Consider the following 117442-nt stretch of genomic DNA (forward strand, 5'->3'; position numbering starts at 1 on the left):
AACATGCAGCGTGAGTGACCCAATGGAGGTCAATGAGCTTTGAGCAGCGCCTTTTGCTGCCATACTTCTCCACATCTGTCACGATATGTCTGTAGAGCTAATGGCCGCCTTGACATTTTCCCCTCCTTCGCTCAATGTGAAGCCGGCTGCCGCCATTGCCGGCCGTCCCCGCCGAGTCCTGTCAGGCGACGTGTCGCTCTTCACACCTCACAGCTTCTCCTCACAGAAACCTCCCGCCAACCTGTCACGCGCGCAGACACACGGTCACGTGATCACAGTTTGGGCGGGATTCCTGTCAGTGCGCAGCTCCACCCTCCCCGCTCCCACAGCCCGATCCCCGTCACGTGATCCCCGCCCCACCGGGCGCAGGATGGTGCCGGGAGAAAATGGCGGATCCCGAGGAACTGCGGGTGAGAACAAATGACTGCGTGTGATAGTCGGATGAGGAGGGACGCGGGGTGCAGGACGTAGAGCTGGTGTCACGGTGGTCTGGGCTGTTGACGTGACAGGCCCGGTGACCACCTGTGTGAGAGGGGAAAGGGATCCTGTGACAGTGGGGGAGGGGTGGGGAGTTGTCAGGCGGTTGTCGGGGAGGTAAATATGAGGATGGTGATGTTGCGTAGTGACGCAGCGAGGTGATGGTCACAGCTGTCTGCTGCAGCGGAGCCTGTGTTATAAACATGGCGGTCGGCGCCCGCTCAGGTGACGCGTCGCCATCTTGACCGCCCCGTCACTTTGCAGACGTCGTTCCTTCTTCCATCTGTGACGTTTTGCCAATATTGACCTGTGATGCCGCCGACCGCCATGTGGGTCGCCATCGGTTACTCCCATGTTTTCGTCTTATTCGCTTTTCCTCCGCCGTACGGTGAACCGGATGGGGAAAAAATTGCAAAAAGGGACAAAATGGAGTCACATGGCCTCAGTTTCACGGACTGCTGTCTGGCGTTTTGTTACCGATGACGTCTCCGGATCTGCGGTTCGCTGTTGTTGGCGAAGCGCATGGGATATGGCGTGGAAACGGATCGCTCTGCCCCCTCCTGCCCGCAGGCGGCGCTGGTAATTGCAGGTTCCCGGTAACACTGATGACAGCTGTTCCTGCGGTTACCAGTGCCGCCGCCGCTGCACGGTTGGGCCGATCTGTTTCCGCTCCGTTCCCTGTGTATTTTGCCGGTGACGGCGTGCGCTGGAATAGTGGATTGGTCGACGCCCCAGCGGATCCCAGCCAATCAGATACTGAGGATAGCCTATCAATAAAAAAGCCTGGAAACCTCTCTAAAGACTCGGCCATTCAGGTTAACCCCTCGCCTGTTCCCGTAGAAACTAACACAGTAAGGCGCTATTCACATCTGCGCTGGCGCAAAATATCGGAAGTGGGAGGGCCCCGCTACACACAGGAGGGCCCATCAGGGGCTTGTTTCTTTTTGCTCACTGAATTCATCACTTCCGTCATTGTCTGACTCCTAGGATGGAGCCGAATAACAGAAGAGACGGGCGCCGCCGTGTAGAGTAAGGTTCTGTTCCCTTCCTACACAACAGGGGTATAAGCCGGCCTCTGTGGACGCCGTTACGACTGATCAGCCTGATGAAGGGTGCTTTAATTAGCTGAAACGTTCCTCGTTTTATTTTGCGTCAATGTGAATAAAGCGCTAATAATTGCGTTTGCCTTCCCTCCGGTCCCTCAGGCCTCATCCACACGGGAGGATTTTTGTTGCGTAATCCGGAGCGGGCGTCCCCACCCCCACCCCGGGACTCCGCAGCAATAACCCTCCATGGCATGCTATGGAAAACCACTTTTTATGCAGATGAAAAATCGCAGCACGCTCCATTTTACTGCGGTTCCCGCACGGACGGCCTCCATGGAAGTCATTGACATTGTGGACGGGCTGCGGATTCCACGGAAAAGCAAGAGATTTAAAAAAAAAAAAAAAAAAAAAAAAGAAAAAAAATGTAATGTGTACTACGCATGTGTGCCGGGGCGCCGGCCAACAGATCCACGCAGTACAGAAGAAAGAAGACACGGACAGGTACGCAGGGTCGCCGGCCGCGGGCACAGGTGGAATCCCACACGGAATCCATGTGTGCCCATGTGCATTCGGCCTCAGGCCGGTGACAGACGAGTGAGTGTTCTTGCATATATGCCCATGGGAGTTCGCCATATTACAGATGGGTTTCCTAGCCTGACTGTAGGTGTCCTGTCCAGTTATGGTCAGGATACCAACGGTCAGACCTGGACACCCATCCGTTTACCGGATGCCTAAATGCATCTGGAATACCCTTGTCGGTCACCGGCCTCGGAGTGTATACTTGCAACATGTCTATAGGCTCCATATGCAGCCACCTTTTACGCCCCAATGCCACTATATGGGAAAGTGTAGTCAGCTGCACTAGCCTATACGGAGAGGCATGTTAGAGTGTGTAGTAGGCAGTATGCAACGCTCTCCAACCGCAGATCCACTTTTTGTACTTTTTTTCTCATAGAGGAGGTCTTAAAGGGGTTGTCCCGCGAAAGCAAGTGGGGTTCAGCACTTCTGTATGGCCATATTAATGCACTTTGTAATGTACATCGTGCATTAATTATGAGCCATACAGAAGTTATTCACTTACCTGTTCCGTTGCTAGCGTCCTCGTCTCCATGGTGCCGTCTAATTTCAGCGTCTAATCGCCCGATTAGACACGCTTGCGCAGTCCGGTCTTCTCCCTTCTGAATGGGGCCGCTCGTGCCGGAGAGCTGCTCCTCGTAGCTCCGCCCCGTCACGTATGCCGATTCCAGCCAATCAGGAGGCTGGAATCGGCAATGGAACGCACAGAGCCCACGGTGCACCATGGGAGAAGACCTGCGGTCCACCGTGGGTGAAGATCCCGGCGGCCATCTTCGCAAGGTAAGTAAGAAGTCACCGGAGCGCGGGGATTCGGGTAAGTACTATTCGTTTGTTTTTTTTAAACCCCTGCATCGGGTTTGTCTCGCGCCGAACGGGGGGGGCTATTGAAAAAAAAACAACCCGTTTCGGTGCGGGACAACCCCTTTAAGTGGGGGAATTCCTCTATATCTCTCTATCTATCTCTCTTATCTACATTAATGGGGTTATCCTGAGTGGAAAACCCCTTTTTAAAGGGAACCTCTCACGAGTTCATCATGCTACCTGAACGACCGGCAGAAATTGAGGCTCAGTTCACACCCGGGTCCATTGCCCCGCTTCATTCCCTTTGTTCTGCTCTGTCCTCAGAGCGAAACAACAAAAATATGAGAACTGCTGCATCTGTCCCATACCAGATCCAAGTGGCACCGGACAGACCCCACTGAGTAGAATAGTCTATCTGGCTTCCTGCATGCTGGCTGAAATCATCATGGATGACATAGCGCTGCCCGCCTAGGATTTTCCGCAGGATCTGTGGCTGAAGCTCTGAACTGAGCCTCCGATGGAGATGTGAATGCAGTCTTAATTCGGACAGGCACCCACTTTACAGATAGATATGTTTTAAGGTATCTTTACACAGGGTGATGATCTCGCCCAAATAATCGCTGGAAGCCGTCCCGTCCCGTGTACGAGCGGCCGCCAACAGGACACCGAGCGACAAAACACTTTCCTGTCGGAGTCGCTTTAGCTCGGCTTAAAAACAAGTGACTGTCGCCCGTGTAAGCAGACAGTCCTTCATCGTCGAACGACTGCTTGTTGGCAGTGAGCGGCTGCAGCTGGGAGCAGGTAGCCACCGGTTGGACCAGGTTGACAGGTCTCTGCCTATTTGTGTTGCTTGTTTATAAGGAAGGGAGGGTTCTGCGTGTGATGTCTCCTGACGTGTCATTCCAAAGGATTTAGTTTTTTCCGTAACATTGGTGTGAAGGAGAAGACCGTTCAATACCATTAAAGGGGTTGTCTCGTGAAAGCAAGTGGGTCTATACACTTCTGTATGGCCATATTAATGCACTTTGTAATGTACATTGTGCATTAATTATGAGCCATACAGAAGTTATCAGAAATTTTTCACTTACCTGCTCCGTTGCTGGCGTCCTTGTTTCATGGAGCCGTCTAATTTTCAGCGTCTAATCGCCAAATTAGACGCGCTTGCGCAGTCCGGGTCTTCTTCTTTTCTCAATGGGGCTCCGTGTAGCTCCGCCCCGTCACGTGCCGATTCCAGCCAATCAGGAGGCTGGAATCGGCAATGGACCGCACAGAAGCCCTGCGGTCCACCGAGGGAGAAGATCCCGGCGGCCATCTTCAGCAGGTAAGTAAGAAGTCACTGGAGCGCGGGGATTCAGGTAAGCGCTGTCCGGTGTTCTTGTTTAACCCCTGCATCGGGGTTTGTCTCGCGCCGAACGGGGGGGGGGGGGGGGCTGTTGAAAAAAAAAAAAAAAACCCCGTTTCGGCGCGGGACAACCCCTTTAATGTTAGTGAAGTCAAATTCTTTACATGTTTTCCATCCTTCCTGTCATAGAACAGAAGACAAATCACCGTCAACACGTACCATTTTATCCCATGATTTTGCAATATCCCATAACTTGTCCATGTGACTGTACCCAGGAACTTGGGTGTGAAAGGTGACCAATGTGACAGCATGCAAAGCTGTGAACCTATATTGCAGTTAGGCCATGGTAATACACTTTGTCAAAAAGTAATCCAGCCCCTAGAAGAAGTTGCCGTTTTCCTTTTAAACTCGGCATGCAGTTACATCTCAGGCAGATATACAAATGATGAGAGTTGTGGTGTAATTAGATGAACGGTCTTGTCACCTGAGGCCCTAAAATAGTTCCAACCTTGACCTATAAAAGGCTCTCCGAGGCTCCTTGTGTGTAGTGACCTCTTCTTCCACTTGTGTAGAGCTTGTTGAACACTAGAGGCCGCTACAACACAGAGAAGTCACCCCGTTACCAGAGTCTGAGAGGGGCGCATTATTGTGATGTGAGACGCTGGATGGTCGTATCGATGAATTGCTGCCACCTGGGCTGTTATGACCAGATTGTTAGGTATTCGGACCAGTGAATGCATGAGGACACATGAGGTGACTGGGCTCCTGAGCCCTGTGGCAGACCACCAGTAGAGAGGATTGTCTGATCGTCCGACACTATCAGCTCCTACTGTTTAATTGTCCACCATCCAGAGACAGGTGGCGCTAACATTACAGACCCCTGTGTCTATCGGAACCATTTCCAGGGGCTTGGCTAAAGGACATTTGGTCCCACAGCGCCCATTAAATGTACTGCCTTTGATACCCACTCACCATCGTCTCAGTTTGCAGTGGTGTCATAAATAATGAAACTGGACCACTATTGAGTCTACAGCAATGAAACCAGGTTTAGTTTGAGCACTGATAATGACCGTGATCGTGTTTGGAGACCTTGGGGTGAGCGCCTCAATCCTGCCTTTACTGGAGGCAGCCCTACCGGGTACTAGAGCCTTCATGTCTGCCCGTATCACCTCTTGTATCCAAGCTAGAAGCGGTACAACCGGGTACTAGAGCCTCCATGCCCACCCGTATCACATCTTGTATCCAAGCTAGAAGCGGTACAACCGGGTACTAGAGCCTCCATGCCCGCCCGTATCACATCTTGTATCCAAGCTAGAAGCAGTACAACAGGGTACTAGAGCCTCCATGCCTGCCCGTATCACATCTTGTATCCAAGCTAGAAGCGGTACAACAGAATACTAGAGTCTCCATGCGTGCCCGTATCACATCTTGTACCCAAGCTAGAGCCGGTACAACAGGGTACTAGAGCCTCCATGCCTGCCCGTATCACATCTTGTACCCAAGGTAGAGGCGGTACAACAGGGTACTAGGGCCTCCATGCCTGCCCGTATCACATCTTGTAGCCAAGCTAGAGGTGGTACAACAGGGTACTAGAGCCTCTATGCCCGCCCGTATCACATCTTGTATCCAAGCTAGAGGTGGTATAACAGGGTACTAGAGCCTCCATGTCCACTTGTATCCAAGCTAGAGGCGGTACAACAGGCTACTAGTGCCTCCATGCCCCACGTATTACATCTTGTATCCAAGCTAGAGGCGGTACAGCAAGGTACTAGAGCCTCCATGCCACCGTATCACATCTTGTATCCGAGCTAGAGGCGGTACAACAGAGTACTAGAGCCTCCATGCCCCCTGTATCACATCTTGTATCCGAGCTAGAGGTGGTACAACAGGCTACTAGAGCCTCCATGCCTTACGTATCACATCTTGTATCCGAGCTAGAGGCGGTGCAACAGGCTACTAGAGCCTCCATGCCTTACGTATCACATCTTGTATCCAAGCTAGAGGCGGTACAACAAGGTACAAGGGCCTCCATGCCCGCCCGTATCACATCTTGTATACAAGCTAGAGGCGGTACAACAGCGTACTACAGCCTCCATGCCTGCCCCTATCACATCTTGTATCCAAGCAAGAGCTGGTACAACAGGGTACTAGAGCCTCCATGTCTGCTCGTATCACATCTTGTGTCCAAGCTAGAGGCGGTATAACAGGCTACTAGTGCCTCCATGCCCCAGGTATCACATCTTGTATCCAAGCTAGAGGCGGTACAGCAGGGTACTAGAGCCCCCATGCCCCCATATCACATCTTGTATCCGAGCTATAGGCGGTACAACAGAGTACTAGGGCCTCCATGCTCGCCTGTATCACATCTTGTATCCGAGCTAGAGGCGGTACAACAGGGTACTAAAGCCTCCATGCCCGCCCGTATTACATCTTGTATCCAAGCTAGAGGCGGTACAACAGGGTACTAGAGCCTCCATGCCCGCCCGTATTACATCTTGTATCCAAGCTAGAGGCGGTACAACAGGGTACTAGAGCCTCTCTACAAGTGTTCAGTTTTCCTCAATAAATTATCGCTCAGTTTTGCTCGTTTGAATGATTGTTTTGAGCGCTAGTCGTTTTGTCTAAAAGCCTCCCAAGTTAAGCATCCGTACTCCATGTCAAGCAATCGCTGCAAACACATAACAGACTTTAGGATGTATAAAAGAGAAAAGTCTGTAACCCAGATGTTATATCGCACCTCTATAAATCTCTTTGGATTCTGTTTTCAGTTCCAGGTTTAGAAAAGGTTATAAGGGAAATAAACTAGATTTCCAAAATTGGAATGGAAAAAAATCAAGTTTTTCCAGCAAAAGAGGTCTTGGAGTTGATCTTATTGACATATATGTCTAAACACAGTATATATGTGGGCAGTAGAAATGTTTGGCACTCAGATTATTAGAGTGAATATATTGCCTATATATTTTACTATTGAACCCAGATAGTGAAACAGTTTCCAGAAAGTGTTGTGGGAATGTTCTGTGACCAGTGCAGCAAGGGGGAGGAGGTGAGCTGTGACCATCACTTAAAGGGGTTGTCCCGCGGCAGCAAGTGGGTCTATACACTTCTGTATGGCCATATTAATGCACTTTGTAATATACATTGTGCATTAATTATGAGCCATACAGAAGTTATAAAAAGTTTTATACTTACCTGCTCCGTTGCTGGCGTCCTCGTTCCCATGGAGCCGACTAATTTTCGGCCTCTGATGGCCAAATTAGCCGCGCTTGCGCAGTCCGGGTCTTCTGCTTTCTTCTATGGAGCCTCTCGTGCAGGATGCCGGCTCCGTGTAGCTCCGCCCCGTCACGTGCCGATTCCAGCCAATCAGGAGGCTGGAATCGACAATGGACCGCACAGAAGAGCTGCGGTCCACGGAGGAAGAGGATCCCGGCGGCCATCTTCACCGGTAAGTATAGAAGTCACCGGAGCGCGGGGATTAAGGTAAGCGCTCCGGTAAGCTTTCTTTAGGTCCCTGCATCGGGGTTGTCTCGCGCCGAACGGGGGGGGGGGGGTTGAAAAAAAAAAAAAACGTTTCGGCGCGGGACAACCCCTTTAAGGCCCATTTACACTGGACGATTATCGCTAAAACTTCGCTCATCGGCGATCGTTTTAGCGATAAACGGTGCTTGTAAATGGGCGCCGGGCACCCGCATTTCGGGCTCTTTTTGCTGATCGTTAAAATCAAGCTCACTTGATTTTAGTGATCGCTTTTATCAGTCGTTCCCTGTGGAGAATAAAGGATCTGAGCTATTAGCTGCTTTCAGTGAAGGCTTTATTAACATACATAATTGGCATTTAAGTAGCTGACAAGCTACTTGAATACCAATTATTTTTTAAGCAAAATAATCGCTCAAAGCTGTCGCTCAAACTGTCATTTGAGCGATCTTTGAGCGATAATCTGCTCGTGTAAATGAGCCTTTATTGTGAATGGTGAATCCTGTGTTATCTATAGAGAGGTATTGCCTTTCATTGTAAACCTGCCTGTGATGATTCTGAGTTCAATACTGAACAGGAAATATTGGGCTTTAAGTAGAGATGAGCGAGCGTACTTGCTAAGGCAAACTACTCGAGCGAGTAGTGCCTTATGCCAGTACCTGCCCACTCGTCTCTAAAGATTCGGGTGCTGGCGGGGGAGAGCGGTGAGTTGCGGGAGTGAGCAGGGGGAAGCGGGGGAAGAGAGTAAGAGAGAGATCTCCCCTCCCCGCTCTCCCCCGCCGACACGCGTCATCGCGTAGCTCCGCCCCATGACGTGTGCCGGTTCCAGTCTCCTGATTGGCTGGAATCGGCACATGTGACGGGGCGGAGCTACGCGATGATGCGTACAAGGGGCGGAGCCAAAACGCAGATGCTTCCGAGCCGAGCCGAAGGGATAAGACCCATCTGCGCAAGCGCGTCTAAAAAAGCAAGAAGCCACCGAAATTAGACGGAGCCATGGCGACGGGGACGTTTTGTACCTAAAGGACCACACACTTTGTGACACAAACATCTTTCTTCACTGACTAGTTTATTTTTATTGGGGGTAAAAAGGGTAAACAAAAATTTTTTTTTAACATTAATTGTTTTGGGGTTTTTTTTTGTGTTCCTTTTTTTTTAAAATTAGTAAATTTACGCTAAAATAAAGTATGGGAATGGATTCCTCAATTAGTATAGTTTTAAATTACAGGGCACATACGACGAGTGTTTTGGTTGGCGTCTGCTTTGGGTAATTTTCTTTTTTATGTATACAGTTTTATTCGGTAATTTTTTTAAAACTTATTTTCATACCTTTTTTTTTTTTTTTTACACATCTACATTCCCCATGACGTCAAATGAAACCTCTGGGGGTCATTCACATTGTTGTTTTTTTTCTTAAAATAGTTTTGTGGACGGCTTGATTTGCGGATCTCCCGCGCAGGTTCCACAAATCAAATCTGCCCTTGGACATTGAGTCTGAAGGCCCATTTACACGCAACGATTATTGCTCAAAATTCGTTTAAACGATGGCATATGATCGATAATCATTGCGTGTAAACGCCATCATCATGCACTGTTCGTCTGAACAATGATTTTTAGGTGAGCTTAAAAACTATCATCCAGACCACACGCTGTTATCTCCATGAGAGCCAGAGATCACATTGTTTTCTCTTAGCAATCCATTGTTTTCTCTTAGCAATCCCTGCCAGAACAATGGAGCTAATTTCAGAGCTCAGACCACCTGCTGAGTTTTGCAAGCAGGTCCCGGGGGCTCATTTTCACGCAAATGAAGCTGATAAAGTACTAATGAGCATTAGTGTCCATTAGTACTTTATGCAAAACTTTTAATCGGTTAAAAGATTATCTTTCCGTGTAAATGGGTGTTTAGGCTTCCGGCTGCCATGACCACCCTTGAGCACCATGCAATAGTGTCATGGTGGAGGGGCTGATGGGTGAGAGCAGGAGCACGCTCTCCCTCTTAAACCACTTAGATGCTGCTAGTGCTGTTGACTGTGGCATCCAAGCGATTAAACGACCAGGATAGTCGAATTCTCTGATCATTGCCTTTAGAGCAGGAGCCTGGCTGTCATTAGCCGAGAAATTGTTCCTCCTAGCATGGGACACCTGTAGCTGGGCTTGCTCTGATGCCCCTTACAGAGGTGCATGTATTGAAACAAAGCCCCTTAGTTACCCCTATAAAAGTGTTCATTAAGCGGTTAATGTTAATAAGGCTGACAGCGCCTTTTCTTGTGTCAGATCCTGGAGATAGAAGTCTGGACTGCACACAGTCTGCACAGGAGGACACAGGAGCGCGCTAAAGAGATGTGACATTAATAAAGCCACGTGCCCATAAACGAGCCCCTCCGCTCAGCCTGTGCTATTTCAGTGGGGGATTAGCGGCTGCCAGGCATCTGATACTGCTTATCTTCTGTGGAAACAAAGACTTGAAAAGGTTAAAGATGACGTGAAATCGGTGGAAATGTACCGACTCTAGCCTCAAAAGTAAGAAAATATGAATATATAATAAGCCGGCTGTTAGGAGTTTTAAGTTGGAGTGTGGAAAAATAAAGGAGTCGGAAATTTTGGCTTATTGACTCCACAGTCCTGAAAACCGAGGGGGGGGGGGTCTGACTGCTATACTTTTTCGATTGTGGGCGGATCCTTTTAAACAAATGTTATGTTTTAAGAGTAGAGATGAGCGAACCTACTTGTTTCGAGTAATTACTCGATCGAGCACCGCGATTTTCGAGTACTTCAGTACTCGGGTGAAAAGATTCAGGGGGCGGGGGGAGGCGTGGCGGCGCGGGGGGTAGCAGCGGGGAACAGGGGGGTGCCCTTTCTCTCTCCCTCTCCCCCCCACTCCCCGCTGCAACCCCCCACTCACCCACGGCACTCCCCGAATCTTTTTGCCCGAGTACGGAAGTACTCGAAAATCGCGGTACTCGGGCGAAAAAGGGGCGTGGCCGAGTAGGCTCGCTCATCTCTATTTAAGAGCGGTCAGGATGACTCCTTCACATTCCCAGTTGAACATGCCTAGTGTTAGCCCATAATATACGTATCTAAATGTGCACAGATGTAGCAGTCATTAACATGACTGACGTATTGTGATAACTATAATGTACCGCAGTACTGTAAATCGTCCTCAGTTATCGTAACACATTAGTCAAGTTATCCTTAACGTCACCAGAAAAAATGAGCCCTTTGAAATCATTGGATTTCTGTAGTGATTACTAAAAAATGTGTTCTGATTGTTATTGAAGTCGCATTTATATAAAAGCAATCTAAGAACACGCAAACAGTTGTACCGTTCATGTCTTTTATTGAGCACATTTATTGAAGTGGTTGACCGAGTTATCAAAGGCCACTTTAGGCCACCTGTCCACGGGTGAGGCGAGCTGCACGGGAGCAGGGGAGAAAACTGTCAATTCTCCGCGGTGAGCCTATCTGAAAGAGCTCACGGGATGCTGCGATTTAAATCCCGCGAGCGGAGAATCATAGCGATGGACAGGAGGCTGCTCTTTCCAGAGCAACGCTATTAAAAGCGTGCACTGCGTTACTCGTGGCCGGATGATCGCCACGAGTAACGTAATGCACAATCGCCCGTGGACAGGAGCACTTACCATGTTCCCAATGGTGTAAAGTAACGAAGCATCTAATACCTCGCTCATCCCCTCCTCCCCCCCTTTCCCCAAACAGTCTCCACTGTTTTTGTTTACAGGCTGCTTGTGATGTCCCTAAGGCCTGCAGCTAGTGATGGGAGAATTGAATATTAACCCTGTAATAGTGGGATTAGTACATTGCAGCTGTAGTGGCCAGGTGTCAACTGTCAAAGATGCTTTACTATGGCTGTGTATGGAGCCGACTCTGTTCCCGCTCTATAGAAACCTGGTGCACCCAGGACATGCATATCAAAATACTAGTAATTATTAGGACATTATAGTAGCAGTGTTTCTGATGGTACATCACACCCACATTAGCTTGATTACCACAAAAGACAAACACAGCTTGACTCCTCCCACAGCAGTGACCTAATCGCAGGTCCTTCAGCCCACTGGATCTCTGTGGTGGTGGTAGGTTGTTGTCTTCTGTCAGGACTGCTGAGTTGCGTAGGAGATTATAGTACCAGTGTTTCTGGTTGTGCAATGCGCTACACAGCTTTACAGCATGGTACATGCACACACACCGCTCTACTACACCGTACACATCACACACCCAGCTTGTCTCCTCCCACAGCAGTGACATCACCACAGGTCCTTCAGCCCACTGAATCTCTGTGGTGGTAGGTTGTTGTCTTCTGTCAGGACCGTTGAGTTGTGTCTTCCGGGATAATAACGGCTTAGTTGTATTTCCATTTTGTTATTTTTGTCCTCCCCCAAGAGCCCCTAACTGTGTTGTTCTTCTGCTGGTCGGACTCAGTTTTTTTTTATATATGTTGCAGGACCTTCGATGGCGTCACCAGGGGGCAGAGCATGAAGAGCACTCACACACATACATTAGTAGTTTCACTAGTTTGACTAACCACCTGACCGTTTTCCTGACATGTTCCGCCCCTGATCACATGACTGTGACATCACCAAAGGTCCTCAAACATAAAGCGGTATTAGTGTACCATGTCTCCACTGAAAGTATGGGTGGAGACATGGGTTGGCAGCCCTGAGTTCCAGGTGATGCCCACAGCATCCAACTGACAGCTGATGTTCCCCGCAGCCGCTGCCAGACCCGCCGTCAGCCTCCATGCTGCCCCTGTATCCAGCTCCCCTCTCCAGCCAATTCCGGCCCTCTCCGCCCTGCAGTGTGGTCTCCCCGCCGCTGGCCTCCTTCTCTGTGAGACACGCTCGCTTCTCTGCTCGCGTGCCCTGCCGGGTGTTATACAGACGAGCTCAACCGCCGCCGCAACAGCCGTTCCCACCTCGGGGAAGATGATGGAGGCTGTACACCACGAGGAGAATCCGTAAAAGGATGATGGAGGCTGTACCCTACTGTGGGCGTCGCAGCTGCCAACGATTTTAGACATTTGGCAGAAGGAGGATGGAGGCGGTCTACTGCAGGGAAGGTGTGTCTGCGGCAGCCAATCGCCAGCTTTGCCCGTCACATGGGCGTTCCCTGGAACTGAAGCCGGCCAACCCATGTCTCCACCCATACTTTTGGTGGAGACATGGTAGACTAATACCACATAAAACATGCAGAGCCTGATAGTAGCCCTGTAGTTACAGAACCTGTGATGATGTCACCATCATGTCATTAGTCATGCCTAATCACATGACGGTGACATCCTCACAGGTCCTTCACTTTATTAAAAACCTGCAGAGCTGGACGCATATATCTATATTCCACAACACTTCTGCTCGATTCACAACCGGATTGGTTGTTTGGGTTGGCTGATTCACCGTGATTGGTTCTTTGGGTTGAATTGAGCAGAAGTGTTGTGGAATATAAATATATGTGAACTGGACACCAACTGTGTGCTGACAGCAATTGTTATGTCACCTGTGTGGGAGGGGTCAGGGATCACATGACCAGGGGGTGATCAGTGTGTGCAGGACTCTGCTGTGCTGGTTGTGAATCTTGTTGTATGGGGTGAAAAATGTATGTAGCAGAGCTGTATGTGATGCACATGTAGCAGAGCTGTGTGGCGCATTGCTCCACCAGAAACACTGGTGCTATAATTTCCTTATATTTACTAGTGCCTACAAATGTGTGAAGAAGGTACATTTGGTGCCTGGCATGTGAAAATTCACACCTTGTGCAAACAGTTGTGTGCAAGCGTTATAAGAAATGTACAGTGAAGGGAGCAAAAGTAAGTGAACATCTGTGTTAATGGCTTCTCTGACATGTCAAAAGTTTGAAAAAAGTGCAATTACTCTTTAACTTCCAAAATGCCAGATTAAAACTTAGAACCTGCTCTATTCCAATATCTTATAGACAAAAAAGGAAAGTGTTTAGTTCAGAATTTTGTTTTTCACCTAAATCTATGAAAGTTACACTTAATAGCATTTGATGATTATACGATAAAAATTCAGAAGTATAAAGTAAGACCCCCCCCCCCCCCCCTTAATATAACCCTCAAATTTTCATCAAGGTATATTCAAGGGGGTGTTCAGTTGTAAACTATTGGTAGCCTTTACTTGGGGTAGGTCGAAATGAAGTTGGAAATGACAAGTAATAGGACAGGAGGCCATTGCTGAGAATGGACCATTTCCGATGGCAACCGTTGATATAGATTGGAAGTTCACAAATTGTCTATATGGACCCCTAGGGGTCGATTTTTAACTTGCTGGGGGTCCATGTTGGCAAGTAACAAATTTGGGGGTGCACGATATGTAAATGGGGGTCCACATGGGCGGACTCCATTTAGGCAGGTCGTCATCAACATTTAGGCTTTCTGTAAATGACATAATACACCTTCCACAGATTGTGCACATAATACTTATAATAGACATAGAAATGACTGACCTCTTTGATATCTCATAAAATTGTTTATGTAGAGTTCACACAAAACTTCTTGGGCTCTGGGGACAGACCGAACAGACCTGCGCAGGAGCTAAATTACCTATTAAGTTTCTACTGCACGTCGTTTGCACGTGATCGCAGGGGCCCAAGAGGTTTTGGTGAACTATACCCATGTGCTTTGTAGTGTGCTACTTTCATGTGCAACTTTTTACAAGTTTTCATACCGGCACCGATGCATCGCGCGTACCTGTTGCTTATTCTGCATTAGGCCGCATCTAAATGGGCGATTTTGTCACATGCGACATTGCAAGTCTACAAAATCACGGCATGCTCTATACAGCCGCAATTTGCAATGTTTTTCTACCCCATGTTCCCCTATGAAGCCTTCCTTTTTGTTGCATCGCTCGAAAACGCGGTTTTCATGTGGTGCAATGCAACTTTTACAGTAGGAAAACCTGCTGTATAATCCCTAGCTACAGTAATGAAACGAAAAAAAAATACATCACCTAAGAAGCATGGGTCTCTTCTTCACCTCCAGCTCACGGGCGCATTTGCATTGCAGAATCTGGAGCGAGCGTCCGCCTCTGGATTCTGTAGCAAATACCGCCCATAACATGCTATTGAAAAATGCTTTATCTTGCACACGAACGTAAATTAATTGCAATTTTCTGCTCACGGAGGAAACATCACAGCATGTTCTATTTTTAAGTGGATTCCATGCCAACAGCTTCTATTGAAGTTAATGGAAGCCATCCGACCTGCGTTGTGTGCAGCCAGTCTAAGGCAGGCAGGGGGTCTACGGAAAACAAAAAAATCAGCAAGTGGTCTACGGGGCAAAAAAGTTTAGGAGCCTTTGATATAGATGGCCCACTTGAAAAGCCAGCCTGCTCAAGCTGAGCTAGATACAGAGCTGGGGGAGCTATTGGCGCCTCCTCTCGATGGTATCAGGCCAGAGCCAGGCAGCATTGGGGCCACCAGAGACGGAAAAGTAGATCCAAGGCTAGTGGTGATATTTTTTTAGATCACTTAGAAATCCCCTTAAAGGGATTGTACCAAGATAGACTTTTATCACCTATACAGTGATGAGACACCCACCAGTCCCGAGAACAGGGGTCCTGGTCCTCCTCTCCTCCTGACTGTGGGCTCTCTCTCCATCCCCTGAAGCAAGGAAATTGAATGGAATGATGGCCGCTCGTGTGCGGTGCTGCTACATTCATTTTCAATGGGACTGCAGGAGATGGCTGATTACGAGCGGTCAGCTTGCACCGTGCAAGCGTGACTGTCACTGCATTTACTTTGATGTCACTATGGGTGTAATAAGCAGGAGAAGGGACATTAGACCCTCATTCTCAGGATCACTTGGGGTCTGAGCTGCTGACAAAGGTATATAGCTCATTCATCAGCTGGTTGCCGGCATATGCAGTCGATGAATGGACCTGTTCAATCATCAGCCCATGTAAAAGGGCCTTCAGTTTTATCCAGGTATTCTTTGTTGTTTCCTCACATTAAATCTGTGTCCTAACAGCCCATTTTCTTTGTTTAGAACATGGTATCCAGTTTTCGAGTGTCGGAACTCCAAGTATTGTTGGGCTTTGCTGGCCGCAACAAAAGTGGGCGCAAACACGACCTCCTCATGAGAGCCCTCCACTTACTGAAGAACGGGTGCAGCCCTGCTGTTCAGATTAAGATCAAGGAGCTGTACAGGAGAAGGTTTCCTCGCACATTAGAAGCTGTTCCAAGCCTCTCGTCTATCAGATCTAACGTCTTCAACTTGGATAGCAACTCGTCGGTAGATTCAGACCTCGCTGTGTCCGGAATCCACTCCTTACCTTCCACTTCTGTAGCTCCACACTCCCCAGCATCCCCTCTTGGCACAGTACTCCTGCAAGACACCAAGCAGCACTTTGACCTACAGCAACTTTCTCCACCTATCCCACCTGTCCATCCAGATGTCCATCTCCGAAGTCTTCCTTTCTATGATGTACTTGATGTTCTCATCAAGCCAACGAGCCTCGGTAAGCGTTTGATGTATTTTTATAGCAGTCAGAGCTCCATGTTTCTGTTACATAGCTCCAAATTTCCTGTACATAGAATTAAAGCGAGTCGCTGGTGCCGGGGAAAATGTTTTTTCTTGCTGTTGGTCTTCTATGCCGCTGTCCCTCTAATGCACCAGTTCTGAGTTTCGTTTACGGCAATCTTCAGGCTACTTGATCCCTGCAATGCATTGTAGTGTTAGAATACATGTGAGCAGCGCTGGCTAGTCAGAGAGCAGCACAAAGGGTGCATTAAGTAGCTGGAAAATTGTTTCAGCCTTCGTGGATGACCAAAAACGGGGCTCGGAATCAACAAATCGCCGGGACAATGGCAGGGTAGAACAGTGATTGGTAATATTTTTCCCCTCTGGTTCTGGGACAGAATTTTGTCTCAGGACCAGTGTGTCACTTTATGTAATTACATATTGAATGCCTTTATCTGCCACTAGAGGGAGCTTTGGGATCTTACTGCATACTGTGTCATGTGGTTCAGTGTTTAACCCGTATACAGTAAGCTGCTAATCCCACTCTAGTGGTGACATAAAGTAGACAGGTGATTATTTTACTCTGTGCAGCGGATTTGAAGCTGTGTGCTGCACTACGCATGCACGCCGGATCACGGAACGAAACACTTGCAGCGGATCCAGTGGGGTGAGTATTGGGTCTCTGGGTCCGATTCCGTTGCGATATTTCACAGGCAGAATCCGACCCGGCCGTGGGCATGAGGCCTAAAACATACATTTGCACAAAATTTTGGATTATTTGTATTAATAAAAAAGGGGTTGTCCGAGATATTGTTTCTCAAAACTGTGTTCCTCATGCAAGAACATAACAAAACAATCATATACTCTCATCTCCTGGCTCCCTGCATCTCCTACGTTGTTGGTTGGTCCTCCAGTCAGCCTGTGTACGGTTCAAGCGGTAAGCTCGGTCATTGGAAACTGCAGCCTGTAAAAAGTAGATAAACAGCAGCAAATGAAGGCTATAATTGTTCTCTGGTGCTCTAAGGATGGAAATGCAAAAGCCAGAACCGGTCAGGATCAAGACCCACATCACATCCAGCGAAAATGCATGTTCCTGGCAGCATAAGATGTATTAAAAAGTTACTCTTTATTCCTCCATAATAAAATGGCTGGCAACGTTTCTACCTACATAAACAGGTCTTTATCAGGTTAGATTAAACATGTATTTTTGCTGAAAACTGCAGCCTATGATGTCCTGTAAACAAACTTTTGCAGTCTGTAAACCGGACGTCATGGCAGAGACCCAGAACGGTGGCGCGAGACACAGCAGGGAGCCGGAGAGATGAGTATATGACTGTTTTTGTTCTTGCAGGGGGAACTAAATTTTCAGGAAAATACATCTCGAACAGCCCCTTTAGTATTTAGTCTTAGATTACTTCTGACGTATCATAGTGATATGGTTACTGATTTTATGAGCTCCTACACCAGTAAACTCCCCCTGCCGAACACATTTGAAGAGGTAGAGCGCTGGGCTGAGCACTTCAACCCCCTTCGTGTTTTCAATCTTTTGGTTTTTAGCATCTCAAACCCCATGACCAATACTTCCCACCGGTCACCATGATGTTAAAACTATAGGTGCACTTTAATACTATGCAAATAAACGTTTTATTTCTCTAGCCAAAAACTAATCTGCATAATGGTTTACATGTACGTTCCTTTTTTATTGTAGTTCAAAACAGTATCCAACGGTTTCAGGAGAAATTCTTTATCTTTGCGTTGACCCCGCAGCAAGTGCGTGAAATTTGCATCTCCAGGTAATAAGTCTTTGATTGTTTTGTCCTCTTTGATGCTTATCTGCTTAGTTAGATACAGTTAGTATGAGAATGTGTTGAGTAATTTCTTGTATTGCACGTAGATGAAGGCAAAATATGTGGTTTATGCTTCATAGTCAAGCGGAGTTATGGAAATGTATTGTAAGGAATGATAGCAGGTTAAAGTCCTCAGAATGTAGCAATAAGCCAACCATAGCTGTGAGAGGTAAACCAGCCAACAGATGTTCAAGCGATCCCTCGTACAACTGTGCTTTTGGTGCAGAGCTCTACATAAAGAGAAAATAAACCTATACTAACTGTATATATAATATGTGTATGCGGTGAGCTCCACCTAGTGGTGGCTGCAGGTTGACAGAATTTTATCATTATCTTTTAACCTTGTGACTGTGAAAAGAGAAGCAGTGGATTCTATAACTGAGCTGAGACCCTTATAAAGGAGATATTATTACATTTATAAGCCCAGAATTTTGAACATACCTAGCTAAAAAAATAGCATTTCACATTCCTAATATACATAAAACATTCTGCAACTCTATAAATACTTTTGATTTATTTCTTACTGATTTTAACTTGCGTCCTCTTCTTCATGATAGAGTAGCCACACTTATAAAGGAGCACTAACTTTCAGACAACTTAATGTCTTCATCTACTAGCTTGTGTTAGTCTCATAAATTTATGTAACATTTATAATTTTGTTGGGGAAGACCACTTGAAAATCAGAACTTACAGACATGAAACAGGGCGGAAACAGCAGCAAATTAGCAAGTAAGGAGAACCTGTTGTATTTTAGAAAACTTGTTAAAAGCTGTGGTACTCTTTAAACAACTTTTGACATGTTAGAGCAACTTTCAAAGTTTTGGTCAGTGAGAGTTTGGCTGTTGAGACTCTGATTGCTGAAGTTAATGAGCTGCAACGCTCTCCTGAGTACTGTGCCCCTCCGACTGTCATCCTTCCTTGTCTGCGCTACTCAGCAGCTGAAATATATGTATAGATTTCTAGGTGTCCATCTTCAGCTGCTGGGAAGAGCCGACACGGAACAAAAAAAACCAAAGGGGCACAGCCTCAGGTGAGTGCTTCTGCCCCTTCATTTTAGCGATCAGCGGTGGTCTAAACACCCGGACCCTCACTGATCAAAAGTTTTGGTATGTTGCCCTGACTTGTTACAAGTTTTTAAAGGGTGCGTGCACACATTGCTGATTTGTTTTGCAGATCTGCAGCAGATTTCACCCTTTCAATTGAGTTTAAATTGAAGTGATGATATCTGCTGTAGCTCTGCAGCAAAATCTGCGATAAATTGCAGTAAATCAGCAACATGTAAATGCACCTTAACCCCTTAGTGACCAGCTCATTGCCTTTTTACATCCTAGCTTGCTGGGCCTTAATCCCTGAGGATTTAGAAACATGCTTCCTGTAGGGATTAAGGTCCTGCAAGCTGAGGACGTGACAGCTCCATGCTGCTGGCTCCCAGAGGTAGCCGGCAACCTGGAGCTGTCATCCAGGGCCGCGGGACCACCACCCCGGTCACATGATCGCCGGCATTTACCGAATGCCGGCGATCATATAAAAGTCAATAAAAAGTTTTAAAAAGTTAAAGATTCAGCTGCCCTGATGGATCGGATCCATCGGGGCAGCTGAAAGTACTCACCCGCCTCCTCCGCGAGGATCGTTTTGGCTTTATTGGGCTTGGCATAACGAGATAAGATTATTTCTTTATTATTTAGATTGTCTTGTGGGGGGGATAGGGGGTGTGTCTTGAATTTTGCAATATTTTTATTTTTTATTTTAAGAATATTTTATTTGACCGAATTTTTATTTTATTAGTCCCCTTAGGGAACTTTAACTTGCAATTGTTTGATTACTTCTACAATATACTCCAATACATTCAGTATTGCAGTATATTGTATTTTTTTACATTTGCTTATTAAAGGGACTTAGTTATAGTGCTGTTTATGGTAGTGACCAGAGACAGAGGTGGGGCTTGTTTATTATACTCACCCGCTGCCCAGTTCCTGCCGTGTCCTCCCGTGAAGTCTGCGTGCGGTCTGAAAGCTTCACTCATTTCAGACTGCATTCGGAGATCACGGAAGGACACCGCTGGAACTGGGCAGCGGGTGAGTATAATAAACAAGTCTCACTTCTTTCCCCGTCACCATCCGGAACAGCAGCATAGCTTAGTTTATGGTGCTGTTCTGTGGTGACAGCGTCCCTTTAAGCTAATGGACTGGCATACCTAGCCTTCGCTAGGCCCAAGGCTATTAAGACAACCATTGGCACCCTGCAATTGCACCCTAGGCGATGTTAAGTTTGCTCCACCAGCATATTTGCTGCGGTTAGCATTGACCATGCGTAATAAGATCTCAAACAGCCGCAATTCTAGCCAGCTCCGATCGTGAACATTTGCAGCAGGTGTTAACTATTTCAATGCTCCGGCACTCACTAGGTATACAGCCAGCATCATACCCAACGTGCACCTCTCTGACCTATGGGTACATTTTGGAGGGCGAACAGCTTGCAAATAGAATATGTGTCACTGTTTGGTTTTAATTAGTAAAGAGGATTTTGGTGATATGATCCCATTAATCAGAATATGTGCAGCACATACAGTGCATCTAAGTTGGAACCACTGAGTATACTTGCGCTGCAATGGGGCAGAATCAGAAGGCAGTTAAGAATGTAGCAAATGGGTAGCAGTTAGATGGATTGTCCAACTAATACAAGTTATTCTGTATTCACAGGAAAGGGGATAACTTGCAGATCAGCATTCGTCTGGCCACAGGGACCCCACCTAGATTGAGGGTCTGGTGCGCACTGGACTGACTACAGCGGTGGTTGCACATACACACTGCTGCTCCATTCATGTCATTGGGACTACCGGATATAGCTGTATTCAAGCACTCAGCTATCTTCGATGGTCCCCTTCACTGGCGTACTGCTAGGGGTTGCTATTGTGACCCAGCTGTTACCCGGTGCAGCTGGCAGCCAATTACATGCTGCAGACTTACCTGGTGCACGGTCCTCCCCTCCACTGAAAGACTGCAGTTGTAATTTGTCACAACTGCAGTCTATCCAAGCACTGCCGGCCGTATGATTGGTCTGCTCGGGGGTGTCTGATAGCGGAGGAGGACCATGTAGTGCAAGCAGGTATATACTGCATATAATCACATATGTATAGCTGGTATGTTATACTATATAACGTTTATACCAGCTGTACATATATAATTAGATACAGGATATACATCTCCCTGTATGTAGTGATATAGACCATGCTGGTATACCCTGGGTATTTTCTGTATATAGTTATATATGAACAGCTGATGTAAGTTATATATTCCTTATGTAGTGATCTGGACCATGCTGGTATAACTTGGTATCTCCTATATATAATTATATGTGTGCAGCTGGCATAAGTTATACATCACCCTGTGTTTAGTGATATGGAGCATGCTGGTATAACCTGGGTATTTCCTGTATTTGATTGTACACTTTACACTTAAAAAAAACAAAAACATCAAAAACTTGCATGTATTGTTTAAATCCACATGCGGTATTTAATAGTGTATGAAGTTTCTTAAAAACCCATGAAGTTTTTGAATACCATATGCAGGTTTTTTAATTGTGGTTCAGAAATAAAACAAAAAAACGTGTGCCAAGGGGCGTATATATGTAAATGTGTTGTGCAGCTGTGCACAGCACGGTTTACGTATGGGTACAGGTGAGGGGGGGCTGAACTGAACCTTTGCACCCTGGGTCCATGTGCCTTTAGCTACGCCCCGGGTCCCCTTGAAATGAATGTACAGCCAAGTCTCCATTCTCAGCCAGCAGTCAGACTCCCACCTATCTGCAGGTTACCCCCCAACTCGTACTGGTGGGACAACCCCTTTGCACCAACCAACTGATCACCTTGTGTTCGGCTTCCCTGCATTCAGCTATTGTCCATGTGTTGCATGGTGTCCCTTGAGATGAATAAAGGGTTACTGAGCTCTTTACAGCAGCCGCCTGCTCTGGCTCATAGAAGCAAGTCCCAAAGGAAGACTCTTGGTGGAATCCAGATTTCTTTCTAAAGCGGATTGTTGAGGTTGCACAAGAGAAGAGTGAGCGGCCGCACATACACTGTATATATATATCTGTGACCATCCTGTAAAATGTGTGTTCATTCTCCCTTCTGTTCACAGGGATTATATGCCAGGAGGGCGGAGGGATTATTCGGTGCAAGTTCAGCTGAGGTACAGCCGCATTTTGTTTGTTGAAGGAAGAGTCTGCTTTACATGAAGAGTGACTGATCTTTGTACTCTTTCTGTCCAGGTTGTGTTTAGCAGAGACTAGTTGTCCGCAGGAAGATAACTATCCCAGCAGTCTTTGCATTAAAGTCAACGGGAAGCTCTTTCCATTGCCGGTGAGTTATTGAGATGGATTTTGGAAAATGCACTTTGACTTTTTTTTGCCATTGGTTACCAAAGAGTCAGTGAGAACAATCCTTAAATATTTCCTCATGAAGTATACTGTATTTTTCGCTCTATAAGTCGCACTTTTTTCTCCCCCAAAGTGGAGGGGAAAAGTCAGTGGGTCCTATAAAGCGAACCTGTTGAAATTCGAACTGTCCGGTAGCTGTGTAAGGATCGCACGTCCTTCTCACACAGCTGCCGGCCAGGACCACATACATAGCAGGGATGCCCATACTAACAGCTGATTGGTGGGGGTTGGGGAGCTCTGTAGCAGCCACTGAACTCCTCCACTCCTTATCACACAGCTCCTGGCTACAAAGCAGGGGGGGAGACGCACCCATTCATTTCAATAGGGCTGCTCTCACAAGGCTGAAAACGCAGGGTCTTCAACGCTGCGTTTTGACAGTGTTGCATGCTTTATCTTTGGGCGTTTTCAGCCCTGCGTCGCCCATTGAAATGAAAACTTGTTGGTGTGTTTTTAGCAGCGTTAACCTCGGGGGGAGGGCTTGCAATATAAACCCTACCCCGAAAATCTGCCCTAGCTACACTAGATCAAAAAAAAAAAACAACACTCACCTAGCAGCTGCCGTCTGGGTCCCGGCAGCTGATATCTGCTGCTGCTCCAGGCTCCCCTGGCAGATCTATTGCTGTAAGCGAGGTTTGAGAACACTGCCTCCAGCAATGGATTGCTGTGATTGGTTCTCGGCGTCGGCTCAATGCCCAATCACAGTCATTCATTGAATTTTTTCAGCGAATCAGAGCCGGCAAGCTCTGATTGGCTGAGACAGTCAATTAATGGCTCTGATTGGTTCTCGGCGCCGGCTCGATGCCCAATCACAGAAATCTATTGCTGGAGGTGAGGTTCCCAAACCTCGCTTACAGCAATAGATCATCTGTCAGTGCAGGGAAAGCCCGGAGCAGCGGCAGAGATCAGCGGCTGGGACCCAGACGACAGCTGCAAGGTATTGATTTATTTTTATTTTTTTCCAGTATCGCCAAAACGCTGGCTTAAAGAATGCCAGCGCTGCTGAGACTGGGCTGAATATGCAGTAAACGCAGCATTGAAAAATGCTGCGCTTCTGCAAACGCCTGTATGAGGGAGGCCTAATGCATCTCACAGATGTTAGATGTGGGTGCTTTTGGTGACACCAGACAACCTTGAACAAGACATCTCCGCTGCAGTGAATCAAAAACAAAGAATATGCTGGGACACGTCTTGATAGAAATAGACTACCAACTTGACTACCAATTCGTCACGTAACCAGGACAGATTTTTATCCACTGGAAGCAAACAATGAAGTTTCTATTTAACCCCTTAGTGACCACCCTATAGTGTTTTTCCATCCTATCGTTGCAGGATGTGTATGGAGGGGGATCACACTGCAATCTCCCTCCATACATCTTGGGTATCAGCTGTTTATTACAGCTGACACCCGCAGATAACAGCTCTGACGAGCCGTGTGGTTGATCGGGGCTGTTAACCCCCTTAAATGCTGCTGTCAGTTCTGACAGCGGCATTTAAATCCCCCGACTGCTGTTCAGGGGTTCCGTACGCCCCGCCCCTTCCCCCGCAATGAGATGGCAGGAATCTGTACGGGTGTCATGGCAGCTGGGGGCCTTCTAAAAGGCCTAGGGGCTGTCTTGACAGTATGCCTATCAAATCTCAGTATGATGTGATGCTGTGGCATTACATCATACTGCAGGAGCGATCAAAACATCACTAGTTGTGGTTCCCCCTGGGGACTAAAAGATAATGTAAAAATAAGATCAATAAAGTTTTACTAATTATTAAAAAAAAAAGTTATAAAAGTTTACAAACCCCCCCCCCCTTTTGCCATATTTATAATAAATTACCTAGATAATCAAACAAAAATACATATTTGGTATCACTGTGTCCGTAAAAGTCCGCTCTATCAAAGTAATGCGTTGTTTACCCCACACAGTAAACTCTATCCAAAAAAACCCCCGCCAGAAATGCACTTTTTTGGTCACTCCGTCTCCAAGAAAAAAATGCAATAAAAATCAAAAAGTCATATATATTCCAAAATGGTACCAACCGAAACTACAGGACGTCCATCAAAAAATGAGCGCCCGTACAACTACGTCGATAGAAAAATAAAAAAGTTATTGCGCACAGAAGATGGCAACAGAAAATAATTGAAAAAAAATTAACTATCTTTGAAAAAAATACAAGCACTACAGCAAAAAAAACTATATAAGTTTGGTATCGTAGTAATCATACTGACCCATAGAATAAAGTTATCAGGTCATTTTTGTTGCTGTTTGTGCGCCGTAGAAGCAAAATACACAGAAAGATGGCGGAATTTCATTTTTTCCCCTTTTTTGGCCACAGTTTTTCAGTACATTATATGGTACATTAAATAGCACCATTGAAAACTACAAGTCGTCCTGCAAAAAACAAGCCCTCATACAGCTATGGAGATGGATGAATAAAGGAGTTAAACGGGTTGTCCCGCAAAATAAAGTAAAGTTATACACTTCTGTATGGCCATATACATGCACTTTGTAATATATATCGTGCATGAAATATGTGCCATACAGAAGTTATTTACTTACCTACAGGGGGTCCTCCCCCCTGTGCTGGCTTCCCCGTTGCCATGGCGCCGACCAAAGTACTCCTCTGGTCGCTGGATCCGTCGCGCTTGCGCAGAGACGAATCCTCTTCAGGATGGTCCGTGCTCACGAGCTACGTCCTGACTCCTCCCTCGGCCGTCCTCTTCTCCGCGTCATCGCGTAGTTCCGCCTCCGCCACGTGGTGCCGATCAGCCAATGAGGTGGCTGGATTCGGCAGTGGAGCGCAGACTGCAGAAGAACACTGACGGTGCACCATGGGAGAAGACCCGCGGTGCACCGTGGGAGAAGACCAGCGGCGCTATCTTGGACAGAAGATTTTTCAAAGTTGCTGAACGGAGATCCAGGTAAGAGAATTTTTTTTTTAGAATAACAAATGGCTGCGGTATTCCCTTTCAGTAACTGGGGGACTGGGCAAAAAAAAAATTTAATGTTTTGGAGCGGGACAACCCCTTTAAGATTTTTTAAAAGGGGGGTGGAAAAAAACAAGAGCTTGGTCACTAAGGGGTTAAATGACTGCAAGCAAAGTGCTTGAAAACAGTGGGGAAATATTTCATTAAAAGGATTGTCTAAGATTAAATATTTTCTTACAAACTGGTCCCCCATGGCAAAACAAAAAAAAAAGTAGCGGATTCTCACCGCTCTCCGCTGTTTCCCTGCCAGCAGTCTCCTTGCTGACTTCATGTTTTCAAGCTTGCAGCCAGACTGTGCCCTCCTGAAAACAGGCTGCTGCAGCCAATGGCAGAGTTCTGTGATGATCACTAACCTCTGTCATTGGCTGCAGCAACAGGTTTCAGGAAGTCAAAGACTGATTGCAACCTGTAAACAAAACATCACAGCGGTGACCTGGAGCCACTGGTGGGGGACTTGTGGGGAGCGAAGAGAGGTGATTATTAGCTCTATTGTTATGTTTTGCCATGGGGAACCAGTTTGTAAAAAAAATATTTTATCTCAGACAACCCCTTTAAGTACGCTGTATGGCCAGGAGTGTGTGGGCATCTCTCCTAATTATTGAGCTCAGGTATTGCAAACAAGTGCAGCCATGCAATCTAATTTTTGTTAAATCACTCTAATGGTAGCAGAGTCTTGGGATGAAATAATTCTGTAAAACTGGAGGATCTGCCAGCAGTTTTAGATGCATTTTTGGCCTCTGTTGTTCCAGGGTTGCGCTCCACCACTGAAAAATGGTGTTGAACAGAAGCGACCAGGGCGCCCACTGAACATCACATCTCTTGTTCGCCTGTCATCTGCTGTTCCAAACCAAGTTTCTATCTCTTGGGCTTCCGAGATTGGAAAGGTGGGTGAGTTCTAGCATCATTACTCACTGATTGGATGCTCATAATATGTATAAACACTATGATTTTCTATAATAAAACCCATATTTGAATACTTTTTCTTAACTGAGTGCCATTTTGATGTAGAATTACTCCATGTCTGTGTACCTGGTCCGGCAGCTGACGTCTACGGTGTTACTACAGAAACTCAAGATGAAAGGCATCAGGAATCCAGACCATTCCAGGGCTCTGAGTAAGTGTAAGCGCATCATAGCTAGTCCTGGACTTTGTGTCCCAACTCGGCTGCTTCTTGGTCAAACATAGCCACGTTTTACGTGTTGGTTTTAATGTGGTGATCACAAGTTCTGACTATACGATGCATGATTCTCATTTGATATGAGAGGGAGAATGGTTGTGATGTCGGTTGGTATATCATACTAGTTCATATGTAATACAATTCTGATCAGAAATAGAAAGACCTTTACTTAACCCCTTCACAATTGCATAACATAAATATAATATTATACGGTTGCAAGTAGATGTTAGGAGTGGACTAAGGAACCAAGTTCACTCTATACTCTGCAGGTGCTGCCTGTTTTTAACAGTTGCCAGCAACAGCTGCAAATGGGAGCTATCTCTGGTCCTGGCCATTTTACTACTTAGATGCTAAGTTTAATGTTGACCACAGAATCTAAGCAGTTGGGTGGGCCTCGTCAATCAGCCCATCTGCCACCTCACAGTGTGATTTTGGGGTATCGATGGCTGGCTATGGCAGCCCTGAGCCTAGTGAAGGCTTCCAAGGCTGCAATATAGGGATGCCTCTTAAGCCTTGCTTATGGCAAGGCTTAAAAGGTAGCAGTTAAAGTGTACTATATGCTACAATACAAAAGTATTGTAGTATATGGTAAAAATAATTACAAGTTCAAGTCCTTTTAATGGAACTAAAATAAAAAAAGAGTAAAAATAGATTTGATAGCATATGTTAAAATATTGAAAAAAAGATAGTTCTAATGATTCATTTTCAGTTTTTTCTATACAAAAATTTAAGCAATAAAAAAAGTTTATTTAGTATCACAATGTTTGTAAAAAAAAAAATATATATATACACAAGGCCAGAATTGTATTTTTTCTACATTTTTTTTTTTCCTTCGGACACCAAAAAAAAGCAATCCTGGCATTTGTTATTTATTTTTTTCTGACAACATTCACCATGTGGGGTAAATAATGCGTTACTCTGATAGATCGGACTGTTACGGACGTAGCGATACCAGTTCGGGACCCCCAAACATCTATTGGGGCATTTAAATACTGCTGTCAGAATTGATGGCAGCATTTAAAGGCTTAACATCTCCGATCAGCGGCACAGCTTATTGAAACTGTTGCGGGCGGATGTCGGCTGCAAAAAACAGCTGGCACCCGCATTGTATGGAGCAGGATTGACCCGCAACCCCCCTCCATACAAACCCTGAACCTGCAGGATGTAACTGTGGCATTAAAGAATAGGTTTTTTAATTAATTAATTAATTAATTAATTAATTTATTTTTAATTAGTGAAACAAAACTATAAAAAAATGATTGTAGTGACCTACAGAATAAAGGAAACAATAATTTTTACCACATTGTGAATGCCGTAAACCCTCCCCCCACTCTCCTTCCCCCACAAAAACAATGGCAAAGTGGTGGGTTTTTTTCACCCTAGTTAAAATTTTGGGGGAAATTTTGTAGTACATTATATATTAAATGGTACTATTGGAAAATGCCAATTGTCCAGTAAAAAAAACCTGTCACTTGGTTATTAAGTGAGCTGAAAACCGAGTGACTCCAACGAGTGAGAGGGCAAGTGAGCAAGAACCAAACGGGTCCCATGTTTACACGGGCCGAAAGTTACCGTATATACCGGCGTATAAGGCGACGGGGCGTATAAGACGACCCCCCAACTTTCACCTTATACGCCGGTAATATAGTGTAAAAAAAAAAATCATTACTCACCTCCCCCGGCGTTCTGTTGCGCTCCGGCAGGATGTCGCTCGCTCCTCGTCCCCGGCGCAGCATTGCTTTCTGAATGCGGGGCTTGGAATCCCCGCCTCCAGAAAGCTAATACACACGCCGTCAGCCAGTTACAGCCATTCAATGACAGCATTGAATGGCTGTGATTGGCTGAAGGCGCACGTGGCTTCAGCCAATCACACTATTCAATGACATCTTATACGCTGGTATATACGGTACCTAATCGCTCTTTTGAGCGATCACTTGGGCGACTATTGGCTCCTGTAATAGTACCCTATAGCATATGGATAATATGAGAGGAGGGTTCCCTGTCCATGCCCCTTTTATCACCCAGAGGGGAGACAGCTGCAAAAAGAGTCACTTTGGAGGATTCATCATGTCCATTTGTTACCTCTGCAGCTACTTCTGTTTATAAGAGCTGATCACCAGCAGGTGCTAATTTAGAGAAAGGGCTGTTGAGATAAGACAGTCCCTATAAGTGGTAACATCCTATTATCCCCCAGTCTTGATCCAAAGGAAGGCAAAAAAAACTCAATGAGGTAGAGAAGCCAATTCCCCCATTTAAGGGAAAAAATTCCTTCCAGACTCCAATCTGGCAATCGGAATAATCCCCGGATCACCGACCCTTCGGACGCTACTAATGATTAAAACATATAATGTTGTTACACTCAAGAATGATGTCCATGCCCCTCTTTTATCGAGTTCGCCATCACCACGTCCTCAGGCAGAGCGTTCCATAGTCTCACTGCTCTGACAGTAAGGAACCCCCTTCTATGTCGGTGTAGAAACCTTCTTTCCTCTAGATGTAAAGGGCGCCCCCTTGTTACATCACAGTCCTGGGTATAAATAGATTGTTGGAGAGATCTCTGTGTTGTCCCCTGATATATTAAATGGTATTATTTTTCTTTTCTGTCATTATGATATTTGGTATTTCTTACTTTTCAGTTAAGGAGAAGCTAACAGCAGATCCAGACAGTGAGATTGCCACCACTAGCCTTCGGGTTTCATTGATGTGCCCTGTAAGTACTGCTTTGTAGGAAGTATACATTTATTTTCCTATCAATAACCATCGTAGTCAGAGACAGAGTTTACATGAATTATGTGCCCTTCGAACACACTGAATAATCTGCCGTGAGATGAAAATGATGGCCTGTAGTGTGGAAGCGATATAATGAAGGGCTCAAGGCTATAAAGATGTTTGAGGAAAGGGGTGACTGAGTGTTTGCGCTAAGGATAAATGAGCAGAGGGTGCTCTCTAAAGCTAGCTGCACTTTGCAGAGGAACTAAATTCACTGATACCGTGTATAGAAAGAATGTTTGGAATGTCTATAAATGGTCAGTGCTATATTGATTTTGGAAATTTTGCACTTCAGCTGGGGAAAATGAGACTAACGTTCCCTTGTCGAGCCGTCACCTGCTCTCACTTACAATGCTTTGATGCTGCACTTTACCTGCAAATGAATGAAAAGAAGCCCACCTGGATTTGTCCTGTGTGTGACAAGAAGGCCAGCTATGAGAGTCTGATATTGGATGGGTACGTACATGTGTGTTCAGTGGATGGCAGGTGTCTATATTAGTGAATGAGTGCATAGTAGTATTTACAACGAAGTAGACTACAAAGTAGAAGTTATATGTCTATGCTTATGGGCTGCAATGCTGACATAGACTTCCACAGTGTCACATCTCTCTACAACAGCAAGAGGTACAACTATTGTCCATGTGTCCTCTGTATTTTCATTTTTGCAAAAAGAAAATTGTGAGCGAAACAGGACACAATCCCAAAAGTTATTCTTCTTACATTACTATAATGGTCACTGTAATGCACCCCCATGCACATAAGAGAGCATATAGCTGATGGCTATCTCTCTTGACTCCTCCATACACATGCATGCTCAGATGCATCTTTATTTTAATAGGAAGAGGGGAATAAGGGTGGTTTTAGACGGGACAACTGTTGGGCACTTAAGCGCCCATCAGCCACCCCAACAACTATCACTCCTATACTTGCCTCTCCTGCCGTTCCCTCCGTGTCAGCGCTGAAAACCACCACTCAACACATTGAGCAGCGTGCGAAGTAGTCTGCCCATTCTAATTTTATAATGGGCGGACTACTTAGCAGCACCACTCAATGCATTGAGCAGCAGCTTTCAGCGCTCACACCGTAGGAGCGACATGGGAGATAATATAACACTTACATCCCTGGACTCAGCAAGTCAGCTACCTTCAGCCCATAAGCTTAGCTTATAGGGCTAAAGATAAATGACAGAGTCTCTTTAAAAGAGTTGTCTCATCAAAAGAAATTGTCTAGGGGATTACTAGCTGTTTGGTAGAGTCCCAATACTGAGACCCCCATCGATCACAAGAATAAGGGTCTTGAAAGCCTCTGCATTAATAGAGGTTGATTATGCATTCCTCCATTTATTTTCTTAGGACTGCCAGAACTGTCCAAGCACTTGAACTCAGCTATTTCCAGCAGTAACCTTGAATGCATGATTGACCATCGCTCCATTCATTTTTGAACCTTTAAGACCTCTGTTCCCCATAACTGGTGGGGGTCCCAGCGATGGGAATCCCCACTGATCAGCTAGTTATTCCCTACCCTATGGATAATGGATAACTTCTTTTCGTTGGACAACCCATTTAAGAGACTGATTTCACAGAGTATCTGGTGCATACATCAAATATATCCAGAGACCCCCATTCATCCATCAGAGGCCAACAGGGTGTCCTTTTGCACTGTTTTACCCAAGTAAAACTTTTTCTGTTGTATGTAATAGTACTGTTTGCTTGGCTATTCTATACATAAGCATCCAGTTAAAAAAAAAAAAAGTTTACCGCTCACAATACATATTTTTTAATGTAGGAGCCTATATGTGTAAAAGTACCCTAAGATATTCGTGTCTTCCAATGATATATCAACCTAAAGCCTTGGATTCTGTTGTATACTCTTGTCGCAGACTCTTCATGGAGATTCTCAATCAGTGCTCAGATGCAGATGAGATTAAGTTTCAGGAGGATGGGTCCTGGTGTCCCATGAGACCAAAAAAAGAGTCACTGACCACACCGAGCTCGCAGTTTCCACACAATGAAGGTATGCTCAAACGACTATTGTGTAAACATTTTTCTGTCATATTTATTGTTTCATATGCAAATGTGGTAACACAAACCGACAGGTAGCATTTCTTAAGGGGTTGTCCAGAGAAAAATATAATTTTGGAAAGAGCTCTCCATGCTGTGAAAACATAGAAAAGGCAAACTGGTGACAGTCTGCAACGGTCACAAGTCCCTGTTGTTGGGACATCATTGTTGCAGCAGGAACTAGGGAACGAATGGTGCATCGGTTGAGATGAGTATGCCTTCTTTTATATTTTCACAACATGGAGAGGAAAAGCTATTGATTAGGTAGATTCTATCAATAAATTAAAGAATATGGGGGCTTCTATGTTCCATGAAGGAGGAAGGTGGGATTTTACTATCCCGCTTCCTGTAAGGGTAGGGTTCCTCCACATCATAAGTGGAATGGCAGCCTGTGTATGCACTAAAAATGTTCACAAGCATGAAAAACATATCAGCTGGTGCTCTGCAGAGACGGTGCAAATAACAATACATTTATTATAAATTATCATTGGTCTCTAGTCATTAACTGTAGTTTTATAAAAGGTTTGCATTCACTAAAGAATAATAAAGAATTGAAGAAACAATTCGAAAGACAATAACTTAAAACCCATTCAGTAAGATGTCATGTGATAGAAAACATGGAAGAGAAATGTCAGCTGGACAAAAAGACACAATGTGCAGTGAAAGTGTTACATTAATAGGAATATCAAGGCGCAAAAAGGTAAAACTAGATTGCATATGCAATTGATGAGTGACTCAAAAGGCGTCCCATGGACCCCATATAGCAGAGAACTGATCCACTTAATTGTAATTAAAGGGTGTTTCAAGGGAAATACCATTGATAACCTATTCTCCGTTTTAGCTAATCGGTCAGGGTCCTGAGTGGCGGACTCCAGCTGATCAATAGTATTTGTCTAAAAAGACCGTTTAAAAGCGGTGTGGTACTTTAGGTTTCTGAAATCCTTAATCCGGACATACAAATCTAAGGTGAAGGGTGGTGAGGTTCGCTTCCAATGTTGCATGATTAAAGGGGTTGTCCAGTTCCAAATGTGTTAAGACAATAAAAGCATCTGTACTCGCACATTCGTTTCCCGGTGATCCAGCACTGTAACTCACATGGTCTTCCCAATCTTTTGTTTACGAACGGCTATCTACTGACAGCTACAGCCAATCAGAGGCCGCAATGTCACTTACCGTTCTGGGGTTATGGCTCGCAACATCTAGGCTGTGATGAGGAGAATGCCACGTGACCAGTGTGGCCTCTGATTGGCTACCACCTGATTACTGCAGACATTCATAAACAAAGACCGGGAAAAGAATGAGTATGTAGGCCTGATTTTCTTGTTTTAACACGTCTTGAGCCATTTTTAAAAAATCGTGCACACCTGGAAAACCTCTTTAAGTAACAAGCCGCTGTTAAACTATGGAGGAGTAACCTGGCACATGCCTTTGCTAAGGCCCATTTAGACAAAACGATTATCGCTCAAAACTTGTTCAAAGGCAATTTTTTGAGAGATAATCGTGTGCATTTACAGGGCAAGGTGATCGCTCAAAATTTGCTCAAACGGCAGTTTGAGTGACTGTTTTGAGCGTTCACTTTGCATAAGCGCTAAGTAGCTGAGTGCTCCGAGCGGGGTACGCTCACGGAGCGCACAGCTGGTATACAGAACACAGCTGGAGCGCTGTCTTCTGCATACTCCTGCTGTGTTCACGGAGCGCACAGCTGGTATATAGCTGAGCAGTCCGATTGGGGTATACAGAAGACAGCTGGAGTGCTGTCTTCTGCATACTCCTGCTGTGTTCACGGAGCGCTTAGCTGGTATACAGCTGAGCGCTCCAAGCAGGGTATGCAGAACACAACTGAAGTGCTGTCTTCTTCATATTCCGGCTGTGTTCTTTGAGCGGGATACCAGCTGAAATAATGGTATCAGCGGTATCCCGCTAAGAACTCAGCGCGCGGCACTGATAAGGCTCATCATTCTCTTACAGCTTGCTTAAAAAGACAACGATGAACGACCGATGCGCGAAAACTGCACGATGTCCGTGCAGTTAGACCCAACGATTCTCGCTCAAAAGATGGCTTTGAGCATTTTAGAGCGGTAATCGTTGGGTCTAAATGGACCTTTAGACTAGGAAAAAAGTTGAGTCAGTGGCACAACAAATACAAAAAATTTGGTGGATAAGCAATTGAACTTCTGTCCAGAAGGGTCTTATCACAAGACAATCCCAATATATATGGAATAGTGAGCCTCTGAGTGCTTCACATCTCCAGAAAGTTGATGGAATTGCTTGGTTGAGTTTATGAGGCAGTTCTCATATATGCTGTAAACGTTTTGTATTGATTTTCCTTATTGGTAGTACTTAAGGACATCTTGGCAGCCCTGTAGTACAGACAACAGAGAACTTGTAAATCACATTACTATGAGTCCATGCACTGTTTTTCTATGGCTCTGATCTGTTTTCTGCCCACCTTTCGCAGGATCTGGAGTTATCAGCAAGATATACTCTTCCGCTAAAGAGCCCTCTGAGATAAGCACTAAGAAGAAGGCAGAAGTCATTGACCTGACGATTGAAAGCTCCTCTGAAGACGAGGATGAGCCAGCACCTAAAAGGAAATGTCTTTATGTGCCAGACTCACAAGGGTCACCAATGAAAGGGTGGGAAGATCATTGATTCATTCTACCTTTCCATCACAACAGGATGAGTAGTGTCCTGATTCCTTTGCATATTTTTTAATCCCTTTTATGACCTATGACCGACGGATGTGACATAAGTCACAAGGGGTTGTATGAAATTGGCTCACGAGCCAAGCCTACTTCATACCCAACGGCTATCAGTTGTTTCTGACAGCTGCCGCCAATGGCTGTGTTCAGAGCTGGCACTGGTTATGGCCTTATTACTAATTATTCTCGGTAAGAGAAACAAAGTAATCTTGAAGATATGATACCGTTTTGAGTGCCTGATGAAGAATCCTAAGAAGATTCGAAAACTTGCTGTGACATCATCTCTTTTTGTTAACCATTAAAAGGCATCATATCTACAAGATTACTTCGTTTCTCTTACTGAGAACAATCACATTTTGCTCTACTGGCTAACACGGTACCAAACGTTGTTTTCTTTTTAACTTCTTAAATGTTGCAATCCATGCAGACTGTTGCATCTAAGGGGGACGGCCCTGCAACATCCCGTTGGTCTGGCCACAATGCTATCACAGGAAGCTGATGGGTTGACATGAGAGTCTAGAGCTTTGTGAAGGCTCCTAAGGCTGTTGTGTATGTCAGTATATGAAGCCTGATGTGGCAGGGCTTAAAGGGGTTTTCCAGGAAAATGCTTTTGATTTGACTATCCTCAAGATAGATCATCAATAGTTGATTGGTTAAGAGTCTGCCACTAAGGACCCGGCCAGATCAGCTGAGCAACTGTCAGCGCTGCAATACACAGGGGTCGAAGCAGAAGCTGCTGCTCTGGCCCCGCTGTAGTCTCTGGTGAGTTTAATGAGAACAGTGTTTGCAGACACAAGTGTCGGCCACTGCACTGGGGTCGGAGCAGCAGCTTCCGGTTTGACCCGTGTATTGTGGCGCTGACAACGGGCAAACAACCAACTGATCGGTCAGGGTTTCAAGTTGTAGACCCCAGAGGATCAACTATTAGTAACCTAACCTGAGGATATGTTAGTTATAGTGCTTTCCTGGAAAACCCCTTTAATAGGCTGCCAGTAAAATGGCAATTTACTACAACACTGAGGTATATTGCGAGTCCAAGTCCCCTTTGAAAAAGAAATAGAAAAAAATATTTCCAAGTTTTCACGTAAAAATAAAATAAAAATTAAGATAATTGGTGCCGCTGCATCTATTAATCTACAAAATGTAAAAAATTATATGATTTATGGTGAGCTTCTTAAAAATAAACAAACAATGGTGGGGTTGTAGTTTTTCTTTCATCACCCTGACACTTATAAAAACTGAAGAAAAAGTTATTAAAAAGTCATATATACCTCATAATAGTACCATTAAAAACTACAGATTACCCTGCAAAAATACAAGTCCCCCACAGCTCCATCAAAAGTAAAATGTTATGGGGGTCACAATGTGGCAACAGCATAGATGTTTAAAATTTTATATTTTAGTAAAAGTTGTAAAACATAATAAAACCTATAGAAATTTTGTATTGCCGTAATCCTACTAACCTGCAGAATAAAGTTAATGTGTCATTTTTTTAACACAACTCGAACGCTGCAAAAGCAACAACCCCCCCCCTCCCTAAAAAAATTGTGTGTTTTTCTCTATTTCTGTAGATTTAAAAATGTTTCTAAGTTTTTCAATACATTACATGGTGCATTAAATAATACCATTAAGAAATGCAAAAGAAAAGAAAAACGCCCATACGACTCTGTTGACGGAAAAATTAAAAGTTGTCGCTCTTGCCTCTTGGGGATGAAAAAACAAGAACCTCACAATCCCAACTGCACCTGTCGCATCACATCTGGGATTATGCAGAACTGATCAGTTGGTTATTTATGTATGTTTTTCTTTTTTAAGTGTGTTATCTTATCAACCATCAACAATACGACTGGGGAAGATGGGGAGCATGGAGCCCGACTCCTTGCATCAATCCATGCTGGAATACCAAGATCACTTCCACCATCCATCCATTACTGGACTCGCTGGAGACTTACCAGGTAGGTTTTATGCATTCTGCTATTTAAGGGGTTTTCCACTTATATTAGAGCGCAGGAACAACATAGAGGGTGATCCCCGCATCGGACCCTCTGTGTTATGCACAACATGAATAGCTGCTCCTGCTCTTTTTTGAATCAGCGCACTCATATGTTAAGTGCCTATTATATTATATTACATGCACGTCTATGCCGGCAGTTTCTCCTGTTGATTAGCTAGACTCCTCAGCAATCGTCTCAGCATCGTGGAAGCTGCTTTATGAAAAGGAATTTGTTGTAGGTGAATGCCTCTATAATACAGCTAATTACCGCTCTGCATTATCCATTGTTTTGAAATGTGCAATTAGGGTAGCTGCACATTCTGCAGTTAATTGGCTGTAAGCGCATGCGGGTCTCTGTTAATTGCCAGGTGACACCTGGACTTGCTGTTAAATCCAAGTGTTGCCTGGGTATTAGTGGTAGTTTGCATACAGTTACAGCAGATCACCCACAGAGTGTACAGGCACCCTTAAGGGAACCTGTCAACAGGTTCATGTTGCCTGCACCATAGTCAGCATGAACCGATATGCAAATTGCTCCCATGTATGTTGTATTCTTAAACGCTGTGGTGCTTCAGAGTAAGCATACTTTGAAGTCTGACTCGGAAGGGAGCTCCAAATCACAAGGGTGTGCCATACCAACCTCTCCCCACCGAAAGCATCTAGCGTGACCATTCCTATCCCTGCTTGTGTTTGGGGAGAGGACGATATGTCTCACCCCTGTGGCTTAGCACCACAGCGTTTCAGAATAAAACATACATGGGTGCAATGTGCATATCTGTCCCGTGTTCATACTGCTTATGGTTTGGGCATTATGAACCTGGTGACAGATTATTTTTTTTATCGATGTCACATAAGCAGATCATCTACAAGAGGCATGGTGATCACCAACATGTGGTTGATGCTTAACTACAACTCCTAACATTGGCTGTCAGGCAGTGCTGGTATTTAGATAATTGCAAAAGCTGGATAGCCATAGCTTAGAGACTTATGCACTGTGGCTCTCCTGTTGTTGAAAACTACAATTTGCATCATGCCTTGTTTTGCAACAGCTGGAGAGCCACAATGTGTGGTGCATTGTATTAGAATCAGGGGATATCCAGCTAATAGAAAAAGGAAGAGCAGGGGATTAAGTTATTCAAGGCCCTTTTACATGGACCAATGATTGGGCCTGAATAATCTGCTTGATCAACTGAATGTGCTGGTTGTCATCCGAAAACAAATAAACCTGTGGTCATCAGCTGATTTGATCTGTTATGTAGGCATAAAAATGGTTGTTCATTGGCAGCCATCCACTCCATGTGAACAGGGGGCTGTGCTGCGTGGAATGCACTTTGTACTGGGATTGAACAATTGTAGTAGTGATCATTTATCCCCAAACTACTGATCATCTGCTAATGTACGGAGCAGAACCAGCGCTAACTGCCATGCTATTATGTTGATTAGCACTTATTTAGAATGGCAGAGGATCGGGCCTTCTATAAGGCCTCTTAAGGTACCTTTTACATGGAGCAACTATCATTCAGATAGTCGCTCAGAAAAGTCATTGAAGCATATGTGACTATTTTTTTTATTTGTCTGTTGCACTGGGGGACACAACCCAGGATCATGGGGTAGAAATACTGCCACTAGGAGACAGATACTAAGCGCAAAAAAAAAGTGTTAGCTCCTCCTACCATCTATATCCTGTCTGCAAGCACCTAGCTATCCAGGTTTAGCGTAGTGTCCGTAGGAAGAAGACCTCTTCTTGCATCGGTCATCAGCTGTCCAAGGAGCTGAATAGTTCAACAGGAAGATCCACTACCTAGAGAACAGGAGATCCTGGGTTTGAGCCCTGACACCCACAGTCCTAGTCTGTGTCCCCCAATGGCCGAGGTGAGAAAAGGATTTTATGGTAAATTCAAAAATCTTATTTTTGATAAGCTGAAAACAACTAGTGACTCATCGCTCGTCTCTCTGTCGGTGGCCATGTTTACACTGAATGACTATTGTTTGAATTCACTCCTTTACGTGATTATTCAGCCAGTAGTCATCCTGTGTAAAGGTGCGTTTACACACACAGATGATCGCTCAAAATTTGTCAGAAACTGACAGTTCTGAACGATCATTTTGCATAGGTACTAATGGGCTAAATCAGCCCTTTATTACTTTATTGCTTATATTTAGAGAACAGCGGGTGCTCTGTTCTCTAAATACAGCGCTTTAGTTTTCCAGCAGGACAGCAGCTGTTAACAGCTGTTAAAGAATGTTATCAGCTGTTATCGGTGGCGCCTGCGGAGATCACAGCGTGTGGTTCTTCTCATCTCATCGTCCTGAGGGACGAGGATTTCATGCGGACCTGAAGACAGTGATGGATGAAAAGTGCATGCGAAGTGCACGATGGGCGCACATTTACACACAACGATTATCGCTCAAAAGATGGCTTTTGAGCAAATTTTGAGCGATAATCATTGTATGTAAAAGGACCTTAAGACTGGGCTCACACAACCGTATGCATAAAACCCTGCTTGAGTCACGCAGGGTTTTACCACTGAGGATCTGGCGGTGAGTTGGCCTATCGCTGCATTTGATAATATGTTACTGCGGATGTCATGCGCAGTTGTCCTGTTTTGTAATTGTGTATAGGAGACATTGAAACTTGTGCTTGTGTACCTTTAGTTTCCTTCCTGTGTTTGCTGCTCTGCTGACATAATAATAAAGGCAGCCTGTATTCTGCCAATAGACCTTTTAGGGAAGTGCTGAAGATTCTTCCTTCCTTCCTCTGGTATCCTGCTCCGCTATAAAAATCACCCTGTCTAGTAAAGGGAATTATTAGGACAGAATAACTGACCTATATAACAAGTCATATATTAACTTATACATTTCAGGGCTACAGTAGAAGTTTCTACATTCTGTTCATACAGTATTTTCCACATTGCGTCTCCTGACGGATGAAACATCCTGCGATAGGGATCCTGCATGACGGATTTCTGTAATGATCATTTTTGTCTCTCCAGGTTTGGATTTCCTCTCTTTGGTTCCAGTGGATTCTCAGGTAACTGAAGCCCTTTATTCCACAGCCGTTGTTGTCCTGTCAGTCTGAATGCTTTATATGGTATGTAATGTGTGTAGTGCTGTAGACCCTTTGGATGGCCACCCATTCCCTGTCTGTCATTAGTGTGTATTGTACATCATAAGTGGGTTAATGTGAGCTGCTGATTTGGTGCATCTTTTAACACTAAACTTAAAGGAGATGTCCCGCGCCGAAACGGGTTTTTTTTTTTTAAACCCCCCCCCCCCGTTCGGCGCGAGACAACCCCGATGCAGGGGTTAAAAAAACCACCCGCACAGCGCTTACCTGAATCCCGGCGGTCCGGCGTCTTCATACTCACCTGCTGAAGATGGCCGCCGGGATCCTCTGTCTTCATGGACCGCAGGGCTTCTGTGCGGTCCATTGCCGATTCCAGCCTCCTGATTGGCTGGAATCGGCACGTGACGGGGCGGAGCTACACGGAGCCCCATAGAGAAGAGGAGAAGACCCGGACTGCGCAAGCGCGGCTAATTTGGCCATCGGAGGGCGAAAATTAGTCGGCACCATGGAGACGAGGACGCCAGCAACGGAGCAGGTAAGTATAAAACTTTTTATAACTTCTGTATGGCTCATAATTAATGCACAATGTACATTACAAAGTGCATTATTATGGCCATGCAGAAGTGTATAGACCCACTTGCTGCCTCGGGACATCTCCTTTAAATTAAAGGGACCTTACACTCTTAGGTTGGTGACACGCCACTGTAATTCGGACGCGTTTTTGCGATTGTAATACGGACATGCGTCCTGGCCTGACCACGGGTCCCCAGACTAGAACTCCAAGCAGCATACATTTCTATGATGCTTAAATTCAGGTCAGGAGACTCCCAGTCAAACCGAGAGGCATATCCATATTACAGACACGAAAACATGGCCAAAATGTGGTGGGTGGTGTCACTGGCCTTATGAAGTGGTGACCGCAGTTGTGACAAGGTGCAACTTTTTATTTTTCCAGCGACACAGCTACTGGAGGGCTTGTTCTCTGCGGGACGAGTTCTACTTTTTACTGGTACCTTTTAACGTACCATATAATGTATTGGAATTTTCAAGTGGGGTGAAATGGAGAAAAAAAAAGTACTTTAACATTTTGGAGGAATTATGTGTTTACAGCATTGCAATGTGGTGAAATTGAGAAATTCTGTGGAACTCCAAATGTCTATAGTTTTTTATGTTTTGCTTAAGAAAATGTAAAAAAAATTCCTTTTAGTTGCCATCTTTTAACCCTGTTTTATTTTTAACTGTATCAATGGGTTGGTGTGGGGGCTTGTTTTCGTAGGGGGACCTGTCGTTTCCATTGGTACTATTTTGGGGTGCGTATGACTTTTGATCACTTTTTCTTCAAATTTTTCATGGAGGTGGTGTGACTAAAAAAAAACAGTCATGGAATTTTTTTTCTGACAGTGATCACCATGCAGGATGAATAGTGTGACATTTTAATAAATTGGCTCTTATGGACGTGGCAGCACCCATTTTTTCCCCAATGTTTAATATCTCTTAAGAATTCATTTGTGCTTTTTTGTTTGTTCGTTTTTAGTCCCTACAGAGGACTTAAATTAGCGATCATTTGATTGCATGTATACTATACTGCAATTCATCTGTATTGCAGTATATTGTAGATTTTCTATCATTCTATGAAGCACTGTCACTGACAGGACTTATGCAGAAATCCATGGCAGTCCTGGGGGCTTAACAAGACCCCAGGCTGCTTTGTTAATCAATCAGCTGGCAACTATCGTGTTGCGGACAAGCCATTTGGTTGACAGAGGGAGCCCCCATTCTCTGTCAGGCCATCTAGTACAGGGTTAATGGTCCCAATCATACACTGACACCTGACCAGCACTGTGCATGTATAATGCTCTTCGGGAAGGGATTAATGTGCTCCCCATATCCTAATGCTACTGGGGGGCAGCAGTGAAGCTATGCTACTGGGGATAACTTGTAATCTTAGGGACACTGCAACCACGGAATAGCACCATGAAATAGGTTATGGTACTGGTAGTGATGGGGAGGTGGGGATGTGTTTTTTATACTCACCCGGTTCCCGCGGTGTCCCTCAGTGAAGTCCGCACGTGGCCTAAAGATTTGACTCTTAGCTATATGTGGGCACTCCTACAAAAGTCCATCTGTCCATGAAAAAAAATTGCACATGTGAATACACACATTGACATTAATGGGTTGGAGTTCTGTCAGTTTCGAACTTAGACAGAACTCAGACATTAAAATTGTCTGTGTGAATAACCACTAAGCGTCTAGTATGTAATACCAATAGGAATTATTCTTAACCACTTCCCAGCTGCATTGGACAAATACTCTTCATGACCAGATGAAGTATATATGGAGTGGGCTCAGGGGCTGAATCCACAGCTTTTATATTTTGGTATCCCTGTCTCCCACAAAAAAGTGATCAAAAAGATGTATACACCCCAAAATGATCTCAGAATGCAGCGCCGGAAAGGAATTAGTGCTTTAAAAAAAAGTTTTGTTACTTAAAACATGTAAAAAAAAAATGTAATACATTTGGTTTTGCCGTAACCGTACTGACCCACAGAATGAGATGCATATGTGCTTTACTGCATTGTAAACGCTGCAAAATCTTTTTTTTTTTTTTTCAATTTCACCCCAGTAAAAATGTTATTAAAACTTTTCAGTACATTATATGGAATATTAACTGGTACCTGAATGTGTCCACTTGGTGAATAAGCATGCTCATTGTGCCAGCCTCCATCAACATCTACACAATTAAGGGATGCTTTTATATACCGCAAAGTATCTCCTCGGTCGCAGCATAAACGGCCCCTAGCGTCCCTCTGTGCCTCTTTCAGCCACATTGACCCTCTTGCTTTGTGCAGTGCTGCCGTGTGGATGGCTGGAGTGTAATATTTTTGCCATGCCTCATTTTTGTGCTTATGAGTACCATTTATTTCAAGCAGTACTATCCCCCTATGTTTTTGGATAGTCTCAACTCGGCTCTCCTGGCCAGGCACACTCATGGCAAGCCCAAAACCTCGAGCAGCCACCTTGAAAGTTGTGATTCCAGCGACCCAGGAGAGAAGAAAGTCATCCGGAAGCCGTTCTGAGGAGCCGGGAAGGTCCAGAACACGTCATTATTATTTATTGGTTTGTTTACAGAAAAACTATTAGACTTTAAGACGCTCAAGGTCCCCCGTGAATCTTATTTGGTGTTTGGAGCAAATTCTGGACCTGAGCGATCATCCTGCTGCAGTTTTTGTTTGTTGACCTGCGAGTTGCACATGTTCAGTTGATGTAAATAGGATGCACTAAACAAAATCATTGTAAATAAGTATTTTTATAAATAAAACGAACCATAAAATTCCTGTCTGGTGTCTGAATTTGCCCAAGTTCAAATTTAGGTCCATAAGCGATGCAATCATTGGAGCAACTATGGAAGCAAATCAATCCTAATCAGTTGGAAAATGCATCCTCATTGTGTCCACCTTCTTGGGTGAAGTTTATGGAAGTGTGGGATGTAATAAAATGTGGGTGGAGCTGTGGGTAGCTAATACTAGAATGGAAAATGAATGCAGCAGTTGCTTTAGGCTTCATGTCCCCGGGTGAATTTGATTGGCGGAATTCACACTGGTCACCCACGTGGAAGATCAGCAATTCAAAGTGCCCATAGGGAAGCATTGGCATCCGCAACTGAATTTAAGCATACGGACTTGATATGCGGACCGTTTGGTACGTAAAACAAATCGCAGCATGCTCCATTTCAGTGCGGATTCCCTGCGGATGGGCTCAATAGAAGTCAATGGGTGCGGACAATTCGCAGTTAGAGATGAGTGAACGTACTCGTTTAGGGCGATTTCGCAATCGAGCACCGCTTTTTTAGAGTAACTGACTACTCGGGCGAAAAAATTGGGGGCGGCGTGGGGGAGCGGGGGGTAGCAGTGGGGAACAGTGTGGAGCTCTCTTTCCCCCCCACTCCCCTCTGCAACCCCCCGCTCACCCTCGGCGCCCCCCGAATCTTTTCGCCCAAGTAGTCAGTTACTCGAAAAAAGCGATGCTTGATTGCGAAATTGCCCTAAACGAGTACGTTCGCTCATCTCTATTCGCAGTGCATCCGCAAATACAATTGCGGATGAACTGCAGATTTGAAGGCTAAAATCAATTAGGAAGGTGGGGAAAAGGCTGGGAGATGGGGTTGTGGATTTTTTTCTGTGCAGATGATCTGCAAACCATTACATCTGCAATCTCCCACAAATGGTTTCTGCAGGTCTCCACCTGCGGAAATCCGATCTGCCCGTGGACAAGAGGCCTTATAGAAATGTTCGCCTGTACTCAAAAAGTGATCGTCAATAAAGCTCAAGATATATATTGTGTCAATTTGAAAAAAAATTACTGGGATGTTTTTTTGTATGTTTGTTTGTTTTTAAATCAGATCATTTTTATTTTTCACTTTTTATGAAAGACAAACCAAAAGTACAAATACTGTAAATCAAAAACCGTAACTCGACCCCAAAATACAACATGTGGAATTATGGTACAGTTCTTTTTCAAAAATAGTCCAACTTCTGCTTGGTACGACCAGCAGATATACGCAGATTTTCAGAAAACTGTATTTAGAAACAATACTTAGAAATCCATCAATACAATGTAATACGCAGAGTGACTGCTTTGAGCGATCATTTTGCATAAACTATTAAGTAGCTACTCAGCTACTTAAAAGCAAGTAAGTGTGCAAATGAAGCCTTAGCTAAAAGCAGTTAATAGGCCGAAGGCTCTTATCTGCGCTCAGATCCTTTGTTCTCCATGGGAAAACAATGCCATCATCACTCCTCATGAAGAACTTCTGATAAGGCTGACAGACAATTTTTAAGGTAGGACTGAAGTTAACGATCAGCTAGCAGTGCACGATAAGCGGACGATGGGCACACATTGACATGGACCGATTATCGCTAAAACGATAGCTGATTAGCGGGGTTTTTTTAGTGATCATCGGCTGGTGTAAATGGGCCTTAGGTGTATCATAATAAATCAATATTAAATTATAACTTCGGGTGGGAGACTTGTGTTGCCTATGGCCTCCAGGAAATCCATATTTTGGGTAAGTAAATTCTCTCTTTCCTGGTTGTCCTACGGCAGCACAAGCACAAATGTGATTTGTAAAGTAGTGAAATTCCTTAAATGGGAGGGATAGCGGAAGCGGTTTTTAGCACTTTAGCCAAAATGCGAGCCCTCTTTAGAGAGTTTGTCTAACTTGTAATGTGGATGAAGACGACCATGCTGCAACCCAGCAGGTTTGGTCTAATGGTACATGTCCAACTTCAGCCCAAGAGGTCGCTCTAGAATGTGCTCTGATATGCATAGAGGAAGGTAGCCAAAAGAGACCATAGCATTTTTCAACTGTCCCTCTCTTCCACCTTGTGAGGGTGGCTCTGTGGGCCTTTTGTTTTTTTATTGGGAACTTGGTGTTGTAATAATGGTTCCTATCAGTCCCTAAAGTGCTATGGATATACTGTAAGACTGCTCTTTTAACATCAAGAGTATTTCACTTTTCTTGTTCTTCATCCTGCGGAATCGGAAAGAGTACAGGTAAGTACATTTCCTACTTGATGTTTTCCTCTGAAGGTACCTTTGACAGGAAGCTTGGCATGGTCTGCAACAGCAAACGGCCTGCTAAAACTCAAAAATAAGAGCCTTATAAGCACTTAGTAGATGGGATTACAACTAGAAAAAGGTTTTAAAGGTGAAGAATCTCTGAGTGGCTGTTCATTGGCTCAAACAGCTGCTTGGTGAGAGTAGACAGAGCCACCGTTACATTCCATCCTGAAAGGCAGGAACTACATTTTTCAGGGCTCTTAAGAACGTTCTAACGATGTGATTGTTAGAGAACGTTCCCTGTAGCTGCACTTTGATTGTAATTCACTTCAACGTTTTGTTTGTAAGCCATTGTATAAAAATTGCTGGACAGCAGTCAGAAAACCCAGAGAGGGGCTGTTCGTTCTGAAGAGACCCCAAACTCTATTAACAGGGATCAGCCCTATTCTCATTTGTACAAGAAAAGACTAGAAGCAACGGGATGAAACTGAAAGGGGGAGACACAAATTAGATATTAGAAAAACTTTTTGATAGTAAGTGGAACCGGTTGCCACAGGAGGTGGAGAGTTCTCCTTCGATGGAAGTCTTCAAACAGAGTCTGGAGAAATATCTGGGAAGATTTAGTGATTCTGCATTGAGCAGGCGGTTGGACCAGATGACCCTGGAGGTCCCTTCCAACTCTACCATTCTATTATATGTCTGAATGGTAGAGGGTCTGTGGGCAGCCAACACAATAATGATTACTTGATTAATAATGATGGCTAGAAAACCAGATCTCTTACATTTTTACATTCAGGTTCCAGACTCTGAGATTCTGTGCGTATGGATATGGATGCAGAATCCACCTCTGGGAAAACAGATCCACTGTGTGTGCAAATCTCTAATAGTTGCCCCTTAATAGCATCCATGCCAGAGAGAACCACGACCAATTGGGCCAGAGAGGGAAAATGACCATTGCTTTGGCTTGTTTCTAAATACTTTGGGTAAAAGAGGTAGAGGAAGGTACATGTAATACTGGTTTTCCTCTTTAGCTGACTGGCTAATGCCTGAACTTGCTGAACGTAATACTGGGAGTAGAAGATTGCATGGTGACAGAGCAGAGTGCCAAAGTCATTCAGCACTGACCTCCCTATCCTCCTTGCTCTTGTGGCTAGGATATTTTGGACTACTTGCATAGGAATGCTGAGATCTCCAATACATATTTTCTGCCCACTGCATCCGAAGTCTGCATTTGCTGGCTATCTGCCGCCTTTTGGTGCCTCCATGCTTTTTGATAGAAAAAAAACAATGGGTAAGTTGTCTTACTGTACCAGAACATGATGACTGTGGAAATAAGCCTGAAAGTGGAGCAGAGCTAGTCTGACCACACTCAATTGTTTCATGATAGAGGACAAGGCCATCTTCTCTTTCTCGTCCGTATCATTGGAGGACACAGCCAGACAATGGGATATAGCCACTGCCACTAGGAGGCGACACTAAGCAAACAGTGTTAGCCCCTCCCACCGGCTATATTCCCCCCTGCAGGCACTCAGCTAATCAGTTTTTAGCTTAGTGTCTGCAGGAGGCAGATGTGTGTAGGTCCGGAAGGGACTTCATGGCGGGAATACGGGGAGTCGGGGCTTTTCCCTGGCTTTCCTGTCCTCCCGGGGGAAGGCGCAGGCAGGTGGTGTCGCCGCCACGCTGCTGTGCCTTACCCAGAGAAGAAAAGGTGGCACGACCCTGCCTGTGCGCATTGGAGTTGTTGCCCGCCAGCAATAGGGTTCCCCCCTCCTGGAGTGGTGCCTCTCTGGTGACGGCGAGCGCAGGGGGGGAACACTGCTGGAGTGCGGAAGGGGAGAAAGAGCGTGTGTGGACGACGAGGATCCCCCCCTCCCTCCTCTCTCCCTGGGTCTGCAGAAGTCGGCTGTAAGGTACCTCCTTAGGTGGCCCCACCAGGAGCGCATCAGCAGTTTCAGCCTTCTGGTGAGGGCAGAAGGTGGCATACCCGGGCGGTCTGTAGACGCAGCGGTCCGGGCCAAAACGACCGCAGCGGTGGACAGCAGCAGCGGGCAGAATGCTGGCAGCAGGGCGCGAGTCGTGCCGGTATCGGCGGCTGGAAACAGGCTGCGGCGGCGGTGTCTATGGGGCATGATCCGGCGGCGGCGGTATTGCAGAAGCCGCGGGCGGCATGCACGGAGGGATACAGCGGCGTCCCGGGGGGCGGGGTGCCTTCCTCGGGGCAGCACAGGCACTCCACGCCCACTCCAGCCGCGTGGGAGATTTAAGGGGCAGTCCCTGCAAAGAAGATGGCCGCTCCTATTGACAGTGCAGCGGTTCCCTCTGATTCAGGAGGACGAGTGCTGCCGTGCTGTGAAGGTGCCCAGTGCTATTCGCCTGCAGAAGAAGCCCATCTGTGTCGCCAGGACCCAGAAGCTCCAGCTGGGATAGGACAGCCACGGGACAGGGTAAGCCCTGTGTGATATCCCCCCCTGCGGGTACTCGCTCAGCAGTATGTGGAGGGCCTCCCTCACCCCCACCCTCATTTTTTTCTGGGATAAGGCCATGTCTGACCCCAGGCCAGAGGGTTCCAGTCAGGCTATGGGGAGGGGGAAATTCTATGCGTGTGCTTTGTGCAACGCAAAGCTCCCGTGCGGTCAGGCGGAACCCCGCTGTGCAAATTGTATTCCGGCTCGGCAGGCTCCAGGAACCCCGGTACCCCCTGCCGCCCCTGTGGATCAGGCGACCGAGCCTGAGTGGGCGAGGTCCCTTGCCTTGGCGGTCTCGAGCCTAGCCAGCTCGTCAGCGGCAATATTGCGCCGTTTGCAGTCTGAAACTGAAGCATCCTCCCCTGAGCGTTCACAGGGAAGGTCGCATAAGAGACGGAAATCCCGCAGCCGTGAGGAATCCTGCATAGGTCTCGCGGCTCCAGGAGGTCCTCCAGGTCCTCTAGGTCCCACTGCTCTAGGGAGTCTTTTCACGGGTCCCACAGTTCCAGGGAGTCTGCCTGTATATACCATCGGTCCAGGGAATCCTCCCGACGGTCTCGGTATACATCAAGGTCTGCTCGGTCACATCCGGCCCCCTTGCGGGCCTCATGTTCTTCGGCATCTCAGGCTACATCCCAGGCGCAGTGACCTCAGTCACCTGTCGGGGGGAGTAGTGGCGCGGAGGAGGAACGGTCCTGTGTATCGTCACTCTCAGATCTAGACGAGGAACAGGTGTCTAGGCTGGCCACGTTAATGGACAGCTTGGTGGTGGCGGTAAAGGACAAACTGCAGGTAGTAGAGGTACCAGCGGAGGTGCCACCAGCGGCTGTGTCTTTTAAGAGGCAAAAGCGTCCGCGTCAGGTTTTTCCTTCCCATCAAGATTTTGAGGAGGTCCTAGAAAGGGAATGGGAGGTTCCGGATAAACGGTTCAGGCAACCAGGTAAATCCTGGGACATTGGGTACCCCTTCCCGGAGGATCTCGTGAGAAAGTGTTCAGTGCCCCCGGTAGTGGACCCACCTGTATCGCGGTTGTCAAGGAACACTGCGCTGCCCACAGCCGAGGTTGCGGCACTAACAGATCCGCAGGACAGGAAGCTGGAAGCTTTGGCAAAGTCAGCTTACCAGGCAGCGGGCACCGCCTTGCGGCCCACCTTCGCTTCCGCCTGGCTGAGCAATGGCGTCCGTGGCGTGGGCGAAGCAACTGCGCAAGGATATCCTTGCGGGGGTTCCGACAACGATCTGTTGGAGGCCACAGACAACATTATCCAAGCGGGAAAATTTGTCTGTGCGGCGAGTTTAGACTTGTCAAAATTTGTGGCCCGGGCATCTGCGGCTTCGGTGGCGTCGCGCCGGATCCTGTGGCTAAAGGGATGGTCAGCGGATGCATCGTCAAAGGGAGTTTTCACTATGCTCCCCTTTGAGGGTAATAGGCTTTTTGGGGCCAGATTGGACGAGCTGATCAAGGACGCTACAGGCGGGAAAAGCACCTCCCTTCTGCAGAATTCCGGAAGGGGAGAGAGAGCGGCATTAAAAAAGAAGCCCTTTTTTTCGCTCATTTCGTCGGTTTATGTCCCGGCCCACAACAGGGCAGTGGGCTCAGGCAAGAAGGGCTCTGACAGAACAAAGGAAGGGGCCTTCCTTTAAAGACAGGACAGTCTGGCGGTCCCGGTCAAAGGCGCCCAAGGGCGCAGGTACAAAGGTGTCGGCATGTGGGTCAGCCCCCACCCGTTCTCAACAGGGTGGGGGGGCAGGCTTTCCCTGTTCCGGCAAGTGTGGCTGACGCACGTGTCCGATGCCTGGGTACAGGAGGTCATCTCGGTCGGTTACGCCATCGAGTTTGCGTCCTTACCGCGGGATCATTTCTTCAGGTCCAAAGTTCCAAAAGCCCCAGAAAGAGCGCCGTAGTTTCTCCTAGCAATAGAACACCTGCTGGCACAGGGTGTAGTGGTGCCTGTTCCATCGTGTCAGCGCAGACGGGGGTTTTATTCAAACCTCTTTGTAGTCCCCAAAAAGGATGGCAGGGCCAGGCCGGTCCTCGATTTGAGACGGCTGAACCACTACGTCAGAGCAAAACATTTCCGTATGGAGTCCCTCAGGTCAGTGATTGCCTCTATGGAACGGGGGTAGTTTTTTTTGTCATCGGTGGGTATCAGGGATGCATACCTGTATATCCCGATTCCCGAGTCCCATCAGCGGTTTCTGCGTTTCGAGGTCCAGGGGAGCCATTACCAATTCACGGCCCTACCGTTTGGGCTCTCAATGTCACCGAGAGTGTTCACAAAGATCCTGGCGGCAGTAATGGCATTACTCCACGCAAGGGGAGTGGTAGCCATCCCCTACCTGGACGATATCCTGATAAAGGCTCCGTGTCAAGACAGCAATTTAGAGAGTCTGCGCATTACTCTGCAGACGCTGGAAGACTTCGGGTGAATCATCAACCACGGCAAATCCTGTCTAGTTCCGACGCAGTGGTTGGAATTCCTGGGGATGGTATTCGACACCAGGAAGCACCAGATCCGGTTGCCCCAACCAAAAGGGGAGGTGCTGGTCAGCAACGTGCGGTCCCTGCTTCGGGGGAAGCCGGTATCCATCAGACATTGCTTGAAGGTGTTGGGTCTGATGGTGGCTTCGTTCGAAGCAATACCATTCGCGCAGTTTCACTCGCTGGCTTTCCAACACTTCATTCTAGCACGTTGGAACAGATCACTACTGACTCTGGATTAGCGGATTGTAATCGCACCCCGGGTCCAAGCTGCCCTGAAATGGTGGTTGAGCCCCAGAAGAATTCAAGGAGGTCGTTCACTGCTTCCAGGTGGATGGTACTAACCACAGACACCAGCCGTTACAGCTGGGGTGGGACTCTGGGGAGGCAGTCCACCCAAGGGATGTGGTCCCGAAGCGAGGCAATACGTCCAAGCAACGTCTTGGAGTTACGGGCCATCCCTCTAGCTCTGCAACATTTCGGCCCGCTTCTCAGGGGAAAGGACGTGCGGATCCAGACTTACAATGCGACGGCAGTCGCATATATCAACCATCAGGGAGGCACGCGGAGTGAAAGAGCGATGGTCTAGGTATCCGGAATACTCATCTGGGCAGAGAGGCATTTGCGGTCAATCTCGGCGGTGTACATTCCAGGGGTGGAAAGCTGGGTGGCAGATTTCCTCAGTCGGGAGACGGTGGATCCCGGTGAGTGGGAACTGCACCCGGAGGTGTTTCAGGCGATTTTGTCGTCGCTGGAGCACCCCGGATGTGGATATGATGGCATCCAGATTGAACTACAGAGTATGTCCGTTTGTGGCCCGGTCTCGAGACCCTCAGGCGATGGCAGTAGACGCACTGGTGATCCCATGGGCAGGTTTCAGGCTTCAGTACGTGTTCCCCCCTCTTCCGCTCATTCCGAGGGTACTAAGGAAGATCAGGAAGGAGGGGCGGCCGGTAATTATAGTAGCGCCAGACTGGCCGAGGCGAGCATGGTACGCGAACATCATAGAGCTTCTGTCCGACGTACCGTGGCGCCTTCCAGAACGGGAAGACCTTCTGTCTAAAGGACTCCTCTTCCAGCTGAGTTCAGGGTCGCTTCGTTTGACGGCCTGGCTGTTGAAACCGCGATACTGAGAAGACAGGGTTTCGCGGAGGGAGTTATCCAGACAATGATACAGGCCAGGAAGCCGGCGTCATCAAGGATCTACCATCGCGTCTGGAGACATTTTTTTGGCTGGTGCGAGGACCATCATTCATCCCATGCGGTTCTCACTGGCAAGTATACTGGCGTTTCTACAGACGGGGCTTGAATTGGGACTGAAACTAGGCTCGCTGAGGGGCCAAATGTCGGCTCTTTCGGTTCTTTTTCAGAGGCCGATCGCTAATAGGTTGGTGGTGCGGACATTCCTTCAGGGGGTCGCCCATGCGTCTCCCCCATTCCGACCACCTACTCCTGCATGGGATCTCAATTTGGTATTGGATGCACTACTGTCGCATCCTTTCGAGCCGCTTCGAGAAATACCGTTGCGGCTTTTGTGTTGGAAGGTGGTGTTTCTGGTAGCGATCACATCAATACGTAGGGTGTCCGAGTTGGCTACCCTGTCGAGCGAGCCGCCCTTTATGATGTTCCACCAGGACAAGGTGGTTCTAAGACCAGTTCCGGAGTTCCTACCAAAGGTAGTGTCACCATTCCATCTTAACGAGGACATTGTTCTTCCATCCTTCTGTCCAGCTCTGGTACATTCAAGAAAAAGAGCGCTGCACCGACTGGACCTGGTAAGGGGCTTGCGAATATATGTGGCAAGAACCAAGGACTTCCGGCGGACAGAGACTCTGTTTGTGATAAGGGATCGGCGGCCTCTAAGGTGACCATCTCTAGGTGGATACGGACGCTGGTGGCAGAGGCTTACCGCGCCATGGGGCGATCGCCTCCATTCCGGGTCACAACCCACTCCACACGGGCGGTGGGGGCCTCGTGGGCGGTTCGTCACGGGGCCTCAGCTCTGCAGGTATGCAAGGCGGCTACTTGGACTTCCTTGCATACATTTTCGAAATTTTATAGAGTCCATACGTATGCATTGGCGGACGCCTCCCTGGGTCGGAAGGTTCTACAGGCGGCCGTCCCTTGACTGTTCGGGACCATTTGTAAGTAACCCTCCCCATGTTTTGTTCGGGACTGCTCTGGAACGTCCCATGGTCTGGCTGTTTCCCCCAATGATACAAACGAGAAACGGATATTTTTGGTATAACTTACCGTAAAATCTTTCTCGTCACTTTTATTGGGGGACACAGCACCCTCCCCCTTTCTTTGAAATAGCAGTTGCTGGAACTTTTTGTTCTTCGGTCGCAGATGGCGTTATATTAGTCCAGAACATTTATATGTTTTATTTATGTAAAGATGTATTTTTTTGTTGTGCTCCCACTGGCTACTCCTACTGCTTGCATACAAAACTGATTAGCTGAGTGCCTGCAGGGGGGATATAGCCGGTGGAAGGAGCTAACACTGTTTGCTTAGTGTCGCCTCCTAGTGGCAGTGGCTATATCCCATGGTCTGGCGGTGTCCCCCAATGAACGTGACGAGAAAGAGATTTTACGGTAAGTTATACCAAAAATATCCGTTTTTGCATTCTTTGGATCCACGTTTTCCAGAAACCTCCCACACAGGAGATGAACAGGGTGTAACCACTACTGTAGATCATGACGAGTACCAGGGCGAATTAATATAACCCTGTCTAGGAGGTATCTGTTCCGTAGGGAAAGAACATTGCTCTACAATATTCAAATGTGTGCCTTTGGCCATGGCGCTCTGTCAAAATAAAAACAATACCAGCTCTCCATAGTACTGTGCACAGTGAAAGGTAGGAGGAAGGTTACTTGAAGGGGTTGTGCTGGCGACACAACCCACTTGTGAGTCTGTCAGAAATCAGCAGCAACTTCCTAAAACCTCGACTGGCAAGAGTTAGCCAGCCTACAGAAACGTTTCATCCTGCTGCTGCTACACCCAATTCTGTGCCTATTCCTGTACCTGCTGTGTGATACGGCGCTCTTAAATACTATGCTTCTGAAATAGTATCCTAAGTAGAGATGAGCGAGCATCAAAATGCTCGGGTCCTTGTTACTCGGGACGAAATTTTCGCGATGCTCGAGGGTTCGTTTCGAGTAACGAACCCCATTGAGGTCAATGGACGACCCGAGCATTTTTGTATATCGCCGATGCTGGCTAAGGTTTCCATTTGTGAAAATCTGGGCAATTCAAGAAAGTGCAGCAACGGATAGGGCAGGCGAGGGGCTACATGTTGGGCTGCATCTCAAGTTCCCAGGTCCCACTATTAAGCCACAATAGTGGCAAGAGTGCCCCCCCCCCTCCCAACAATTTTTACTTCTGAAAAGCCCTCATTAGCAATGCATACCTTAGCTAAGCACCACACTACCTCCAACAAAGCACAATCACTGCCTGCATGACACTCCGCTGCCACTTCTCCTGGGTTACATGCTGCCCAACGCCCCCCCCCCCCCGCACGACCCAGTGTCCACAGCGCACACCAAAGAGTCCCTGCGCAGCCTTCAGCTGCCCTCATGCCACACCACCCTCATGTCTATTTATAAGTGCATATGCCATGAGGAGGAACCGCAGGCACACACTGCAGAGGGTTGGCACGGCTAGGCAGCGACCCTCTTTAAAGGGGGGGGGGGGGCGATAGCCCACAATGCTGTACAGAAGCAATGAGAAATATAATCCTGTACCACCGCCATCAGGAGCTGCACACGTGGGCATAGCAATGGGGAACCTATGTGCCATACACTATTCATTCTGTCAAGGTGTCTGCATGCCCCAGTCAGACCGCGTTTTTTTTATAAATAGTCACAGGCAGGTACAACTCCGCAATGGGAATTCCGTGTGCACCCACAGGATGGGTGGCTCCCTGGAACCCACCGGCTGTACATAAATGTATCCCATTGCAGTGCCCATCACAGCTGAGGTAACGTCCGATTAAATGCAGGTGGGCTTCGGCCCACACTGCATGCCCCAGTCAGACTGGGGTTCTTTAGAAGTGGACACATGCAGTTACAACTCCGTGTGGACCGACAGCATGGGTGGGTGCCAGGAAGCCACCGGCGGTACACAAATATATCCCATTGCAGTGCCCAGCACAGCTGAGGTAATGTCATGTTTAATGCAGGTGGGCTTCAGCCCACACTGCATGCCCCAGTCAGACTGGGGTTCTTTAGAAGTGGACACATGCCGTTACAACTCCGTGTGGACAGACAGCATGGGTGGGTCCCAGGAAGCCACCGGCGGTACATAAATATATCCCATTGCAGTGCTCTGGACAGCAAAGCTAACGTCAGGTTTAATGCAGGTGGGCTTGGGCCCACACTGCATGCCCCAGTCAGACTGGGGTTCTTTAGAAGTGGACACATGCAGTTACAACTCCGTGTGGACCGACAGCCTGGGTGGCTCCCTGAAACCCACCGGCGGTACATAAATATATCCCATTGCAGTGCCCAGCACAACTGAGGTAATGTCAGGTTTAATGCAGGTGGGCTAAAAATTACTAGGATTACACTGTAGGCAAGGGCCCCAAAAAATTGGTGTACCAACAGTACTAATGTACCTCAGAAAAATTGCCCATGCCCAACCAAGAGGGCAGGTGAAACCCATTAATCGCTTTGGTTAATGTGGCTTAATTTGTAACTAGGCCTGGAGGCAGCCCAGTTAAAATAAAAATTGGTTCAGGTGAAAGTTTCAACGCTTTAATGAGCATTGAAACGTATAAACATTGTTTACAAGAGTTATATGACTGAGCCTTGTGGGCCTAAGAAAAATTGCCCGTTTGGCGTGATTACGTGAGGTTTCAGGAGGAGGAGCAGGAGGATGAATATAATACACAGATTGATGAAGCTAAAAGGTCCCCGTTTTTGATGGTGATAGAGAACGATTCTTCCATCCGCGGGTGGAGCCTACGTATTGTTTAGGTATCGCTGCTGTCCGCTGGTGGAGAAGAGAAGTCTGGGGAAATCCAGGCTTTGTTCATCTTTATGAGTGTAAGCCTGTCGGCACTGTCGGTTGACAGGCGGGTACGCTTATCCGTGATGATTCCCCCAGCCGCACTAAACACCCTCTCTGACAAGATGCTAGCCGCAGGACAAGCAAGCACCTCCAGGGCATACAGCGCGAGTTCAGGTCACGTGTCCAGCTTCGACACCCAGTAGTTGTAGGGGGCAGAGGCGTCACGGAGGACGGTCGTGCGATCGGCTACGTACTCCCTCACCATCCCTTTACAGTGCTCCCGCCGACTCAGCCTTGACTGGGGAGCGGTGACACAGTCTTGCTGGGGAGCCAGAAAGCTGGCAAAGGCCTTGGAGAGTGTTCCCCTGCCTGCGCTGTACATGCTGCCTGATCTCTGCGCCTCCCCTGCTACCTGGCCCTCGGAACTGCGCCTTCTGCCACTAGCGCTGTCGGATGGGAATGTTACCATCAGTTTGTCCGCCAGGGTCCTGTGGTATAGCATCACTCTCGAACCCCTTTCCTCTTCGGGTAGGAGAGTGGAAAGGTTCTCCTTATACCGTGGGTCGAGCAGTGTGTACACCCAGTAATCCGTAGTGGCCAGAATGCGTGTAACGCGAGGGTCACGAGAAAGGCATCCTAACATGAAGTTAGCCATGTGTGTCAGGGTACCTGTACGCAACACATGGCTGTCCTCACTAGGAAGATCACTTTCAGGATCCTCCTCCTCCTCCTCAGGCCATACACGCTGAAAGGATGACAGGCAAGCAGCATGGGTACCCTCAGCAGTGGGCCAAGCTGTCTCTTCCCCCTCCTCCTCAACGCGCTGAGATATAGACATGAGGGTGCTCTGACTATCCAGCGACATACTGTCTTCCCCCGCCTCCGTTTCTGAGCGCAAAGCGTCTGCCTTTATGCTTTGCAGGGAACTTCTCAAGAGGCATAGCAGAGGAATGGTGACGCTAATGATTGCAGCATCCCCGCTCACCATCTGGGTAGACTTCTCAAAGTTTCCAAGGACCTGGCAGATGTCTGCCAACCAGGGCCACTCTTCTGTAAAGAATCGTGGAGGCTGACTCCCACTACGCTGCCCATGTTGGAGTTGGTATTCCACTATAGCTCTACGCTGCTCATAGAGTCTGGCCAACATGTGGCGCGTAGAGTTCCACCGTGTGGGCACGTCGCACAGCAGTCGGTGCACTGGCAGATGAAAACGATGTTGCAGGGTCCGCAGGGTGGCAGCGCCCGTCTTGGACTTGCGGAAATGTGCGCTGACCCGGCGCACCTTTCCGAGCAGGTCTGACAAGTGTGGGTAGCTTTTCAGAAAGCGCTGAACCACCAAATTAAAGACATGGGCCAGGCATGGCATGTGCGTGAGGCTGCAGAGCCACCACCAGGTTACGGCCGTTGTCACACACAACCATGCCCGGTTGGAGGCTCAGCGGCGAAAGCCAGCGGTCGGTCTGCTCTGTCAGACCTTGCAGCAGTTCGTGGGCCGTGTGCCTCTTCTCTCCTAAGCTGAGTAGTTTCAGCACGGCCTGCTGACGCTTGCCCACCTCTGTGCTGCCACGCCGCGCGACACCGACTGCTGGCGACGTGCTGCTGCTGACACATCTTGATTGCGAGACAGAGGTTGCGTTGGAGGAGGGTGGTTTAGTGGAGGAAGCATACACCGCCGCAGATACCAGCACCGAGCTGGGGCCCGCAATTCTGGGGGTGGGTAGGACGTGAGCCGTTCCAGGCTCTGACTCGGTCCCAGCCTCCAGTAAATTCACCCAATGTGCCGTCAGGGAGATATAGTGGCCCTGCCCGCTTGTGCTTGTCCACGTGTCCGTTGTTAAGTGGACCTTGGCAGTAACCGCGTTGGTGAGGGCGCGTACAATGTTGCGGGAGACGTGATCGTGCAGGGCTGGGACGGCACATCGGGAAAAGTAGTGGCGACTGGGAACCGAGTAGCGCGGGGCTGCCGCGGCCATCATGCTTTTGAACGCCTCCGTTTTCACAAGCCTATACGGCAGCATCTCCAGGCTGATCAATTTGGCTATGTGCACATTTAACGCTTGAGCGTGCGGGTGCGTGGCGGCGTACTTGCGCTCAAACACTTGCGCTAGTGACGGCTAGACGGTGCGCTGAGAGACATTGGTGGATGGGGCCGAGGACAGCGGAGGTGAGGGTGTGGGTGCAGGCCAGGAGACGGTAGTGCCTGTGTCCTCAGAGGGGGGTTGGATCTCAGTGGCAGGTTGGGGCACAGGGGGAGAGGCAGTGGTGCAAACCGGAGGCGGTGAACGGGCATCGTCCCACCTTGTGGGGTGCTTGGCCATCATATGCCTGCGCATGCTGGTGGTATTACGAGTAGAGCAGAAACAGAACGCTGTAATTAAATGTGCCGCTTATTGGCCTGTGGTTGGAGGCTGACTTCGCTTACGGAACGCACAGAAGAGCCAGGAAAGAATTTTGCGCAAGCCTGCTGTAACACCTAGCTGGCTGCGTATTAATTAGGACTACTACCCCCAGCACAGACGCAGTACACTGAGGACGGTCACAGGCAGCCCAAATAGAAAGTTTTTTCCCAAATTTTTTTGGAAAAGCCCACGGCCTATATGGACAGTATATCTCTTTCAGCTTTTTCACTGTCCCTGCCTCACCACTACTTGCCCTATACTCTGTAAAATTACTGCAGACTGAGGACGCAATGCTCTGCACGGCCGATATACAAAAAAAAAAAAAAAATGTGCAGCACTGCTAAAAGCAGCCTCAACAGTACTGCACACGGTCAGCTGTGGCCCTTGAAGCCTATAATACTCCTAACACTCTCCTTATAGCAGCTCCGGCACCAGTAGCACTTTCCCTGATCTCTGTCAGAACGCATCTGTGGCGAGCCGCGGGAGGGGCCGATTTATATACTCGGGTGACACCTGATCTCGCCAGCCACTCACTGCAGGGGGGTGGTATAGGGTTTGAACGTCGCAGGGGGAAGTTGTAATGCCTTCCCTGTCTTTCTATTGGCCAGAAAAGCGCGCTAACGTCTCAGAGATGAAAGTGAAAGTAACTCGAACATCGCGTGGTACTCGTCACGAGTAACGAGCATCTCGAACACGCTAATACTCGAACGAGCATCAAGCTCGGACGAGTACGTTCGCTCATCTCTAATCCTAAGTCTAACTACTCCCCTCCTCCTCCCCAAAATAGAAAATAACAGTGCCAGATATTGTTAGTGCAGCACACAGTAAAAGTGTCAGCGTTTGTACTCCAAACAGTACTAGTGCTCTTCTTAGCACCCCATACAGTGTGATGTTAATACTAGTGCCCCATTGTACCCTCACGTGGTAATGCTTTTGTGCCCACAGATAGTATTAACCACTGTAGTACTCCCTTAAATGTAATAATGCCCCCAGTTTGGCTCCTAGCGATAAAAAACAAGGGGGGGAGGGATATTATTAAAGTTAATAATTCCCCCTTTGTGTGCCCTCAACAAAGTAACAGAGCCCCCATTATAGAGTGATCTGCCCACCGCGAGAGCCACTCCTTAATACTGGCCACCTGATTGCTTCATTTAAAGTAATAATGACCCCTATGAATCCCCCTTATATAAAATTATCCCCTCTTTATTGTAGTCATGACCTCTTATATTAACAATGCCACATTATATCATAATAATGCTGTCTTGTATCTGTAATGCCCGTTATAGTAGTGCCCTCTTATAGTAATCACGCCCCCTTATGTTGTAGTACTGCCCGCCAGAGAAGGAAAAAAATAAATAAACATAACACTCAACAAATCCTTTATCAACACAGCATCTTCTTTCCTTGATGCATTGTCCCTGACCCGGCGCAGGAGGCATGATGACATCACTACAGCGCGCATCGCAAGCACCAGTGCATAGAAGAAAGACGACTCTATACCGATAGGGGATTAGGTGCGGCACTAGGGAAAGGTGGAGCAGGGAGCCTCTGACTGTGGACACCGATACAGTTGAGAGCAAGCACTTGCCCAGGGATTCGGGGCACTAGGCTGGATTGCAGGGCAGGGTTCCCATATCTTCAGTGCTAGCGACACTACTGAATGGCAGCCCTGCAGGGTAATATTTCCCATTGTGGAGAGCACCATGAGGTTGTAGGGGGTCTTATAGACCTTGCAAATGAAATAATCTTCCACAGCGCCACCTATTGGAATGGCACGGATAGCCTCTTACCTAGCCATAACAGAATCCGAATTACTAAAGGGTAATAAAGTCTCAAACAGCTGTCAGTACACGAGTATTCTGGCTTAATTTATATCCCTACTTGCAAGGGCTGTTAAAACGTTTGATGTTGACGCAAAGGATAGCTACCGTCCAATAGGTGGCGCCGTAGAGGAATTATTCCATTACTCATTTGCATTTGAAGATGAAATCCATGCTCAAATCTGCAGCCTGTCAATACCACACCAAATGTTTCCACACCACATTTGTTAAACCTCATCCATGTGGCTTGTAATATATTACTGCAGCATGTGCATTTCTCGTCCGTATCATTGGGGGCCACAGCCTAGACCATGGGATATAGCCACTGCCCTAGGAGGCGACACTAAGCAAAAAAAGTGTTAGCTCCTCCCCGCTGGCTATATCCCCCCTGCAGGCACTCAGCTAATTAGTCTTTAGCTTAGTGTCTGCTAGGAGGCAGACGTAGAAAAAGCTATTCACGGGAATCCGGGGAGTCGGGGCTTTTCCCTGGCTTTACTGGCCTCCCGGGGGAGACGCAGGCAGGGGGTGTCTCCACCACTACTGCGGCGTCTCACCCAGAGAAGAAAAAGGGGCCCGACCATGCAATGCGCATCTGAGTCGGTTACCCGCCAGCCATAGGGCTCCCCCTCCCTGGAGTAGCGCACTGTCTGACGGTGACGCGTAGGGGGCAGCACTGCTGGAGCTGTCGACGTGTGGACAGGCTGTGGCCCCCAGAACAATACCCTGTTTGGGACTAAGCGAGGGCAGCATTCCACCTGGGACCCCACATGAGAGCACCAGAAATAGTCACTCGGGACTCCCTCCTCGCAGCGGCGGCAGCGGAACAAGACGCAGGTTACCTGGGATACGCGGCATCACAACTCTCGGACGGCAGAGGCAGCAGCAGCGGCGGCAGTTTCTTCCTTGGCAGGGATAGAAGCGGAGCGGGGCAGGGCAGGGCAGGATGCCGGGGCGCCGGCCGGCAAGCCACTTCCGGGCGCGGCGCTCCGGGGGGCGGAGCGCCGTCGTCACGGCCGGAAGACGTCACTTCCGGGTCACGGGGACGCTTCCCGGCCAGGCCACGCCCCCTCCGACCGCGGCAAGCTTAAAATGGGCAGCCAGGAAAAAGAATGGCCGCTCTCTGCAGCACAGCGTGTCAGCTTGCCTACACGCACGCCGGAGCCCGGCACTGTGCAGCCCTCCTGAGCAGCAGCCCTCCTGAGCAGCAGCCCTCCTGAGCAGCTGCCCTCCTGAGCAGCAGCCCTCCTGAGCAGCAGAGCCCGCCTGAGCAGCAGAGCCCGCCTGAGCAGCAGCCCTCCTGAGGGGCAGCAGCGCTTCTGAGCAGCAGCCGTCCAGCCATCCAGCTCTGCAGTGTCCCTCTGCTGTGGAGAAGCATCCGGACAGCAGCAGCATCTCCTGTCTCGGGCACCAGCAGCAGTGACAACGCCGCAGCAAGTCCCTGCCACAACGCCTGCCGGGTCACCAACGCTACAAGGTCGTGTGTGTGTACCCACGTCGACTCCCGACAACATTCAAACGTCAGGACCAGAGGCTCCAGCTGGACCGGGGGAACCGCACAAACAGCTGCTAGACCGGGTAAGCCTTGCCCAAGGCGGCACTTTGCGGTGTTCTCCCCTCGCCCTCCCCTCCCCCCCCTGCAGGCATTCCTGTAAACGGTACCCACCAGTTGCAAATTGTGTTGTGTTACCATGTCTGACCCCAGATCAGAGGGTTCCAGCCCGGCCAAGGGGAGGGCGAAGCACTACGCTTGCTCTACATGCAGCGTTAAATTTGCGTACGGTCAAACCGACCCCCGCTGCGCGGGATGCACCACGGCACGCGCTCCCCCAGGGACTCCGGTGCCCCCCGCCGCCCCTGTGGAGCCAGGGCCCGAGCCCCAATGGGCAAGGTCCCTGGCTGCTGCCGTTTCCGGCCTGGCCTCATCCTCTGCGGCAATTTTACGCCGGTTAGAGCTTAGCTCCGACGCGTCCTCCTCGGAATACGCACGAGGGAGGACACGCAAGAGGAGGAGGTCCCGCAGTAGCGAGGACTCCCCCCGGAGGTCACGGCGCACCAGGAGGTCAGGTAGGTCCCCCAGGTCCAGGCGGTCCGGGGACTCTCGCGGCTCCCACGGCTCCAGAGAATCTGTGCATACGTATCATAGATCACGGCACTCGTCGCGATCCCGGTATTCTACAAGACAGGCCCGGGCTCACCATGAGTCCCCACGAGCATCGTGCTCTCGGGCATCCCATGACACGGCCCAAACGGCAGGTGAGGGCAGCGAGTCGGAAGACTACGACCGCTCTGATGCCTCGTCAATGTCTGAACTAGACGAAGAGCAAGTGTCACGCCTAGCCAGCCTAATGGACAGCCTGGTGATATCCGTAAGGGAAACCCTCCAGGTTACGGAAGAAACAGTAGAGACGGCCCCGTCCACGGTGTCGTTTAGACGACAGAGGAAATCACGACAGGTCTTTCCGGACCACCCGGATTTCTCGGAAGCCCTTAACAAGGAGTGGCAGAACCCGGATAAAAAATTCAGGCAACCCGGGAAGACTTGGGAAATTACTTACCCGTTCCCAGGGGGCTTGAAAAAGGGTTGGGCGGTACCTCCAGTAGTCGACCCACCCGTGTCACGACTAGCTAGGAGCACAGCATTGCCAACAGCCGAAGTAGCGACGCTAGCGAACCCGCAAGACAGGAAGCTGGACACCTTGGCAAAAACAGTGTTTCAAGCCACAGGCACAGCCTTGCAACCGATATTTGCGGCTGCATGGGTCAGTAAGGCGTCCACAGCCTGGGCCAAACAATTACGGAAAGACATCATAGCAGGCGCTCCACCAAGCGAGTTGCTCGAGCTGACAGATAATATCATACAGGCAAATAAGTTTGTATGCACAGCTCAGCTTGACGCAGCCAAATTTGTGGCCCGGGCGTCCGCCGCATCGGTAGCGACAAGGAGAACACTCTGGCTGAAGAGCTGGTCAGCGGATACAGCGTCCAAAATAGCGCTAACGAAATTGCCGTTTGAAGGAGACAGGCTATTCGGCCCCAAACTGGATGTCATGATAAAGGACGCCACAGGCGGCAAGAGCACGTCACTACCGCAAATGGCTGCAAGGAAGGAGAAGGCCCCATTAAGAAAGAAGCCGTTCTTTAGGCCCTTTCGGCGCTTTCCATCCCGCCCAGGGGCGGGGCAGTGGTCCCACTCTACGAGAACCCCTGCAGAGTCTAAGAGGGGCCCCTCATTTAAAACAAAACAGACGTGGCGACCCCGACCCGGAACATCGAAAATGGCGGGACCAAAAAACGTGGCATGAGGCACTGCCCCCACCCAGTGTCACCAGGGTGGGGGGCAGACTCTCCCAATTTTGGGAGACATGGGGGAGGCGCGTGAACGACAAGTGGGTACAGGAGATTGTGACATCCGGGTACTCAATCGAATTCACAACCCTCCCACGGAATTTTTTCTGCAAGTCCAGAGTGCCGTCCTCTCCGGAAGGGGTAGCCAACTTACAACAAGCAGTACAGAACCTACTAGCACAAGGGGTTGTGAAACCAGTGCCAGGAGCCCAGGAGAGGCAGGGGTTCTACTCGAACCTTTTCCTAGTACCCAAAAAGGATGGCAGAGTGAGACCGGTCCTGGACTTAAGGAGATTGAATCGATTCGTCAGGACAAAACATTTCCGGATGGAGTCAGTCAAGTCCGTGATAACATCCATGCAGCCGGGGGAATTTCTGTCCTCGATAGATATCAAGGACGCCTACCTTCATATCCCAATCCGGGAAACACATCAGAAATTCCTCCGCTTCGAAACACAGGGAAGGCACTTTCAGTTTACGGCGCTGCCATTCGGCCTGTCTACGTCACCAAGAGTTTTCACGAAGGTACTAGCAGCAGTGATGGCGCTAGTTCATGCGGAAGGTATAGAAGCTATTCCATACCTAGACGACATACTAATAAAGGCACCATCGTTGGACGACAACGTCAGGAGCCTGAACGTCACGATAAAAACCCTACAAGAATTCGGCTGGATAGTGAACCACGAAAAGTCATGCCTAAAACCAACACAACGTTTGCAATTTCTGGGCATGATATTCGACACCAGCCTCCACCGGATCCTGCTACCTCAAGCAAAGGCACACAAGCTCCGGCAGGGCGTCCGGTCCCTAAGGCAGGGGAAACCATTGACCATCAGATACTGCATGGCTATCCTGGGCCAGATGGTGGCAGCATTCGAGGCAATCCCCTTCGCTCAGTTCCGATCAAGGATGTTACAACACCTGATACTGTCACGCTGGGATGGGTCCCGGCTGACCCTGGAACGGCAGATCCAGATAACCCCTCAGGTCCGAGGGTCACTGAAATGGTGGCTGAGACCTGGCAGGCTGCAGGCAGGGCGACCGTTGGGCCCCAGGCAATGGACAATAGTGACGACGGACGCCAGCCTTTCGGGTTGGGGCGGAACACTGAGGGACCAATCGGTTCAGGGAGAGTGGTCACAAAGAGAGGCAAGGCTTCACATAAACATTCTAGAACTGCGAGCTATCTACCGGACGCTCCAACACTTCGGGCCCAGTCTCAAGAGAAAAAGCATACGCATCCAGACGGACAACACCACAGCGGTGGCCTATATCAACCGGCAAGGTGGGACACGGAGCTCGTCGGTAATGAGCGAGGTGGCAGCCATACTGACATGGGCAGAGAGGCATCTAAGCTCAATATCCGCGGTGTACATCCCCGGAGTAGAAAACTGGATGGCAGATTACCTAAGCCGGGAAAGGATAGATCCCGGCGAATGGGGCCTGCATCCAGAAATTTTTCAGACGATATGCCGGAAATGGGGCACACCAGATGTGGACCTCATGGCGTCACGGTTGAACTGCAAGATACACCCATTTGTGTCCCGAGCCCGGGACCCACAGGCAGCGGCAACCGATGCCCTGACAATTCCGTTGAGGAAGTACAAACTCCTATACGTATTCCCGCCAATCCCGCTCATACCGAGGATCCTGGGAAAAATCAAGCAGGAAGGGCGACCGGCGATATTGGTAGCACCAAATTGGCCAAGAAGGAGCTGGTACGCGGCCATCATAGAAATGCTGTACGACACACCGTGGCACCTTCCGGAGCGAAGAGACCTGCTATCCCAGGGGCCTTTTGTTCACCCGGATTCCAGGTCTCTACATTTGACGTCCTGGCCGTTGAGACCGAGGTATTGAGAAGGAAAGGTTATGCGGAAAATGTCATCCAGACAATGATACGAGCCAGGAAAGCAGCCTCATCAGCAATCTACTATAGAGTCTGGAAGCGCTTCTTCATCTGGTGCGAGGAGAGGCGTTTACAACCAATGCAATTTTCGGTGTCCAGGATTCTTGCATTCCTACAATCAGGCCTTGAAGTAGGATTAAGGGTAGGGTCGCTGAGGGGCCAGGTGTCAGCACTAAAGGTACTGTTCCAAAGACCAATTGCAAACAGGATGGCAGTACGGACTTTCCTGCAAGGAGTTGCCCATACAACACCCCCGTTTAAGCCTCCGGTCCAAACTTGGGAGCTCAATCTCGTGTTAGACACTATTACGGTCCAGCCGTTTGAGCCGCTCAAGGAAATCCCGATGCGGTTACTAACCTGGAAGGTGGCATTCCTCGTCGCCATCACATCGATCCGAAGGGTCTCAGAACTAGCGGCATTGTCTATACAAACACCATATATGGCCTTTCACCAGGACAAAGTGGTACTAAGACCATCACCCGAGTTTTTACCAAAAGTAGTCTCTCAGTTTCATATTAATGAGGAAATCGTTTTGCCCTCCTTTTGTCCAAATCCAGTACACAAAAAGGAAAAACTGCTACACCACCTGGACGTAGTAAGGGCGCTGAGAACCTATGTGAAGAGAACAAGGGATTTCCGCAAGACCGACTCCCTCTTCGTTATTCCGGAGGGGACTCGAAGGGGCCTAGCAGCCTCAAAAGTCACCCTATCAAAATGGATAAGGTCCCTGATAACGGAAGCATATCGAGCCTCGGGACGCTCGCCACCATTTCGGGTTACGGCCCACTCCACACGGGCGGTGGGGGCCTCCTGGGCAGTCCGTCACGGAGCCTCAGCCCTCCAGGTGTGCAAGGCAGCCACCTGGACTTCCGTGCATACATTTTCGAAGTTTTATAGAGTCCATATAGCCGCATCATCCGATGCCGCTCTTGGACGGAAAATCCTGCAGGCGGCAGTCGTTTGACCGCACGTGCAGTGCCCACCCAGTATATGTTTTTTTCGGGACTGCTTGTGAACGTCCCATGGTCTAGGCTGTGGCCCCCAATGATACGGACGAGAAACAGATATTTTTGGTATAACTTACCGTAAAATCTCTTTCTCGTCGCGTTCATTGGGGGCCACAGCACCCACCCCTTATTATTTAGGCGGTTGCCGGAACTCTCTGTTCTTCGGTCATTTTTTGGTGGCAAAGAATTACGCCAGATTTATGTTTGGTATGTATATAACACAATATGTATAAATGTACTCCCACTGGCTTCCTACTGCTTGCAGACAGACTAATTAGCTGAGTGCCTGCAGGGGGGATATAGCCAGCGGGGAGGAGCTAACACTTTTTTTGCTTAGTGTCGCCTCCTAGGGCAGTGGCTATATCCCATGGTCTAGGCTGTGGCCCCCAATGAACGCGACGAGAAAGAGATTTTACGGTAAGTTATACCAAAAATATCTGTTTATGCTGCGGATGTTCAGTTCAGATTTTGCCTCTTTAAACAAGGGGGTGAAATCTGCATTCAAATCTACAGCAGATTTTCTGCTGTGGAAGATATGCTGCAAAACAGAACCGGTGTTTGTTTAACCCCTTAGCAATAATCGCTGTAAATATGCAAATTGTACAAAACGGGCTACCCTCCCCACAGCTGAGACCCGCCTGCAACAGCTGGCATCAGAGAGAACGCAGATTGAGGTTTACATTACGTGAAGGACAGGGTGCTTGGGCATTACTCATCTGGGATCCCACGGGGTGCTTTTCCTGCATTTCTAGAGTTTTTTGTCATCAGTTTCATAGCATCCTCATTCAGTGTCCCCCATACCAAATATCACACTCTGGGTCACATTGAAAATTAATGTCATTTACACCTAGCATGCCACCCTCACCCAAAATATCACCCGCTGCTATGCATCTAGCACGTCATGTACTGCCTACACCAAAAATATCATCTACTGTCCAATGGGTGATCACTCCCACCCTTGGGGAAGCTATAACAAGGCCCATATTGGTAGTCACCCAGCAGTCCAGGATGAGGATTGATATGAGGAAGATTGTGCCAGTCAGAACATGACCGTTCAGTGGCACTGCATATTGGAAGGTATCTGCCCTATAAGTCAGTATCTGACATTGTAACAGCCCCTGCAAAATGACCAGCTAGCGGCTTATCACTTGTGTTCATTGGACCCCGATTGGAGGGCATGTGGCGGGTTGCAGAGTACTTAACCCTGTGCAGACAATGAATACATCTCAGTATTTGCCCTCCTCTCCCAGTCTGGTCATGTGACCTCAAAGCCAACACTGTAAACTTTACCCTGCCAGGACCGTCCTTCTCAAGGACATCACCAAAGATGTACATTTCCCTGATCAGTGTGAGCCCAATAGTAAGTAGAATGAAATTCGCAATTTCAAATTTTATTTAATTTTTCCTTTTTTAAGTGTTTTTCCTTTTTTTTTGGAAGGAAGGGGCACTCAATGTGCATGTTTCGGATCAGTTGAGAGAAATGGCGTCTTTTGTCATGGGAAGTGATTTTGGTTTCATGAGAAATTGGCCTCGATTAAGTTGAAGATGCTGGTTACAATTTGTCCAAGAAGTTCTCTAGGGCTGGGACTCCTTCCTTCAATCCTTTACGTTTCCGGGTTTCTGCCACCACTTGGCATGGGCGAGAGGTGGCATCAAATGGATCTCCGGGCAGGATCTGCCAGTGGTCAAATACACACTGCGGGAAGGCCTGACCTCCAGTATTGGACCTAAGGTCAGCAGTGAAACCTATCAGAGAAGACACAACAGTAGTGATGAAATGAGCAGTTATGTAGTCTACTATCCCATTGTATCTGTACCTATTGTACGGCCATATTAGGGATGAAAAACGCAAGGCACGTTGCTGTTGTGTGTGACACAAGTAAACAATTGTCCCCGACACGTTAGTTGGAGCACCAGCGTTGTATTTGGCTATAATCTGCCTGTTTATCAGAACGATCCCTGACATTTTCTAATCACAGACCCTATACTACTACTACTATCAGAAAAGCATCTCATTATCTCAAAATGTGCACCCAAATTACCTCTTCATATAATTCCAACACCTGGTCAAAAAGGCACATGGGGCCTTTTTGTAGTGTGCGGCAAAACTATCACCAATTCGGCATCTTCGTTGTGGACAAGTACAACACAATGTCTGGGAGAACTTACCAAAGGATTCATTGACAGGTAAATAGGCTTTCACAATAAACATGGGTGTTCCGGCCACCTGAGACTCCTCAAAGACGTGTCCTCGCTTCCTATTCAGTACGCCATAGATGCCGCCGACTACCTGCTCTGGGCACTGGGTGAACAAAGGAATCAGATGTCAAATACTCAAACATTAAATAGAGATCCGCTGTAGAAGTAAAACATCTCCCCGAAGACTGGACAGTCCTTTTTGTTCCATCTCCATAACCCACCTGAATCTCCACCAGGTAGATGGGCTCCATTAGCCTTGGCTGGGCAGTAAGGGCAGAAGCATGCAGCACCCTCCTGGCAGTGGGGATGACCTGTGCACCGCCACGATGAATGGCGTCGGCGTGCAGCGTGACATCATGGATGTCAAACCTGGCGCCCCTCATGTTCTCTTCGCATAGAACGCCCTGCATAGAAATATTTATACAAAATAATCGTGAGACTCAAAGTGAAGAACACACAGAGCTTCGGTGTGGCTACATCCTGTATTAGAGCCACGAATGTCACACCAAAGTTTTAGGATTCACCTGTGGTAGGGAAACCCTAAACTCATGTGATGTGATTACAGGGATATAATACGCACCTCCTTGGTGGCCCACTGAAATCCAGCCACGACGCTGTCCTTGATCTCATTGAGGTATTGAACTCCTTTCGTGATGTCAACCAAGATGTTGGGCCCGTTTCCATCGGGACCGAAACACCATATCTTTCTGGCTTCTGCCACATCCCACTCGTACTTCTCTGCCAGGTAACGGGCGCGCTGCTTTAGTTCCTGCCTGGAACTGACGTCTCCCTTGTCGATGTCTTCAGCCAGGCCATCGGGGAAGGGCCGGGCCTTCATGTACAGTCGGTTGTGCTTGTTGGGAGATTTGGACAAGCAGAGTTGGTTGGATTCCTCGCTCACAGTCTCCCGGTACGACACAACGGGGTCCGATTTCTTAAAAAGAAAGAAAAGAATGTCAGTGAGAGGAAGAAAATGCAACTGCCTTCAGCTGCCAAGAAGAGCCAGCAAGCATTAAAGACAACCGAAGCGCCACAGCACTCGGGTAAGTACTGCAGCCCCCTGGTTTCAGCACCCAGAACCCCACTGTGCAAAACTTTTGACATGTCACTCTAACATGTCAAATGTTTGTAGAAAGTGAAGTTTCATTTTCCCTCAGCAGAATAAGAAATATGTAATCTGACCTTTACCTTTATAACAGAATTAGACCCGACCTTCCATCTGTCGCCAGATAGGACCGGCATCTTACCTTGATGGGGATACAAGCATGATCTTCTTCAAGGTCTTTAAGGCAGATTTCTAGATGTAACTCCCCGGCGCCGGCAATAATGTGCTCTCCCGATTCTTCTATTATACACTAAAAACAAAGTTAATAGGTTACAGTTTATATTTCTTTACGTAACCACATTTCCTCTGTATAAAAGAGAAGCTAAAAAATGAATCCGTGTTTTTTTTCACGACTATTAACCCCTTCTTGCTGCAACCCTCAAAACAATCATTTTTATTCTTCTTGCACCAAAGCGACTCAAGCCTTTGATTTTTGCAGGTAGTTATTTTTCAGTTGTACCATATAAAGTATTGGAAAACTTACATTTTTCTAAGTAGGGCAAAATGGAAAAAAACGAATTGCGCCATTTTTGTGGGAGGTTTTTTTTTTTAAATCAATTTTTATTAAATTTTATTATTAGTTACATACATTGAGAGATTACATGCATATAGGCAAAAAAGACAATGTTGTCTTTAACTAACATAACTTCTAGAGCAAGACAGATTGCGTGGTTGCAGTTTCTGGGGATGTGCTTCTGGATAAAACAATAACTGTCTGGACATCCCTACAAATAGTCTTGCAATTAACTAACTACTTAGTACTACGCGATTCTGTTCCTCCATTGTTATTCGCGCTCTTCTTTAACTCAAAATACTGCGTGTTGGGTAGAGACATCGATTAACTTTTGTAACGCATGGTACAAAGACAAGGGAGCAGGGCGGGGGGGAAGTTGGGGGGGGGGTCACGATAGACGGACATACAGGGGGTGAGGGGTAAGGGGGTTTGAGGTTGGGAAGGAGAGTCGGGTTTGCGACATTATATCTTGTTATGGTACTTGCTCTGCATTTCCCATCACTTTCATCTGTTCGCCGCCCGGGGTCTTACCACACTTGTGCCTGTACGTGGATGTGTTGGCATCTGCCCCCTACCCCCACAGGAGACTCAGATCAATGCTTTCCAGGGGGTCCACATTTCCACAAACCTGTCATGTCTATTGTTTGCCCGGCTCGCTAGTTCTTCTAGATTGCAAATTAGGTCTACTTTTTCTTTCCATTGATTTAGAGTAGGAGGGGTTTTCTGGAGCCAAAGAAGAGGGATGAAGGCTTTCGCTGCATCTATCAGTAGTGCTGTTAGTTTATTTTTAAATGGGTGAAAGTTGGTTGATGGTCTCCAGAGGAAGATGATATCTGCTGTGAGAACAAAGTTGGGTAAGATGTTTTGAAGGGCTCCCATTACTTCTTTCCAAAAAGGGGTAATGATTGGGCATTCCCACCAGATGTGCATATAGGAGCCAACATTGGCGTCGCATCTCCAGCATTTATTGTGGGGTGCCAATTTGTATGCGTGTAGCCACTGTGGGGTCCTGTACCATCCTACTAGTAGTTTATAATGGCTTTCCTGAGTTAGCACACAAGGAGAGAGGCCAAATGCTGTTTTCATAAAGGACTTTAGTTTCCTCTGGAGTGAGGGTAATATTCAGTTCTCTTTCCCATGATAGGAGAAAAGCTGTTTTAGTAGGGGTGACTGGGGCAATGAAACATTTCTTTATTTTGGCTAATTTCCTTTGGCTCAGTTCCTTCTCCCCCAGGGCTCCCTCAAAGGCTCCCTCAAAGCTGGTCCTGGGTCTAGTTGATTTAAATGTTCTTTGAAATTTCTCTATAGTCTTCGTAATATGAGCTTTCTGTACAATAGAGAGCGGGTACTGGGGGAGGAGGGCCTCTAGTATCTTGGAGGGCTTTTTGTGGGCCTGTACTTGTAGGTCCCCTACTGTTATCCCCTTAAATTTTTTCCATATATTGAAGGACATTGGGTCTGAGGGGATGTTTCCTAATTTATATAATGCGCGTAGGGGCATTGCTGGGGATGGGTTAGGTGCCAGAGAGTTCCCAAGTCTCTCCCAGGTCTCGCAGGGTCCCCGGAGAAGGGGCTCACAGCCTCGTCCCCTGGACTTAAATCTGGGGGGGAACCAGAGGTCTTCTATTAAAGCGTCTCCATACATCCCTTCTGCCAGTACCGCTAAAATCGGGTCTCTTATAGGTTGACTGAGTTCCATCCAGTAGCTTAATTGTGGTGCATTGTAATAGTCCTCCACGCTAGGTAAGTCCATTCCACCTTCATATCGCCTTTTTATCATTAGGCTATGGGCTAGCCGTGGCCTTTTGTGCTTCCAGACATAGTCTGAGAAAGCTTTCTTGATGGCTTTAAAGAAGGATTTTGGAAGGAAAATTGGAAGCATGCGAATTTTGTAGAGGATTGTCGAGAGAACATAAGTTTTAAGAATGTTCTTTCTGCCAAACCAGGAGATGAAGGGCAGGTCATATGCGTGAAGCATTTCGTTGATCTTCGATATTAGGGGGCAAAAGTTGTGCATATATAGGTCCTCAGCCTTCCTGGAGAGCTTAATGCCTAGGTAGTCAATATAAGAGTTGGACCATTTGAAGGGGGAGCTGGATTGTATCGGTTTGCTTTGGGATTCCGGAATTGAGACATTTAGGATTGTGGATTTAGAATAATTCACTTTGAAATTTGATAGGGCCCCAAATTCCTCCAGGAGCGAGACTAATCCCGGGATTCCCTTCTCTGGTTCCATGACAATGAACATAATATCGTCTGCGAACGCTGCGGAGGAGATAGAGTGGGGACCTATTTCGAGGACTCTAATGCCTGGGTCCTGTCTCTCTCTGAAGAAAAGGCTCCAATGCAAGAATAAATAGTGTTGGGGAAAGTGGGCAACCCTGGCGGGTTCCGTTGCGTATATCGAATGGGGGGGACAGGATGTCGTTGGCTTTCAGTCTTGCATGTGCTTTGGAGTATAATAAGAAAATGGAAGCAATGAAAGGGATGGGGAAATTAAACCGTCGAAGAACTGCTTCTAGATACATCCAGCTCACCCTGTCAAACGCCTTTTCTGCGTCGGTCCCCAGGAAGGCTAACGGGATCTTTCGGGATTGGGCATATCTCGCTATGTGTAACATTCGGTGGCAATTGTCCCTTCCCTCTCTTCCCTTCACGAATCCCGCTTGTTCCCTGTCAACTAATGTGGGAATCAGATCTTCTAATCGTTTGGCTAGCAATTTTGCCCAAATCTTCACATCTACATTTATGAGCGATATAGGTCTGTAGCTGCCGCATAATTCAGGGTCTTTTCCTTCCTTATGCAGCAGCGTGACGTGTGCTTCAAGAGACTGCCTGGGTAGAGATTTTCCTTGTAGTAGTGAGTTACATAAATCCCTTAATCGGGGAACTAGTATCTTTTTGAAGGATTTGTAATAGGCCAAGGATAGGCCGTTCGGGCCTGGGCTCTTTCCGGTGGGGCAGGAGTCCAGGACGCCTTCTATTTCGGCACTAGTGACTGGGGTCATTAAGTTGTCGGCTTCTGAGTCGTCCAGTTTAGACAAATTTAGTGCGTTTAAGTAATGATCTATCTCACTTTTTGATTTTTGCGGGATAGGGTTTCCTCCTCGGCCACACAAGTCATATACATCAGAGTAGTATTTCTGAAATTCATTTGCTATTTCCGCGGTGTAGGTGGTCACCCTACCTGTTTGTGTCTTTATGGTCGATATATGGTTTCTCGCTCGTGCCTTTTTAATTATTTATTCACTGAGACAGTAGGGTTCTAGTATTGTATAGATTAATTCACTGAAAAGGACCCACTAGAAAATCTAATTTTTATTATTAAAAAATAACTTTTATTTATCCTATTAAAAATTGACAAACATATATGACAACAAAAATTTTTTAAAAATAATGCCTCCGTTATCAATGCTGTGTTAGCAAAGAATAACAGTAATTTTGATATTTGTTATTTCTTTTGTGGAGGTATAAAAGTGTAATAGGGAACACCCTGAACTTGGTCTGTTACCCAGAGATACAAGGGTCACAGAGTAACCAGTTGGCCCAGATTCGGCCTTGACTGTATTAAGGAATAAACCGAAGGTCTCGTATAATTATTCCACTACTTTGGTGCAGTTTATTATAATTTGTTGAAACTGGTACACACGTAGTTATTCACAAAAAAACGTGGATATTTAGGAAGATATTGCACTCCTAAGGCGCAATGATTGATATTTTTTTGCAATCGATACGCCTTCTTTTGTTAAAACGATTTGCCTTTTTAATTAGGGCCGTCATGAACCTGCTCCCTTTGTTGCCATGGGCATAGACTGTGTGTTTGAGGTGTAAGCGTCTTTTGTTGAATCTAGATTCTAGGCTGTTTTTTAATTCCCGTCTTAGTGAGGTCAGTTCTTCTAGGATGTTTTTAGTTTGGGAGATTTTTGCTTTTTGTTCTAATTTTGCGATTTGATTGAGTTTGTTATCTATTTCCTTTTGTTGTTGTTTTTTCATTTTTGTTCCCAGCGCTTTTAATAGACCCCTTATGTAGGTCTTATGGGTTACCCAAATAATTGGCGTTTCTGTGTCGGCCTCAGAATTCAATTGAAAGAACTCTTCCAGCAGTTCAGACAATCGAGTCCTTTCTTCCGCCGAGTCCAGGAGTGACTTGTTGAGACGCCATCTCCATTCCTTTGGCTCTATCTTGTGGGGATCAATATCGATGTGGAGAGGCGCGTGGTCGGAAATGGTTAGGGTATCTATGTGTGCTTTTCCCACCCTTTGGAGGAGAGCGTAGGAAACAAATAAATAATCAAGCCTCTGGAAGGAGGAGTGTACAGAAGAAAAATATGGGAGGTGGTTTTTAACAGTGTTCACGTTGCAGTAAAAATAACATTTTTTGTTATTCTGCGGGTCGGTGTATTTATGGTGATACATTTATATGTTGTACCGCGTAAAAAATAAAATACCATAAATTGCTTTTTGTCGCCATATTTTGACCCCATCCCACCATGGATGGATACATGTAAGGGCTCGTTCTTTTTGTGTGTGACAACTTTTTTTTATTGCTACAGTTTTGGGATACATATGAGCTTTTGATCACTTCTTATTCAATTTTTTCTTGAAGATGAAGTGATTTAAAAAAAACAACTAAATTTTGGCATTGCATTGTTTTTCTTTTTTAACTGATAACGCTCACATTGTGGGATTAATAATGTAATATTTTAATAAACTGCCCTTATCAGAGACAGCAGTTTTTTTTTTATTCAATAACTAGGAAAATGGGGGTTTAAAACGTAATATTTCTTGCAAGTAACAGAAAATCTTCAGCTATATTCTCTCCCCGTAGGGCACTTGAACTTGCAATTGTTTGACAGATGTTACCATAGTATTGCATTATGCTATATTTTGACTGGCGGTCTATCATTTTATTAGACAAACATTTAAGGCACCTCTGGGCGCCTTCAGAAGGCCCTGGGCTGCCATGCCACCTGGACGGCACACCATGATCTTCTTACAGGGAAGGCCTTTCTGGAAATTTCAATCCTAATTAGAACATTATATGCTGCTATCCAAATTGACAGAGGCATTTAAATGGTTAACAGCTGTGATCATAGTTATGTCTGATCATGGCTGTCATAGACAGCAGACTCCTGCCGTGTATGGGGTGGGCTCAGCTGCTAAGCTTACTCCATACAACACCACTAGAGATGAGCGAGTATACTCCCTAAGGCACATTACTCGAGCGAGTAGTGCCTTAGCAGAGTATCTCCCCGCTTGTCTCTAATGATTCGGGGGCCGGCGCGGGTGACAGGTGAGTTGCGGCGGGAGCGAGAGATCTCCCCTCCGTTCCTCCCCGCTTTCCCCCGCCGCTCCCCGCCCCCCGTTGGCCCACGAATCTTTAGAGACGAGCGGGGAGATACTCGGCTAAGGCACTACTCGCTCGAGTAATGTGCCTTAGCGAGTATACTCGCTCATCTCTAAACACCACCTGCCATTTGATGTATATGTATGGCGCACATCCGGAACATGTCATTCCCACATTACCTGAACCATAGGATCAGATTTGGCTAGACGTTTCAAGCCTTCCACCAGTTTCGGGAGGTCCGCAGGATTCTTTGCCTCCACAGCGACACGTACGACGGGACTAACACTGAACTTCATGACTCTCATATTGTGGGCGTGCTCAAAGGTGGTGATTGTTCCAGTCTTCACCAGGAACTGGTCAACTCCAACAAGACCGACTATGTTGCCACAAGGTACATCCTCAATGGGTTCTACGTAGCGCCCCATCATAAGGATGGTCCTACAAGGTAAGATGGGGTTCAGTCAATTATTGTGCCTCATGCTGCCGGAGTCTGTTCACACTTGGATTGAAAAAAGAACCAATGTTGTCCCAAGGGCTTATAGAATGACGTTCCATCTACTGGGATGAGTAGGACAAGGAGGAGGAGCACTTACCTCTGAATAGGCTTCAGGTAGAGATCTTCCTTCTTCCCTGGAGTGTAGTTGGGACCCATAATCCGCACTTTCTGTCCAGTTGATACAACTCCAGAAAAGACACGACCAAAGGCGTAGAACCGCCCCTTATCAGATGTGGGAACCATTTTGGAGATGTACATCACCAGGGGTCCTTTGGGATCACAGCTTTTCACACCTAGGCAGATGGAAAATCAAAAATTGTGCCATCAGGTACATGGAGATCAACTCATTAAAAAAAAAAACCCTTTGTGGCAACAGGCCTCACGAATGAAGTCTACCTTTGGATTTGGCGGTTTACCCCTTTCTGACCAGAGATTTTTCCCTCCTTATTTTTGTCTTTTCACCCCAGCCTTCCAAGAACGATAAGTTTATTTTTCTGTCAACATAGCTGTATGGGGGCTTCATTTTTGCAGGCAAAGCTGTATTTTTCTAATGATAACTAGAGATGAGCGAGCGTACTCGCTAAGGCAAACTACTCGAGCAAGTAGTGCCTTATGCGAGTACCTGCCCGCTCGTCTCAAAAGATTCGGGTGCCGGCGGGGAGCAGCGGGGGAGAGCGGGGAGGAACGGAGATCTCTCTCTCACTCTCTTCCCCCTGCTCTCCCCTGCTCACTCCCGCAACTCACCGCTCTCCCACCCCGGCACCCGAATCTTTTGAGACGAGCGGGCAGGTACTCGCATAAGGCACTACTCGCTCGAGTAGTTTGCCTTAGTGTGTATGCTCGCTCATCTCTAATGATAGCATTTAATGTAGCATAAGGCTGAATTCACACGAACGTATATCGGCTTGGTTTTCACGCCGAGCCGATATACATCGTCCTCATCTGCAGGGGGGGAGGCTGGAAGAGCCAGGAGCAGGAACTGAGCTCCCGCCCCCTCTCCGCCCCTCTGCACTATTTGCAATGAGAGGAGGTGGGACGGGGGTGGGGCTAAGTGGTACGAATTAGCCCCGCCCCTGCCCCGCCTCCCCCCATTGCAAATAGTGCAGAGGGGTTGAGAGGAGGCAGAGAGGGGGCGGGAGCTCAGTTCCTGCTCCTGGCTCTTCCAGCCTTCCCCCCTGCAGATGAGGACGATGTATATCGGCTCGGCGTAAAAACCGAGCCGATATACGTTCATGTGAATTCAGCCTTATGCTACATTAAATGCCCCTGAGGAACCCACATTTCTGTGGGGGAAACGCGTAGGGTTAGGGTAATATCATCGCTCAGGTTCTTTTTCGGCAGTGCCATCCTTAACCACGAGGATGCCACCTGAGCAATAATCTTGGAAAATAAATTCTTTTCCTTCCAACAACTTTGGATCAAAAACGACATAATAGTCAAGTGCCATTGTTTCACTCGACTTGGCTGATTTCTATTCCTGTTAAAAAAGTGGCATTGGGTGATATTAATGCTCAGGTCTTTACTAATATCATTCCTTATCATCAGGATGACTCCTGCGCATTAATCTCGTTCTTTCAGACCCAGGACCAATATTACATAACGGTGGAATGTAATCTTTCTGCCACTCCACTTGTTTGGTCTTTACCTATCTAGTAAAGTGGCATTTATCAGAATATATGCTTTCTGATACCTCCTTATTTTATATGATAAGTGTATCTGTGTTTGTTCTTCTTTATTTTAAGCATCACGAATAAAAGTTATATTTTAAATCTATTAGTTTGAGGGTCCATATAGTAAGTTTTTGCCGAATTTCCTTTTGGACTAATACTGCCCCTGTGAAACTCCTTGATATTGCACCTCAGCTCCATTGAAATGAATGGGAGCTGATCTGCAATACCCCATGGGCCACTGTGGCGCTGTGCTGGGAAGACAGCAGCCATGTCTTTCTAAACCATGGACAACCCATTTAACTGCATACTGTTTATACACTGAACTCAATAAGACAAAATGCAATAATCTCTGCCTACTGGTGGTTGCAAGTAGCCAACTTTTACATGTATGTCTATGCTGGGGATTTAGAGCTCTATAACACAGGAACCAAGCTCGGGTCAATATAAAGCAGTATTACAAAATTAATCAACACTGAATTTTATAAAATGTAGGTATTCACTTTAAAAGGGGTTGTCCAGGACTTTTACTATTGATAGGCAGGTGTCTGCCTCTTGGCATCCCCGTCGATCAGTTGATCCCCGGGCCTGCTGTCAATGTGAACAGCATTGGAAGTTGATAGCGCTGTCAACATTGCAGTGGCCTGATTTGGTACTGCAGGCAGTTTCCACTGAATTGAATAGGAGCCATGCCTACAGTACTAAACCAAACTGATGTAATACAGACAGTACTCTTTGCTTCCAGTGCGGTCTTCATTGACAGCAAGCCCAATCAGCTGACTGGTGGGGATCCTGAGCAGCAGACGCCCACCGATCAACTATAGATAACCTATCCTGAGGATAGGTCATCAATATAGTAAAAGTCCCAGACAAACCTTTAATCCTGGCCCTGGTTAGACTCTTACCCAGAGCAGCCTCGTCATCAGGAGGACCCTCGTACAGCAGCTCGCAGCGATACTTCTGCGCTGTTACAGGGGAAGGTAGGTGGATTGTGATCATCTGCAGCAAGGCGTCTCCAGCGGGCAACCAGCGCCTCATCACGGCCTGCAGCCCAGGAAAACACATTACATTACTGCCAGAAACCTGCAACTCTTCCCAAAGAGGAGAGAAAGTGGCATTATCCAGTGTCCACATATAGAAAGGAAAGCTGGAGAAATGTGGAGGATAGAAAACCAATATCTCAGTGTTAATGATCCTCAACCAAGTGACACATGAAGGCGTTTATGTAACAGATGTATATTACAAAATGCCTGCAGTCATTGGCAGAGAACAGAAGAGTTTCCCTTCGGACCGGGCAGCTGCTCCACATAATATAAATGGAGGCTGCCGGCTCTGGGATAGTAAGAACCCAACAGAAGTGTGTCCCTGGGGGCCGTGTTCTCACCGTTACTCATGATATCACTGGATGTAAAACCAATGGTCAAGCGGGAAGGTCCACAAATTGGTATTTACTGGATCCTTCTGTGACGGGCAGCACCAGAGGAGACCGGCAGCCAATCTCGTGTTTGTATATTAGAGAGTGTTTGTGCCAACTTTTAAAAGTTGGCCCCCTATTCTACAGAGCATAATTTACTGATCTCGGGGTCTGGAATGCGGCAGCCGTCAAACATGTGCATCGCCGCTCCATTCATTTTAATGGAAATTAAAGTAATGACTGAAGAAGCACATGCTCAATGACTTCTCCAGGCCGAGACCTGTGTTCTCAGGATGGGTGGTGGTCCCAGCGGACAGACCCTCACCAATCAGAAAGTTATCCTTTATCCCGTGATTAGGGAGAACTGTAAAAAAAAAAAAAGTTGGCACAACCCCTTTAACTGGTTGTTTAGCTCATGCAATAGTGAATGTAAATAGGGGGCGCTGCTAAGTATTAGCAAAGCTACTTTTGGTCTGCAGTGAGTAACAAGGTGAGAATATGACCCCTCAGTAATACTGCTGTACCCCACCAGTTGAATATCGTCACACCTTTGGAATGATGAATGCGAGAGCGATGTCTGCTTACATTTCCCATCCGCAGGTACTTGGGAGTAACAAAGCCTGAAAAAAAAAATGGCTTCCTGCCTGTCACTAAGACTCATTACTGCTGTCTTCCTATAAAAGGGGAGAGAAAAAAACAAAAACAAAAAAAATGGACGTCCTTCTCCATGATATGTAATTGGTGACTTGTAAATCCTTGCGGCTTCAGTGGACAATCCCAGATTAACGGCTAAAACACTGAAAGAAGACAGGTATAGAAGTTAACAGATGGATCATTGTGGTTTTGTATATACAGCTCGCATGCAAACCTGTCTCCATGGTTACAGACTACAAGCACACACTGTAGTCTGGTCCTGCAGTTCTTATGTTATTCCCCTCCTTCGGCCCCTTACTAGTAACCTTCAGAAGCAGAAGAGAGGAAGAGTAACACATAACAGCAGGATCAGGGGTGCTTGAAATCTGTACCCAAGAATGTATATAGGAGCTGTATACACAAAACGGTTGGAGATTTGTACATGATTTTACAGTAGAGATGGCAAGTGGTCTCTTGTTATATATATTGCAGCAATAAAAATGAGGAAGGAAGACACTTTACAGCCAGAGTATGAATAACTGCCATACCCAACTAGAGAGATGCCTCAGCAACAAAGCAGTTACAAGTACTACAGATTATTTATCAGCTTCATCCCTTCAGGTCACCTTTGCAATCAGATACATTGTGTAGGATGCATGGGCTTTCAGGAAAACTGCAAGCAATTCATTATTAGCAGGGACTCCACTCATTACTTCATACTCCAGAGCTGCACTCACTATTCTGCTGGTGGAGTCACTGTGTACATACATCTGATACTGAGTTCCATCCTGTATTATACCCCAGAGCTGCACTCACTATTCTGCTGGTGGAGTCACTGCGTGCATATATTACTAATCCTGTACTGATCCTGAGTTACATCTTGTATTATACTCCAGAGCTGCACTCACTATTCTACTGGTGGACTCACTGTGTACATGCATTACTGATCCTGTACTGATCCGGAGTTCCATCCTGTATTATACTCCAGAGCTGCACACACAATTCTGCTGGTGGAGTCACTGTGTACATACATGACTGATCCTGAGTTCCATTCTGTATTATACTCCAGAGCTGCACTCACTATTCTGCTGGTGGAGTCTCTGTGTGCATATATTACTTATCCTGTACTGACCCTGAGTTACATCTTGTATTATACTCCAGAGCTGCAGTCACTATTCTGCTGGTGGACTCACTGTGTACATGTATTACTGATCCTGTACTGATCCAGAGTTCCATCCTGTATTATACTCCAGAGCTGCACACACTATTCTGCTTGTGGAGTCACTGTGTACATACATTACTTATCCTGTACTGACCCTGAGCTACATCCTGTATTATACCCCAGAGCTGCACTCACTATTCTGCTGGTGGAGTCACTGTGTACATACATGACTGATCCTGAGTTACATCCTGTATTATACTCCAGAGCTGCACTCACTATTCTGCTGGTGGTGTCTCTCTGTACATACATTACTTATCCTGTACTGATCCTGAGTTACATCCTGTGTTATACTCTAGAGCTGCACTCACTATTCTGCTGGTGGAGTCACTGTGTACATACATTACTTATGCTGTACTGATCCTCAGTTACATCCTGTATTATACTGCAGAGCTGCACTCACTATTCTGTTCATGGAGTCACCGTGTATATACATTACTTATCCAAGTTATATCCTGTATTATTCTCCAGAGCTGCAATCACTGTTATGCTGGTTGTCACTGGTAACAGTCTCAAAGCCTGTGGACAGACACAACTGCCCTCTGCCTAATAAAAGCTCGGTCTATCTATATTTCCCTTGCATCAGATGACTGTACAGTGTATTGTACAGTAACAATTCACACAATGCAGAGAGCAAAAAGAAAAATTTAAGAAGAGTTCAGCTCTGAAGTCTTCAGTACTGAGACTGCAGCTCAGGATTTTAAGGTGGGGTTCACATGGAGCGGTATTGCCGCAGAAAGTCTGTACGGAAATTCCGCTGCATTTACAGTAGCAGCAAAGTGGACGAGATTTTGAAAATCTCATCGACAAGCAGCGGAAATAATCAGCACACAACCCGTGTGGAGGTTGGCTTTGGGTGCGGAATTTAAGTTCGCAGCATGTAAATTGTATTGCTGTTTCGGCTGCAGAACTCAATGAGGGGGTGAATTCCTCACCGGAATTTGCAATGAAACCTGCTTCTAAATCAGCACAAAATGCTAGCATTCTGCAGCGGGATGCCCGCTGTGGACACTCCGCTGGCAATCAGCCCCGTGTGGACCCAGCCTAGAAGGCTATAACTAAGGATCAGTAGAAAGCGGTGTTCAAATACTGTCTTTTACGCTTTAATGGGGTTTTGACTCTCCACTATACGATTACCTTGAGAAGTGGTTTCCCTTCTTTTTCTCGGTCCTCAGCATCCAACTTGATGTCCAATTTCTCAATCAATTTGGCCGTTTCCTCTTTCTTGAAGCCCATGATGGCGTCAAATACCTACAGGACAAAGAACAGAAAGTCACACAGTATCTAGGAGGTGCAGAACATATAAGGCAGAACTCCATCCTACGAGCCGAACAACAGGAGAACCAGAAGGGCTTGATCAGGCATATGTCGGACCAGAGCGGCACAGAAGAGACTCCACTGACTATATAGGAGACTGTCTGGCTTCGAGCATGTTGGCAGAAGTTTTCCCAGACAAAATAGCAAAGCATGCTGCACCATTTCATACAGGATTTCATGACTGATCTGACCTGGGGGCTTCGAATGAATAGATAAAAATCATGGTATTGGTATAGCGCCAACTTATTCCGCAGCGCTTTCAGGTAATTATTATTTATTACCCCCACCACCAAGCTGGGCTCTTATTTTACCAACCTCAGAACGATGGAAGGCTGAGTGAACCTTGAGCCAGCGGCTACCTGAATCATGCGGGGATTGAACTTGCAACCTTCAGGTCGTAGGCAAGAGCTTACACTCTGCAGCACATGAGTGAATATAGCGTTACAGGGAAACAGAATGGAAGAGAAACCAGTATAAGATGCAAACATATGTGTTACCTTAAAGATGGGGTCCAGTATAAGCTGGCTGAATGTACGTGGCAGCTTCTTTCCATCGGCGTTGGTTGCAGATTTGCTGAATTTGCCACTTGCTGGATCAAAATACCTAAACACACAAGATTTCACAAGGCATCAGCACTCAGTCATAATAACCCTATAAAACATAGAAAGTCTCAAGCGTAAGACCTAGAGCTCAACCGGGTAATGCTTGCACATATAGTAAGAGTGGCTTACATTGTGGGTTATGTGTTCTACGACTAGTTAGTTTCTCAGTCTGTGTGATGCTATTACATGGATTGTATTACAGGAACTACTTAGAGGGGGCAAAGACATTCGTATCACAGTTACGGATGAGGATCACGCAGCTCCTGTCACACAATTATAATAGAGGAGATCACAGCTGACTGTATACTTATGCCCTTTAGCTTATTTAGGTGAATATATAAGGTAATGATAAACTTTTTCCCCCAGCAGGCAGAAATGGTATAGCCTCCAGCTGATTCATCATAGGACTGATGTGAAAGTGAAACCAAAAATATCTGAGCATCAAGATGGTGCATAATAGGTATCAGACAGGAGGTTGCATTGCATGGAAGAGACTACAATGCATAAAGCAGACCTCGAAAGTGTGAAAGACAATGAGGTGGGGTGATAAAAAATCATGTCTACGCTGGAGCAGCCCATTAGATTAAAGAGCTCCGCCACTTGCCACAATTCAGGCTGGTCCTGTCAGTGACAGTTCGCTGTCCGCTCCTAGCTGCAGAGCAGTACGTTTTTCATTGCAGTCTGTGTGTTCGTTGTTTCCTTGAGAGGTAGCTTATGGACAGTCGACAGACAATGTCCCCTCCCACCCCATCTCATTCCACAATTACATACTTGTCTCCCCATAATTTCTTCATCATGTCTTCCACCTTCTTTGCTCGGTCTGCAGGAGATAGCTGCGCCTTCTCGCCTTTGGCTGCAAACTTGGCAACGTACATTTCAGCAAACTGTTTGAGGGTGAAGGCCCATCCGTGCAAACCTGAACCAAAGCCGACTGTACCGATCACCGGGTCAATCTATGGACACAAGGGAGGAGCTGCTTACAGAAACATGGAAACCACATCCGTCATATTGTAGTAGGTTCAACGCTTACCTATATAAGAAATAGGAGTGCAGCTCCTCTAAGCTTTCCAGATACAAATTACAGTAAACTGCAAGAGCTACATGAGGGTGCCGAGCCAGCAACGGCGCCATTACAAAATCCTTATTACCGACCCTTGTTCGTTAGTTCCATCCCGTCAGTTCTGGGTCCCATTTTTGGCCATCCAAGATATCTAACACAGTCTTCAGACTACCAAATCTCTAAAGTGCAGTTAGACTACCAGCGCACTATGCAATGCTCTCCAACTGATCAGCGCTGGCCAATCAGAGAGCAGTACAGTATGCACTAGCTAGACAGAAAATTGCAGCAGACGTCTTGGACGACTGAGATCCTGGATCAGAACAGTTAGATTGGATGGCAGAGGAGTATAGCCCCCAACCCCAGCATAGAATTTTGTCCTGAAACCAGAGGGTCACTCTACCTTTGAAAGCTAATGTAACCTGAAGCCCCCGATCACTTCACGGTCTAAGGCTCCTTTTACATGAAGCAATAAGTCGTTTGCATGAGCGATCGATAACAACAAGTTGGCTCACTTGAACAACTTATACAAGTAGAGAATTTTTAGATTTCGTTTGTTCGCATTCACTGTACGGTGAATGTGAACAACTAAACAATCGCTGTGTGGGAGATATCCGATATGTATTTTATGTATTTTTGTAAACTGTGAAGATGCTATGTTGTGTTTCCAGTCTGAACAACTGGGGGAAGGGAACATCACCCCCCCACCTCCACAAGAATTTAAGGATTGTCCATAAAAATGGTCAAACCGGTTCTAACTGGCAAAAACCTATCTAGGAATGCTTTGTCTTGGTCAAGCAGAGAGGAGAAACAGGATGTTCTTCTCATGAGACCAAATTCAAGAATGAACTGAGCGTGCTCACCGAAGTTCCTCCCAGATGGATGACATCACAAGCTACCTCACAAATATCTCCCTCTGAGAACGACCAATCAGCACGCTAAATAATGTAACTGTGTCCTAAATTGCTTGACTTCCTGTGTTGAAACTTATTTACGTTTTACCCGCGCTTAATAAAGCTAGAGATTCTTTTGGGACACATGATGTAAGCCGTGTGGTCTTTGAAGGCTCTCCAGGCCTGTACACATATTATTTAATTTGGAAACGCACAGTATATCTGAAATAGCGAAAATTGCACTAACAGCTGTTTACACGCAATGACATGCAAACGAGCAATGATCTTCATGCCTGCAGAAAATGGACGAAGAAGAGCGAATTGAATGTTCGTCGTTCAATCGTTGACCATGTTTACACTAAATGATCATCATTTAAATTCGCACAATCCAACGATTTTTGTGAATTATAATCGTTCCGCATAAGAGAGAGTTCCCCCACTTTGGCTGGACCTCCAACAAGTCATGTGTTATGAAACACTTTATCAACACTGATTCACTTCATAAAATGAGAATTGAGGGACCAGAAAGTTGCGCAGTAATCATACATTTCTATTTGGACACCGCACCATTATAAGTGTTCCTAAAACTGCCACCATTGTAATAAACAGTTTTTCAATTTAACTTTAATGGGGAACATTTTTTTCCCCACACAGAATTCTGCGACTTTTTCATTTACATCTCTGCTGTATGCTTATGGGGGTCCCATCCGGTGATAGGACCGCCCTCTGGACTCTGAAGCACAGAAAGAGTAAGCTGTAAATGAAAAAGATAGCAGTCATACTAAATCTCTTCCCATAAAACGATGTATCAATGTGCTCCCCTCCTCCTGCTCTTTTACACGCTGACCCGCTGATTCAATTTAATATATTTATAGCGCCCGGCTGTCAACACTGTAGAGAATAAAAACCGAAACTCCAGAATTTCAGATTTTGATAACCCAAAATGTCGTCACATGGCCTTCTCGACAGAAAGTCTAGACGTTCTGGCTCTAGGAATGCAACAAATTTTTTTTTAAAACATACAGAAAAATTGGTCGGTCCTTAAAGGGGTTGTCCCGCGAAACAAAGTGGGGGTATACACTTCTGTATGGCCATATTAATGCACTTTGTAATGTACATTGTGCATTAATTATGAGCCATACAGAAGTTATTCACTTACCTGTTCCGTTGCTGGCGTCCTCGTTTCCATGGTGCCGTCTAATTTTCAGCGTCTAATCGCCCGATTAGACGCGCTTGCGCAGTCCGGTCTTCTCCCTTCTGAATGGGGCCGCTCGTGCCAGAGAGCTGCTCCTCGTAGCTCCGCCCCGTCACGTGTGCCGATTCCAGCCAATCAGGAGGCTGAAATCGGCAATGGACCGCACAGAAGACCTGCGGTCCACCGAGGGTGAAGATCCCGGCGGCCATCTTCGCAAGGTAAATAAGAAGTCACCGGAGCGCGGGGATTCGGGTAAGTACTATCCGTTTTTTTTTTAAACCCCTGCATCGGGTTTGTCTCGCGCCGAACGGGGGGGCTATTGAAAAAAAAAAAACCCGTTTCGGCGCGGGACAACCCCTTTAAGGGGTTTAAAAAAAAAAAAAAAGGGGTGATGTATGTGAATGAAGTAGAAGTATGCAGCCTGTAGGTGGCATCTCTCACCATAATGTTGCCCATGGGGCCGGTTTCTCCCTCGCCGTAGGTGGAGATGATGACGTTGACATTCTCCACTATCCTCTGGAAGGTCAGGTACAACTCCTCCGGTTCCAGCTGAAGCTCCAGCAGCGCTCGGTCCATTTTGTTCATCATGAGGACTGGTTTGATCCGTTCAGCAATGGCTTGTCGCAAAACGGTCTCCGTCTGAACGCAAACACCTAAAACCGGAGAGACACAAAAACACAGGATGCTTCAGAGCTCAGACACTATACCTACTGGTACTTGTGGGAATATTAGGAAAGGCCAAGTGCACTCTGTGGTTTACAGCTATGGAGATGGGTGGTCGATGCACATCCTGTGCTCTGGTTGAGGGATTTGGCGCCCCTATTCTCAGCAGAAAAATGGCAAGTGAAGTTCAATGTTGACAAATGTAAGGTTATGCACATGGGCAGCAAGAATGGATGTTACCAATATACACTGAATGGGGTACCGCTAGGGAAAAGTGATATGGAAAAGGATCTGGGGGTACTAGTGGACTATAGACTAAACTGGAGTAACCAATGCCAATCAGCTGCTGCAAAAGCAAATGAAGTCTTGGGGTGCATTAAAAGAGGTATAGAGGTGAAGGACAAGGACATTATCCTCCCATTATATAAGGCACTTGTCAGGCCTCACATGGAATACTGCGCACAGTTCTGGTCACCAGTGCTCAGGAAAGATGTCACAGTGCTGGAGGGGGTTCAAAGAAGGGCAACTAAACTAATACATGGAATGACGGGACTGGAATACCCAGAGAGGCTATCCAAACTGGGATTATTTACCCCGGAAAAAAGAAGGTTAAGGGGTGATCAAATAACTGTGTATAAATACATGAGGGGACAATACAAGGATCTCTGCCATGATCTGTTTATACCCAGGACTGCAACGGTAACAAGAGGGCATCCGCTACGTTTAGAAGAAAGCAGGTTTCATCACCAACACACAAAAGGGTTCTTTACTGTAAGAGCAGTGAGACTGTGGAACTCTCTGCCTGAGGATGTGGTGATGGCAAAATCCATTGAGACGTTTAAGAGGGGACTAGATGTCTTTCTAGAGCGGAAGGATATTACAGGATATAGACACTAGGTGACCAGCGGGTTTGTAGTTTTGGGTCTTACAGTCAGGTAAGAACTATCAAGGTTGACACAGGGATTATTCTGATTGCCATTATGGAGTCGGGAATGAATTTTTCCCAAATGGGCTAATTGGCTTCTGCCTCTTGGGGTTTTTGCCTTCCTCTGGATCAGCTAGAGGGTGGAAATAGGCTGAACTAGATGGACATTGTCTTCATTCAGCCTAACATACTATGTTACTATGTAAACCCCAAGTTTTAGAAAACTTTTGCCATGTGATAGTGACAACTCTGAAGCTTTGATCAGTGTGGTTTGCATACTAAAACCACCCTTGGTTGCTGAAATGGAGGCGTAGAAGCACTGACCCTGTCCGCTGGGTTTGGCTCTACTGACAATCTTCAGATGTGAACAGTGTACAGAGATATATACTTTCTATGAGTCCGCTCACCACTAACCCTCTTCTCAGAGGACCTCATATTTGAAGGTTTTGCCACTAGTGGGGTTTCCCTCCCAGCTTCTCTGCAAGCCACCCTATATCCGTAGATACACAGCTTCTGTAGTAACAGCACGTTTTCATAGCAACAAGGGGGAGGAGCTATCCTCAGAGGCAGCTTCTCATGCACTCACAGGCTGCAGGCTGACAGATCTGCAGACACTGCGTTAAGGATCTCCAGTGTCTCTGCTTCTTCTGCAGTTTGGCTGGGCTCACATGGGTGGATTTTAATTGCGGAATCCGTGATCGCTGTCCACACGGTCTAAAATGCGGGTATTGAAAGGCATGAACTTTCGCCGGTTTGCTCAGACACGTGGTTAGGAATTGCAGATTCTGAGAGTGGAAGAAAAATCACAGCATGCTCTATTTTACCACGGATTCCCCACAGACGGTGCCCATTGAAGTCAATAGTTGAGAGTCGTCCATAGCCCATACGCAATTAACATTGTGTATGAGCAGCGGAAAAATGCTTGCAACTTCAAAGGAAAATGAGATAGAAAAGCCGGAATGTCGGCTGGAGGGGAGACAGAGTTCATTCTTCCAAGCGAATGATAAGCTGTGTATAGCATACATCCATGCAGAAAATCGCTTGCATCCGCGATCATTCGCAATTACTCTCAGCGAATGATCGCAGGTCTTTCGCTATAGAACCTGTTGTATTTTAGAAAACTTAGGTACGTTTTAAGCCACCAATGAAAAAAAGATCAAGCAGTTCCCACACAAACCCTGCAGCACATCTCACCTGATACACAGTCGACAACTACGAGAGCACCGTCTGTAACACGAAGAGCGGCCGTCACTTCTGATGAAAAGTCTACGTGCCCGGGGGAATCGATCAGGTTGATAAGGAAACCAGAGCCATCCTTGCACTGCTTGATAAAAGCCAAGTCGTTGTCGGTGAGCTCGTAGTACAAGGAGATCGCCCTGCAAAGGGAACACACAGAATCTGATGAGAGCGGTGTCAGTGAGCGAGCAGCGGGGAAGAAGAGGGCAATTGAGGTAGTTTGCGGTAGTACATCCTTGAATATAAAGATTAATAACACACAATCGCACCTAAGTCCTAAGATCCTTGTTCTACATGTAAAGGGATTGACCAATGTTAATCTACTGGTGGCCTATCCTCAATATAGACCCCAAACACAAAAGAGGGCGGGCAACCAATTAACAGCAATCATGGAACAAATGGTGCAAAAAAGCCCCACACTGAAATACCGCCATATGTGGAGAAGAAAGGAAAAGCAATGCGTAGGCTGGCAGACAACGCGCTCAAAGTATTATATGGGGGGGTACTACAAAATACACACTTTCAATGAGAAGCAAGACCGTCAAAGTGATTTTCCGGTTTTGGTACAAAATTCTATCCCGGGACTGCAGGAAAGAGGGAATATTACATATACATACATACATACACACATATACACTACCGTTCAAAAGTTTGGGGTCACCCAAACAATTTTGTGTTTTCCATGAAAAGTCACACTTATTCACCACCATGCGTTGTGAAATGAATAGAAAATAGAGTCAAGACATTGACAAGGTTAGAAATAATGATTTGTATTTGAAATAACATTGTTTTTACATCAAACTTTGCTTTCGTCAAAGAATCCTCCTTTTGCAGCAATTACAGCATTGCACACCTTTGACATTCTAGCTGTTAATTTGTTGAGGTAAGCTTGTGAAATTGCACCCCACACTTCTAGAAGCATCTCCCACAAGTTGGATTGGTTGGATGGGCACTTCTGGCGTACCATACGGTCAAGCTGCTCCCACAACAGCTCAATGGGGTTCAGATCTGGTGACTGCGCTGGCCACTCCATTACCGATAGAATACCAGCTGCCTGCTTCTGCTGTAAATAGTTCTTGCACAATTTGGAGGTGTGTTTAGGGTCATTGTCCTGTTGTAGGATGAAATTGGTTCCAATCAAGCGCTGTCCACTGGGTATGGCATGGCGTTGCAAAATGGAGTGATAGCCTTCCTTATTCAGAATCCCTTTTACCCTGTACAAATCTCCCACCTTACCAGCACCAAAGCAACCCCAGACCATCACATTACCTCCACCATGCTTAACAGATGGCGTCAGGCATTCTTCCAGCATCTTTTCATTTGTTCTGCGTCTCACAAACGTTCTTCTTTGTGATCCAAACACCTCAAACTTGGATTCATCCGTCCACAACACTTTTTTCCAGTCTTCCTCTGTCCAATGTCTGTGTTCTTTTGCCCATCTTAATCTTTTTCTTTTATTGGCCAGTCTCAGATATGGCTTTTTCTTTGCCACTCTGCCCTGAAGCCCAAAATCCCGCAGCCGCCTCTTCACTGTAGATGTTGACACTGGTGTTTTGCGGGTACTATTTAATGAAGATGCCAGTTGGGTACCTGTGAGGCGTCTGTTTCTCAAACTAGAGACTCTAATGTGCTTATCTTCTTGCTTAGTTGTGCAACGTGGCCTCCCACTTCTTTTTCTACTCTGGTTAGAGCCTGTTTGTGCTGTCCTCTGAAGGGAGTAGTACACACCGTTGTAGGAAATCTTCAATTTCTTAGCAATTTCTCGCATGGAATAGCCTTCATTTCTAAGAACAAGAATAGACTGTCGAGTTTCAGATGAAAGTTCTCTTTTTCTGGCCATTTTGAGCGTTTAATTGACCCCACAAATGTGATGCTCCAGAAACTCAATCTGCTCACAAGAAGGTCAGTTTTGTAGCTTCTGTAACGAGCTAGACTGTTTTCAGATGTGTGAACATGATTGCACAAGGGTTTTCTAATCATCAATTAACCTTCTGAGCCAATGAGCAAACACATTGTACCATTAGAACACTGGAGTGATAGTTGCTGGAAATGGGCCTCTATTCACCTTTGTAGATTTTGCACAAAAAACCAGGCATTTGCAGCTAGAATAGTCATTTACCACATTAGCAATGTATAGAGTGCATTTGTTTAAAGTTAGGACTAGTTTAAAGTTATCTTCATTGAAAAGTACAGTGCTTTTCCTTCAAAAATAAGGACATTTCAATGTGACCCCAAACTTTTGAACGGTAGTGTATATATATATATATATTTTTTTTGCCCGTTCCTCTTTTCCACCAGTTCCGACCTCCATTTTCGGCCCACTATCTTTAAACTACGTAATTCCCTTATATACTGTACCCAGTCTAGCCTCTGGTCCCTAAACCAGAGGATCACGTTAAACAGGCAGACATGCAATATGTGTAGTAGCAGGGTTGGGGTGATAGTTTTTGTGATTGCAGGGTTCTGTGAGGTCGGCATTGCAGAACACCGATTATGCAAAGGAGAAAGTTCTGCGAGACGTCTGCAGCAGAAGAACAAGTGGGTTGCGTTCATGAAGTAGGACAACCATCTTCCCAACGGCGGCTCGATACAGTGAATGTAAGTGACTGTTTTTCCATGTAAACTCAGCTACCGAGTGATTGGAGAGAATTCATTCACCAGTCGTTTCTGCTCACCTAAAAATAGTCACCGCTTGACTACTTCTAGTCTGGTGTAAATAGGTAACCGTTGTCTTTGAATAACTAGGCGTGCGCTTGTTCAGCGAGTGACCTGCACCGAATGCCGATTGGCTCCTGTTTTTGGTTTTTTTCCCCCACTTTTTGCTCTCCCAGGTAACATTCATTGGTTTCGGTGTTTCTTGCAGCTGAGAAGAACGAGAGGCTGATACACCATATGTTCAGTGGAACCGGCCTGAGCCCACAGCAGCAGCAGTACTCGAAGACCGCACATAGTCATGTGTATTCAGAGCACTCTACAACCAAAGAGCGTGCTTTGGGGAGGGATTGAGATTTCAAATACACACCCACCGGAGTTCCCTATACCCCCTAACTAGTCGACAAATGGCATTTCAGCTGGTGAGACCCCCACTAATCTGGAGAAGAGACCCATTTGCCGTTCTACTGTCACTCTGGGGGTCGCTTCTCCCCCACCCGCAGTGAAGTCACTGTGAAAGCGCCAGCGTACCATGCACAGTCAGCACTCCCTACATTTCAATGGGGCTCAGAGAAGTAGCTGAACGGCAGTCCCATTGTAAGCCAGACTCCTCCTCACTGCAGGAGGTGCAGTGAGGAGGACGAAGGACCCCTCTTCTGCAGATCAGCAGGGGTCTCAGCAGCTAGACCCCCACCGATCAGCAAGTTATCCCCTATCCTGTGAGCATGAGCCTCGGCTGTGAAATTGTTCTCCGAGTGAAGGCAGAGTCTAAAAATACTGCGGGCTCACTGCCCGGAACTCCGTTCCTACAAAAATAATGTCACAAGAGCGAAATGTATCCGTGTTCCTAGGACATGGCAACACGCCATCCGGGGGGCATCCTGACTCAGCAGTCTGGCCATAGAGAAGAGAAGCTCCACAGGTACCATACCCCACTAGATGAGAGGGAGGTAACATGTAAGAACTTGTTACTTGGTGGAACATGATGCCTCTTCTGAGCTCATCCTACTATACATGTGGGAACCGCTCAGAGAACAACTCCCTTCATACAGCTTCCTCCTGGTAGAAGTCTTCCACAGGATGACATTATCTCCTTTTTCACAGGATAGGGGGTAACTAGCTGATTGGTGAGAGTCCAACCACTAATCCCAAGGACAGAGGTTTGGGGTGGTCTATGAATTAATAGAGAGGTGGTTTTGGATGTGCACTGCCTCTCTATTCATTTCAATGGGACTGCTAGAGGTAGCAAAGTTGAAGTACGTGACCACCACCCTATTCAGTTACCTTCGGGTCCTCCATTCTTGTCATCACTAAGAGTTCCAGCAGTTGGACCCCCACCAATCTGATAGTTACCCCCTATCCTGTTGATAAGGAATAACATAATTTCGTGAGACAACACTTTTAAGGGAGCAATTCCCCCACATCCTTCCCTGCAGTTCCATCCCTGATTAAAGGCTACTTAAAGGGCTATTCCCATCGGAGAGTTTCATAAGTCAAACAGGTAAATAAGGTAGGTGTGGGTCCCACTTCTGGGACTTATACATATCTTGAGTTCAAGCCCCCACTAACTCCCTGGGCCAATTGTATGCTGCGATTGGGAGAACAGAGAAACCCAAGCAGGCTTCGCTGTCCTGTCTGAGTAGGGATGGCTTCACATCTGTGTTGGACCTCCGTTCGCAAGTTCTATCACAGTTACGACTGCAAATACCGGAAGAAAAAGCACTGCATGCAGCGCTTTGTCTTCCGTCTCAAAACCTGACAGCTAAGCGGAAAGCCGGGGGACCCCATTATAGTCAATGTTCAGTTCCGTCCAGAGACGGAAATATTTGGCTATGGGGATTCCCCTTTCCTGCTCCCCGAACGGATCAGAAAAGCAGAATCCCCAGGTGTGAAAGCACCCTAACTCCAATTGACGTCTATGTAGTAGTTAGGGGAACAGCGTAGCCCAACCAGTTTGAAATTTTCCATCCATCCTGCCACCTTGTTTCTAGTATTGTTCCCATCATGGTCAAGTTTGGCCCGGATGGGAACATTTCTTGTAAGCCTAGAAACACACATACAGTTTTTAACAGAATTTTTTGAGCCAAAGCCTGAGGTGTATCCAGCAGGAAGAAGTAGAAGCCCTTCCTGTACATTTTTCTTGCCCTTTCAATCCATTTCTCGCTTTGCGGAAGAGGAGACCCCCCCCCCCCCCCCCAAAAAAAAAACAAAAAAACCCAAAAAACCAAAACGGCTTGTATACTATTAAAGAACAACTCTGGTGAAATAATTTTTTCATTCATCCTGTAGCTATCCCCCCAGTATATATCAGTCATACTAGTGTTACCTTGGTTAGTTATTTCTATCTGTAACTTCCTGGAGTCCTTCTCCCTCAGGGGTCATGTGATCTCATTTTGACCAGGTGGCAATTACTTAACTTTATATTCTCTCAAGTCAGTTTTTCAGTCAGCATCATTCCTGTGCAATGGACCCTACCGAACAAGCTCTTTAGAGAGGACACAGACACTCCTATCCCAGTCACTGCTGATTATTAGAGCCTTGTGTCACACAGTTATAGTAAAGGAGATCACAGTTCATCCTCCTGACTGTATACTTATTGTCTTTAGCTTATATAGGTGAATATAGAGGGTAATGATAATCACACTGTCCTCCCAGCATGCAGAGATGGTACAGGCTCTTACTGTTCATGAGATGCTGTGCTGATAGCACAGAATACTGAAAGAGATAGCAGGGAGAAATCTCAGCATTATGATGGTGCCTGGTAAGTATCAGATAGGGGGCTGCACTGCTCAGAAATGACTGCAATATACATAGAAGATGTCTAAAGTGTCATAGAGGGGGCAGGGATGGAAAAATGTGTTCTTGCCAGAGAGGCCCTTTAACAAAATAAAATATAACTTGTTCTAATACATCTAAAATCAGAAAAAATATAAGAGGCAAAAAGACAACTTTGCACACCTGTTTATCATTTAGTGTATACAGCTCACCTGCAGACCTGTGTGTCTCTGGTTACAATCTACAATCACAGCGTGTAGTCGGATCTTGCAGTAATGTGTTACTCTGCTGCTTCTACCCTTTTTCTCCAGCCTGTTATCAATACGAAGGGGCAGAGGGAGACAACACAGGGCTTATTTGTAGTCTGTAACCATGGAGACACATTGCTCTGCATAGGAGTTGTGTATACAACACGTCAGGATATCTATAATCAAGTACATTTGAAAGAACTGGAGTAATAAAAAGGAACAGAACTGCAGCAGAACAGTGCGGGGCTCAGTTGACGCTTCCTGAAGAACTTACGTGGACTTAATGGTGATGCAGCGTTCCTGTTCATCTTTGCGTGTGTCTGTGAAACGCGTTTCTCCAGCTCTGGCAGAAGCAATAATGCCGGCTTTGCACACCAGAGAGTCAGTCAGAGTGGATTTGCCATGGTCCACATGGGCAATCACAGACATATTCCTGATGTTGGACTTCTTGTCCATGATCGCTCGGATCTGGTCTACTGTGAAGTTCACCTACGATGGAAACAAAAAAAGCAAGAAATAACCATAATGGCCCTCTACAAAAGAAAATCAGCTACTATCCCTGCAAAACACGAGATGCTATCTATTGGGAGAAGTCACTGAAAACGCATCTAGGACTATGTAGAGGACACCATTAGGTCCTCCACCATTCACAACACTCTCTATTATCTGTCTGCGGGGACTGCAGGACTTTATAAACATGTTTAATGCTTATGTCCTTCTGATAAATGAGGTTGGATTTACCCAGTAGTCACTTATTCCAACCCCACTATTGAATTCTATGGCCACTTCAACTGCGTTGCTCAAGAGGACATCTCTTAACCATAGAGAACGTGCACAGGATCAACTCCATCTAAGGACTGTCCATAGAGAAGGCTTCCATATGTACTTTGGATGTAAATTTGCACTTTCGCTTAGTGGTGGTAAACATGATAGAGACCACAGCTCATATGAATGCGCAGAGTGTAATGCTTTTTTTCCCCTGTGGGAGTGCTGCAGGGAGAATAAACAGTTACAGCCAGGTTTTCCCACAGATTAGAGCAGATTTATTATAATGGAGGCTCCAGCAAGCGGGCACTAGTAGGGATTGTCCAAAGTGGACAACAATTAAAAGGGGCTGTCCCACAAAACAACTCCTCACCGATCCACAGGATACTAGTACTGTGGAGTCACACGGTGTATCACATGATCCTGCTCAGCCAGTCAATAGCTCTGAAAAAGCTATTACACTATTTAGTCACAAACTGCACCACATGTGCACCACTCTGCGGCTTATTGGCAGAGTAGGATCATGTGACCCCATAATACAGGAAGTACTTTTTCAACCTGCTCAGTGGCAGTTGGAGTGAAGAAGGTAGTAGTGGGTGTAATTCACCCCAATTGGGGTATCATACACATGTCCATATTTAAGAAATCAGCTAGAGTGACTAGTTTTCTGTGAAGCGTACCTTCTGTATGTCTGAGGGTAGGGGTCCAACGTATGGCAGTAGGGTATACTATAATGGAATGCCCCAGTTATGCAACTATGGTGTAGTCATATAAGGAAAGGTTTTGGAATCTACATTCTCAATGTAGGGTAGATGCCATGTATCTACAGGACAGGGGGTAACAAGCTGATTAGCTGGGTTCTCAGGGGATAGATCCGCAAGATCAACTCTAGTTATCACCTGTGACTAGAGTATAACTTCTTCTGGGGAGACAACCCCTTTATATAGAGTAAAAAAGAGCACTGCAATAACTTATGACACACCAGGGGGCGCAGAGTTGTTGGGATCAATAATCAGCACACTCCAGTAATGTCACTTCCTAACTTCAAGGTGACCTGAAGGAAACCAGTGTGCCGTAGATCCGTCGGTTGCCCTTTTCGGTCTTCCAGATAGCATTGGCACTCCCCTCACTGCCCGATGCAAACTGTGATTTGTGGTATATTGATAGTGTAAGGCACTATAATCTGCTCTGATTGGTTGGCACTGCTCAGGTAAACAGAGTTGGTTGATCAGAAAGCAAAGTAAAGTATCTCAGGCGACCAATCCACGGTGTTGCATCGGTAGTGAAAGGAACATTGCAGCCATCTTGGAAGAAGGACCCTTGAAACCGGCAGGTCTACGGCAGACATGAAAGACGGAATGCAGAGTTAATGGAGCAGAAATGCAGTCCTAAGCTCTCGCTCACGACCTTAAGGTTGCAAGTTCAATTCCTGTATGGTTCTGGGAGCCGGCTCAAGGTTGAATCAGCCTTCCATCCTTCCGAGGTCGGTAAAATGGGTACCCAGCTTGCTGGGGGGTAAAAGATGGCTGGGGAAAACAATGGCAAACCACCCCACGAAAACGTCATGATGTGACGTCACCCTAGGAGTCAGTCATGACTCGGTGCTTGACCGGGGAACTTTACATTTACCTCGGGACAAATGTTAAAGCGACCTTCTAGAGAACTTTCTTTATGCTTGGGTTATCTTCTATGATCCAAGAAGACCACAAACATCAACCAAAAAAGGTCACTTCCTGAGGGCCCTACAGTGACGTCACCTAGAACGTGTTGCTCCCTCCTACATTTCCAGGTCACTCAACTACTAAAACCTTGAGAAAGTGGCAAGACCCACCGGGAGGAAATGAAGACGGTGGTCTACAGTATTCTGGTCATATTATTTGGTGGACCATTCATTAATTAGCCATTTTTATGTTTTAGCCCCACCTGGTAGACCCAACGTGCAGGTCTGAACTTGTTGAATAGTTAATTTTAGCCTTGGCTGGGTAAACACAAGAGTCAGGGCACTGAGACTGCAGCTCATCCACAGGCCAGCCAACAGGCTAGTGACAATGCAGTATTACATGCTAACTGGTCACATACATGAGCAGAGTCCTCCACAGCCGGACTGACTGCCCCGGCTAATAAAGGGGGGAAAGAAAGACCCCTATGAAGCTTCTCTAGATCACTGAAAAACCTATATACAGATTGATCCTCAGTCACAGTCTGCATTCACAGCCCAGAGCTGCATTCTCAATACTGAGGACTTCAGATCTGAAACGTCCCATCATGAGCTGCTTGTTCAGTGTCTGCACAGGACTTGTCTGGTGATGTGGATTCTGGGTAGCCTTCACTCCGGGCACTGTACAGTAAAGGCCCTTTTACAAGCAGTGATTAGCACTCAAAATTCATTCAAAAGGATGAAAGTGAGCGATAATCGTTACATGTAAAACGCGGTTTTTTAGTCTGCATAAAAATAATCATCAGGCCGTTCACTTGCTCTAATTGAATGGAAATTGTTGAGTAATTTGAGCGGCTTGAGGACTTGAGAGGAGTAAACAATGTACTCATTGTGTTTGCCTTGCATACATAATGGATACATTGTTTACTCATGAAGGGACAAGACAATGGAATCCTGCTGGCCAGATAATCCCTCGCATAAACACACGCCCACCTGAGCAGTATAATACAGGATGTAACTCAGGATCAGTACAGGATAAGTAATGTACGTACACAGTGACTCCACCAGCAGAATAGTGAGTGCAGCTCTGGAGTATAATACAGGATGTAACTCAGGATCAGTACAGGATAAGTAATGTACGTACACAGTGACTCCACCAGCAGAATAGTGAGTGCAGCTCTGGAGTATAATACAGGATGTAACTCAGGATCAGTACAGGATTAGTAATGAATGTACACAGTGACTCCACCAGCAGCATACCAGCTATTCTTCCTGATAGTACAGTTAGCTGAGCCAAGCACGCATGTGTTATCAGAGAGAGGGCAATAAGCCACTGCCAGTCACCTGTGGAACTAAGGATGCTGAAATCCAACAAGCCTGCACCCCAGGGGGTTACTTGGGACACCCCATACACAGACAGATAGTTCATCCTACCAATTCCAGCAGGAGTGAGCAACATTGGTAATGGTATAGGCACCATAACACGGGGGCTACACTGCCAGATTCACCCATCGCTACAGTTAGTCACGAAGGTTTGAACAGTAGCTGCAGGTCTTCACCAGCGAGTGACATCAGCACCAGAGAAGAGACAACCACTGACCGCAGTCAGATCATTATTATCATTACATCCTTATGTATCACTTAATGACAAGTCAGTGACACGGCAACATGCTACTAGGTGACAGGTAAACCCCCAGATAGAGGACCGAGGGCAGTGCTGCCCCCCATCACACAGAATCTGGGTCCAGAGGCCGCAGCACTGCCCCCATCACACAGCATCTGGGTCCAGAGACCGCAGCGCTGCCCTCATCACACAGCATTTGGGTACAGAGCTCGCAGCACTGCCCCCCATCACACAGCATCTGGGTCCAGAGACTGCAGAGCTGCCCCTACCTCATCAAACAGCATCTGGGTCCAGAGACCGCAGCACTGCCCCCATCACACAGCATCTGGGTCCAGAGACCGCAGAGCTACCCCCACCTCATCAAACAGCATCTGGGTCCAGAGACCACAGCACTGCCACCCATCACACAGCATCTGGGTCCAGGGACCACAGCACTGTCCCCCATCACACAGGATCTGGGTCCAGAAACCGGAGCACTGCCCCCCATCACACAGCATCTGGGTCCAGAGACTGCAGAGCTGCCCCCACCTCATCACACAGCATCTGGGTCCAGAGACCGCAGCACTGCCCCCCATCACACAGCATCTGGGTCCAGGGACAACAGCACTGCCCCCCATCACACAGCATCTGGGTCCAGGGACCGCAGCACTGCCCCCCCCATCACACAGCATCTGGGTCCAGAAACCACAGCACTGTCCCACATCACACACCATCTGGGTCCAGAGACTGCAGAGCTGCCCCCACCTCATCACACAGCATCTGGGTCCTGAGACCGCAGCACTGCCCCCAATCACACAGCATCTGTGTCCAGAGACCGCAGAACTGCACCCCATCACACAGCATCTGGGTACAGATCTTGCAGCACTGCAACCCCATCACATAGCATCTGGGTCTAGAGACTGCAGAGCTGCCCCTACCCCATCACACAGCAGCTGGGTCCAGAGACCGCAGCACTGCCCCCCATCACACAGCATCTGGGTCCAGAGACCGCAGCACTGCCCCTCATCACACAGCATCTGAGTCCAGAGACTGCAGCGCTGCCCCCACTCCATCACACAGTATCTGGGTACAGAGCTCGCAGCACTGCCCCCCATCACATAGCATCTGGGTACAGAAACCGCAGCGCTGCCCCCCATCACACAGCATCTGGTTATAGAGGCCGCAGCGCGTGCCCCCCTATCACGCAGCACCTGGGTCCAGAAACTGCAGCACTGTCCCACATCACACACCATCTGGGTACAGAGCCTGCAGTGCTGCTCCCGATCACACAGCCCACACTGCAGAAGACTTTCTGCTACTTAATTTTGCAAGGTCACAGACAGCAGTTTTCCTTCTGGTGTCTGGGGGACAGATATCAGCGCTGCACCCCTCTATTATCCCAGTGACAGGGTGACAGATATGAGAGCTGCACCCCTCTATTATCTCAGTATCGGGGGGACAGATATGAGAGCTGCACCCCTCTATTATCCCAGTGACAGGGTGACAGATATGAGAGCTGCACCCCTCTATTATCTCAGTATCGGGGGGGACAGATATGAGAGCTGCACCCCTCTCTTATCTCAGTATCGGGGGGACAGATATGAGAGCTGAACCCCTCTATCTCAGTATCAGGGGGACAGATATCAGCACTGCACTCCTTTATTATCCCAGTGACAGGGGGACAGATATGAGAGCTGCACCCCTCTATTATCTCAGTAACAGGGGGACAGATATGAGAGCTGCACCCCTCTATTATCTCAGTATCGGGAGGACAGATATCACTACTGCACCTCTCCATTATCCCAGTGTCAGGGGGACAGATATCAGCACTGCACCCCATTATCCCAGTGTCTGGGGGACAGATATCAGCACTGCACCCCTCTATTATCCCAGTGACAGGGGGACAGATATCAGCACTGCACCCCGCTATTATCCCAGTGACAGGGGGACAGATATGAGAGCTGCACCCCTCTATTATCTCAGTATCGGGGGGGACAGATATGAGAGCTGCACCCCTCTATTATCTCAGTAACAGGGGGGCAGATATCACTGCTGCACCCCTCTATTATCCCAGAGACAGGGGGACAGATATCACTGCTGCACCCCTCTATTATCCCAGTGACAGGGGGACAGATATCACTGCTGTACCCCTCTATTATCCCAGTGACAGGGGGACAGATATCACTGCTGTACCCCTCTATTATCCCAGTGACAGGGGGACAGATATCAGTGCTGCACCCCTCTATTATCCCAGTGACAGGGGGACAGATATCAGTGCTGCACCCCTCTATTATCCCAGTGACAGGGGGACAGATATCAGTGCTGCACCCCTCTATTATCCCAGTGACAGGGGGACAGATATCAGTGCTGCACCCCTCTATTATCCCAGTGACAGGGGGACAGATATCAGCGCTGCTCCCCTCTATTATCCCAGTGTCAAGGGGACAGATATGAGCGCTGCACCCCTCTATTATCCCAGTGTCAGGGGGACAGATATGAGTGCTGCACCCCTCTATTATCCAAGTGTCAGGGGGACAAATATCAGTGCTGCTCCCCTCTATTATCCCAGTGTCAAGGGGACAGATATGAGTGCTGCACCCCTCTATTATCCCAGTGTTAGGGGGACAGATATTAGTGCTGCTCCCCTCTATTATGCCAGTGTCAGGGGGACAGATATGAATGCTGCACCCCTCTATTATCTCAGTATCGGGGGGACAGATATGAGAGCTGCACCCCTCTATTATCTCAGTATCGGGGGGACAGATATCAGTGCTGCACCCCTCTATTATCCCAGTGTCAGGGGGACAGATATGAGAGCTGCACCCCTCTATTATCTCAGTATCGGGGGGGGGGGGACAGATATGAGAGCTGCACCCCTCTATTATCTCAGTAACAGGGGGACAGATATGAGAGCTGCACCCCTCTATTATCTCAGTATCAGGAGGACAGATATCACTACTGCACCTCTCCATTATCCCAGTGTCTGGGGGACAGATATCAGTGCTGCACCCCGCTATCCCAGTGTCAGGGGGACAGATATCAGCGCTGCAACCCGCTATCCCAGGGTCAGGGGGACAGATATCAGCGCTGCACCTCTCTATTATTCCAGTGACAGGGGGACAGATATGAGTGCTGCACCCCTCTATTATCCCAGTGTCAGGGGGACAAATATCAGTGCTGCTCCCCTCTATTATCCCAGTGTCAAGGGGACAGATATTAGTGCTGCTCCCCTCTATTATCCCAGTGTTAGGGGGACAGATATTAGTGCTGCTCCCCTCTATTATCCCAGTGTCAGGGGGACAGATACGAATGCTGCACCCCTCTATTATCTCAGTATCGGGGGGGGGGGGGGGGGGGACAGATATGAGTGCTGCACCCCTCTATTATCTCAGTATCGGGGGGACAGATATGAGCACTGCACTCCTTTATTATCCCAGTGACAGGGGGGCAGATATGAGAGCTGCACCCCTCTATTATCTCAGTATCGGGGGGGACAGATATGAGAGCTGCACCCCTCTATTATCTCAGTATCGGGGGGACAGACATCACTACTGCACCTCTCCATTATCCCAGTGTCAGGGGGACAGAGATCACTGCTGCACCCCGCCATTATTCCAGTGTCAGGGGGACAAATATCACTGCTGTACCCCTCTATTATTGCAGTGTCTGGGGGACAGATATCAGCACTGCACCCCTCTATTATCCCAGTGACAGGGGGACAGATATGAGAGCTGCACCCGGCTATCCCAGTGTCAGGGGGACAGATATCACTGCTGTACCCCTCTATTATTGCAGTGTCTGGGGGACAGATATCAGTGCTGCACCCCTCTATTATCCCAGTGACAGGGGGACAGATATCAGTGCTGTACCCCTCTATTATTGCAGTGTCTGGGGGACAGATATCAGTGCTGCACCCCTCTATTATCCCAGTGTCTGGGGGACAGATATCAGCACTGCACCCCTCTATTATCCCAGTGACAGGGGGACAGATATCAGTGCTGTACCCCTCTATTATTGCAGTGTCTGGGGGACAGATATCAGTGCCGCACCCCTCTAATATCTCAGTGTGAGGGGGACAGATATTAGTGCTGCTCCCCTCTATTATCCCAGTGTGAGGGGGACAGATATCAGTGCTGCACCCCTCTATTATCCCAGTGACAGGGGGACAGATATCAGTGCTGTACCCCTCTATTATTGCAGTGTCTGGGGGACAGATATCAGTGCTGCACCCCTCTATTATCCCAGTGTCTGGGGGACAGATATCAGCACTGCACCCCTCTATTATCCCAGTGTGAGGGGGACAGATATCAGTGCTGCACCCCTCTATTATCCCAGTGACAGGGGGACAGATATCAATGCTGTACCCCTCTATTATTGCAGTGTCTGGGGGACAGATATCAGTGCTGCACCCCTCTATTATCCCAGTGTCTGGGGGACAGATATCAGCACTGCACCCCTCTATTATCCCAGTGACAGGGGGACAGATATCAGTGCTGTACCCCTCTATTATTGCAGTGTCTGGGGGACAGATATCAGTGCCGCACCCCTCTAATATCTCAGTGTGAGGGGGACAGATATTAGTGCTGCTCCCCTCTATTATCCCAGTGTGAGGGGGACAGATATCAGTGCTGCACCCCTCTATTATCCCAGTGTTAGGGGGACAGATATTAGTGCTGCACCCCTCTATTATCCCAGTGTCAGGGGGACAGCTATCAGTGCTGCACCCCTCTATTATCCCAGTGTTAGGGGGACAGATATTAGTGTTGCACCCCTCTATTATCCCAGTGTCAGGGGGACAGATATGAGCTGCACCCCTCTATTATCCCAGTGTTAGGGGGACAGATATGAGAGCTGCACCCCGCTATCCCAGTGTCTGGGGGACAGATATCAGTGCTGCACCCCTCTATTATCCCAGGGTCAGGGGGACAGATATGAGTGCCGCACCCCTCTATTATCCCAGGGTCAGGGGGACAGATATGAGTGCCGCACCCCTCTAATATCTCAGTGTGAGGGGGACAGATATTAGTGCTGCTCCCCTCTATTATCCCAGTGTGAGGGGGACAGATATCAGTGCTGCACCCCTCTATTATCCCAGTGTCAGGGGGACAGATATGAATGCTGCAGCCCTCTATTATCCCAGTGACAGGGGGACAGATATCAGTGCTGCACCCCTCTATTATCCCAGTGTCAGGGGGACAGATATGAATGCTGCACCCCTCTATTATCCCAGTGTCAGGGGGACAGATATCAGTGCTGCACCCCTCTATTATCCCAGTGTCAGGGGACAGATATCAGTGCTGCACCCCTCTATTATCCCAGTGTCAGGGGGACAGATATCAGTGCTGCACCCCTCTATTATCCCAGTGTCAGTGGGACAGATATCAGTGCTGCACCCCTGTATTCCCGGTCAGATGCTGCGGCACTGGACAGACATGACAGGTGATGTTGTATAAGATGGCCGCAGCACACAGCCCGGTCTCCCCCTCCGACACGTCCAGTCCCCACTCTCCCGGAAGGTCTCCGACAGCTTGCGGGGGTCTCCCCGCCGGGACTCACCATGGTGGCGGATATCTCCGGATTACCGGGCAGAGGGAAGCAGCAGCCGCCTCACAACCGGAGGACTGGAGAGAAGGAGGAGGGGGTTCGGCCGGGGACGGACCGCAATGGCTGCCGGGAGAAGAGGTGGGAGGGGGCTGTCGGACTGTGTCACCATGGCAACCTGACGCAGCTTTTCTAAATAAGCATGACTTTATTACAGTCAGTCGTAAAGCAGAAGCGTACATTATACTGCGGCGCAGTCAGTAATAAACCTCCATGCACGCTGCGTCATGTTAGTGCGTCCTCAGGGACGGCTCGGGTCCCCACTGCACATCCCTACAATACAGCTACATGCCTGCAGACAACCATCAGCAAGCAGACCGGCCAAGTGCTAGAGGGAAGGGGGGTGGGAGATGGGAGCAGGGGGAGAACACGAGGCCCGAAGCTGAAGGACAGAAACACCAAGGAGAGAGGAGGGGGAGGACAGGGGGATTAGTCCTCCTCTTCTTCCTATCCGGGCAGTCCATCATGGAGTAGTCTCTGAGCAGGCTGGGCAGTCCTGAACGGACATCCTCTCCCAGTTCATGAAGAGTCGTTTCCTTGCCAGCCATAAGGCATCCATGAAGCAGTTCATGAGGCGGCACACTTCCTGGCTTCCACTGTGTCCCAGCACAAAGTCCATAAAGTACAGCATGGTGCGTTAGGCTGCTCCTAGGAACAGAGTGTCTTAGTTTGTATTCCAGGATGTCCAGGAGGGCCGGTGCCAAATTTGGGCACTGCCAGGAAAGGTGCATGGGTGTTTCCTCAGCAAGTGGGCACCTCGGGCACTTCCTTTTGCTACATAGGCCACGGGCGTGCATGAGGGTTCTCACAGAGAGGCCCCCCTGGATGGCCGTCCATGCCATGTCTTTATGTTCGTTAGTCAGTCTGTCGGAGGCCACGTTTTCCCACACCATCTTAGCAGTGGCTATGGGCAGTCCTGGAATGGCCTCCAATGGGTCCTTTGCTCTGATGAGCTTGTGAACGGTCTTCCACAGGTCCGGCTTGAGTTCGTCCAGCTGGTGTTCCCTTACAAACTTGAGAATGTCCTGATAGTACCAGGGGGATTCCCACTTGTAGGGATAGGAGTTGTCCCACCCCAGCCTCTTCCAGAGGGGCAGGAGAAAGAAGTGGGACATGGAGCGGCCCGCAGAGCCATGTTCTTCTGTTTTCAGAGTCCTGCGGATGCAGTCACACACGAAGAAAACCCGCAGCAGAGTAGGAATGTCAGGGACTCCCTTCCCACCCCTGCGGGGCTCCTTGTACATTATTGTCCCTTTTACTCTGTCCATTTTGGAGCCCCAGATGAAGCGAAAGACGGTCCTGGTGATGGCCTGGCGTACGGTCACGTGAGGTGGCCAGGCTTGTTCCGTGTACTGGAGCATGGGTAGGGTTCCGTTGCACAGTACAAGGGTCCTATCTTTGGTTCACTTTTGCCAAACTTTGGCCAAGACTTTAGGGCTGCTCCCTCTTCCCCAAACCAGACTCCTAGGATCTTGATGAAGTTTGGGTGGATGGTGAAAGGGAAAGAGGTAGTCTGGGTCCACTCCATGAATAGCATGGACTCCGAATTCCCGGGGCTGACCTTGGCCCCTGAAGCCTTGCCAAATTCCTCGCAGGTCTAGGACGAGCGCAGTCAGCAAACGCTGATCTGCTCAGAAAGCTGTCACGTCGTCCCTGTAGAGTGAGCACTTGATTACTTGATGGTCTGGTCCCAGTATGGTGATCCCTCTGATCTCTGGTTTATGCCAGATAGACTCTGCGAAGAGGTCTATGACATAGACAAAAAGGAGAGGTGAAAGAGGGCAGCCCTGTTTGACCCCAGAGAGGATTGGGAAGGGGTCAGTTTTCGGTATATCAGTAAGAGCAGAACATTTCCCCCAGCCCGAACCTTTACAGGGCCTTGCTCATGAACACATGTGAAACGCGATCAAAGGCCTTTTCCTGGTCGAGGCTGACCAGGGTCGCGGACACATGGCGGTCCTTGATTTATTGCACAGTATCCCTGATGAGTGCAAGGCTGTCTGCGATTCTGCAGCCAGGAATCCCACAGGTCTGGTCCGGATTGTTCATTCCGTAAATACGCAGTGCAAAGGTGCGCGCAAATTCACATACGCTCGTGTGAAGTGGGCCTTAAATACGCAGTGCAAAGGTGCGCGCAAATTCACATACGCTCGTGTGAAGTGGGCCTTAGAGTACATTCACACATAGCAGAAATTCACATCATTTTTGCATCTCAAACCGCATCAAAATGGTGTAGATTTTGACACGGATTTTGGTGTGGATCTGCACACTTGGACCAATATTGTGCTTGCCAAAGTATGATTTACCCGCAAAAACGCCTCATGTCGCACCTGTGAAGTGGTTTTAAATTGCAGTTGAAAATTGAATGAGGCCGCTGCAGCTTCTGCAACACCCATGCATGGGATACTGCAGGCAATGACTCTCTACCCAAGCATACGGCTGGAGCTGGGAGGGTGTAGTGCATGGACCTGTCACGGTGGCACTTACCAAATCCTGATCCCGGAGGGAGTTACCGCAGCAGAGGATGGGGCCAGTAGTCCTCAGGATGAGGGGTGAAGTCGTAAATATCACGTCGTGACGCCACCGTTCCCACACACCGTTAATCTATGCGGCGGAGTAAAAACACGGAGACTTGTGTATAGTACCTCGGGTCCTCAGTTAAGGCCCGGTAAAACTTTACTTGGTATATCAGGTAATTACAAGCATCATTCACTTGTAGAAGTTACAGGCAGAAGCTCAGAGGTGTAGAGGAAAAACACAGGAACAATACGGATTTATAGTCCACGTTATCTATATGCCACCAGTCCTGGAAACTGGGTATACTCCAGAGGAGGTAAAAGACAGGAATTACTCCAAATACACTCAGAAATTACTTAAAGGGGTTGTCTCGCGAAAGCAAGTGGGGTTAAGCACTTCTGTATGGCCGTATGGCCATATTAATGCACTTTGTAATATACATCGTGCATTAAATATGAGCCATACAGAAGTTATTCACTTACCTTCCCTGCGCTGGCGTCCCCGTCTCCATGGCTCCGTCTAACTTCAGCGTCTAATCGCCCGATTAGACGCGCTTGCGCAGAAGGGTCTTCTGCCTTCGGGTCTGTCCGGCAGCAGTGGCGTTCTGGCTCCGCCCCCTTCTACGCGTCTTCGCGTAGCTCCGCTCCGTCACGTGTGCCGATTCCAGCCTCCTGATTGGCTGGAATCGGCACACGTGACAGGGCAGAGCTACGCGATGACACGTAGAGGGGGCGGAGCCAGAACGCCGCTCGTGCCAGACCGAGCCGAAGGCAGAAGACCCTTCTGCGCAAGCGCGTCTAATCGGGCGATTAGACACTGAAGTTAGACGGAGCCATGGAGACGGGGACGCCAGCGCAGGGAAGGTAAGTGAATAACTTCTGTATGGCTCATATTTAATGCACGATGTATATTACAAAGTGCATTAATATGGCCATAGAGAAGTGCTTAACCCCACTTGCTTTCGCGAGACAACCCCTTTAAGAAGACGGCTTAGCCTGGATGTACGTCGCATCTTATCCACGTGGGTGTCACAATTACGTACCTCTGTATGGTGATCCTAATCGTGTATGGCCACACGGGGAAAAGATGCCTGTAGTGTGAATGGGTACCTGGTTTAATCAAATGGGATTTGTGCGCTCTCTCTCTCTGGAAGGGACTCACTCCTCTCTAGGGTTGGGACATCGATACAAAAATATCGAGAGTTGATAGTATCGACTATCACTGAACAAACTATCGATTATTGGAAAATATCGGTGGAAAACTATCAATATTTCGATGTATCGACTTTTTAAAATGCTGTATAAAAATTAATAAAGCAACACAATCAACAAAAAACTTTAAACCGTTGAATTTATTATTAACTTATAACTATTATTAACATCATAAAAATATATTAAAGTTCGAAATGAAAATAAAAAATTACAGATGAAACGTATAATTATAATTTGGTATATGAAAAGAAGTTTTTTTATCACTGGCCCCAATAATCTTGATGATTGGAGGTAAACACATTGAAACAAGGTCCTGCCGGCTACAAGGAAGCCAGAAGATGGGCACTGGACCTGATGGGATGTGAGCATGGTCTCTGTGTTTGTGGGGCTGCGTGCCCTGCATTTTTTCAAGTTGCTGCTGAGGGACCAACGGTCTCCATAGCAACTTGTAAACAATGCATCCTGGCAAATCCACCTCTTCCTTCGTTACTCCCCTATCTCCTCTGGCAATTCCTTCACTAATTACTCATCATTCAAAGAATCCAGTTAAAATACTGTATTGTCAGTAAATACTGTATATGCGGGATCCGACCCTATGCCCGGCTGTGACCCCAGCGTACCTGTCCGCCGTCTCCTACTCTGTCATGCGGATGTGCTGGCCGCTGCACAGGCGCAGTTCAGATTGTGCTGGATCGTCGCCAGGCAATGACACGGATCCCACGACCTTTCCGCCATGATGATTGCAGGGTGGATGGCTTCCATTGACTTCAATGGAAGCCGTCGGTATGGAAGCTGCATAGAATCACAGCATGTTGTGATTTCTTCTCTACGAGCGAAAATCGCAATTGATTTCCGCTCGTGGGCAGGAAATTGCATTTTTCCATAACATGCTATGGGCTGCATTTGCTGCGGAATCCAGAGTTGGACACCCGCTCCGGATTCCGCAATGCAAATCCGCTCGTGTGCAGCCGGCCTAAGGCTGTCAACACCTTTTCCTCCACAGATCTCTTACCTAATGTCCTCATACCTCCTTGCACATAATGTCATATAGAAACCCGTCCCTCCATACATCTCTGTCCTAATATCCTGATACCAACTCACACGTTTACAGACGGTTATAAAAAGAAGAGGCGATGCTACACAATGGTAGACACGGCCCTGCCCTAACTTTTGTGAGATGTGTGGCTGCCATCAACTTCTTAATGAAATGGAAACATGTCTCCCTCTCACCTTCTATGGTCTGTTGTGAATAAAATATGGTTAGATGAGATTTCCAAATCATTGCATTCTTTTTCTTCACATTTCTTTACATTTTGCGCAGTGTCCTAACTTTTTGGGATTTGGGTTGTATCTTACAATGTAAATGACAGTCTTGTAAATATATATGGCTGCTCCACCCCTACAGTAAGGATTTGGCGGTGACCCCTGCTCCCACTGCAACCTTTTACTTTAGTACTTCTCCTCCCTTTGTGTTTGTGCTGATGTTGCGCTCTGGCCAGCGGTTGTCTTTGTCCAGCGGATTAAACTGGACACCAGCAGAATAATGCAATGTGCAACAGGAAAAACCCATCCCAGCAGAAATAAAGCAGTAATCACATGGGCATGTGGGGTATGGGGTAGCTTTGTGTCAATTCCATTGTTTAATAAAACATGTGCCTCTATATCTCCAAAGAAATATTTGCAATAATCTCTGCTTCCTGGCATCACCTCTAGGAGGCGATCTGTAGCTATTTATGTCTCCTATTGGCATGAAGAAAAGTGCAAAACAATCACCTCCTGGTGGTTATAAGCAGAGACATTTCCAAGTTTAAAGCAGGCATAGAGGAAGTAGTGAGCGGAGCCTGTCATAGCGCTACCAGTTATCAGCATTTTACCATGGGACTGCAGATGCACCTACAGAACATAATACCACAGGGCGACCCATGAAAAAAACTCTAGTGACGTGTTATATCTGTAAATCCCCGCATCCAGGAATCTGGTTGAGGAGCAATTGATGCACAAAACATCCAGAAAATGCACTGCCATCAGCAAAGTGCAACCATTGCTAGCCTTAGCTACATAAGACCCTTGTGGTGCCAGCCACCAGTTTATGTGGGCGATTGCCCACCCTAAGTCCACCCAGTCAAATCATCTTCCTGCGGCATTTTGTGGACTTTCATGAATCATTCTCCTGGCTTTTTTCTCCTCCTCTTTGATGTTCCAAGGCACCGCTGTCAGCCCATTGGTGCCCCTGCAACACAATCACTTAGTTCTGATACTGTACTTATGTTATGAGCTTGGTTATGGTATTGCATCTATTGTAGTAGTGCAGTATCAGAATGACCTGTAGAGTGTGCTAGTCAGGCAGTCTGATACCAGGAAAGTAGTTAACACCTGATGGGTGTAGCAGGAAATGGTTGCATTTAAGCCAGTTCCTGCCAGAAACAAGGGGAAGGTTACAGCTTGGCAGTGCAGGACAGGCTGCAAGCTGAGGTCCAGTGTGGACCAGGTGGGTCTGTCACCCGGTCTGAAGGAGGAAGAGACGCCCTCCAGACGCCCCAGGAGGGGTTAGTGACAGAACCCTGTGGGTTGTGAACCCCAAGCTTTGTGTACTGTATATAATCTCTTTGTATGCTGTAAATAAAGGCTGGCAGGAGCCAGATTTAAAGAAAAAGTTCTGTTTCTGGAGCATATTTTGTGTGAGGTGGCCACTCCGGTATCCCAAAGTGGGCGATCCTGTGGCAAGCAGACCCCAACTTGTGGGCAGAGGAGAATCTTTTAACACAGCATGTCTGTTGATGGACATTGTTGTGGCATTCGCGGCGGGCCTCTGGCCGTGAATTCCGCAGTGATAATCCGTCCGTGGGCATTAGCCCTTAGAGTGAGACCTTGTAGTAAGACAGGTGTAGGCTGGCCATTTGTAAAACAAAAACTTTCATTGAAGCAGATGGATAAACAAACAAGTGCAGTGTCTGAGGAGAGAGTTCACAGCGGAGGAGATAGCAGGACTTGTCACAGGGCTTTACCATCTCCTCCCCTTGGGGAAGCATGGGACCCATCTAAGTTACTGCTGGGGGTGTTTCACAGGGCAACCCATGCTATGGTTTACCTTAAAGGGGTTGTCTCGCGCCGAAACGTTTTTGTTTTTTTTCATAGGCCCCCCGTTCGGCGCAGGACAACCCCAAAGGATGTGTTAAAAAAAAAAAAATTTTATTACTTACCCGAATCCCCGCTCTGCGACGTCTTCCTTCTTCCTTCTTCTTCCTTTACCAAGATGGCCGCCGGGATCTTCACCCACGATGCACTGCGGGTCTTCTCCCATGGTGCACCATGGGCTTTGTGCGGTCCATTGCCGATTCCAGCCTCCTGATTGGCTGGAATCGGCACACGTGACGGGGCGGAGCTACGAGGAGCAGCTCTCCGGCATGAGCGGCCCCATTCACCAGGCAGAAGACCGGACTGCGCAAGCGCGTCTAAAAACGCCAGAAGACAGCGAATTTAGATGGATCCATGGCGATGGGGACGCTAGCAACGGAGCAGGTAAGTGAATAACTTCTGTATGGCTCATATTTAATGCACAATGTATATTACAAAGTGCATTAATATGGCCATACAGAAGTGTATGACCCCACTTGCTGCCGCGAGACAACCCCTTTAAGTCCTTTTTGTCACTCGTGACACCACTGTCCCGTCCTCTGCGGTTAATCCAGAAATTGGTAATAAAGTAGTCCACACACAGAGATAATGTTATGAGCAAAACTGGGAGCGGTCAGTAAAGCTCCTTTACTTGCAGAAAAAAAAATAAGTACAGTCCAAACTTCACATACGCCAGCAGAATAACGGTATAAACACAGAAGTGGTGTGACAGGCAGGATTTACAGGATGACAGATGAGTCCACAGTCCAAGTTATCTGGGGTTCTGTGCCTGGTCACTCTCCTACGCTCTCTCTCCAGCTCTCTACCAGTCAACACTCACATTTGGAAAACGTACACTCAGCACTGCATGGTGGCTCCTCTCACTCAGTGCTTAGGAGTAACACTGGCAAATTCTGGATAGGCTGGTACCAGGCAAAGCAGAAGGGAATTGCTCAGCTTCTTCCATTTTGTCCACACACAGACCAATCAGACTAACATTGGTAATCTGTCCGAAAGCAATCGGCTTTACCGGAAACCGTTGCTACTTGAGTTAATTATTTCCATAGGAATCAATGTGAATCCAATTAATTTGTTCTAGACATTCCAAAAAACACACCAAACCACATTGAATAGAGCAGTGGTGGCCTGAGGCGGCACGCAGCACCCTCCCTGCTGGCATGCGTCACTATCGGCCGCTCACCACATTAGTGAATGCCTGCAGGGGCTGCAGCTCCCCTGCCGACATTCACTCAGCGCTGCTATCTGTGCTGATCCCGGCGCACACTGTGAGTCAGTATGCAGCCAGGATCCTCCTCCCCCGTCCCCCAACGTCTCCTACTTGGTTCCGCAAGAGCAGGGGGAGGAGGCATCCAACAGCACTCTGCCGTCAGTGTGCACCTGGGATCAGGCAGGAGAGGAACGGTGCTCCCACGAGGAGGAGGGGTAAGTATGTTGGGCTGCGGGCTGAGGGCTGGCATTAGGACTGCTAGGAGAATCGCTGGGGGGGAGGGGAGGCATGACTGCTGGGAGAATCGCTGGGGGGGGGGGGGGAGGCATGATGACTGCTGGGAGAATCGCTGGGGGGGGGGGAAGGGGAGGCATGATGACTGCTGGGAGAATCGCTGGGGGGGAAGGGGAGGCATGATGACTGCTGGGAGAATCGCTGGGGGGAAAGGGGAGGCATGATGACTGCTGGGAGAATCGCTGGGGGGGAAAGGGGAGGCATGATGACTGTTGGGAGAATCGCTGGGGGGGGAGGGGAGGCATGATGACTGCTGGGTGAATTGCTGGGGGGGAAGGGAGGCATTATGACTGCCGGGAGAACCGCTGGGGGGGGGGGGGCATTATGACTGCTGGAGGAACCACTGGGGGACATTATTACTACTGGGAGAACCGCTTGGGGGGAGGGGGGCATTATTATTGCTGGGGGGGACCGCTGGGGGGTGGCATTGTGACTGCTGGTGGGGTATTATGACTGCTGGGGGAACCGCTGGGGGCAGGGGGGCATTATTACAGCTGGGGGACCACTGGGAGGGGGGCATTATTACTGTTGGGGGACCGCTGGTTGGGGGGCATTATTACTGCTGGGGGTCCGCTGGGGTATGTCACTCTTATTACTGCTGGGGGTCCGCTGGAGTATGTCACTATTATTACTATTGGGGGGGGGTGTCACTATTATTACTGCTGGGGGGCCGCTGTGGGATGTCACTATTATCGCTGGCGGGGTCACTATTACCGCTGGGGTATGTTTACACGTAGCGGAAATGGACGGGGCTGTTTCAAAATAGACAGGGTGCAGATTTTGACTGCTTTTTGGATGCAGAAATGCTGCGGAATTTTCCACAGAAAGTTCCGCTGAGGACATTCTGCAGCATTTCCGCTTCCAAAAAGCAATCAAAATCTGCACCCTGTCTATTTTGAAGCAGCCCTGTCCTTTTTAGAACGACGGGGGTAAAATCATACGTCTTGATAAACCCCGCCCCCTGACGTGTTGGCAGTTTGCAATAAATAAGTGGGTTTTGGGTTGCAGTTTGGGCACTCGGGCTCTAAAAGGTTCGCCATCACTGGAATAGAGTATAAATATGGTCTTTAATACCAAAAATAATACTGTGTATCACTGTATTTTCTGTGCTGTTACATAGGACTGCAGGTGATATCCACTGTACTACAGTACATCATCTGTCCTCAGGGTTATCACTGTGTTCTCTGTGGTGTTACATAGGACTGCAGGTGACATCATTATCTTTCCTCAGTGTTATCACTGTGTTCTCTGTGGTGTTACATAGTACTGAAGGTCACATCTACTACATCATCTGTCCTCAGCATTATCACTGTGTACTCTGTGGTGTTACATAGGACTACAGGTGACATCTGCTGTACTACAGTACATCATCTGTCGTCAGGGTTATCACTGTGTTCTCTGTGGTGTTACATAGGACTGCAGGTGACATCATTATCTGTCCTCAGTGTTATCACTGTGTTGTCTGTGGTGTTACATAGTACTGAAGGTCACATCTACTACATCATCTGTCCTCAGCATTATCACTGTGTAATCTGTGGTGTTACATAGGACTACAGGTGACATCTGCTGTACTACAGTACATCATCTGTCCTCAGTGTTATCACTGTGTTCTCTGGTGTTACATAGAACTGCAGGTTACATCATTATCTGTCCTCAGTGTTATCACTGTGTTCTCTGTGCTTTTACATTGGAGTGCAATTGTACAGTACTGTACTAGTATATTACAATTCGCCGATGATGCAGAAGGGTGGGTTGCATTAGCAGCAGAAAGAGATGCCGAACAGAAGATCGTGCAGGTTCAGCAGCAAGGTCACGCGGAGCGGCACACTCCGGTGTTATTAAAGGCAACCGATGTGACTAGAGACAAAATATTGGCTAAAAAACAGCCTTAGTAGATGTCAATACTAGTAGAGGTTTTACTGTACATAAAAAGAAATTAACTGTTTCTATACTGGGTTGAGCTATGTAGCAAAACTGAAGAGCAGAATAGCAGAACAGGAAAACAAAATGACAAAACTGAGAAAATGGAAACATAAGTTGGCCAGGATCAAACGAGCAAAGTCTATGACACTGGGGTTGGTTTGTGCTGTATTTACATTATGAGCTTGGTTCTGGTGCTGTATTTACATTAGGAGCTTGGTTCTTGTGCTGTGTTTATTTACTTTGGTCGGTTTATGCTGTATTAATATTATGAGCTTGGTTTTGGGGATGTATTTATGTTATGGGCTTGTTTCAGATGCTATATTTATTGCACTGAGCTGTTCTGGTGTGCGTATGCTGCTATCTTATCGCTTTCTGCACAAGCGGAATACAGGCAGACTGTACTGCAGGCTGCATCCCATTCACTTCAATAGGTCTCAGTCTGGAGTACCACCCCACTGCAGAGTATAAAGAGCTCTCTGCTTCCTGAAGCACAACAGCCAGAAGTAGGACAACCCCATACTTATATATCTTATATTATTTCTTAACATTATACAGTATATGTTGATGCGAGAACCTTCAGAGAGGTCACATAACTGCTTTTTTAAATTTTAATACTGTAATTTGGTGCTGTATATTAATAGTACCTGAACTGTCTGTTGTTTGGCTGATGGACTGGCTATAAAAGTCATGTCCTTTTCCTGGTTGTGTGTAGACTCAGCTGTCTTTGTAGAAAGCAGAGAGCCTTGTTTGGAGTGAGCTGCCCCAGTGCTGCTGGAGAGATGGCTTTTCCTGTACCAGAGAGAGAGATCCTGACATAGCTGACTGGAGTGATACTACCCAGGTGTTACAATGTGAGTGTCAGAAGTACCTCTGCTGATCACCCAAGGAAATGTCAGCTGCCATTACCTACCGCTATTACTGGAAGAAAGACCATCACAGAGAGAGGCTCATCACCAGTAAAATAGATAATTTTGACTTCATGACTGAACAGCTTCCCCAAAGGTCCTGTGCTGATATATTAATAATATAATATTGTATTATATTATATTGCAGCTGACGTTTCCTTTCAGAACAGACATTTTGTATGAAGGTGTTTTAGGCCCCATTGTCCACTTGTAGAGCCTTTGAGCAGCCAAAACAACAGAGAATCCCCACAATGACCCCATTTTGGAAATTAGACCCCTTATCGAATTCCTCTAGGGGTGTACTGTGCATTTTGACTCCACAGTTTTTGAATGAATTGAAGCAAAGCAGAAGAAAAAAATAATGATTTGCAATTTTTTGGCAATTGTGTCATTTTTTTTTAAAAACAGTTTTTTTTGTACAGTACATACATAAGTGAAGACTTTCACCCCAAAATGGAACCCGCTATTTGTTCCGTGTTCAGAAACATACCCGTTGTGGCCCTAATATTATGTCCGTATGCACAACGGGGCCCAAACCGAACGGAGCATCAAACTTTAACTGTCTTTTAACTTTTACATGATCGCCATTATCCATTGGATAACGGGGATCACGTGACGGGGGACCACTCACCATGGCCCTTGGTTACTGCTCCAAGCTCTCGGCTAGCTTTAGTAGCCAGGAGCAAGAAGATTTTAAATTTCCCGGGCCCTACCCAGCTGCTGCGCCCATTTTGGAGATGGGCGCATCCGCCAAAGCTGGGGAAAGATCCACGGATAAGGATCGCGTCGAGGGACATCGCCGCATGCCCTAGGTAACAGATACGTGACGGGAGGTAAAACTTTAGATTTTTTTACTTTTATATGATTGCCGTTATCCATTGCATAAAGGCAATCATGTGACTAAGAACCGCGTAGTCTCCGGGCTCTCAGCTACATTTAGCAGCCAGGTGCGGGGAGATTTTAAAATTACCACGGCAATCTGCAGCTTTTGCGTATGCGTTCGCCATCTTGGCAATGGACACATTCGCAAAAGTTGGGGTAAGGTCTGCGAAAAAATACAGGGGCCTTAGGTACCTAATTTCATTTCCCCTCATGGATAGGATCCATGAGGGGAGATGAAACAAATAATTTTTTTTATTTTTTTTTACACTTTTAAAATTTTTTAAAAACTTTTACATGATCGCTGTTATCCATTGGATAGCAGCGAACATGTGACCGGGAACCACATACAGCGGCTCCCAGTGATAGCCCCCTGATCTCGGCTACTTATACTAACCAGGAGCAGATAGTTTTTAGTTTTCCAGGGGCTCCCGGCCCTCTGCGCGTGACATAATACTGTCTGGCGCGTATGCAGGCGTCAGGTCCAGGGAGGACAAGAATGCCGTCGGACATTCCCTGAGGACGGGAGTGAGTATTCTCAGCTCCCCTTACAGATCCGATCCGTAAGGGGAGCTGAAACTTTATCTTTTCTTTACTTCTCATTCACTTTTATACGATCGCTGGTATGCAGTGGGCTGGTCACTAAGGGGTTAAAGACAAGGGGTATGGAACAAGTTATAGCATTAGTAGAACTAAACTTTTTGCATCGTATCCAAACAATACAGTTGTGTTATTGCTATATTATTCTTAATTGTCTATTCAGTAAAGCATTGTTTGTTCAGCCGAACAGGTGTAAAGCCTCTCCATCACCGGCGTCATATTCCGCACCTGTCACATGTTACATCAGACTACTATATGTAGTATATATATCAGCCGCATGGCAATATATGGGATCCTGAGTCTGACGCTGCTACAGATGGCATTCTGTCATCAGCCAGGATGAATGGGCTGCCAATCATCTCAGTGGGGATGCTAATACCGCCCCCATAGACAGCTTAATAACTCTACATCCGACTAATGGAAGTCCGCCTACGGCACGCTGCTGTTGCTGTGATATTTGGGATTTCAAAAGAAGATATCTGTAACACAGGCTTTTCTTAGATTGGTGATGAATTATGACTCAGGGGAAGGGAGAGAAATATACGTACATGTACTTAATCGTGGCAGCGGTGACTGAACATAGTAAATGTTCTATCCTCAATTTCCCTCTGAGTTAAAAAATTGGTTCATCCACATTACCCCACTCACAAGCCTGCAGATGACATATAGATCCCTTAGTTATTGCTGTCCAATTCCATACAGTACCTATATAATATTACTATATTATATAAGCGCTTTATAATAGTACCATACGGTGCACAAATAACATTGCCAGTCTTTGTCTAATACCAGTGCCAGTTTCATACGGCATCCAAATAACTACTGCCCCAAAATACTGGAATAATAGTCTCATACTGTGTCCATATAACAGTGCTATTCAGTCCACAAATAATAGTGGAACACCATTATTAAAATTGCACTACTATAGTTCACCCCAGTACCAACCATAATACCCATACAACCATACTGCATATAGAATAGTGCCAACCACACTGCAAACATACTGGCTATAGAAGTGCTGTAGTCGGGTGCAGATGCCCGACAGGTCGCAGTGAAGATTGTTCCTGTTCTTCTACACAGGAACGATTATAGCTGACTGAATGGAGGCGGAGTGGGTCGAGGATCATTAAGGCCCACCTCTATTCACATTAAACAGGCAGTCATTCATAGATGAACAACTGCCTGTTTAAACGGGCCAATAAGTTGTTCATTTTTATGCCTGCAAAAACTGAGTGATAAGGAAACAAATTATCATTCCTAAGTCTGCGCATGTATTTACACTGAATGATAATTAGAATTTATTATAATAGTTCAGTTTTTTCTTGGATTGCAGGAATCGAACAATTTCGGCCAATGTAAAAGAGTCCTTAAATAGCAATTAGTTGCTATAAGTTGCATTTAGCTAAAACAGAAAAAAAAAATCAGGATACCCTAGGTATGTGCCTTCTGTTGCCTCTAGATGGCAGCACATCTATAGTTAAACTACTTTGTCACATTACTGCTGAAAAGAAATATAATTTAGCATCTCGTTTTTATAATGGTTCAGGTCATTGCTGGATTTGCTCCTTATTTCCTTCAATACAGTATTTTATGCTTCAGAGCCCACACTCAGTGCATTTTTAAGTCAGTAAACAAGGCATTAATAACAAAAACCTTATGACTATAGTTTTGAAGGGGTTAATAATTAGAGATGAGCGAACGTACTCGTCCGAGCTTGATGCTCGGGCGAATATTAGCGTGTTCGGGATGCTCGTTACTCGTAACGAGT

General features: G+C 47.2%; 2 protein-coding genes across 4 annotated transcripts; one reads left to right on the forward strand and one right to left on the reverse strand.

The window, feature by feature from the left end:
- The first annotated feature begins 311 nt into the window (after nucleotides 1-311).
- Nucleotides 312-42559, forward strand: PIAS2 (protein inhibitor of activated STAT 2). Of its 3 annotated transcripts, none has more exons than XM_066602611.1 (14): nucleotides 312-410; nucleotides 15725-16196; nucleotides 17907-17991; nucleotides 22182-22232; nucleotides 22312-22402; nucleotides 26206-26340; nucleotides 26465-26570; nucleotides 29270-29343; nucleotides 29698-29858; nucleotides 31282-31415; nucleotides 33921-34098; nucleotides 35980-36119; nucleotides 39151-39188; nucleotides 42152-42559. In XM_066602611.1, the coding sequence occupies exons 1-14, from the start codon at nucleotides 387-389 to the stop codon at nucleotides 42299-42301; spliced, it is 1839 nt and encodes a 612-aa protein (XP_066458708.1). In that variant the 5' UTR covers nucleotides 312-386; the 3' UTR covers nucleotides 42302-42559. The 3 variants fall into 3 exon arrangements, with proteins under 3 accessions (XP_066458708.1, XP_066458709.1, XP_066458710.1); XM_066602612.1 differs by having other exon boundaries at nucleotides 42155-42559; XM_066602613.1 differs by having other exon boundaries at nucleotides 42181-42559.
- Nucleotides 42560-66595: 24036 nt separating this feature from the next.
- Nucleotides 66596-103061, reverse strand: LOC136627480 (elongation factor 2-like). The gene is made up of 15 exons (XM_066602614.1): nucleotides 102959-103061; nucleotides 93652-93866; nucleotides 87661-87842; nucleotides 85320-85531; nucleotides 82505-82686; nucleotides 81629-81734; nucleotides 80952-81065; nucleotides 77454-77592; nucleotides 74979-75174; nucleotides 74565-74823; nucleotides 68667-68774; nucleotides 68000-68353; nucleotides 67641-67823; nucleotides 67390-67522; nucleotides 66596-66966 (listed from the first exon to the last, which is right to left on the reverse strand). Exons 1-15 carry the CDS (start codon nucleotides 102959-102961, stop codon nucleotides 66773-66775), a joined length of 2580 nt encoding a protein of 859 aa, XP_066458711.1. The 5' UTR covers nucleotides 102962-103061; the 3' UTR covers nucleotides 66596-66772.
- Between the last annotated feature and the right edge of the window lie 14381 nt (nucleotides 103062-117442).

Source organism: Eleutherodactylus coqui, chromosome 5, assembly GCF_035609145.1.
Source record: "Eleutherodactylus coqui strain aEleCoq1 chromosome 5, aEleCoq1.hap1, whole genome shotgun sequence".
NCBI classification, from domain to species: Eukaryota; Metazoa; Chordata; class Amphibia; order Anura; family Eleutherodactylidae; genus Eleutherodactylus; species Eleutherodactylus coqui.

Bases quoted from the DNA above. Each gene is read 5' to 3' on its own strand.
- PIAS2 (XM_066602611.1), top strand. From the start codon at position 387: ATGGCGGATCCCGAGGAACTGCGG. The intron at 29,344-29,697 runs GTAAGTACTGCT...TTTGCACTTCAG, and splicing joins GGGTTTCATTGATGTGCCCT to CTGGGGAAAATGAGACTAAC. The intron at 36,120-39,150 runs GTAGGTTTTATG...TTGTCTCTCCAG, and splicing joins ACTCGCTGGAGACTTACCAG to GTTTGGATTTCCTCTCTTTG.
- LOC136627480 (XM_066602614.1), bottom strand. The intron at 75,175-77,453 runs GTAAGAGTCTAA...CCATCTGCCTAG, and splicing joins TGATGACGAGGCTGCTCTGG to GTGTGAAAAGCTGTGATCCC. The intron at 68,775-74,564 runs GTAATGTGGGAA...CTTTGTTTTTAG, and splicing joins AATCTGATCCTATGGTTCAG to TGTATAATAGAAGAATCGGG.